The 121,896-nt window shown below is 40.8% G+C and overlaps 3 protein-coding genes across 9 annotated transcripts; 1 reads left to right on the forward strand and 2 right to left on the reverse strand.

The window, feature by feature from the left end:
* Positions 1-33,724: 33,724 nt before the first annotated feature.
* On the reverse strand, positions 33,725-36,592 carry CGA (glycoprotein hormones, alpha polypeptide). The gene is made up of 3 exons (XM_075148043.1): positions 36,493-36,592; positions 35,365-35,549; positions 33,725-33,860 (listed from the first exon to the last, which is right to left on the reverse strand). The coding sequence occupies exons 1-3, from the start codon at positions 36,590-36,592 to the stop codon at positions 33,783-33,785; spliced, it is 363 nt and encodes a 120-aa protein (XP_075004144.1). The 3' UTR covers positions 33,725-33,782.
* Positions 36,593-59,463: 22,871 nt separating this feature from the next.
* On the forward strand, positions 59,464-115,403 carry ZNF292 (zinc finger protein 292). Of its 6 annotated transcripts, XM_075145434.1 has the most exons (10): positions 59,536-59,830; positions 90,255-90,409; positions 90,947-91,025; positions 92,402-92,537; positions 96,137-96,190; positions 100,306-100,508; positions 103,294-103,430; positions 104,689-104,830; positions 106,545-108,387; positions 108,475-115,403. In XM_075145434.1, the coding sequence occupies exons 1-10, from the start codon at positions 59,669-59,671 to the stop codon at positions 113,730-113,732; spliced, it is 8,169 nt and encodes a 2,722-aa protein (XP_075001535.1). In that variant the 5' UTR covers positions 59,536-59,668; the 3' UTR covers positions 113,733-115,403. The 6 variants fall into 6 exon arrangements, with proteins under 6 accessions (XP_075001538.1, XP_075001534.1, XP_075001535.1 ...); XM_075145431.1 differs by having other exon boundaries at positions 106,545-115,403; XM_075145433.1 differs by lacking the exon at positions 96,137-96,190 and having other exon boundaries at positions 59,477-59,830; positions 106,545-115,403.
* On the reverse strand, positions 114,079-121,216 carry GJB7 (gap junction protein beta 7). 2 transcript variants are annotated; one of them, XM_075145439.1, is made up of 2 exons: positions 120,523-121,216; positions 114,079-114,976 (listed from the first exon to the last, which is right to left on the reverse strand). In XM_075145439.1, exons 1-2 carry the CDS (start codon positions 121,214-121,216, stop codon positions 114,840-114,842), a joined length of 831 nt encoding a protein of 276 aa, XP_075001540.1. In that variant the 3' UTR covers positions 114,079-114,839. The 2 variants fall into 2 exon arrangements, with proteins under 2 accessions (XP_075001540.1, XP_075001539.1); XM_075145438.1 differs by lacking the exon at positions 114,079-114,976 and having other exon boundaries at positions 119,906-121,216.
* Between the last annotated feature and the right edge of the window lie 680 nt (positions 121,217-121,896).

Genomic DNA, 121,896 nt, shown 5'->3' on the forward strand with positions numbered 1-121,896 from the left:
ACGTTCTGCAATGCTCTTAATGATGCATCCAAGACCTTTGGCCTACATCCATCGTCCTTAGCCTCTCTAAAACATCTTTCCTTCTCAAAGTCTTAATTTCCCTAATGCTCCCCTTGCATAGTTGTCTTCCTACCTTTCCTCCTATGTTTCTCTAAAGGTTTTTCCTCCCCTCTCCTCCCCTCTCTACAGCAGGGTTCATACAGACCTGCCTATTCAGGCGCTCTCGTCACTTCTACGTATTTTCTCTGAGTGCTGTTTCCTCTTATCTTTACACCCCTAACTCACCATCCTGCCTTTGGGTTTCTGACTCTCTCTAATCCCTATAATTTATCGTGGTCCTACTGGAGCGAGCCCCCCCTCCCTCACCCCATCTCAGCGCTCATATCAGGATTCCCATGACTGTGGCTGTTCAAGTCTGTCAGGTTTTACTCTCTCTTACATGTGTCCAGGCCATATCCAGAAGTTTTTCGCTCCGTGTAAGCAGCCAGTGCTTTGGAGTGAGTCCGTGCCTCCCTAGCCCTGAAGACTGCACCCATCAACCAGTTGGCCTGCCCGAAAGCCATACTCTTCAAATGCTATTTTACCTGCTATTTTTGCCTTGTCACCCTCCTTCTGTACCCTATCTTTGTTGTTCCCTTTCTACCACATTAAAATTTACCCTCATATTATCATTTTAGGGACCTGTATCTTCACTTTTAGGGACCTATACCTGCACAGGTAACTCAGGTTGCACTCAGCTTCTGCTCTTCTGCTTGTGCCAACCTCAGCTCTCTTCTCGCAAGCTTTGTCTTCACCACCTCCATAGAGTGCAACCTCTCTCCTGTTCCTTGCAGCTGATGTTTTTTTCCTTCTCAAACCCACTTCTGACATGACTCCTGGAAGGAAAACAGTCAACATGGGCAGTGGAAGAATTATTTTGTCTGTATCATTTGTACTTTTTCTCCACTTTCCCACATAGAGCACATCATCTCCCGAGGTGAGCTATCTCTCCCTAGTGCATAGCACATCCTAGACACCGCAAAAACACATTAAGAGCTATGTGTGTCCTGAGACACTTAGATCTGGCTCATCCACATCCCTTTAAAGCTTGGGGGTTCCCCACCACAATGATGTACCGAGCTGTTCACCGCACGTGAGATTAATTTTGTTGATCTTCCTGAATGGAGATAGATGATGAGACTGAACTTTCCAGATGGGAAAGTTTCACCCTGTTTCACCAAGTTTACATAAAAGGCTGCCACTATTCAGACTTCACTGCCATGTACCTGAGCTGTCCAGTTTTCCGTAGTTGCCACTTCTTATTTTTCTATACTGCCAGTAGACTCTGTCCTTTGCATGCAGGAGGGAATGAAAAAAAAATGTGGCTTTACTTGGGACAAGATGTTAAAAGAATAAGGGGATCTTTTCTAAAGCCTGTACTTCCACTCCTCTCTTTTCAACCCCAGTTATCAAAAAGTAAACAGCATTGCAGTGTTGAGGGGAAATACACTTCCAGCACAAGTGCAGAGATTGTCCTTGTGCCTGCGTGTTGTTTAACCATTGCAAATATCAATAACAGACAGGCTGGTTTACGTTCATCTTTTACACACCCAAATGATTTGTATGAAGGATTATCTTAAATTGCTTTGTTGTTTAAGTGGAGACAGCAAATATTGTGATATCTTTTATTGGTCTAGCCAATATACTACAAGTTGTATTTCACAAGAGCCCCATACAACACATACTCCCTTTGTAATTGCTATCTGTTTTACTCTTAAGGACAAAAAGAATAAAATTTTTAAAAATTATCTGAGTTTGGATAAATGCCAGGTTCATCAGCTGTAAAATTATTCTTTAACATTCTCTATTTTATGCTATATACATAATATTGCCAATATTGCTCCCTTCCCCCTCCATCACCACTGCCAGGGGATTTTTACTTTTTCATGAATCCCATGTAGGTGATCACATGTAAATGGTATTATATGATGAAACTACTCCTTCCCACTCAGTCTAAACTAACCATTTGCTACATTCAAATTAATGTAAACTGGAAATTATATCCTGCCATGTCTATCAGCCCTGGAGAACAACTTATACAATTTCTCATGGTTTAATGTGTCCCCATCCCAGTATGCAATAACTCCACTGCGGATCACTGCTCGGTAAGTATGACTGGGAAGAATTCTGCTAACTTCTATAAGCACTGAATCAGCCCTTAAAGGTAAACTTTTAGTGTTGCTACTGTAAGTAGAAGATGTAACCATGAGCAAGCTGTGGGAAAAAACATATACTGGCAAATGATATAAGCCTCTGCTCAAAGACCTAAGGAAGAATGTTTTGTTTCAACTTTTTCCTTCTTAATCACTTTTCTTTCCTCCTCATTTCACTATTTCCTGGTCTGTGGCTCCTGTTCATTAATTTTTCCCTCTGTTTCTTATCTCTCTCTCCTTCCTTTCCTTTGCAGCCTTCCTCAGCACCACGGTGGCATCTAGTAACCTGTAGCAAGAAGCAAGGCTACTTTGTGCTGTGTTGATACACACCACCTAAGCATCACTCTGCTCTTGATTTTAGGAAATCAGGTTGCAGGCTCTGTTCCATGGCGCTGCTCGCACAGCCTCTGCTACTGTTTCACTGCAGTTTTACTAGACATCAGATTTCTTAGTGTGTCAAGATTCTTCCAACTGAAAGATGCTGCATTGTAATACACCACGATATCTTCCCATGTGTCATGATTTTTTAAGATCTGTTTTCAATAATTCTCTCTTTTCTCCTCTCCCATGGGGCTTTTATCAGTAAAAACTAAAGCCACAGCTAATATAGTACCCAGATGCAATAATGCCCCCATGTACCCCTCCACTACTTCCCTGGCCCCCATATTTCACCCTCTTCCAGTTGCTTGCACTGCATTCTTAAAATACATTAGCATATAGATCAGCTCTCTGAAGTTTTCGTGGATTAATTTCCTGCCAGACAAATTCTCACCCTCATTTCTATCTGGTGCAAGATCCCATGTCACTGGGGAACTCAAATCTTCTAAAGCACTGTGTCTCCCATACACATTTCATACGCCACATGACTGCAAATGGACACATTTCTTTGAGGTGAAGCATAACGCACTGTCTCCTTGCAATTACGCTTTATAAAAGACGCACATTTTGTCAATTAAGAAACAAAACATAACTTCTAGGAAGAGGGAGGACAGAATTCCTATTCCTTTGTAAACTGTTGTTTTGCACGTAATTTGAAATGAGTCAGCTTCTGGCTATTATTTTTAAAGGAGCGCTAAGAAGCAAAACACGAACTCACACGTGCATGCCTGAACTACCTGCGACAAGCAGAGTGACCTTCCAGTGGATTTTACAATAAAAAACTGTTTCTCTCCAAAGCTTTCTACAACGACCTTTTCAGAGGAATAGAAAGTTCCACACAAATGACTTCCACTTCTGTGATGCCACTAGAAATAATATCTCAGTCCTTTATAGGAGGAACAGCCTGCCAAGCTGCTAGAGTGCTGGGATAAGCCTCAACAAGCTTATTTCTCCAATAAATAAAAAATCAGGCTAACACCTCCAGCTTGAGAGTTTTTAAATTGGAGAATTTGACCACTAAAATCAAGTCTATCAGCTAGAGTTTTACTTTTATTCATACATATTTCAGTGCAATTCCTCATTCTTTTATTGCCAAGTTTGCGTATGAGAAATAAAAAGAATCACTTTTTAAATTTAGAGTAACAAGAAAATACTCTATCTCTTATTTTTGCAATTTCAGGAAAACATTCTTGTATTATGATTGGACGGTCTGAAGCAGGCAGAAAGAAAAAATTAATCCAATTAGGTCACAGAAGTTAATAGCATGGTTGTCTTGGTCCAATGCTTGCATATACACACAAGTCACAGATCATAATCCTTTAATTTTTCACTACAGCAGTTTCGCTCTTTGCTAAAGAGCAGGTTATCTGTGGTTTTAATTAAGATCCATAGGAGGCTGTACCCTTTCCTACCATGCATGCAGAGCCCATGGGCAGGAAGGGGATTGAGTCCCGGGGCTTCGTGGCTGGCAGAGGCTGCGCCTTGTCTTCCCCTGCGCGCTGGGCACACGGTGTCACCGCTATCGCCTGCCTTCCTCGGAGCCCGGTCTGCCACCAGCCAAACTGCTGCTTCCACCTTCGCGCAGGGGACTCAGGGCAGCTCTGACCAAATAAAAAGTGGGGGGTGTGAAGGACAGGACTGCTGTCTCCCCTGGGCAGTGCACTAAGCAAGTGGCCGGAGTTGCGTCCCCGACCCCGTTGCACCAGCAGGTGGGTGACAGAGCAGGACAGGCGTCCGGACAGGCGACAAACTGCGAACAAGCCGCCTGCATCAGCATCGTGCCCCAGGCACATCCCCAAGTGGCAGCTCCCAAGGCAGCCACTGTCCCTTTCCCTGCAGCGTGGCCCAGCACACCAAACCTGCTCCCTCCAGACCAGTGGCTTCACTCAGACCTGCAGCAGAAACCCCCAGGAAAGCAGACCTGCTTGGACTGAGCACGTGCTACTATATCCCTGCTACCTCAATCCAGCCTGTATGGCAACTTACAGCAAGGCAGACAACAGCAAGGGCTAAGCTTTGTCCCTCACGGGGCTGTACTCAGGTGTCAGCCCATGCAAAAGCTCGGGCCACAGCATCTTGACTAGGTGTACCCCATTTAATGTAGAAAGGACACATTAGCTCGTGTCACAGGGATGCTTTTGCTTTGCTCAGTTGACCTGCTTTTTTTGCCACCAAACTCTTCTTCATACTGCAGGGAGGCGCATACCTTGTGGGCAGTAACAGACCAACTCAGGTGTAAAACAGCCACACTGGGGACAGTTTCTAAACCTCCCCATTCCCTAAAGCAGACTAACAAGTCCTGATTTTCCACAGAGCAAAACACTACCAGGCAGGAGATTCAAACCCACAGTAAAAGAGAACATTGCCATTCTCCTCCTCCACCGGTCCTGGCTGGAAATAGTCTTTTCATTTCCCTAGTACAGACACTGCAGCAACTGTTCAGGCTAACAAACAGAGGTACCGACAGCACATACACGTTACTGCGACCAAACCTAGCCCACACACAGAAAGCCAAGGCACACAATGGCCGTGCCAGCCAGTACTCATCACCAAGACATTTAAAAGGTTGTGCTGACAAAACCGAAGGAGGGGCTGATAACACCCACCATGCAGTGACACCGCAGCTGGGCTTCCCAACACCTCGCACAATGGCCACCAATGTTCACAAAAGCAACCATTGCCAAGGCCTTACCAGTCTTTAAAGGGCTGTTGTGGTCTCAGCAACTTCTCAGCTCAGCGCCCAGCTTGAACAGCTGAGGAAATGCAATGAAGAGACCAAATGTCCTTTATCCCCCCTGGCTGGGGAACCGCAAGCTGGTGCCACTGCAGCCCCGAAGCAGCCACAGACCTGTGGCCTTGCTGCTCTCCACCCTCCGGGAGGGCACAAGTATGGAATAAGGGAGTTTTGGTTACAGCTGATTGATAGCTTAGCTCACCCTTAAATGTGCCATGTGGCAACCACCAAGAGCAGCCGTGGCACTCAGTAGCAGTCAGGCATGTAAAAGCACATGAAATAGCTCATGGGGCACAGAGAGCACTGAGCAGCTCCTGCTGGCTCTCCTGGCTAATTGACATTGTCTCGCCTCTTTCCACATCCCTGTTTGCTCCTTTTCCTCTCCCTCTTTGGAAAAGCAATCATTATTGATGGATCCTGATGGAGCCAGCACAGTTGCCGCAAGTCAATGGTGATGACTAACAGCGCACAAAGGCTGGAGGTCCCCTGGGCCAACTGCACTCCCTTTGGAGATTACAGTTATTTCTATATTGAAGAAACAGCCTGTAGGGTATCTTCTAAAGGAGAATTGCTTTTAGAGAACAAAGTTTTGAGAAGTTCTGGAGCATGGTGATCTGCTCGTCAGGTTAATTTTTTGTATATTGTACAGCCATAAAATTTTGGGAACTAGATCCAAATTCACACAAGTCAGTGGTAGACCTGGTACTGTCTTCAACTACCTTTGAATCAGCCTCCTGATGCACAAAATTTGGAGCTACTTTTGAAGGTTGCTTGAAAACTTATAATCTGCCTTTTGGAGTTACGATAACCAACAATGTCTGAATGCTGATTATTTTAGATGAGAGATCTTGTCTTGATTCCATCTCTCCATTTCCTCCCTCTTACACACATTCCCCCCTTATCCTGTTGGACTAATATTTTACTGTGAACCATTACCTTAGATCCAGTGGGTCAGTTTGACTCCAGCAGCAGCCCATAGGCTAGCACGTGCATTCCCCAACCAGTTAACCAAGAGCCACAGCAAACATGAGCAGCAGGACCTGGAACACCAGCAGCAGTAGAACGTACCCAGGATGAGGGTTGATTTGCTCCCTACATGTCCTCCCTGTATTTCTCAGCAATTCTGTATCTCTGCAAGAGCACTCTGCACTTTGTGGTACTCTGAGATCAACACTTCTGTCATTGGAGTGACAGGGAAAAAGCTAGGCAAGCTGAAGAAGTGACAGGTGAAATGTATTATGCTTTTACATATATATGTGCACCATTAGGGACAGAACTACCATCAGCAGCATGAAAACCCTGGGCTGCTGTCATCTGAGCTAAGAGGCATACTTTTCTAATAAGAAGTCTTGCCTCCTTGGCAGGCCAGCAGCTGGAGGCAGACGTAACTTCACGCCCCCACACAGACCCCTAGCACAGGAGGCAGGGGAGGGCTGCCCGGCCCCGGCCCCGGCCCCAGCCCCAGCCCCAATATTGGGCTGTCACAGAGCAGACACGCGCTGCACTGCCACCCCCACGGCACTTGGCAAGGACGCTCCGCTCACCTTGAACACCGACACAGCTCACGTCTGGTTTTAATTCACAGTTGTCAAGTATTGTCTTCCTCTGCATAGGATTGTGATTGCGGAGCGGAGATGATACGTTGCGGGGGAAAGAGAGGTATGGAAGTGAACCTCCTGCCAAAGCCTGTTCCTCATTCATCCAGCTGCATGGACTTTGCCACGGGGCTGGGGACGCCAAGGAAGCTGGATGCAGGGCTATGCATCCTGCTCTCTCGTGTGCTATAAGCTAGAGAAACAGCACTTTTACCTATACCAACTTTGACTTTGCTTTCCCCTTGCGACTGACATCACGTATTTTTTATAACGTCGCTGAAGAGTTTGATTTGAAGAGGCAGCCAGTGACCGACCCCACCAGGCACACCCCGCTGGGTTCAAAATAACAGCCGCCAGCCCCAGGAGCACGTCGGTGTCGTGGATGTCGCGGCCCTGCACCAGCGCAGGCAGCAGGAAGGCAGCGGGAAGGCAGCGGGAAGGCAGCGGCTGCTCGCCCAGCACCTGCAGCTGAAAACTTCCATTTCTCAGGATGGCCATGAAACAGTCACCTTGGGAAACACTCCTAAACACCCGGCTTGCTTTGTAGTGCGAACGACTGCCTGGGTCAGAGCTACAGTACCCTGAGGGGAGTTTGGATTGAAAAAGGAAAGCTACCGTTTATTAAGTTAACTATTAAGTTCTGTTTATTAGGAGGGTTTATTTCACAAACAGGCTTCGAACATCACTTGTTAGACATATAATCTGCCAAAACATAATCAAAAATTAAGCCTAAAAATCAAGCCTAAAAATCAAGCAAATCCTATTTAAAATATTCAAATGTTTAAAATGTTGAAAGCAGCAGAAAACCAACATTTTTTAAGGGCGTTTTGAGCTAAGGGCATTTAGAAGGAAACAGCTGGCTGTGCTGTGGAGATGAATCTGTTCCTGTAAGCCTTCACTTATGTTCATGAACTGCCTCCATGCCCTAACCTTCCCAGTTACTTTACACTGAATATTTTCCAATGGTAGTTTTCTAGCTTTTTACCAACTTAGTACACATGTTGTTTTCACTGCTTATCAGGTGTGTTAGGCACAGTCTTTTAATTTCTCCTGGTAACCCACAATTTCATGATCTTTTTAACTTATCATCCACAATTTTATGTAAGATAACTGACAAGTGAGCATCTTGAGAAGCTACATTAATGCAAGAGCAAAAATCAAAAGCTTTCAAAGCTACAAGATTTCTCATTGGCTCTAAAGCAGCTTTGCCACTTATTTTTGTAATAATTTCTGGCAATGTAATTGCTACATTATGCCTTACATGAAGCTCATTCTCTTGCTAGGACAGGAAATGTAGTAGTTGGCTTTGTGGAGTATAGAAATTTCAATGATCCAAAGCTTTTTGTTGCCCAATTCATGAACACTTTGTTTTATAAAAACAAAAATGAAAGTTCTGATTATTTCATGTAATCCTCTGCTTAAAAAGGAGAGAGTGTAGAGCTCTGCTGCTCTTTGCCAGCAGCTGCAAAACAAATTGAAATCCCAAGTGGTCAAGGCTGCATCATATCCCCAGCATAATGAAGCTAAGTTTGGGAACAGAAAAGGGATATCAAGATGTGTCTGGAATGGAGACAGATAGGACAGGATCTGGCTGCAGATGAAGATACCAAAACTTAGATGTATACTGAGAAGTTCCTACATGCGTGTGCTGGATCTGTCTGCTCCCATTACAGCCAAGAGAGATCTGTCCAGTGCAGCCTTTGGAGTCAGGGGTTGTGATTCATTTCATCCTGGAAGAGACACCTGCACCCAGGCATGACACAGGCCTCACAGATTTGTACCTTTGCAAAGCAACAGCAGGACATTGTAGGGCACCTCAGGTATCACTAGGTGCCTACCTGTGGGCAACTGAATTAAGCCCTAGATTCTCACTGGCTCCAATGGGAGCTTGGACTCCTGCCTTGTCTGTAGGCAACTGCACGTACACACTTGAACACTGGAGCACGGTCATCCAAGAATGACTTTTCTAGTTTGACCTTTTTAAAATAAAGTCTTTAAGAAACATGCTCTGTGTGAACAGCCCGTCTTCTAGGGAGAAATAGTTTTCCTCTTTTTCCCACTAAGCACTTGCTTTGGTCTTTCTTTGAATCACATGAAAGTATTTTCTACTTCACTTCTTCAAAATAGTCATGTATAGATCGACAGGGTGCTGGAAACAGCAAGGCTAGGCAAGGAAATAAAGGTGAGAATATATGAAGGAAATAGCCACCTTTCTGCAATGAATACAGGAGCATGCAGGGGAAAAGGGGCGCAAACAAAGCCAAGTCTTGTAGGTCACCTAATTCCAAGAAAAAGACACGAAAACTTGGAGATAAGAATAAGTTTCTGCACAAAAAAAAAAAGGCTCCATTGTTGCAGGCAGGGCAGTATAGCTTCTCTGCTCACAAGCTTGTGTGCTACATGTGTTAACACAATTTTCCTTGAGGGTATTTTTTTAACTGATGGTGTAGCTGTGTTGTTGAAATATTTGCTAATGTACTGTGTAAAAACATCCTTGGCCTATAGGCGGAGAAAGGAAATGAAACATGGTGGAAACTCCTTGCCTTGGCAATAGCCATGAATCCATGTGTGACCTGCACCCTCATGCAGCTGCTCTCCAGGACAGCCTGGTCTGCACAGCTATGCAAGAGAGAGGCACAAGAGCTTTGAGGAGCACCCTGATCAGTCTCCAGGACAATGGCTTCACTGCTCTGTCAGGTTGTCATGACCACATCGACACCACTGGTCAGTCACAGCAGCTACCCCACAGGCATTTTTAACACTCCAGCTAGGTTCCCAACCTCAGCTTCATTCCAGTTGGAGGCTCCAGCCCATGCACAGGCTCCTGACCTTGCTGTGTCAGCCGGTCCCCTACCTGCTCAAGAAGGGAAAGAAAAGCAGCAGGAGATTCCTGCACACTCCAGGCATATGGGGCCGTGCCTCAATGCTCTCTGTCATCTCTACTGCAGATATCCCAGGGGTATCTTCGAAGCTGGAGCCCCAGCACTGACACCAGCAACAGCCAGTTTTTCACACACCAAAAGCATGGGCCATGACCAGGAGCTATTGCCATGAGCTGTAGACTCACTATGTCTCGACCATTATGGATGAGTCACAAGCACCCTGTTGGGACTACCCTATACTCCTGATTTGGGAGGGCGCTAGGCCGCTAATTTGAGGATGTGGATCTTCATGGTCCTGGGCCCAGAGCAGTCATCAGCTTTGTAGTGGCAGCTCACCAATGTCCAGCCCTCAATCCCTGTACAGGTATGGGTAATTGCGCTCTTCTGAAAGCTGATCACATCAGTTTCTTATCCTCCTTGCCCCAGATTAGGAGCTCACTATCAGCAAGTTCATTGTGGCCATCCCTATGGAAGCCTAGAAGCCATACTGTCATCTGCTGCCTTTCCAGCTCGTTACCCCCTGTCCCAGCCCAGGCTTCGCCACCCTCTCCTATGCGAGCAGTATGCCTGACTATTTTGGAGCCGTTGACTGGACACCCATATCCCACGCAGTATCCCTCAAGGCGAAGTAGTGGCTATTGCAATCACGGGAGGAGCAATTTCTTCGTACCACTGAGCCCCACCAGTCACTGCCACAATTCACACGCATCAACATCATTTGCAAATACGATGCTGACATACTCTGGAGCCCTGGTTTTTCTCTAAGACATGTACCTATACTGACACCTAGGGTGTAATGATGATGGCACTTGCCAATTTTACCACCATTTCTACCACCATTCTGCTGTCCCAGCAATCACGGTGGTCACTGGGATACTGACCATGTTGTCATTTCCCACCTGATGCTGTCAAGCACAGATTTTGGTGGCCAAAGGCCAGCTGGTACTAGCTACAAAACCATCCAGAGCCGAAGTATGACCAAACCGTGCATTTCACACACCGCGGGAAGCAGATCCTGAGTGGGTAAAAGCAGACTGGACACTGTGAAGGGTCCTGGCTCAGCCAGCTGACCACCTTGGACGCAGCTTTGGTCCACATGGCTGCTGGAAGGGACAGATACCATGTCACCCGAAGCTCTGTTCAAAAGCCCAGTGAGAGAGGGAAAGCCAGGGAGCACAGGGAGGAGGTGGGGAAGGGGCTCCGTGCACGGGGCCGTGTCAGGAAGTTGCTGTAATTCACACAGGTCTGTCTAACACCACTTAGGTCTTACCTCAATCAAGAATAACTCACACTTCAAAACCAAAATAAAACAAAAAACCCACCATAGTTCTTTAGAAAGTGCAGTGCTGTATAACCCAATTTGCAATGTTAGAAGCAGCAAGTGTTACACTCAGACCTTTTAAAATAGGCTTCCTAAACAGATTTCCCAATCCCTCACTTCATTTTAGGAAATTAACTCCAATTAAAAAATGAAGCATTAAACTCGCAGCTGTTAGGCTTATTGTGTGTGCTTGCAGGGATCTAACAGTCTGACAAACACATTGTTGTGGTGTTGATGTCAACAGACTTGTCCATAGATAATCCATCTCAGACAGCCAGCAGATCATAAGGCTGGAAGGGCCTCATCCATTCCCCAGCCTCAAGGCAGGGTCACCTACAGCCATGTCACTTCTGACAAATGTTGGTTCAATCTGTTCTTAAAGTCCTCCAGTGATGGAGATGCCTCATATTCCTCAGACAGCCTATTTCCCTGCTTCATTTCCTTCAGCAACAGAAAGCTTTATTCACTATCTAACTTGAATCTCCCTTGCTGCAACTGAAGCATGTTGCTTTTCATCCCATCTACAACAGACAAAGAGAAAAAAAAATGCACTATTCTTTGCAGCAGCCTCTGAACACTTATCACCTGACAAATCTTCCTTCCTATTCTCCTTACGTCTTGCCCATGAACAGATTGCAGCTATTTGGACATTATGGTCGGAAAAGTTTCCCTCAAAATGTCATGATTTTTAATGCTTCCGATACGAAGACTGCTGCTTTGCCGCAATTGCTCACAGACCCCCTTATACCTCTTCTGCTCAGTTCAGTCGTGGAAGAAGGCACTAATACTTACACTCCAGCTTCTGCTGATGATGTTTGCTGATAGCAAATTTCAAATTTGCTTAATATTAATATTTGCTGAGTAAACTTTGGCTGCACAAAAATATATGGGAAGCAAGCCAAAAAGTTTGGTTAAAAACAGACATTCGGTGTTCAGTGCAAGAAACCACACAATGCAAAAGAAGGTATTTAACACCAGTTTCCACCATCATCTCCTACCTGCACCCTCGCCGAGGGTCTGCCTCCTGGGCTCTCCAGTGCTCTGTTTCTCCTAACCCATCAGCCTGCTCCTTGAGGCACCACCACCCACCTCTTCTTCCTCATTGTCCTCCTCTCTGCCTCAGGCCCCAGCAGTTGCACTGCAGAGCCCAAACAGCTCAACAGGGTGGATGCTGCTCTACCATCATGATGTATAATGGTGGCAGCACTCTGAGGTTCATCTCACCAGTTAGCTAGTGGTGCTGTAGGAAACACTCAGGTGGGATTCTTCTCACCTACTTTTGGCCACTCAAAAATGAGACACCTGAGCTACTCATGTAGTCGTCTTCATTACACAACAAGGACCCCTGTACAGGGACGTGTCTCTCTCCACTAGTTATAGAGGTAGCCCTAGCACCTAGGCGATTTAACAAATTCCACTCCTAGTGAAAAGAAGTAGTTTCCATCATCAATGCCAAAGCCATTGGATTTCACATGGTTTCCAACAAAACTCGAACAAGGAGCAGATACTGAACAAAATATGACTATCTCACACCTAATAATGAAGAAGCCAAGGTCAGTATCAAAGCCTCATTGCACAATTACCCTTCCTTAAGATGCTTCTTTTTCTTCAGATCTCAGTGCACAAGGAGCTTGAGACCCGAGTTGTAAGTGAAAAAGATGACCAACTTCCCCTCAAGTCAACAGGAGTAGAAGACAAGAAACCAGCCTATATTCAATAAGCGGTTCAAAATGACACACTTTCTTTTTATTCCTCTGTAGCTAAGTGCCTATTACAAGAAGTACTTACAAGTATGAAATGCCCCATACAGCGTACATTTAACTGTCAGAATACTTTCAACAACTCTTAACTCAGGCGAGAAGTATTCCAGGAAGCACACCACTTAAACAAGCATGTGTTTACCAGAAGAAGAAACGACCTTTAGCAGCAATAGAAATCTCTTATGCATATCTCTGAGCTCCAGGCTTAACAGCCAATCACTTTTCATACGCCTCACATATATGCATGAGAAAGTTGCTTTTCAATGAAGTACATAAGCCCTGTATATAAAATAACCATTTGTCCTCAGGTGGCATTCTCAAATATCCCTGGCGGACACTGACTAAGGAAGGAGAGCACAAGTGATTCCCTGCTCAGCTAGCAGATGGGATGGCAATCCAGGCATCTAGAAGGTCTAGGACCAACTTGTACAATTGTGCCAGCCCTTCTCACTTGAGTCTCTCTCCCTCCTCGATCCACATACACTGGGTAGCAGACCCAGTCTGAGGTAAGAGAGAGAATATCCACAACCTAGGACTGGATGGGATGTCCATGCCTCTTCCTTGATGTTGTCCCCCAAATGCTGTGTCATACCATCTCTTTTACAAACAGACCACGTGCCACCTTAGACTAGTTTCCCTATTTCTTTGCCCACCGCAGAACAGGAGTTTCTTCCAAAATCTCACTGATTTGACAGTGTGAGCTGGTGGGAGCTTGAAGCCCAGTGCTCCTCAAACCCTGGGGCCCCTCCTCAGCAGCCATCTGGTGGCATTATGGATCTGGACTTACCTCTACATTATGAATTTCTGATCTATCAAAATGTTGCTGAATGGATAAATAAGACAGCTTGCTATTCATTTTTTTGTTCTTCCGGGGGCTCCGAGTACAGCAGTCCTTGCTTAAACACAGCCTGGGCTATCACAGCTGCAGAGGGCATATATCTACATAGCGCTGCAGGAAAGCTGGGGGACTGAGCTCTCTGTGACACATCCTTCTTCTTTAAAGAAATTTAGGACTGTTGCCCCAAATCAACTCCCAGAAGTTGGTAGCCAGACATGTGAAGACACCCATTCTTCAAAGCGTCTGAGACTTACCGCCATACTGGGCAGCAACTTCTTCCTTCCAGCCCAGGTACAAACCAAGGCAACTCCAAGGACCGCTGCATGATGCCAGCACACCGTGATTTCCATTGCATTGTGTTGACACACCCCAGGGATATCTCTCCCACCTCTGTCCCAAGGGATGGTGAGATTCTGTCATGTATATACTTGACAATGGAAAAGACCTGGGTTTGCCTCTCCCCATCCCTGGACCACAGAACTGACACAGGGAGAAAACTCAGATCCATTTACTAGCAATCCAGAGGAAAGTTCCAGTTTGGTCACTTTTCTGAGCTTTTCTGCAAAGGTATAAATGAAATCACAGCACACAAGGCAGCAAAGAGTCACAACCTTCAGGTTCCCTCTCTTTGCAGAAAAGCAAGAATTTATCCCCTCACATGCCTGACATAAGGTTTACCTTGCAGTGATCAACACTTAAATTAGCACAGGCTTCAAAATACTCTGAGTCTACCCTGACTGACTATGATTTCTGTGTAAATAGTAATGTCCCACTTCTCCTTGCTTCTGCACCCACCTCACCTCCCGCTTCAGAGACCAGCAGTAAATCCACTCTCAATCCCCAGTGAGCTTTCTGAACATAGACATGGACCACGTTCAGCACCTCAGACCGTTCCGAAGAAGTAATTCTTTTTTTCTTTTGGCTATGAATCACACAAAGAGAAAAGCTCTGGTTTCCTTTCCAGATCGTGGGGCAGGAAATGCCTTTTATTGTTCTTCAATACAGCACCCATCACATTTGGTTATTGCTGGTAACAGATTAGACCGTAATAGCTAGCAATGGCACAGAATTAGTAAGGCATGCCAAGATTTCACGAGTCGTCCTAAACATGCTGTTCAATGAAAACATCTTGTGCATATCTCAGTGTGTATTTTAGCTGAACTCTATAACTCTATAACTACAGTATTTCAGTTGAAATACATAAATATGGGCATGACATATTTATGGCACTTGAACTTACAATTTGGACATAGAATTTGAACTTCTCTCTACTTTTTAAATCTGTCATAAGATACCAGTGTGATAATCAGAATCTCAGCCTGGAGAAACGAGCCCCCGTCATCTTCTAAACCTCTTACCAGAGTTCACTGACTGATTTTGGGTGGCGAGTTCAGCTGGCACAGCTATAGCTCCTACATGTGTTCCCCACCTCTCTTCCCCAGGTTACCATTTCTGATGCAGGGATGGCTTAAGAGGACAAATATCTCCTCTTGAGCAGTTACCAGTTCAGTGATTTAATAATGCATTTAACATAGCATTAATGCAACTATATACATTCTCCTCTTCCTCCTACCTGGCAGCACAGCTGCAGTGGCAGCTGCAACCAGTGGGAATTTAAAAGGATATCAGACGGAGCGACCATGTTCCTTAAAGTCCATTTTAAAATATTTAATTCCACCCTTGGAGGAAAATTAGACAAAGGAATCTATTTCAGGAGATTTTCAATACAAACCAGCAGTATGGCCATCAGCCACTCATGCTTTGGGCATCTTGAAACAGCAGTCTTCCCAATTAACCTCAGTGTTAAATCACTAATGTTTATTTGTCAGATCTTAATAATTCCTTGAAAAGAGTTTCCTGAAACAAATGGTAGAAACATTGTGAAAATGTGTTTTCAAAGCTGGCAGTGCCCCCAGAAAATCAAAGTCCAGGCTTCATTTGCGGCTGGAGAAGCAACAGGAAAGCAAATGACTTCATGAAGTGTCACCTAAAGTTTCCATTTGTTTGCATTGCAGTAGAGCATTGACAGGCAGCATTTGTTGGAGAAGCTCTGCAGATGATTTCTAGAAAAGAGTATTGATGCACCTTCCAGTAAGGCAGCAGGAAAAGTTTCCTAGTTAAAAATTTCACAGGCAGCAAAAAAACAGTAACTTCTCATGCAATTTCTCCCATCTATCCTTGATGGACTGAACTCTGCCAAACTCACCTTCTACAGGGAAGATGTTTCAGCCCTGACAAAGAAACTAAGTGAAAAATGGTGTGGTCATCTTCTACAAGGGGAAAGACCCTTCCAGAGTACAATCTGATTTGGCTTATAGTCCTGTGGGATTGTTTAAGTTCAGATCGCCCCGGTCCTTGGGGTCTCCGATGCTGACTCTCTTTAGCCTACTGACATTTAAAGCTCCGTTTCCCAAGAGTATTCCCAAACCACCAGGGTAGAGCCTCAGCTCTGCACTGACTGGAGTCAGACTTCTCTCTCCTGCTGGATTGGGATTACTTTGTAGTCCCATTTTTTTATCCGCTATCCATCCACCCCAGCCATGTACTCAGATAACTCAGCGCAACAAGTCTTCAGGAGAACAGCTCTCTTCAGGAGAGTTGCATTGCCATAATGATGGAAAAGGTCAGTCCGCAGGAGAGGAACAAAACCTCTTCAGCTGACTTCAGGTTGGGCAGGTTGGGTTCACGTGAATGGGACATAGATAAAACTCAAGTGCCACTGAAGTAAACTCAATGAATTCAGTAATCGCTTCTGGGAACACAGGTGGGATGGGGCTGTGCAGCTCCCAGGTGAGAAAGGATCTCCTCTACCCCACACAGCTGCTGCCCCAAGCACCCCTTGGCCGCTGGCAGGGGGACGCTCGGTCTCTTCCCCTCAGTGACGACCGAAGCAGTCTGCTCCAGCTGCCTTTGTACCCGCAAAGTTTTCTCCCCGATTTTTTTAACTAAATCTTCCTGGTTGTACGTTAAGCTGATTTTTTTTTTTCATGTCCCATCCCACCACCCTTTCTACTGATGTCTATATAAGAATTTTCTGTCTGCTAAGAGACTATGCTAAGAGACTCCTTCCAGTCCTCTCTTTTCTTGGCTAAACAAGCCCACATCCTCCAGCTTTCCTTCACAGCTCATGTGTCCTGCACCCCTCATGAGACACGGTCTGCCCAAAAACACCTTCTCCCCCAGAGCTGAACAGAGCCAAGTAAATATCTCTCTCTCTTACAGACTCCTGTCCAGCTAATTCAGTACAAGGTGTCATTTGCCCTTTTTTTTTTTTTGAGTTAGCAATGCCAGTTTTACTCCATGCGGCTTGTGACAAGAGGCTTCTATTCTGTTGCTGCAATTATCTTTTATATAGATAATTATTTTTAAATATGTGCTTTGCATTAGACTTCCTATGTGTTGCATTTTCACTTGCCTTTGTTTTTATTTCATTTCCTTGATTACGGAACATCTGCCCAATTTATCAAAATCAGTGCGAATTCTTCTCCTCCAAGGTACAAAAAAACACTGACCACTTAATGACATCCACAAAATTTGCGAGTATCCCATCTAGTTTATCATCTAAGATAAACGATTAGAGCTGCCCTCAGGTCTTGTCCCACAGGACTGCATTTGCAAAGTCTCCCTTCTTTGACAGTGAATCCTTGAAAATTATTTATGAGCACAGTTTTTCTGCTAGCTGTGCACTCATCTAGGAATGAAAATTTTCTCTAGACCTAGACATGGTTTGAAAATAATATATCCAATAGCTGTACCAGAAGTTTTACTTAAATGCAAGGTAAATTACATTTCTCACTTCCCCTCACAGAGTAGGCCATTATCCTGTCAAAGAATGAAAATAGTTTTCTTTGACACAGTTTATTTTCAACAAATCTATGCTGACTATTTCTTTTTACTTGAGGAGGTGTACACAGATTGATTGCTTAAAAGTGTGTTCTACCTCTTCTCAGGTGTCAGAGTTAGTCTGGCTGGGCCTGTAGATTCTTTTTTAGGAATCATATTATTCAAGCCCCATTTGCACTTTTCTAAATGCAGGCACATTAAGCCTCCGCACACTCCTTTAATTCCCTGTGATAGTTGTTAATTAGACAGAGGTGGCTTTGACTAGTTCTTTCCACACTTGTTTAATCAATCAGATGCGGTCAGCCTGAAGACATCAAACTTACATGTTCTTTAACCTGTTCTTTGAATTAGTTTTAGTCTATTCTTTAATCACTCCTTCCCCTTTCTGGCCTTGTTGTGGATTGCAGAGGAGAAAGCGGAAAAGAAGCGGGGCTCGTGAACCTGTAGCTTCTCGTGTTTGATTAGTTTCGATGGCATCTGCTGGCAGACATGGGATATGCCACTGCAAGGTAGAGAGGAGCCAGCGGACAGACACGGACTGTCAACAGGAATATGTGCACGCCCAGTGACAGAAAACAAAGTGAGAAAGAACTGTAAGGATAGGTCCTGGTGAAAATGGGGATGTTTTGTGAGGAAATTATCTCTACCCAGCGTGCAAGGTTGTTCCTGTGCTGCTGGAAACGGGAGTTTAACTACACTATGTGCAAATAGAGAAGAACACATCAAACAGCGCAACACCACCCAGACTCACAAATACTAGGAGATGATCCAGGCAGAAGCTCTGCCGCAAGGCAGAAGACACGCTTGTGTGGCACTAGGATGGCATGGGTCTCGACGTGGCTGCTCAATGTACCCATCAGCTTCTCCAGACATGAGAGCCACGGCCTCTGGTTGTGCAGGACTGACAGAAAGGCCAGTGTACCTACATGAACTGGGGCCGGCTTTGCCCGGACAGGAGATCTGTGCTGCCTGCTGGTATCGCCGCCGTCCCGAGCACCAGCAGGGGACATGGCAATGACTGCAGGGTACCGTGCAGGCAGGCACAAATACGCACGCAAGCAGTACCTGTGCCCCTCTGCTGTCAGGATTAACTCAGTGTAGAAGTCCCATTCCCTCTCTGCTTCCTGAATCAGCTTCCTCTATCCCTCTACCAGGAATTAGTGGCTAACCCCAAAAACGAAGGGAGACGCTGAACCCCCTGGGCAGCCTGAAAAGGACAGTCAGTGCTGGGGAGCAGAGGCAGACACGGGAAGGACCAGGCACCCTGGACCGCAGGCAGCCCTGCCTGCCTCTGCCTGTCTCTCTCTGCTTGGGTGCATTCCTCCAGGATGTGGGGGTACAAGGAAGGCAGGGAAGCTTGAAAAGATGGTACCACTAAAGGCTGTAAAGCTAGCCTTTATAAATAAAAGCAAATAAACTTACAATCTATTGCTGCTAATAATTTCATTACTTTTATGCTATGCTCTTAATTTTTGAGGTTTGATCTGTGCTTACTTTTCAGCATTTGGAGAACTGCTACGAATGGTTTCCAAGAGCACTTTGTTCCTTGAGAGATGCAGCAGATAAAAGAGAAATGTGATTTGCTTCATCAAGAGAGGTGTGTGCAGCATCTTCATGAAAAAGGCATTGGGAATATGCCTGTCAAAGCAAAGGGTAAAGAAAAGTAACATCAACAGAACTGAGTGATACCTCTTCCCTGGGATTAGTGTTCAGAGACAGGCAGACTTGGAGTGCTTATCCCAAAATGTATGCCACTGTTGTTGCAATAGCTTCCCTGAAAATTATACCTGGGGAGGTCAGTGGCACTGCTGATCCCAGAGTCCCCATCCCATAGCAGTCCTCCCAAACATGCAAATTGTTTAAACACTCAGGATGAAATGAAAACAGGAGTAGTTACCATTTTGTGCCTCACCACAACAGCCAAGGACTGAGTAGCCACTAATGCCAATGCCAAACATAACCATAAACACTGTCTGGGATTCAGGATTTATTTAAGTGAGTACTATATTCTGCCCAGGACTTGTACACAAAAGGTAGACACTCATCTAACAGTACAAGTCCTTGCTCCCCGCTCCTGAGGCCAGCTGGCGTGGTCTGTTCCTTCTCCAAACTTGTCCTCCAAAACTGGGGCCATACTGGAATAATCTCCGGTGCTCACTCTTGAACCAGGTCTGGGATTTGTGCTAGATGGCGTAAACCAACACAGTGTCATGGAGCGTGCTATCAGGTCACCAGCATGAATGACCAGGTCTGACAGTAGCCAGGGAGAGGGGAACCATTAAGTGGAGACAGCATGAATATCCATTCATCTCTGCGCTCCAAATCCTTGCAAAGCAAATGGTGAGGAAGGGTCCAAGTAGGAGCCTGAGGCTTCAGGACAAGGGCTGACCCTCGTTGTCAAATTGGTGGTCTAGCACTGGGCAGGTGGTCCCAGCTCAGGGTGCAAGTGGGGAATCTTGCTGGAGGGCAAGAAATCATAGTTTGACATGCATCTCACTGAAAAGCAGAGGTTACCGGGCAGAAAATATTTTAAATAGGAAAAATTGGCCCAAATGACATGAGTTTTGAAAGACTGAAAATCAAAGTTTTGCAGAGATACATAAAAAGAAGATACTCTTCTTTGTAGGAAGAAATAATAAAATAAGAAAATGTTCTTTTTTTTTTTTTTTAAATTGTTTCTTTCTGTTTTCTGGCCATTTACCTCTGCTCATTCTATATTGCAATTATTAAGTGGCAAGAAGGGGGAAAAGTAGAAACTGGATGAGGAGATAAAACAGTGAAAACCTGACTTTTTAAATTGTGGTTTAAGAACTAGGCAATGATAACTCTTTGAAGACCTGTGGTTATTCTGTACATTTGTTGTTTGGGGTTTTTTAATCAAAACCAAACTTTTCAAAAAATAGTATGTATTTTTAACTTCCAAACAAACTTGCTGTTTATTGGACAGGCTGAACTGATAGAGTTTGTTGTTACCTGCGGTCTGTGTTTTTGTAATTGCATAGAATCAAATCCTTAAATCCTTACGGAATCCACACCATAGGAAAGTCATAAAATACTTAAGCAACAATGTACTCTCAACAAGGCATATTTTGCAATCTCTGCGTGTCAATTTTCTGAAATACCCAGTTATTCCAAAGCCTTGCATGGAAATGGTTAACAAATCAGTCTCCCCCCACGTAAGCTCACATCTAGCTCTCCTGATCTAGCAAATCCCAAGAGAAAATTCTGCCTAAAAAAATCGTGAAGATGAAAAAGTCAGCTCTTGCAGTTGTCTAAAGCTGAAAGTTGTTTAAGGCTTGAGCTTTAAAGCTAGACAAATTCAAATTATAAATAGGATATATCTCTATCTCACATTTTAAAGAACTGTGAAACACCAGATGGCTTTTCTGTTGCTGTGCCCTGCCATATAAAATATATTTTTATGATCTCTGATTTCACTACAAATAGGGCACAAGAATGATATGCTGTTAATGTAAAAATAATTTTACATGTGAACTTGCCGTGGCTGGAGGCAGTTTATCAGCAGGCTGGGAGATGCCCTGCCTTTCCACCACTGGATGGCATTCAAGGGCCGTAAATTCTCACATGGGGAACTGCAGCAAAAGAAAATGCCTCTTAGAAAATTAAAACACAAAGCATCCAAAGCCTTTGGATTCTCGGTAATGCTTCTGTAACATATTCATGTTTTCAAGGCTCCAAGGAAATGAATCCGGAAAAATTAAACACAATTTCTGAGGAGAAAGGAGCTTTCCTCTGAGATGCAGCTGAATATGCATGTAGGACACGGGACAGGAGATCCAAAAGCAGTATTTCAGTCAGGAGAATTCAACAGTCATCTCAGTCTACGTCAGCATTAATACAGGTTGGCAGGGGACAGTTGGATGGGACTTTTGTTTTTCCTTCCAGATATGGACCCAACAGGGAGAGAAAAGATGAGATGTATTAACTTGACCTTGGGTCCACACAGACATGACACCCTGGTTGTGCGACACCTGCACACACAAAAAGCTCTTTAAAGCAGTTCTGCCTTTGTCTTCCTCCTTTAAAGCTCAGACCCGTCCTACTGCCGGGCAGCATCATTAAAAGCCACCTGATCTCACAGCTGAGCCTGCTGTGAGCAGGAGGTCGGGCTGGAGACCTCCTGGGGTCCCTTCCCACCTGCACTGCCCTGCGCTTCCACAGCCTCATTAAGAATAAAGACAGATTGACTTTTTTTTATAGATAAGAAGAGCACCCCGCAGCGGTAACAGTATTTGTGGGGGTGTAGCCGTAAGGGTCTGGGAGTGCGAGTAGGGTCAGGTTTGCAGAGAGGCAACTGCTTTTACACACCAGCTGATATACCTGGGAAAGAGGGGTGAGCTCTGGAACAGATGAGCATCTCCTCAGGTCTGAAAGAGCACAGCAAGCTTCAGGCTAGCTGCAGGCTGGCAATATTTGCTGAGTTTTGCCAATTAAAGGACTTTAAAGAAAAGGATAGTTTGCACCTCTGTGGTACAAAGAAAGGTTCGGAAGAGGAGAGGTGACAGAGCCACAGCCTCTGCGTGTAAAGATGGGGTAGAAGCAGCGAAAGATCCACCAGGAAAAGCTGCAGTACTCTAGGAAACCAGTGTCCTGCCAGGTCTGTAATTTTTGCTATGAAGCTTAGCTATGAATTTTAGTTTCCCCTTTAATTTTTGTAAGTCTGCCTTGGGAAACCACTGTTCCCGCCACTTGCTGAGAGTGTGACTGGTGGGGCGGTGGTCTGGTCTCACTCGCACAAAGGTGTTTTTGGTGAGCTGCGTTTCTCAGGCTGTACTGCCTGGGGTACTGTCACAGTGTTTCTAGCGATGGGCTCAGGACTCAGTTTAGTTCTATTTGGAGTACGATGGCTACAGGACATGTTTACTTCTGGAGAGGATTTTGCAATGGCTCAGGGGATAGATGCCTGAGGGTAAAAGGTGGGATCTGAGAACACCTAAGTTATAATGTGATCTTCTCCGGTTACTATGTAGGGCACTTTGCAACAAAGAGAAGTGCACAGTTGGTGGGGCTTCATCTTCCTATTGTAGTAAATGTGTATGTGGCGTTCAGGTAGTTCATTATACATATATACTCATGTCCCTGGAGATGTGTCCTTTGTTCAAAGAAGATCCCCCACAGCGCGGGGTGCTCTCCACACAACAGGCTGGTGGAATCTTAAAATCCAGCTGCACACAGCTTTTAGGGGTGTTTCGCTGCTGATTTTCTGGAGAGGATCATGTTGGTGTGACGGATGCACTCGACTACTTAACCAGACCGGCGGTGGTTTGGTGCAGGCTTTGGAAGAGGCAAACGCCTGAGCCATAGCTGGGCCATGAACTCCTCTAGTTTCAATCCGTTCTCTGAGAACCCACAGAGGACCCAAGTGGCACGGTGAGCATCGATGCATATGAGCTTGGAACACCGATCATGCGATCGACACATGAATAGCAGGTGGCTTTTCCAAGACTCATTTATCAAGGAACAAAGAAAGTTGTGGGTACAAGGAGTGTCATGCATACCTTTCCCATCGCATGTAATTTGACTACGAGCCAACCACTTTATTCCATAAATATGACAGCCTAGGTGAGCCTTCTTTGAGCTCTCCCCGCTAGGCAGCATGGCTGCATGGCGGTGATCTCTCCTTGAGCTGGGAAACCTCTCAAGGTTGCTTCTCGAGGCAGAGAGACCTTTTGCCAATGGCAGATCTTTGGTAAGCGACTGATACCGCACATAACCTGTAGTATGGCAACTTTGATTTTGTCTTGGTCACTTCGACTGCATACTGAATTGACATTAATGAAACATTACATAAATTTTGCATATATAAGCCCTTAGACATAAGCCATTGACCAAGTCTGAGACTAGGTTTGGACCTAGCCGCACCTAGACTCCATTAGGAGTTTAGAAAGCAAGGGTGTCCACTCTGAACCTCGTGACTCAATGGGAGAGTCCTCCTTATAATTTTGCATCCCCGGTCTCTCTGTGAATCATTCCAACTTGAGCGTAACTCAATTTGCCTTTGTATATTTCTTCTATGCAGTAATTAATAGAGTGAACCTTGCCATCAAACTTTTTTAAGTCACACTTTTATAACATCATATTAAAACAACTTTTGCTAATACCTTTGACGGTGATTCTTTAAGTGATCTAAATCACTCACCTGCGACAGTTAGTCTCTGGGTCTTTGATATATGATAAATTGTAATTATCTCTCTGGTATAGATTACGAGAAAGAAGATGATGGAGTTAAAACAGTCCTGCACGTACCACCTTGTTCTCCCAGCCTGTGCACTATTCACATCAGGGCTTCAGGGCAGGGAGAGGCTCTCAGGGAGCAATCTTCTGGTCTTCTTTTACACCATCTGCTCAGAGGACTTCTTATCAGATACAGACCTTGTCCAAACCCTCTTCCCTGTAAGGCCCGTTTTATGTTACCTGAAGAAGTGGAAGTCGGTGCTGTGGTTTCCAGTCTTAAACTACTTTCTATCTACCATGCACAAGATTTTCTGCCCAGCCCATTGAAACAAGGTTTTAAAATAACAAAAGCAGAAAAACACTTTTTTTCCTAGAAGAAAACAGTAACAATTTTACTTGACACTTTATACTACAGTGTAATATAAAACAGAAGAAATAGGAAACGTCAAGGGCAGAGTTTTAACTATAAGTATCAAAACAGTGACTGCAAATTGGGTTTTAGAAACTACAAAGCACAGTGCAAATATATGATCATTTCTCAACAGAGATTATGTATACAGCAAAGGCATTATGTTTTAACACACTCCTCATTTAAGATTCCCAGCGTTATCTTCACTCTTTAGCCACTCTCTAATCAAACGCTCAAAAGGAAAAAAACCTTTGTCATTACCTGCACTACGTGCATGGCCACATGGACACCCAGAATCCCATCATGTAATAAGAAATGTTGTTCCACAGTCATCAGCTTCTGCCTGTAGAGCCCTAGCATCCAGTTCAACAGTCGGGAACTACAACTCCTTCCTGAGCTGACCCACAATGCAACCACCCGACTGATCCAGAGCATAACCACTGGACTGATCCGTAACATCACCACCCTTTCTCTTCTCAAGCACTTCACTGAAATCTATTGCATCCATGGCACCAACAAAAAGCCAACGGGCTGATGCTGCCCAAGGATGGGGAAACTGCAGAGTACAGAAACGCTAGTTTCTGTAAATAGCTTTACACTGTCTCCATGGGCTGCTTTGTCATTGCGAGCACTCTGCTCACTGCCTGACAACACATCCAGAGCAAGATCATATTTTCTCTTCTGCTTGGGACAGAAAATATTCAGTAATACTAAGAAACTAGAAAGGATCCTTTTTAGGAACCTTGTCTCACTAGGAACCCCTATATCATTGCCCCCAGCAAGGGTTAATGCCTCACGCCCAAGGACAGGTAAAAAAAATAAAAATATAGAAAACCTGTCACAAACAAGTATTTGATCTGACCAAAACACAGTGAAGAAAAACATTGTTCCTAATGCCTACAGGGCCAATTTACTTCTTGAAGCACTGGATTTGTTTATGCTTGCCATTATCTTTGCATTCATAGCTGCAAACATTACTAATGGCCATGCAATTATGCATCTCTTTTAAACGTTAAATTAGAGCTGCTTCAGACTCTTACCTCCAGCCCTGCGCTTAGTCGCCCCATCAGCTGGAGCTCCTTCCCCCGGGCTCCCGGGCAACTGCGCGTCCCTTATGTCTTTTCAAGAATACACAGTCCAACATTTTGCGCTTTAATTTATTTGGTGACTTTTCATAATTGCTTTGTTGTTGTATCCTCCTCTGGGAGTATATTTGCATGAAAGGAACATTATGAACCTCTTAGTATAAAGACGTAAAACAAGTGAAATGACAAACACATGTAAAAACATAGCTACTCCAAATCAAGCTAACTCAAAAACTTGCAGGGGAAAAAATAATTCTCCCTTCATGCCCTCATTTGGCCTTACCTTACGTGGCAAACTAATGGGTATACCCTCATGTTAAGGAGAGAGAACAAGGAAGAACATCCTCTATCCCTGTCTACTGAGGATGAGAGCTGATGGGCCTCTGCACTCACTCGAGTATCACTATGGAGAAGACAGGCAAAGAAGGATGAAGGGGAAGAAAATGGAAAGAAAAAGAAAAAGAGAGAAAAAGAGCATATTAGCTCTTTCTCTTTAAACACTGGTTAGCTTAGCTGTGACAGTGAGGTGAAAGTTACTATGTTGATATAGGCTAGCAGTAGCTTACTGTAATCATTTCTGGAAGGAGGAGAAACAGGGATAGGAGCTGTGGTCAGAGTGGTGGTTTTATTTCTGGACCGATTCTTCTCCGGGCTCTCTCTATGCGGAGGTGTAGGAAGTGGCGATGCAGCCAGGAAACTCAAGCCTTGCTTTCTCTGAGCCTAACTATAGCTAGGCTTGCTCCAAAAGAAAAAATCCTTACGAAATTTTCAAGAAAGGAAAACTGATTCAGCTGTGAGGAGACCTGACTCCAAACGCAGCGGCAGGGTAAAGGCAGTCTTAGCAGCCACCGGGCGGTGGTTCATTCTCTATCAAGCAGCAGCTTGAGACAGCTTGAGCTGGATACTAAGATTTGGGGTGTTTTACAAGTATAACACTGCAGAAAACGGAGACATGCCAAAATAATGCTGAAAGAATGTTGTTAAAGAAACTTAAGTGGCCATAGGGTTGGAGGAAAGATTCCTTTTATGAAGTAAAAGCTGGCTAAAGGATAGGAAACAAAGGGTAAGGCTTAATGGGGCTTTTTACTTTCAAGGAAAAATGTTGGAACCAGTTTTATTCAACATATTCATCAGAGATCTAGTGAAGGAAATCCACAGTGAATTTTCCAAATTCACAGGTTGTACTAAACTCTTTCAGATGGCCAAATCTTATGCTGATGATGAAGGACCCCAGAAAGACCACACAAAATTAAACAGGCAAACAGGTGTCAGATAAGCTTCAGAGTAGATAAATGTAAGTTAATGCATCTAGGGAAAAATAAGCCAAACCACACCTACATGATGCTGAATACAGAACTGACAGTGGCATGTCAGAAAAAAAGATCTTAAGAGTCACCATTGACAATTCTCTGGTCACCAATAAAAGCCAAAACAGTATCATGAAAAAGGGTACAGAGAACAAGGCAGATGGCATCATTTTGCTGCTACATATAACTCTGGTGTAACCACACTTGAGTACAGTTCGTGGTCTGCTCTCTGCATCTCAGGAAGCATGCGGTAGAGTTAAAGCCGGTATGGAGAAAAGCAACCAATATGATCAAGCAGGTGCTGCCTAACAAGGGAGAACCTAAAAATGCTGGGCTCTTTGTGATGGAGAGGAAAACGCTAAGAGGAACAGTTGAGTATTACAAAATAATGAAGGCAACATCTAGGAGATTAGTTTAAAACAGATTAAAGTAAATATTTTTTATACTTCTCTAACTTACTGTGACAGGAGCTTATGGAAGCAGGTAATATCAGCAGGTTCAAATCAGACTGGACAAATTCATAGAAAAGAAGTGCATGGGTTGATATACAAAAAGGACAAGGCAGAGAAGCACCCTCTAATACCCCCCAATAAACAAATGTGGATACTGGGGCGGTACAAAGGGAACTGACTGCAAGAAGTGGCCAGACTCACGTGCTCCCCTAAACAGCATCTGATATTGCCAGAGTCAGAAACAGAGTACTTGGGCTAGAAAGATGACCAGAAGGCATTTCTTATGCTTTTAAAACAACCAAATCATGGAGAGATATTTTTAAAAACAAATGATCAAATAAATAAAAAACAAATTCCCAAGAAATTACGCTGAGCTGAAAACCTCTCCCAAAGCAAATTTGCTGGCTTTTTTGTTTCCCTCAACCAAAAGAATACTGGTTTATCTCATACCTCAACACCCAGAATGGTTTGGCAGGACAGTAACTGTTAGATTTACTGCTTACACATGTGCATATAATGAGATGGCATCTTATTGCAACCTGACCGCAGGCCAAGTGTTTGGGTTAACATATGCCAGAGACATGGGAAACTGCAGAGCAACAGGGAAACCCCTTAAATGGGGAAATCCTCCAGACACTAATGAAGTGATTAACTGTTACTTTTATTCCATCACCAAATGTGTTTACGTGTTTCCTGATGTCATCTTCAAACCTCTCTTTTTTCATGGCAATCCTCTTTGACACAGCCAAACAGCCTTCCCTCCGCTGCAAGAGGCTCCTGCTATATATGAATACTTAGGTGACTTCCAAGCTAGTAAGGAGCTTTCACCCAGCTGTAAAGGGGAGACATATAGCCTGCACTTAACCAGCACAAGTCCTGGGCTAACCTTCTCTTTCCCCCTCACCACTATTTAAAATCATTGTTTAGGCAGGGTGACAGGGAGAGAAAAGGAAGGCTACTGCTCACTTGAAGCGTCTCAGGCTTGCTAAGAGTAAGAAGTCTGGTCTCAAATTTCAGTTCATCAAAATCCCTACAGCTCAAAAGCTTTATCTTTCTGCCAAGAAGACACCCGTCCTGCACTCACCAGCTGTGGACTGGAAATCGCAATACCTCTGAATCATCGGAAGGATTTTCAGCCTGGCATCTTGCAGCAGTGAGGTACTCGCGCTGTCTGTTTGTCCACACAGCTGTCTGACAGCCGCGCCTCAGCAACTGTTTAACCCTTTGGTTGGTTTTGAGCATTTTCAGGTGATGGGTAATGACCTTAGACCTTGAAGGTCTTGCCAGTTTGGGGAAAATCAACACCTGCTAATTGTAAAATATAAGAATTGGGGTCTGATTGAAGAGAAGTCAGTAGCAGCCTATTCCCAGCTCTAAGAAAACACGCCGGATGGACAAACAGTGGCACGGCTCTGGCGCTGCCTGACAGCTCTGCACCAGCTCGGGAGGGCACCCGACGGGGCTGCCCCGGGAGGCAGGAGAGGGGTTTGCTGAGGACAAGGTAAAACGGGGCTTTGGTGAGGCAGGGCACAGATCGTCGGGAAATCAAGCTTCATTAGTCCCTCTGCTCACAGACTGAATTTGTTATTAGGACTATGGTGATGTAGGTTTATATAGGTCACTGTGACAGTAAAAACGTATCATTTTTATCTTCAGCTTGCTTGATCTTCAGCATTTTTAATCCGCAGTATCAGCCTGACTGATTTATTACTACTTATAAACCACACTGACAAGGACTTCATTTTATCTCCATGCACAAATACCCTGTTCCTAAAATATAGAAGATGCATGTTGGCTATCACTATAAACAAGAGATTAGTCTCTCTTCTGATTTTGTGACATTGTCTCTCCGTGCCCTTTCAAATATATACTACTGATCTAGCCTCTGTCTCAGCCATTTTCTAATGCAAGGAAACTATATTGTACTTTTTTTTCTGTTTTCCATTCCTACTGGAAATCTGGTATTTAATTCCTAGAGATACAAATCTAGATTGTCTTTCAGCATATATTCCCATTCATATCCCATTTATTCTCTATTATGGTCAGCTGTATTAGCTTCCTAACAACATGTAGCATTGTTTTTCTTAGCCCTGACTGCGTATGGGCTCACTGACCTACCACCACCACTCTTCTGACTACCGCCTTGGTTTTTACACTCACCTTCAAACATAAACAATTAAATTCTGACCTGTTTCTAACAGCTACAATATCAAAAAATGTATTTGGATAATATATGTTAAGGATGTAAAGATTGGCTGCTGAATCCCATAGACTCCAGGACCCAGGGATCCCTCCTTGCTGACTGCTGCAGCCCAGCCAGGGGCATGCAGGGACTCAGGGGGTCTCTCCACCCCAGTCTGATGGACATGGCTCCTGTCCCTGTGTGCAGGTTTGGCCAGCAGCGAAGCTGAGCATCTGTCCCAGACCGGCACACACACACACGTACACGCAGAGGGCACCACGGCAGCCGGACACACAGACTACCTGACAGACCGCTGCCTTTAGCCGCACTCACATAAAAATCAACAACCCTCACTTAAACGTAAGTAAGCCCAGTCCTGTCCCTCCTCTCTGACTGATCAGGATTGAAGCCCTCTATGAAAACATACGTGCCCTCACTTTCTAGATTCACAAGCACACTCACATTCACAGATCCTTGAACATCAGCCCAGCCTGTAAAGCCCTCTAATACCCATGCCCAGGCTCCCTTACCCAGTAAGCAGGTCTCCTTCTACTTGCCAGCCAGTCCAGCTTGAAGTTTGCTAGTAAGCAGAGGCATGCACTACACACTCGTCTCACAAGCACCCCCACAATCACAGATCACTTGAATATTAACACAGCTTCTCAGTCCACCCGTGCTTAGACCCTGCTCCCCTTACCCAGCACAGGCTCTGACCTCGAGTCCTTCCAGATGCAGGCTTCCTCCTGCTCACCAACTAGTCCAGCTTGAAGTTTGCTAGCAAATTACAGATATACGTGCACACAGGATTAAATTCACTGGGGGAAACATAAACACACTTTGGTATTAGGGCCACAAAAATGATCAGGGCGATGGAACATCTCTCCTATGAGGAAAGGCTGAGAGAGCTAGGGTTATTCAGCCTGGAGAAGGCCAGGCTCCGGGGAGACCTTATTGCAGCCTTTCAGTACTTAAAGGAGGTGTATAAGAAAGATGGGGACAAACTTTTTAGCAGGGCTTGTTGTGACAGGACAAGGGATAATGATTTTAAACTAAAAGAGGGTAGATTTAGACTAGATATAAGGAAGACATTTTTTACAGTGAGGGTGGTGAAACACTGGAACAGGTTGCCCAGAGAGGTGGTAGATGCCCCATCCCTGGAAACATTCAAGGTCAGTTTGGACGGGGCTCTGAGCAACCTGATCTAGTTGAAGATGTCCCTGCCCATGGCAAGGGGTTGGACTAGATGACCTTTAAAGGTCCCTTCCAACCCAAACTATGATTCTATGATTTACAGGTGCTGCTATTTAGACCTCTCCCACATAAACATACACCCTGGTCCCTCCAGCTGCTGACACCTAGACCTACAAGCCTTATGGTCCACGGCCCCTCTAGTTGCTACCACTCACTCCTCTCTTGCATATTGGTCTCTCTAGTTGCTGGCACCAAGACCTATGGGTCCCTTCTCCAGTTGTTAGCACTTAGACCTTGCAGCACTCACACATAGGGTAGAAAGTGAGATTACATAGAAAAAAAAAAAGTTAAGGATTTAATAAGAAGATAGGACAGACTGCAGTGATCAAGCAGAGGGCTCAGTCAGACAAGTGTATCGACTGGCAGCTTGCACACACGACTGGCCCCTTTCATACCCCGCTCCTCTGTTTTCCCACGCTTGCTCCTCCCCAATCCACCCTGATCCCCACCACCTCCTTTCTCCACCTTCGGCCCTTTCCCTACACATCCCATAACGAGATTCGCATGGTCCCACCGTGCGAAATCCTGATATCCCAGAACGAGTTTCGCACAGCCCCCCGTGCCTCCGCCAACGCCCCACGGCAGGGAGGGCAGCCTTGCTCCCCGCCCCGGCGCTTAGAGAGTTCGGGCTGCCCCGCTCGCCGCCGTGCCCGAGGGCCATCGCTAATGGCCCATCCATCAGTGGCTGAAGAGGTCTGGTCTTTCTTACTGTCTCCCCTATGGCCTGCTGTTAGGTTTGTGTATCCGCGTGTTTATTTTATCACTTTCCTTGTTATGTGTTATTTCTTCTGAACTGAAGGGTTTGAGGCAGATAACGTAATGAGGCGGATGCTCCCGCATTCCACATACCCTCACAATACACACTTTGCAAGCTCTTCATGCCTGAGGTCGCCTTAGGGGGGAGAGGGATCCATGAGTTGAGAAGTTCATGACTAAATGGCTTTGTACAAGCACGAGGGATAATCCGCTGAGAACGAAAAAGAGGCCAGGCATCCCTAGAATGATACAGGGCTACAGCATCCCATGTCTTCTTTAAAGCACGGGGTTCACTCTAATCGGTTACTGGTTTTCAGTATTTCTATGGTTTTACAATGCAAAATATGGAAGTTGATTCAAAAGATGCAAACAGAAGTTTATCATATCACCAACCTGCTATTGTGGGCAGCACAGGCATAGATAGACAAGCAAGTACTTGATACTGCCAGAGGAGCTCACTTGAGTAAGAGGTCATCCAAGAAGTTTGGCAAGATGAAAAGGCACATCTCCCCTGCAAGTGAACTTCAGAGAATGTGTTTCCCTGCTCTCCCTTTCAGTCCTGTCAAAGTTATGGGAAAATGCAACACCATTCCCAAAGGTAATCATCTTGCAGCTTCAGATCACTCCTCTCTTGCTGCTCAGAAATCCCAGGCAGGACCTGGCCCTCCTGCAAAAGCACCCGCATCAATCACATTTAACAAAATTGTACAACAGCTTGGAATTGTGAGTCAGCTATAGTGGCTGCTTGACATGTATTCCCGTAATGTCTTGAGTGATGATCCAGAATGAGAAATTAGACTTCTCATTGTGAAAACCTGTGCTGCTGATGTTATTAAACTCATCCTAAAGACCACTCTACTGGACTACTTCCCCTTTGACCAAAAGTAATGTCGAAGCAAATGAGACATAGATAAAACATTAGGGAAAAACTTTCCGGAAGACTGAAATTTTCCAGCAAGTAAGAATAGCAAAGCAACAAGATCAGTCTCCTTGGAAGATTCTGGAATAACCACTGGAGGTTTTTTTCAAGAGCAAGTCAGGCAAAACATCTCCCAGGAATGGCATGGTGCAGCTGATTCTGACTAGGATATGGGACTGGACGAGACCAGTGGTTCCCAGGGGGGAGAGACTGAATCAGGGGGTTAAGGCATGGAGATCAGGCTAATAAGGTTTACTGGACATATGCTGAATAATGCTTCTCTAAGAATCTCATCTCCCCTATCAATGAGAAGTCTTTTCTTCTCCACAAAGCCCCATGATTGTATTCTTAGAAAATAGCACTGAATTTGCACTCAAATAGACAGAAGGGTGGATGAATAGTGGGTTTAAACCCATGCCGGTCTTGGGCTGCTGAAGTGCCCCATCACAGCTCAGCCCTGGAGGCCTGTCTAAACTACTTGAGTCATTTGGCACTGGTGCAGACATCAGCCATGGCCATGCCCCAGGACAGACCAGCCACCCTCACAGCCTGACCCCAGGCAACCTTCCCTATCCCCATCAGAAGCTCTTACTGCTACCTTCACAGCATCTGCTGCAGGGAAATCCCCCACAAATATATCTAAGGCTTTTTGAGACAGCATATTTAAACCCTTGCAGCCAGCGGCCATAGCAAGGCTGATGTTCTCACTCCAGATATTAGGGTGAAGAGCAGGGGAATTCCTTCACTTCAGTTCCCATGAGGGGGCTCCAGACCTGCAAGCAATTCCTCCAGAGACCCCGATCCAACCCACTAGAACGGAACAAGTGCTATCTTTAAAAGCCCAGTTTATGATATTAAGGTCATGTGTTCTGAATACATACTCTGTGGTACACTTCTCACCTAACATATTCCCTACCTTTTCCATTTGTATATCTGGGTCCAGCACATTGCATTTGGGAATTACTAAAGCCCTACACCATGCTGCTCAGGCATACCTTAAACAGCTAATACTGTTGTAGCACTCCTCTGTTCTACCATTGCTACACCAAACTGTACAATTCTTTATAACGTCCGATTCTGCATCCATTTATCTATCTGTATGACAGGAGATTAAGTTCAAAGAAAAATAAAAGATGGCACAGAAGGACAGAGCACTGCGCATAGATAATACACTGTTAAACTCTCTGCCCACAAGGTAAAGAAAAAGAGAAACAGGAGAAACAAAACATTGAGTCTTCAAAAAAATCTAATCACTAAATGAATAAGGGGAAATTATTGCTTCTTTTTCTGTCCACTTCCCATCCCTCCCTTCCTCCTTCCCTCCCTCTCCCACAAAAAAAAGAAATCTAGAAATTAACTGCAGCGGAATCTTGTTTTGTTTTAAGCTATTAAATCATCATTTTTCCTCAAGAAACATTGATGATTTAACTGACAGTTTATTTTAAAAATAGATCAAGCCTTCGGTTGTCATGCAAGTGCTGTATTTTATCCCTAATGGAAATAATTAAACTTACTTAAATGCATGAAGAAGCAAAGAGGAAATAAAACAGCCATCCATCTTATTCAAAGGTCTACCCAGTGTCTTGGCCAGAAAACATAAGATTTTACACAGCGGTGCTATAAAAGCTGAAAAACAAATATTCCATTCACCGTTGTCCTTCATCATTAACAAAGGGACAGGCTTCAGGATTTATGATAGTAGCAGGTACTGCAGTGACAATCTGTATGGTTCTCTATCTTCACATTGTCCTTAAGGGTAATCTTAAAAAAAGAAAACACATGCACATAACAAATAATTAGGATTAGCTAGACAGTAAAAACAGCATTCTCAAGTAAAAGATGTCTGAAGCCTTTTTCTTAACCGCAAGGTACACAGGCTTTTTGGGGTACACGTACTAGAACAGCCTCTGAACGCCAACCTGTGAAGTGGCATCATCAGTGGCTTTCAGAACCATAAAGAGAAAGTTTTAAACAGTGACATAGTTTGATGTCCTTAATGTGCCACTTCTTAAAGTGTCTAATTTTCAAAAAGTGTCAAGTAACCAATCTATGAAAAATCAGGAAGTGTCCTTAAAATTTTTCACACAGGGATTGTAAAAACAGAGACCACAAACACGATGAGTCATTTTTATTTTTCATCTCAACCAAATTCTAGTTGCTGCCTCAGGGCAAGCATAATGTCAGTGGTCTAGAAAAAGATCTATGCTCTACTCAGATGAAGAGCCAGGATTCAGCCAGGTTCAGCTGTAGGTGTCTATAGGTAAGTCAGGTATCTGGGCTCCCATCACAGCCAGTGGAGACCCAGCGCTCTGTTCAGCTGCGCACCCAGAGCCATCAACTGCTATTTGATGTCAGAGGGAATCCCACCAAGCCTCCAGCTGCCACTGCAGAAGGTCTTTTATGGGTCCTGCGACTGCCAGCCATAGACAGGTGTCTTGGGTACCCCAGGGTATTTCAAATGGCACCAAATCTGTGAGTCGGTAACTGAACTGAGCCTCTAGTCAACACGCTTAATGAGCCTGATTCAGATCACCACAGGATAGACACCTTAGCTTGTTTCAACTAGCTCACCGTTTATTCAATAAAATTTAAGGTTTCTTCACCTGGAGCTGAATCATTCCCAAAATAATCAGCTTTAGCAGAATCTCTCTTTAAGAGAACCTTTCAGATGACAGTGTTAAATGCTCAAAGTAGTTGCACATGTTTACAGTTCCCTCTTGGAAAGTAGTTGCAGTTCCCTCTTGGTTATACTATTAAAAGTAAACACAACCTCAATTAATCTAACAAGCACAGATGGTTTTGGTCCCTCATTCCCATATACGTAACTGATAGTATTGACCAGCCACCTTCCCAGAGAACTCCTGCCTATGCAGGAAAGACGCAAGGAAAATGAGTAATTAAAATCAAATACACACTGCATAGCATTTAAGGGGAGGGTGCACATCCAGGAGAGTTAAAAACAAGGGGACAGTAAGTCCACCACCAGAACTTCAGGTGTCATGAGTCAAAGTAGTTTCACTGAAGTCGGTGACACTGCATCAATTTCCACATCCCAACTGAGTATCAGACTCGGTACTGGTTGACATTTTAATTTCCTCTTTAGAAAAAAGAAAGAACCCAAGAGCAAAGGATATAAATGCCAAGGATGTTTCTCTCAAGTAGTTCTCCAATGTCCTCCAGCAAAAACATATTCTTTTCTATTCACTGGTTCAGCTAAACATTGCATCCTATAACAAGCTTAAACAGGACTCATTCACAGCCTCACCTTTGTAAAAGCCTTTGCTACGCAGCATGTTGCTTCTGATGTAATGTTCTTTGGAACGAGCATGGTCTTCTTGGACCTCATCGGAGTGGGATAGGCCCGGGAGAAACAGCACCCAGTGCACTGGTAAATGGGTGCTCCTGGCTTGGAAAAGAATCTGTTCTCCCCTAGCTTGCACTCTGGACAACCTGCCATAAAAATATAAGGAAGAGACTTTTACTTGGTCTCCAGTTGTTTCATTTTCATAAAGAAAGGGAAAGTGCGGGCGGTAAGAGAAAGCACCGGCTGCATTTTGCTGCTTGACATATGCAGAACAGCAAAGCTTTCCTCTTTAGGGTCCTTCAACTCTGCAACACGCGCCGTCTGTAAAACTAGAGTGTGGCTTTCTAGGTAAGGCACAAGCATCATCATATCTTTTCCGGTTTTCTAACTTAATTTTGTTGACAGTTGTGGAGGGTTTTTTTGTATGTCTACTACACTAGTTGTCCCTAGGAAACTTCCTACTAGCTACAGATAGTTAAATAGCACCAGCAGGATTTGTAGTGCTGCTTAAACATTGCCTGTTTTCAGGCAAGACTCTGTTATCAAGAGTTTTAAAAATGCCCAGTGATCCTGAGATCTCTGTAGCTCGCATTTTTCTATATTCAGTTCGAGGCTGAATTAAAAAAACTCACAACTTCCAAAACCCCTAAAATCTTCCTAGTATGCCTCTTTCGTAGAATGCTACCGACCAACATCCCATATTCTGGAATCTACAGAGGAAAAATATTCTGCATATTACAAGGAGAAGCTATGGTTCTGCTGTTCCTGATGTTACGTTGCCATTTAGATCTCAGGAGTACAAGAAACCAAAACGTTTCTATTTGATAATGTTTCAAGGATTAAAATCACCCCCGTCAACATGAGGACACGGTCATCTGGGAGACTCTTGACCTGGAGAAATCAAGCTTAGAGAAGAAATAGCAAGTATACTCATAGCAAAATTATCTTGATTTATTATACCTTCATATCTCAGTGTCAATAAATGCAACTAAATTATAGGATTTATGACCACATTTATAAAACATGTGAAAGTTTAATTAATACTCTTTATGAACAATTGCCTTATTTCTAATACTGAAAGCAGCTTACCCTGCATGAGAAACTCTCCGTCTGGGAAAGCATGAAGAAGATGCAGAAATACAGACAAAATGGTCAAAGTGACAGCTGCATACTTCCCGTAGCAATCCATGATCTTTCTGAAAATATAAATAAACACATTCTTAAGGGACTGTTTCGCATTGGGTACAGTACCAGCATCTAGGCTACACACTGATACAGCATTCAGTGCAAGTAACAGAGACAATTTAGAACCAGGATTGGAAACTGAAAATGCAGTGTACTCGTGCATTTTATAGACTTCATCACCATAACAAAATTGTGCCTTTCTTTCTGGCCGTAACAGTTTTTTCTGAATATTAACATAAACCACAGCACATAAACTTCAAAAGTCATAACTGCCTAATATTTATGGTAGACTGGATAAAGCCAGCAAATGCTTATGGAGAGGATGAAAGAATCTGCAGAATCTGGGCCATGAAAAGACTAATTTCAGGGGAAATAATTTCACATCAGAACATAATTTCCTGAACCAAGAGTCAGATTATTTGTCCACACACTGACCTCTGTAGTGCCAAAGACCCCATAAACAGATTTTCACAGTCCTGTCCCTTGATGGGAGAAAGCTCCTCCGACCATTGTAATTAGAGAGGCACTATATGCTGTGCTCCAGAGCGCCCGAGGGGAGAGAGAGAGCTCAGGAGGGCTTGAAACAGCCCCGGAGCCACCTGCATCGCACCGAGGCCTTATCAGGGCAGCTCAGGGCCAGGGTGGTCCCAGGGAGTTCAGCATCGCTGCAAACTTCTGGAGCGAGATTTCTTTGAGGCTTCATTTTACTGACACAGCAAATTGACTTTTGAGTTCTGGTATAAACACACCGGCCCCAGTTGTTCCTGACTGGCTTCAGACAAGCACCCCAGGCAGCGTCCCAAGCCCGCAGCTCCTAATCACCAAACCCTTTACCTGCCTTCTCAGAAATGTTATCTGATCATGCAGATCTCTCCACTTCTGCAGTCCCCCCCCAGGCCGTGGCTGGAGCTAACCGAGAGCTTGGGCTGTGTCTGAACAGCAGCGCTGACAGCATCTCCAGACTCTTGCAACTGCATCTTCTGAACAATTTCTTCTATGCCTGCATAGACCACCTGATCCCTTGACTTTAAAAGACTGAAACTGTCACACAAGAGCATGATGTGCTAATGACCGATGTGCGGGATAAGGCCCCAAGCTGACAACACTGATATATACATTTTAGATTCTGAAAGCTACTGTGTTTAGCAAGCAAAAAAAAAAAAAAAAAAAAAAAAAAAAAGCATTCAATCCTTAACTATTTAAGAGCTTCTCTTCTTCCAAATACACCAGTCAATGCTGCTACTCCATGATGAATACTCTCCAGAGACAGATCAAATTGTGGCACCAAATGCTTCTAAAAATGAGGTAGCCATGAGAAGGACAATAATGCCAGCAACAAAGAAATTGATCTTGAGATTCGGTGTAGAGGTTATTTAAGCGTACTATACTGATCAGAGAAGGCACTGACAACCCTAACCAGGAAAGATGGTAGCAAATCGAGAGGGGAAGTATAATTAAACAAAGATAGCGTCCGCATAATGGAAACATATTTCTTTTCAGATTTTGCACCTACCCAGCAGAATCCCTGCAATGACTGCCACAATGATGCAGATGTTCAAATAATGCCTGCTCACATCTGCAGGGACAGGCAAACTTGAGGTGGTCCAAGGAGTGAAGGTACTTTCCTGGTATGATTATCTGAGAGTCAACCTGGAGCAATGAATGAATGTGTGCGAAGAGAGTATTGATTAGCAGAGGGACACTCCATCACTGCACAAATTCCCAGAGATATATGGGGACATGAGGCTGCTACGCACAGGTCAGCAGGTCTTGGTTCATTGATCAAACAGACATACAACGCAGTCATCAAAGGTAGCAGTTCAGATTGCAGCAGAGCACAGGTCCTACAAGGTCGTTTTGAAACGAGGACAATGATGGAAACAAAATCAAAGAGAGCTCCATCCTTGTAGCAATCAGAAAAAGATCACGCCCAGGCAGATGAGGCGAGACCAAAGGCAGGATGATGAGAATACGGCCCTTGCCTGACTGGGGTTAGCAAAGTGGAAAGAAACAAAGTTTATAAGCAAGACCAATGCACGATGCTCTCCAGTGCAATCCATGAAGGCACAGAAGTGGAAACAAGCCTCTTTCTAATTAAGACAGCAAAAACTAGAGGTAAGAGACTGATCTGAAGCCCAGCTAAACCGAATGGCCAAGAGGCCAAGGAAGTTGCAGTTAACGGGTGGCAAGAGGTGGGTGCTGAGTTCAAGTAACTTCACCTCCTCCCTCCCACCTGCCCAGCGAGTCAGTCCATGCTGGCAGAAAACAGAAGATAGTGGAGTTAAAAGCAGCCAATAATGAACAGGAAGAAAAACCATTGGCAGCAATTCTGGAAGCACTGGAAAGAAGCATTTGGAAGAGGTATCAAAAAGCCAGTTCAATGTATGTATGTATCTATGCATGCAGGCTGAATGCAACCTGTAGTTACTCATCTCTGCTTGGACTTTTACCAAAAACCCATCCGACTACAAGAAGTAGTATTCTGATGTTAGTCAACAGGTGGCAGAGGAAACGGGGGATGCTGGTAACATGGTAGTCCCACGGAAGCATTGAACATGGCTCTCAGGTTTCTGAGAAGCAGCTGCCAGCTCTCTGCGCCCTGTTCCCTCGACAAGAATAACCTGTGTCCACAGAAGAAAGGTGGTCCTTCACACCGTTTAGATCCACAGCCTCCTATGGTTCTGCCAAACGTTTTGGGAACTGAGCTCAGACACATTTATGGAGTTGCACCAAATAAATTGGCTGGATCCCTCCCTCCAGCAAATAGGGCTTTTTTTAAGGTTATTTACTGTATATGCTTTTTCCAGCCCCATAGAGCGGGTGTGACTGCTGGCAGACTTGCCTGCACAATCCCACATTTTAACGTCAAGCCCTGCTCCATCCAAGGGGACATTCCCCAGAGCGCGAGGAGCTGGCTGGAGGGGCTCATGCACCAGCAGAAGACGACAGACAGCCTTTTCCAAACAACCTGCTTCCATATCATCCTGAGCCTTCTGATAGCCTGGATGCTCCAATGGCTCCAATAAGATGCCAGCCACAGGAATAACACCACAACCCTTGACTGATTATTCTGTGATTTCATGCTCTTTGCTGAAGGCACAGCGGCATTCTCCATCCTCATTTTTCTAAGAACACATAATGCTATGATTTGGTACATTATAAGGGTTTGAGGCAATCCCAGAGGGAAGTTGTTTAAATTACATTAACCAAAAGGGGAATTGAAATTGCAGTTTTGTACTTCCTCTATTGAGTCAGACTGTCAGGCTGATACCAAAACCACCAAAGATACCTGTCAATAGAACCCAGATGTGATCCAATGTGACAGACATTTTCCTGATGGTCTTATTTGTTCTTCTGACTGTGCCTACACTGCGAACCCAGTTAGTGTCTACATGACTCATTTCATCTCACCATCAAATCAAAGGGAGCTTTTACTTTGCTCTATTAAATATTGTCTTTCTTAAGCTATTGGAACATTATATAATGCGTAAATTTCAGCAACTCTTTGGAAAGATGGTAATTTTAAGTCTTCCCCAGCAGTTAAAGTCTCATCTCATTATTTACAATATCTTGTCTTTTTCTGTAAATAAGTTATCATATTATCAGTTACCATCATAAAGACAGGCGATCACCTGCCTTTGCAAACAGGTCTTCTGTTCAGGTACGAGTGGGACTCTGTGGATGCCTTTACACTCATGTCAAGCTCCACTGGATCAGAATCCCTCGTCTAACTCTGTGGTCCATGTCCTGACACAGACATGCCAGCAAGCTCTGTTCGACAAGCATCCTTTGTACTGGTTGTACGAAATAACCTAATGTTTTCAGCATAAATTTGGGGCGTCCCTCTATACTTTTCCATAAGGTGACGGTGGTGCTGTCATACCCAACAGCAGTTAAACACTTTGCACACTGTGTTCATTTCTTTCTGGGATGCTTGGCCATGAGGAACGGCTGTGTCACAGCAGCGATGAACTACAAGTGCCAGCGCTTCACGTGCAGCCCAGTGTCAGGTACACAAGCAACCTGTTAGCAAATCGCTGAAGACTGAGAAATCTTCACTAACATATTTTTTTTCCCTTCCCTTAACATATTTAATCATGACTGGCAATTTAAAGACTCTAAAAGATGTGTTAGTACCACAGGTTGTGTCACATTTGACATTTGACAGCAACACTGTTGACCAGGACAAAACCACAAAGTTACTGATGAAGAATTACCAGACCCAATCAGAAATCACAAAATACCAACATTTAGCTGCAATACAATTCTAGAACCTCCTTTTCTCTTACTTACAAAACTAGTTTAACCCCAAGCACTGATGTTTTAGTCCCAAAGCAACCTTTAAGTTAATTTTCAAAGTAAAAACTTTGACAGAATGGAAGGAGAAGAAAACTTTTGGAGAGAAGGGAAAGAGAATGTCAAAAAAAAATGTAATTGTTCCTCTTTCACAGTAACAAAAATTTAAAAATATATTACCTCACTTGTTCAACAAGAATAAATCGGACAGCTGAGAAACTGCAGGATGATGTTCGAAGGTGAGCTGTCCTTGACGCTTGGATGTACGTTCCCAAAACTGATGTATGAAAAAGCTGCATCTTTCTTTTATACCAGTAAAGCTAGATCATATTCCTCGCCCACATCTAAGCCATAGGATCAACTGTACATTTTATCTAATGACTGAACATTACTTTATGTAATTACCAGCCCACCATGCTGATCTTATCTTCAACTTGACTTCCATAAAGATTATTTTTTTTCTTATATAATGAAAGAAAGGTCAGCTTGAGAGCACAAACTCAGTGCTGTGTAAGTTTCCTGGGGAACTCAGATATCAAGCATCCAGTCATTTGCTGCAGTTTTCAGTGAACAGAATCCCATTTTAAAAATGGAAGAGTTCCTAAGGTTTCCTAATGCTTCTTACTACTGGAGAATAATTTTTTTTTTAAAAAAAACATAAAACACTTCTATAGCAATGGCGTTGTTTTAGCAAAGAATAACAAAATAAAGAGCAGCAGACATCTATACATTTAAAAGAATAATCTCCATTTGAATTTAATGCCCAGAGAATGAATGCATGGATAAATATAGAAGGATTACCTTTATAAAGATAAGATTTCTGGCAAGATCTCATCTTGGTTTTAGATTAAAGCTAATGCAATGGAGGCACTTCTGGAAACTGCACCAGGGTGCAGATTTTTAAGGCTTAGGGACTTGTAAGTCCTCAATTTCAAATGACAGACTCTCTGCTGATGCTGGCTAAATAAGACAGGTCCCACTCTGCCTTCTGGCACCGAGGCAAAGCGGCACAGCGGGGCTTGCATCCACTCAACCCTTCCCTTCCCCTTCCTAAAGGGGAGGGGCACACATCCAAACACCTACTGGGAACAGCCCCTGGCAATGCAGGCAGTCCTGGGTCGGTGCTCAAGGCCATTCCTGCAACCCTGTTGTGTTTTCAGGTCCTGGGGACTTGAGGCAGATTCACTTCACATGTCAGAAGTTAACTGACTAAACCGGAGTTTCTCGCTCTAGACTGCCTTTATACTCAATGCAGAGAAATAGCCCTAAACATCTAATTCGATACAAGATTAAGTCACTTCTCCAGTGCGCCTATTTTTTACCACTGAGAGCCCAGGGTAGCTAGCTTGGACTGCTCACTGTCCTACCCTTAGAGCTTTACAAATATTTTATAGCTTTAAGAAACTCCTAAACATCCAAAGGCTTAAAATTACTTTTTACGCACCTGCTTTTTGTCACTCACTGCTGGAGGCACGATATTGAAAGAGACCCCTATAGCTTCCTGTGTTCCTATGAAAATGAGACTTCAATTCGCGATTCAGTTGTTCTCTTCCACAATGTTTATCGTCTAGTTGCATTTGGTGAATCGCACCTGTCCAGATTTCTGCCGTTCAGTTTTCTTGTCCCTTGCCTCGGCTCTCTTTCTAATAACAGCAGCACCCCCGGACTCTGTTAGCTATTTCAGACACATTTATCGCAACCTTATCACCTCAGCCTTCACTAACATCCTCATCTGCTTCAAGGTGTCGGACACCTTTTTCTCTTCTATTTGTTCAACTGATCACTATAACAAAGTTAAACTCAAAACAATTGTCCCCAGCCTACACTTGGCTTGAAATTGGCTTCTCTTTCAAAACTGAAGATGGATTTCTGCACCTGGAAGCTTGTCTGGTTTTTATCCAACAATATGATCTGGTCTAATAAAAGATAAATAAAAAAAAAATCTCTCTCCTTAGGATCTCGCTTCATTTAATAACAAATGCATAAGGCTGAAATTTGAAAGCTATTGGTAAACATAGTTTACTGAGAAATATTCCCCTAGAAGACAGAAGCTTAATATTTCTTGTCATTCAAAGCAAAATTGATGAAAATTGCTGAAGTTTATAGAGTGCCTCTGACTTGGCTCTGTCGTGCCCATTTCATACTCACCCCAGCTTGCAGTCCTATGGGAAACCCAGGATGACTTGTGATGCTTCACAAAAACCAGAAAACTATCATCTTCACCATCAGAGAAACAAGTAATGATTGTAGTGTATATTCATATGTGGTACTTATTTACCTATGTAGCATGTCATCAACTAGTAAAACGCAAATGCTATACAAATTAGTTCTTTCATTAGAAGGACTCAAGCACAGTGACAATGTTACCCCCACAGCATAGAAGAAAAATGAAAGTGTCCACAACCTGCTACTCTTTTCCTATCACGATGTATTAGGAATAAATCTTCCGAAGTCAATGGAATTACACTGGTATAAAAGATAGTTTAAAAAAAGCTCCTATTTTTATTAAGAGGATTTCTTACTTTAGCTGCTCCAAATCTCCAACTAAAAATACTTGGTCAAATCTGTCTTAATGTGTGACTGAATGAGAAATGAGAGAATGTGGCTCACTGTTTTAGAGGGGGGAAAAAACCCTCTAGTTTATTAAACAGGGTATTCTTAAATCACTTAGCAATACTCTCACATTTTTTTGCTACACCGTGATATTATGATTTTATGGTCTATATAAGTATATGGATGAAAAGATAGGTAAATATATATGCCAAACTGGACCACTGAATACGCTTTGCCAAGATCAGTATTTTATCTTCTATTTGTAGGAGCAGAAAAAGTCATTCTGAGGTGGAAAAAGGCAACAAACCGCTAAAATTTTCAAATTTCCTTGAGGCCACTCTGTTCCTAAATTGGACTGGGGCTCTGTTAAGGAGCGTAAGTTAAACTAAATATAGCATTTGTTAAGACTGAAACCAGTGTGAGCTGAGCACCTAAGTATTAGGGAGTTTCAGAACTTTTGGCTCTTTTCTAGGAGCCGGGTCCCTACAGCTCCTTCTTTGGCTTTCTCTGGAAAGGAGGGTTCATGTCTCTTCCCTTGCTCTGCCAGATGCTGTCTCAGGGTATCTGTCCTACTTCCCTACTTAGCGATATCTGCTTATCTACAGGCTGCTTCCTGATGCTGCCTCTTCCTCGCTAGAGGAAAGCTTTTCTACTTCGCCACTCAGCGGAGTTGCAGGGCATCCCCCAGCACTGCCAGTAGAAGAATGAGAAAGGGCTCCCTTGCTTCAGAAAATAAACCCTTTTATTCAAAAATAACAGCTCCACTTTATCAATAAACAGGCACTCGCCCCTCCCCCCCAAGCGTGGTCACAGATTAGCACTGTTAAATAGAACGACGCAGGCAAATTATCAGAGTTGCTGAAGAGAGATAACAATGAAAGGTCCCACCAGAATGACTGAGAGCAAGACTTGCTGGGGATTCAAGGAAAAAAGAAGCAACTTGAGTGTTAAAACTTGAGTGTTTAACTTGAGTGTTTAAAAGATGTGTAGATGAGGCCCTTAGGGACATGGTGTAGTGGGCATGGTGGTGTTGGGTTGACGGTTGGACACGATGATCTTAGAGGTCTTTTCCAACCTGTATGATTCTATGATTCTATGATTCTAAACAAAAAGAGACACAGGTATTTCAATATTTTACGGAGTCTCCCAACTTTTTTCCAGTTTGCTCATAACTTTTCCAGTTGCCAGCTGTCTATTCTGAGACAGTAACGCCAGCTCAGTAGATATACACTTAAACAAGGCTCCCCAAGACAATGGAAAATACAGATATACACCATTCTGAAATAAAGAGCTCCTGTCTGCCAAAATACTTCATACTGTATTATGCGGAGAGTGAAAGTCAAGTTTTCTGTTCTTTTACAGATGTTTTCAACTGATTATCTAAAATTCTCTCTCAAAGCAATACTTTTTGGCCTCATCCTCCTTCGCTTAAAATCAATAGGAGTTCTGCCATTATTTCAAGTGACACTGGATCAGGACGTTTAAGATTAGCTACCAGTGTTCTCGAGCTTCAGCCAAACATTGATTATTCTGAGATAATAAGGCTTTCAGTACTCATTGCACATAAATAATTGACTGCAAAGCCTCTCCTATTCTAAAACCATAGTGTAAAGAGGGTTCACTAATACATATTTTTTCTTTGGTTTTTAGAGGAATTAAAATTACAGACGATGGCAGTTCAGAAATATGTGCAATATTTATTATTTCACCAAAGCTAAGTAAAAATTGTGCCTCTGAAGAAAAATAGTAAGATTATAAGGAATACATATACTTTTTTCCCCTTTTTTACTGTAACTTGTCAAGGTCAAAATGTTTAATCATGGCATGTTATTAGGCAACTTATGGTACTAACAGGATGATGGCTTCTGTTTAGCTCTGTTTTCATGCTTCTTTTTGGAATAGGTTTATTTGAAGAAGTCCAATTCCTTTGAGCAAAATTAGAATAGATAATATTACAACTGTCACAGCATTGTGGAACAGCAAACAAAATGTCATTAACGTGTAGGTTTGACCTCAAGGGCTTTAGAGATTGTATTTCAATATTCTTTTTCTCTACTTTTAATTAATAAAAGTAACTACACCTCATATAATGACTAAACCAGCTCACAAGGTCAGGAAGGACTATTCCTGTTACGTATAAGGTTGAAGTAACCAGGTTTGTCAGACTCCTGAAACATTAAGTGCGTATTATCAGACAGAGGTAAAACATTAGACTAGATAGTCTACTGATCAAACTGATTATGTCAGTGAATATGTTCCTGCACCATAAGGGTAGACCATGAGAGATAGATGATGCAGCCTTACTTTAAACATATTTCAGCATTTAGCTTTTTTCATGAAAAAAAATTACCATATGAATGGATCATTGCATGTCAGGTTTAGAACTGATGTTTACTGCCATGTAAAGGTGAAATGTATACTTTGAGTGCAGCTAAAACAAAGAAGCCTGATCAATAATGCAGGATGTCTCATTTATACAACTAGCAATTTCAGCAACTCTCATTTTCTAATACAGAAATAATTGTTCAGACGATTAGCTATTATCTTTCTCTAGCCCCAAATATGAACACTTTCATATGCTTGCTGTATCACCTCCTCTATTAGTAGAGATTTCTATTATGAATTGCTTTCACATTTCATAGAACTTTATTGCATGCTTTTTACAAGTGAAAGCAGAAAAAACGCTTAAGTTCATCAAATTCCGGTCAAATTGCGGCAAGCAAGAAGTAGCCTACAGTGCTGATAATAAAAAAATGCACTGACAGAGAAACGTAGCCGGAAAAGGGATTCTGAAGAAAACAGCTTCTTTCTATCACATTACCAAGAGGCTGGTTACCAGGTTGCTGCTACCCTCTCTACTGTCCCTGCACAGAGAAACCTGGCTGCCCAGTCATTCAGCTGAACAAAAAATTCACCGTACTTATGACCCGTATTGCAGCAGCACCTAAGAAACCCACACCGAGACCACACAGAGATGGTCCCCTGCCCCAGAGAACTCACCATCTCCTACCAGGTTTGGAGGAGTAAAGTCATTCCCCATGTTCCACCCACCTGGGCATTTTTCTGAAGACATCAGGTCTCAAATTGATGTTCTGGGCTTCACCAAAATTTCCAGATGAGGTTCTAGGTCTACATAGTGCAGCAGGTCAGTTCCCACACTCACAGCGGTCTCTCCTGATCACACATCTAAGCAATCTCTTAGCCACGCAGCCACCTGCCCCTCTGAAGGAACTGTGCCTAGCATACGTTTCATATTTGTGAGAGACTTTCAGAGCAACGAATGAAGGGAATTACACGTGGTATTTGGTTATCAGTGTGACTCAGCGCATGGAAAATGGGCTAGTGCGGTATAATTAATGCCATATTGGAAAGTAAAGCAGGCCAATATTGCCCACCTCCATACAGTTACCTTTCAGAAATAAAAAGGGCTTACATTTACATAATAACACTTCAACACAGATCTTATGGTACTTTGAAGGCTGGATATTGAGAGTTAATTTCCCACGTCATTCAAACGTAGCCACTCTCAAGAGGCAGAACCGTAGCCACTTGCTGCCAGCAACATTACACGGCTGTCCTCAGAGGGCCAGCAATGAATCATAGTAATGTCTCAAATTTAAGCTAAATGTCTATCTAAGTAGACTGTAAAGGTCTAAGCTGTAAATTTGGAGGGAGGGAGAGGGCAGGGAAGGAGGTCCAAAAACCAGTAAAAATTTAAAAGATGCTATTTTATATAATTTTGTGGTCTGGGCCATTTCTTAATCTAAGCTTAGATTATAAAAGGAAAGAGCTGAGAAAGGACTAAATAAAATCTCCTAGTTCAAATGGTCTACATGGTGCATGTGTCCTCCTTCCAGATACGAGAAACATTGTGGGAAATGCTTCAGGGGATCACTCCCTGCTTCAGCACTCAAGAATTATTTTGTTCATGCAAACTTCTGTGTGCACTTCAATAATAAGCTGTCAGGAAGTATAGGTTATTGATATTTTACCCTTGCACAAGTGCACAGAAGAAAAAAAGATACCACAGTGGGATTCAATTCCCCTGAGCTTTAGACATCTGCAGTTCAGGTGGCCAACGCCCAAGCTGGTTGCTCTGGCTACCTCTACAGTCAATGGGAAGATGCAGGCATTTTAAGGGTGCAGTTCATCTAATCTATCTTAGCACTCTCCTTAGAATGAAATGGGTGATGCCCTACAATTGCTTGTTTCTCTCCACTGGTTATAGACGGGTCAAGAAAACTGGCCTAAACAGTCTTATCTATTTTTTAAGATATTCGCACTTGACCAGATGAATCCAGCCCAAAGCATCTTTCATGTTATCCCTAATACGCCAGGAATAGATACAATCATGCTTTTTTTTTTACACTTAGACAATCTGAGGTCCATGCGTTTCCCAAGTTCTCTGTAACTTCCTACAGCCCATCCAGGAGGTTAGGAAGGGGAAGAAGGTGAGAACTGATCTTATCTGTTAATTAATTGCCTCCTAGATTCTTTCCCTTTGTCTGTGCTCATTTGTCATCTCTTGTCTTACTTGGTATTTAGCTTGAAAACTCTCTGAAGCAAAATCTATCCTTTTATTCAAACTATTTTTATCCATGACAAGGGCTCCTAGACGGTATAACTATTACAGACCAACACTCTGCTTGCTTGATACTAAGAAGGGAATGCACCGCATCCTTTTAAAGGACGGTGCTGCAAGTGCGGCTGCTGTGATGACAGTAAGCAGACTTTCAGAAACCTAATCACCTTTCCAGAGCTCTTCCCAGGTAGGGATAATTCACACAGACCTAGAGACTGATAGGCATAGAGAAGCCCACAGACTAACACAAAATGCATTTAACAGTACTTGTCTTGATTTCACAGAAATACATATTAAGTTCCTTCAGCTTTTAGAGTCTTTGGTACAGGCAGATACTCACAGACTGGTGAAAAACTATGCTGGTAAGTGCCACACAAGATCCTGCAAGCAAACCCTCAGCTCCAAATTCAGGATCTTGATGTCTTCTTCAGGAGTGCACTACACACTAAGAAGGCAGCCAGAGCTTTTGGCTAGCAAGCTAATAAAAACATTTCAGTGCCACCATTCATTAACTGTATTTTTTCCTGGGAATATCCTTTAGAGTTGTTTTGGTATTTTTTTAAAACATTTAAAATGCCATATCTAAATGTTAGATGGGAAATTCAGAGATAGAACAACTTTGCTGCTTCTATTGGGTAGTACCAAATACTACCAAGTGAAGTATGACTAGGTAACAAATGTTAATATTTGATAGGCCTTATCAAGCTGAAACATGCATTTTTTATTTTAAACAGAGCTTCACTGCAGCACTGAAGCAGGCAGAGTGCACTGGCCAGTGAAACCAGATTTGCTGCTGTTTGATATGCTGCAGAACATGGCAATACAACTGATTCATTACAGCAAATAAGGTCACGAGTTTGCCATTGATTTATTGGTTTAAAGGGTTGCGTGTGTGAAATCAGCTCACTCTGACAGGGAAAAGTAAAGCTCAGTGCCAATGTCTTTAACAGTTTCCTGGCTTCTGCTTTAGCTCTTCCACCAATTTGCTTTAATGTGCAGCGAAACAGAGGAAGCAATGTCCTTGGGAACTTTTTCAGCCCTGATACCCATAGTGGTGTACTTTAAAAAGCCATATTAAGCAAATAATGAATTAGGACTCATAGACATATGATCAGTAGTCCTCAGAGCACAGCTTTGCTCTGTGCAAATGGGCAGGACAGGGAATGTAGTGAGTGATGGCTTCAGTTCCCTGGGGTGTACAAGAGAGTCTTCTGTGCCTACCTTCAATTTATCATCCTGCTGTCTGTGAACCACTGCTGGGTCACAAGATACCTGGGTGGTGGTCTAGCAAATGTTTGCAAGAAGTTGTTTAAATCCCACGTACATGCTTCCCCTCCCACTCAACCAAATCCTACATACAAAGTTGCAATCAGTACCATCTACAAATGACGAATGAGCAAGCACTAACCACGGAGTGATTCATCAGTCTAGCAAATTAAAGTCTAACAAAATAAAATTGAATGCAGATGAAAGAGTGGGGAGGAGAAATGAGAAAAAAAGCAAGTGTGGATGTGAACTGATATTTGCATTATTTACCAGATTTGGTATGTATGTTTGAGGGTATGGCTACACATATTCTGCAAAATTTACTTGAATAAGCCTGAGATTTTTCTGATTGAATGCAGGCTACTGCAATGCCATATAGACACCTGAGCTGACTGTCTAGATTCCCTCACAATCAAAAGAGAAAAAAAAGAATTTTTAGACCTATTTTTGACAACTGTCTCAGGACAAGATAAACTGACCACTCTCCTTGGTTATAAGGGGAACCTAGACAACTAGCTCACCTACAGCTGCACTTCAGATTCCTACAATTGGCCAGATAAAGCTCACAGCAAGCCCCAAAAGACCAAATACTCACTTTTTAGCAGCCTGCCTAAATTTACTCTGTCTATTCCCTATTTCAACCATTACAGCTTTTCTCAGAGCATCACTACAGATACTGAGGTTCTAAAAGCAGGTTGAAAAAGGCCAAGGAGGGTATCAACGCAGGATCTAGAGGCATTCCGCAGGCACCGAGAGTGTCAATGCAGGATCTAGAGGCATCATCCAAATGGTGCCAGGATATCCACCGGCATGGTATGGCCCCATACGAACACATCAGCTCAGTCCCAAAAGAAGTAGAGATGCAGCAGTGTGCTGCCACATCTGAATTACTAAGTTCAGCTGAGAAGCAAGGCTTGTCACCAGAGTCACAGAGATATCCTGGTGCAACTGTATTGCTCCTGTACCTGGGACCAGCACATCTTAGGCTCCTCTGCACATGCTTTCCTGCTCAGTGTGGAGCTCACCCGATCAATCTGCCCGAGGCCAAAGACAAGACACGGTGCTTAGAATCATAGAATCATTTAGGTTGGAAAAGACCTTTAAGATCATCAAGTCCAACCGTTAACCCAGCACTGCCAAGTCCACCGCTAAACCATGTCCCTAAGCACCTCAGCTACACATCTTTTAAATACCTCCAGGGATGGTGACTCCACCACTTCCCTGGGCGGCTCGGCTGCCACACACCCTAGTTTAACACCTCGGCACGCCACCCGCTCACGCCCAGCGGTGACTACGCTCACCTCTGCTCTCCTTCCCCACCAACACGCTCTCTCCTTCTATCCCAGTATGCAGAGAGAGAGGTAATTTTCAACAGCAAGTAGACATTCAAATACAATCTAGGGCAGGGGATCCCACCAGGTCCCCGATTGAGCAGTCTGCGGTGGTTTGCAGAGCAGCCACTGGTGTGAAGTCTCATTAACTTAGGTAATGTAGCAAGTACCAGGGATTTCAGAAGCATTTAATCATGTACTTACACGTCGGCTGAGCAGGGGTGTACATAAGCACACATGTTTTGCTGATGACAACAATTTTTTTGACACTAAGCACACACACTGCAGAATGGTGTCGGGATTGTCAAGTACAAGCTTAAGAGAGCCCAGCCCTTGATCCCACGATACTTACCAAAAAAAAGTTAGAGGTGTTTAAGTTAGTGGGCTGTGACAAAATTTACCATGAATGTTCAGAGAACTAGCTGAAGTAATGTTTGAATTATTGATGATCATTTTCAAGAAATAACAGCAAGCAAGGAAGGTTCAAACCCTAGAAAAGTACAAATGCAACACTTATTTTTAAAAGAGAGGATAGAGGACTTAGAGCATTTTATACCTGTCAACCTAACTTTTATCCCTTGAAATGGAACAAATTATTAAATAAAGAATTTGTAAATACCTGGAAGATGATGATAATTATTAAAAAACAGTCGAAATGGGTTTGTCATGAAAAGAATCGTATCAATTGATGCTAATCTCCTTCTCTGACAGGATAATTGCTCTAGCAAATAAGTGCAAATAGCATATATGATGCATCTTGACAACGACGAGCTTTTGACACTGTCCCACACAGCATTTTCCTAAGTAAGCCACGACAGTGCATTCCAGAGGTAATTAGCAACACAGTAGGTGCACAACATTTGAAAAATTGTTCTCAAAGTGCAGTAATTCATGGTTTGCTGTCAATCTGGGAAGATTTCCCCAGAGAAGAGCCATAGGACTTTGTCCTGGGGGCAGTTTTATTCCCCACATCCATTAACAGCCTGGGCGATGGCACATGGGTGGGCTGCCACAGTTGGGCTGTCACAGCGGTGACATCAGGTTGGGGAAAGTGGCAAAGTGCTCTGAAGGATGGAAATAGCACTAAAAATGGGCCTCAAAAATTGAAGAAGCAGCCTAAAATCAACCAGACAAAATACAAACCAGACAACGCTTTAGAAAGAGAAATCTAATGAGGGCAGAAAATTAAATATAGACTAGGAAATGACTGTGTAGGCAGAAAACAATGTGGGACATCACAAACTAAAGAGTCAACAATGTAACAGATGACACAAAGAGTAATTATTCCACCTAACTCAGCTCTGGCAAAGTCCCAGCAAGCGTAGTACTGGGTTCGGCATTGGTCACTGTACTCCAAGAAAGATAACAGCAATCCACCAGGGGGGACGTACGACAGCAAGGAGAGTTTAGGAAATACCAACTGTGAGGAAAGCTGAAGAAACGGGGTTTACATGGCTTAGAAATAGAGCAGTAAATTGAGAAATGAAGAGATCAAGGTAGAACATTAGAGCAGCACTCCAAAATGTAGGAAGCTGCCATAAAAGATTTGGTGGCCATTGTTCCACCGTGACAACTAGAGGACGGACAAAGATAAGATGAATTTGCAGCAGAGATTTAAGTCGGGTGTTATGAATCCATTCAAACAGTTAGGATTGCAAAGCATTGAAACAGGCTGTTTCAGAGGCTGTGAAATCTTCCCTCCAGAAGCCCTGATCCTTTTGAAATAGCACATAGCAGCTTTGTTTGTATGATTAATAAAAATACTAAAGGTATACGTGTTCATCAGTGAGTTTGAAAGGTCTGTTTTGTCTCTGTAAGCCAAAAGTTACTCAACTCCTAATAACTGCATCAGTGCAACTCCACATCACAATGATTCAATGTTTCTGTAAGCACGGGATTGAACAGCAACAGGATCAGACCTACATTTTTCCTTACACAATGTGCCTAAGTAATGGAATGCGCGTCTCAGATCTTTTAATGTAGCATAATTTAATGCAGGTTTTGTATTTGAATAGTATGCATAAATCACTGCAAAAGAACTGCTATCTCACTGTAAGAAGAGAGCTACTAAACTGTGTGTCCTAGACAAAGGAAATATTTTTCAAGTGGTTTGCCCGAGGGGGGATTTAACAGAGGAAGTTAATGCATTCCAGCAAGAATCTCCATCACTATAATACCAGTGGATTAATTGTAAGTAAATCTAAAGCTGTGAGTGAGGAAAATTTGCAGCATAAGGAATGTTGATGAAAAGTGTGGGATGGCTGCTGAAGATAAATACATAATTTGAAATGAATTTTATTTAAAAATGGTTATATTTTTTCAGCATTTTGTTATTCCCATGACTAACTCTCAGCTATAAGAATGAGTTTTTCATTTTATTCCAAGAAATCATTTTTTAATCAAGAATTCATTACATTTCCATCTTTTCATTTTCACTGCAGTGGTTTCTTTCTCTGTGCAATGATTTTATCATCTGATTGCAATCAATATTGCTGTAACAGGCAGTATATGTAGTTCATCATCAGTCAAAGAACGGTAAGAGATTACAGAGCATTTATACTACCCATGCTTAAAATCCATCCCTCTATCTCCTCCTCCTGCCCTTTGCAGGCTGTACCTTTTTCTCCTTCTATTGACACTGGGATTTGTATTACACCAAAGGTTTTCAAAATGAATTTGCTGAAAAACTCAATGAAATATTCTTTTTAAAAATAAATACGTTGCTGTAAAACACACTCTCGAGAAGCATTTTTATGCTTTATCATAGTGAAGAGCTGTGTGCCACTACTAAGTTATAAACTGATTACAAAATAGCTAAATCACAAAGACTCAGGAATGCAGAATGCAGATCAACACGACAAACAAAATCTTCTTTTAATTGACCTCACACCTACCAGTAAATTCTTTCTTTACCTCTTAGCAGGATATTCAGAGTTGTTATTTTAAATAAACTTTCTCCCCATCCTCCCCGAGTTGTTCACAAGAACTACCCTATCCTGATGCCCAATCAGGATAATTATCAATTATCAATTAAAAACAAAAAAAGTGTTTCTGTGGAATCCTCCTAATTTAAATGCCTATCTTGTCAAATGGGGAAGGGAATGAATACAAGAGTGCAATGATGGGAAAACATATCCATCTCCAGGACACCTTTTCTTTCTTCTAATAACTTTTTAAAGTACAGCTAGAACTCTGTTAAATTCTCTCAGTGAGAATAAAACTATTGAGGATTCAGGCAGTGTGCACTGGGAAGTGAACAAAGGAAAATGATAAACAGAAAAGACAATTGGAAAGGCAGAAAGGCACCATTAATTACAGGTAGTAGTATTGTGGTTTGTATTAAATTATGTAAAATGAGAACATAACCACTCCCTTGCTTTTAAGATAGCTCTGAAACTATTTTGTCAGATTCCCTTTTGAACGGGAATGGCTCAAGCCATGACACAGGCTGTATTTTCAAATGTGCTGTCCTCCCTCATCATTAATTTGCTCCCTCTGGAATAGAAAGATTCTCTACGCAATCTGAAAATGGATGTTGCAAAAACTTTCTCCTTTCCTCCTCCCAGCTCATGCAGAAGACAACCTACAGATCACAGTCTGCACGGTAGTTGTTTTTTCTGGCTGACAGACATTTACACCACTTTGATTACTGAGTAATATATAGACCTGCATCAGTGATTTTGAATACGGGTGAAGATGGCCCCAGCCTTGATAGAAGCCAGCAGTACCATTAAGAAAGATGTGACTACATGAGATTAATTTTCTTCCCCCTTTTGGAGTTCATGTTTCGTCTGCAATCAATTTTCATGATCAGATTCCCTTGCACAAATCTACCATTTACTGTTTTCATGAAGTTTCTTTTGTAATGCTGTGGAGGAACATATAAGTGCCTTAGAAATAGCACTATTTATTGTCTAACATGATAGCGATGTCTGTTTCGACATATTCAGCAAACAGTTAACACCAGTTTTTCTTCACACAGTACCATCCTTTAGCTTGAAAAGCTTTTGTCCTAACTGATGCTTACTTTTACTGTTTCTAGACTGAAATTATACTTCTTTTCACCTTTTGTTTCACTAAGCTAAATGAACCATTTTTATTCTCCTCTAATGAAACAGATTCTCCATTTTACTGATGATCCTTTCAGTCCTTCTCTGTACCTCCTGCAGTGCGATCTCATCTTTTCTGAATAATAGTGACCAGAATCGCACAAATTGTTTCAGATGAGATGAGACCAATGTTTTTATCTGCAGTATCTAATGGAAATAGCTGACCTCATATGTTGTGTGATTTTAGTAACTTTTTTTGCAGCTGGATCATATCTATGACTTGGTCATCGTCAACTAATATTATGAGTACTTTGTACCCACTGTCACTTCCAACTAATGAGGTTCCTCCCCTAGCAGAAAGTACTGCTATCGGTCTCCTTGCATGTTGTGTTATTCAAATTAATCCATTCTATTATTTAGGTTCTCAAGGTCATCTAGTCTTGATCCTTCTCATATTGAAAGCTCTCACTATTTTGTGTCATCAGCACATTTCATTATTACAGCTCATATTTTTGTACCTACATCATTAATGCAAATTTCTGGTTGAATAAAGATCTTCTGATGTTTCAGATGGGTATGTGATAGGTTTTTTGCTTTCATCTCAAATGTGGAAACATTCATTTTAATATCTTCTTTCTCATTAGCCCCTGCTTTAATTTCCTTTGTAAGGAAACTCAGCTGGGCTTCTGACAATTCTCACTTTATTCTTACCCTTCTTAATATTTTTCAAGCAATCATTTTGTTCCATTCCTTTCAAGCTTTTGATTGTTCCCAATAATCCTTTTGAAGTGGCTATTTATCCGGCTGGGACTGACTGTCCCTCTTGTTTGAGATATGAATTCCAGATACTTTTTTGCAGAGAGACTTGACAGATGCCAAGCCTTCTCCACATGCAAGTCCTCGGCCACCTAGACGCAGTTGTCATCACCAACTCATTCCCTTAATTTCTCAAAGTTTGACCTTTGAAATTAAAAACCTTAGTTATCAACCTACTTTTGCTCCAAGTAGTATTTTTCCTAATAATCTTACAAAAACTATTTCTCTCTAGACTTGAACCCAAACATCTCTAGTACGTCTTCATGCTCCTAACAGAAGCTCTTTGCCGCATTTCCCCAATACCGACTCAAACAAGTTCTACTTTATCTTTCCTGTCGCTGTTTGTTTCTTTAGTATCTATCACACTGCAAATTCTAATCCTCCATCAATATCCTTTGTCTCCCAAACTCCATGAGTGTTTTAATATTTGCGTGTTCCTGTCCTAATTTCTGCTCTGTCATACCTTCTGTTATCCCTAAAAGATTTAGTTTTGTTGCCAGGGCTCCAACGATACACAAACATCACAGTTGTTTCTTCCTAATATGAGATTCTCCCTGGAAGAGTTAATAGTCCTCCTCCCAACTATCAGCTACATACAGTCTAAGCAACACTCTCATCACTATTCCAACCCTTTCTCCTTGCTATCCGTCATCCTAACCTCTGCTACTCCTCTTGCTATTTGCTTGATTTTCCTCTTCCAGAATCTTAAAACCAGTAGTCGGACATCACATAAATTGTTTCTTTTTTTAAAGCTATTTCAAATTGATAGGTAAATAACCCACATACGGGGAGCTTAGATCATGAAGACCTCTTTTTCTCTTATGCATTTCTAGCCAGACCCAGCATCCCAAAACATACAACCAGGGTATCTGAAGAGCCATAGCATATGCCTCCTCTTAATGACAGGTATATTTGAGACATGAGAATCTAAGTATGGAGCTAGGAAAACACCATACTGTGGAAATACTGAGTCAGTCAAAGTGGCAAGAGTAAGAGAGCGGGGAAGAGTGTATCTGAATCCCAAAGGAGTTTTTGATGATGAGGAATCTTTACTACCACAAGCCCTTATCTTAAATCTTTATTTCTAGCACACCCTAGTAATAAGCCTGTCAATTCCTCTTAACAAGAAATTCCATCTTTGTACTGGTGTAAAACTCAGGTCCTTCCCCTTCCAGTCTTCCATCCTTTTTCTGTTCTTTCTCACAATCTCCACCCTCTTTTTATTCCTTGGACTTGGCATGGTTGTTTTGATTGTTTGTTCCCCACCCCCCAACATGGGATTCATTGTCCTCCTCCATACACACATCTTCCTCATTCGCCTCTTTCTTTTCTGTATTTTCCAGTACAGCAAATGCCTTCCTTGACTATATTTCCCCTCTAGTAAGCCTCCTCTCTCTTACATTCACATTCTTTCACTGTCGCATAGTCTGCCCCATGAGTTCATGGAAAAAATAGGTATCTGAAAAGACTGAAAAGTCTTCTCATGCAATCTCTTTCTCTCCCGTCACTGTCAGGCACCAGCTCTTCTCTTCCATATGTACCTCTATGTACCACAGTGTAGTTTCTGTCAGGATTCAAAGACAGGACGAATACCACAGCTTTGTATCTGGTTGTGCCCAGCATTTTTTTTCCTCTTCCTCAGGCCACTGGCACGCTTCCCTCAGTAGCTGTCATCATATTCTCACTGTTGTCAAACAAGAAAAAAAGAACTCCTCCCTTATTCACCGCTGTTTGTGGTCATTCCTTCTACTTACTAATTCCTTCGTTGGTCTCTTAGGCATAAGCTTAGCAATTAACTGCCTGTGAACCATGATTAAATAACAGGAATCCTCCCTTGCACAAGGCCCCTGGAGGCCTAAGTGCAAGTCCTCTTCAGGGTAGGACAACTGAAGGACAGGCTCCTTTCCGCTTGATCCTGATGAGAACAAAACAACCAACCCTTACTCTACCATCTCCGAGTGCTAACCTTTTGCATGAGCAAGAAACTCATGCTCCACGTTTCTCCTTCCTTCCTGGCCTGGGCTCAATTCAGAAAACCCTCCGGGCAAGGAGGAAACAAGACAGCAAGCTAAAACAAGGACGGACTATGAATATGAATTTGGCTATTGTGGTTTACCCTTAAGTGAAAATAATTACAAATAGCGCAATATAGGACTGAAAGAGTTATCCAGAGGAGAAGTTATTTTAGCTCCTGCAGATAAATTAAGTGATTGAGAAAGAATAAACAGGTCTTTGTGCAGTTGTTTCTAGTATTTGCATCACTCATTAGTACTGGTGTTATAGGCAGTTTGGTGGTGAGGAATACATGCAAGCCAGTCAGATTTTTCTGGTACTACATTGTCTTAAATGGGAAAGCTGAAAGTTTTCTCTTCTTCTGCTTGGAACAGAATGGGTTTTATGTACAGTAAAAATCAGAAACTTAAAAGGTTTCAGGCTTACAATGGCAAATAAGGTATTTACTTGGTTACTTGTATGGGAAACTAGAAACATACCACTTTGGGTTTACTGCTATGACCCAAAATATGGTCATTTTTGGACCAGATCCCCAGATCTGTCTCCAAAATGTTGTATATTCAATACTATCATTGTGCATGTCTACACTTGCAGACTAACGTTTCTCCAATCTTGGAGGAACTTTTCTCTCCAGCTCCGATTTAGTGTTCATTCCATCATACATCTCAGCTTTCAACTGTATGCAAGAAGTAGGGAGCGCCACTTTTCCTTCATGACAAAAAAAAAAGAGAACGTAATCATCAAATCAGTTCAATGGTCATACAAGATAAGTTAGCAGCTGTAGGATATTGTATTAAACCTGGGTCCGAGCAAGACTGACTGACATACTGAGGAGTCTGCAGTTACAATCTCTTCCAGCCAAAAAAGTGTTACACCCAATTTAAGTTAGTGCAAAATAGCAGAGCGTTCCTCATTTTCGAGATGATGTGAAATGCCCAGCTTAACACAGTGCGCCTTCTCTCACTGCTGGCTAAGAGAAATGATCCAGTCCCAACAGACAGTGCTCTCACTGCACTAACACATTTCCTCCTCACTTCCTTGATGAACATTGGCAACGCGAAGAGTGTGAAGCTGTCAACCTGTGTCAACCTATACAGCCTAGAAAACTGCAAAACATGCATCCATGCCAATTCAGTGCCCATCAGGTCCATGTTTTCCTCTTCATCAGATTCAATGCCTCAGGCCAATCTCCAGTATTTCCAATACTTGTGACAGGTGAAAGAGTCTCCTCAGCTTCTTGGGCAGATGCAGGGGAGGTCAACACCCACCGTTGGAGCTTTCCACTGTTCTGAGGACATCACCAGCGTGTAAAAGGGAGCTCGGCCCCGCATCAGGACCATGTGAGCAACAAAGCCCTCCAGAACCTCCAGATCTCAACTGCTTCATTTGAAGCGCATAGCCATACTTCTCACTTCCAATTGTAAAAAAAGCAGGATGATCCAAGTATGAAGAAGACAACTCAGGGGCATCCTTGAGGCTAACACACCCCATTACCTCCTGCAGAGGAAGGAAGAAGAGGGAACAACATGCAACAAAACTCCAGCGGTGTTGACCATGGCTGACCCAGCAGCAGTTGGTGCCACGCAGCACCCTCCGGCAGGAGCGGGGAAGAAATACCCCATCCAGGCCCCTGGGGAGAGCGGCAGCCTCGCTCCATGCAACGACAGCCGGCGAGGGGGATGCAGCTCTGGTACAACCGGGCCACACGTAAACTGACGCCACCTTCAGAGCTCGAGGGACAGCGGCGAGGGCTGCCCCAGCGAGGCCCTTCCGCGGCAGCCCCGGGAGGCAGGGCCGCCCCCGCGAGCCCGCGCCACCGCCATTTGCTGCCATTTGCCGCCAAAACCCGTCGGCGGGAGGGCGGGGAGGGCCGTCACGTGGCCGCGCGGCCGGCAGGCGCGTGGCGTCGCGTCACGTGACCCGCGGAGGCACGCCCCCTTCCCGCTCTCGCCCCTCCCCGGCCCAGTCCTGCGCCGCGGGGGACGGAGAGCGCGCGCGCGCGCGCGCGCTCCCCCCTCCCCCCCACCCCCCCCCCCCCGTCTTCTCCGGCACGTGACCCCTCCCCGGAACGTGGCATTGTGTAATCACGTGACCTGGAAACGGAGCGGGGGGGGGGCCGGGAGGCCGAGGCAGGGAAGGGGGGGGCTGCGTACGCGACGGAGCGGGGTGCGAAGATGGCGGACGAGGAGGCCGAGCAGGAGAGCGGTAGCCTAGGTGGCGACCTCCTGGAGCTGCGGCGCCTGCGGGAGCGGCTGGTGGAGCTAGAGACGGGGCTGCGGGAGAGCCCCGAGCCGGCGGTGCAAGCGGCTACCGAGTACTGCAAGCAGCTCTGCCAGGTCAGGCCGCCTCTTCCCTTCCCTTCCTTCCCTTCCCTGCCCCCGCCCGCGCTCTCCCCTCCCCCGCGGGGTGTGTGTGTGCGTGTGCCCGGCTGAGAGGGAGCGCGGGGGGCGGGCGGGAGCAGCGCCGCCCCCGCCGGGACGCCAGCGGGGGAGCCGCAGCCAACGGCCCGGTGCGGCGGTTGGCCCGGGCGGGGGGAGGGGGCGCTGGGAGTTAGTGCTGCGGGCCCGGCCGGGCCGGGCCGGGCGCCGCGGGGCGGTTGACGCCGCCGCTCATTGTGGGCTGAGATGAGGCGGCCCGCCCCCCTGCGCCGGGAGCCGCTCCGGCCGGGCCTGTAATCCCCTTCCCCCGCCTCTCCTCCCCCCCTCCCCGGCGGCCGCCCCGGTTCTCGCGGTCTCTAGGCCCCTTTGTTGTGCTCTGCGGCTCGGCTTATCGAAGGGCTCTTTGTTCCCGGCGGTGGCGGACCGAGACCCCCCCCTCCCCGTCCCCTTCCCGCCGGCACCCCTCCTCCCCTGGAGGTGAAGGGAGGGAGGCGGCAGCCCGGGAGATGGGGGCTCCGCTTCTCCGCCGAGGGGCCGGGGAGGAGCTGAAAGTCCGTCCCGGGTCCCCTCTGCACGGAGCGCCTGCTCTATGCTCGAGTGCCCCCCTCCTCCTCCCGCCCCTTCCCCTCTCCCTTCCCTATCTCGTACCCTCGAGGGGTAGCAGAGTTTTTGCCATCCTGGGAAAGAGAAGGCGGTGAAGCGGCGGTGGGCTAAACTAAGTGATGGTGGCAGGTCTGCGATGCTGCTCGCCGTTTTCTCGCCCTGTCAGGGGAGCGCAGTCCCACCTCCGGAGAGGGCTCCTGAACTGGCACGGTTTGAAGCACCATTGTGTGTAATTATTCCGGCTATGACTGCCGTCGGGAAAAGGCCTGCTTCCCGAGGGCTTGGGTTGGTCCTGAAGCGGGGATGTTTGCAGGTGTTTCTTCTGAACTGGTGACCCTGCTGAGTATCCCTTTCTAAACAAACTTTGTGGTACTAGCTCTACAGTTAAAACAGACTGTTCCATTTTAGTCATGTATGTGTCTATACATTGCCCTGATTTCTCTCAGATGTCCTTTCTCAGCTAGCATTAGATATGACACAATGTATAAAACAAGCTCTTAAATATTGTAGGCCACAGAAATTCACAGAAACAGCTACTTCTGTAGCTTTACTATAGGTTTAATAGTCTATCTGATAAAAGTGATAATGTTTGTTTACACGTTACTGTCACCCATTCATGGAACGCAGGCAAATTGTTAAAAGGATAAGAGTGAATTCACACGGTTGGTTTGAATTCTGTTTTATTTGTGATTTTGTATCTCTTTTCTTGAAGAGTTGATTCTTGGTGGTAGCCATTGTAGCATGCTAATTTACATGTCTGTCACTTCTGGATTAAACTGGGCTCTACTTTTTACTAACCAGGGAGATTCGCTAGTAAATATTTTAAGCATATTCGTATTCCTTTCTCATATTTTATTTCATATATACAGGAGTCGTATTTCAGGTTCTTTTTCTCCAGTCAAAATTTATCATATGGTATTTGGGTAGAATGTCCATGTAGATGCACACAAACAAGATTGGTTTATGTTGGTTCAGATCACTGTGTTCTCAGTCTATTTGATCTGTGCCTGCTTTCTTAAATTCATACACTGGGAGGTGGAAATCTGGCTTTCCTGGCTCCGGCTCGACTTCTAACTTGTGAATGAGCTGTTCGTTGAACTGAAGTGGTTGGGTAGGTGGGAATGAAGACACCATCCTTGCCATGTACAGAGTAGATTACTGGTGTCTAAAGCAGATTTATTGCTGAAATTATGGTTGTGTGTGCTTAGTGAGTGGCTTCCGTAGTTGATTGATTGATTTAAAGTTTAGCAAAAATTCATACTGTTCTTACTATTTTAATGGCTGTTGCAAAAGTCCATTGTAAGGCCCAAGTTTACTAATTTTCTTAAATGTACACTTTTTAAAAACAAGTCTCACTGAACAAAGCAGTTGCGTAGAAACTGAGTCAGATAAAAATCCATGCTGTTTTGAAATGAGTTACTGTCCCTTCTGTACCAAGATTTATAGAAGACTGTATCTGTTTTTGCAGGCTGAAGACTGATGCGTAACACTGAGAGTTGAGACATGCAATTCAATATTGCTTTTCAAATTTTAAACCGACGTCTAAATAGATGCTTAATGTATTAAATAATGGTGGTGTTGAGTGGATTTTTTTTATACTGGTTCAACAGAGATTTTTTAAAATCTGTTCACCTGTGCTGGTGGTGCCAAAATACTTATACAGCCTCTTCTACAATTTTAATCCTTTATTGGGGCTAACACAAAATAGTTTTCATGATTCGAATAGGCTTAGCTACTTAGCTTGCACTGCATGACAGAGGTTATAGAAAATTCGTGTAGTAGTAAAAGCCATCTTAGGAGTCTCTTTTAAATAACAGTTTAAAGGCATCTGCCATGATTTCTAGAACAAAGTCTTTGAATATATGTGCATGAAAGAATAATTGGACTGGTCATATATACAAAATTTAGTCTTATTTATATCTTAAGTCTGGAAGTGCAGTGCTGAAGAAATATTTTAGCGTTTATCTCAGTATGATTTCACCTGCTCTATTTTTTTCATGCTTAGTTTTTAGGCATGAAATAACTACACAGAACTTGGAAAGTCTTGTGTCCTTATTTTATTTTGCCAGGTAGTGACTCTGGAGCCCAGCAACCACATAGCTTGTGGCCATAAATCAACTTTTTAATTTTTTTTTTTTTTTAAATGGAGTGGGTAGTATAATGTTTGAGAAATAAGCATGTTTTCATACTGAAGGAAGCTAAAGAATGTGCAGTAGAGCATTGAAAGATTCTTGGGTTCAAAGGCAAGTAAGAGATTTAAGTATTCTACTCTCATTAAATGAAGTGGGAGTTGTATGGCCAAATCCCTTATCTGGTTTTGAGAAATCTCTGAACTATTTCAGTGTTTATAACCCAACAATGTAGTACGGCTGTTACAAGCACAAAAATGCAAGACCCCTTGTACCTTGACAGAAAATAATATTATAGAACTGTTTTCTCCTCTTGTAAGAATAAAGTTTACTTTGATGTATTTTACATGCAGCATTTCATTAGCTATAAATATTTTTGTGTTTTGCTGCTGATTGCACTGTGAAATGATGCGATTATTCTTAAATTTTAAGGGGATTATAGACTGGACCTTAATCCTGTACCATATCTGTGTGGGTGTGGTTGCGTTCACCATTGTCAGCATGCAATAGAGAAAATTATTTTTAATTGTTATCAAGTGAAATTCACATCCGTACGGATATATGTAAAATGACTTTTTAATTGTGATTCATGCTCTTCTGTTGCAATTTGGTAATTAGCAAATCCGTGACAAACAGTTATGTTGTCACAAACAATATGTGTGCAGACTGGGGCAGACAAAACAAGTATCTTCAGCTGTAGTGACTAAAAATTGAAAGTGTGAATTTGCAAGAATTCAGAATGGTCCAAAGAAAGATTGCTGTTCTTGTCACCATGTGGTGGCTGATTAGACTCTTTTCAAACTCCGCTCTTAAAGGGGATCTGTTGATTGTATTCAGTTAGAGAAGACCTAAATGGTTTTTTCCCTGAGAGCTAGGTGAACGTGAAGCTGATGGGTATATTGGAGCTCTTCACTATGGGCTGTGTTCCCTTCCAGTTGGTCATCACCCAATGTAACCTTTATTTTCTTAAATACCAACTTGCAGGCTGGTAACAAATTTTCTTTTGTAGCTAGTTAGTTGTGAAATTTTTGTGGTACCTCTATCCTGACTGTTTTTCTGTAGTTGATATGTTTCATCTTTGAGCTTATTAGTCTTCCCGCCATTGTTATTTTTGACTTTTTATCTCTTTTCTGAATCTGCTTCTGAGGTTTTTTCCTTTTTTTTTTTTTTCTCTTGCTGTACTTTGTGGTACAAATTCTCCAAAACTGTAGGTGGTCAGGTTTGTTGTACTAATGTACAAGTTGTCAACATATAGTGAGCTCCAAACAAGTTGTCAACATACAGTTGAGTCCAAAATATTTGGACTGTTGTGCAGTCCTTCCTTAAGAACTTTGCCGGTACTTTTTGTCTCATCTGTTGGTTATCTTGTCATGTCTGCCTGTTATGAGAAAATCCTGTGTTAAAATAGGTTAACAAATGTGCTTAGCCATCAGTAGACACATTAATATCCTTCTAGTGTAGACAGTTTACTCAATATTAACCTATGATCTTCTTAACACTAGCAGCAAAAGTGTAATGCTGATGGAAAAATGGGGGGGTGGTGAAGGTTTTTAGCTACCTAAAAAAACCAACCAAAACTTCTTGTAGAAAAAGCTTGTTTTTAACTGATGTGACTGCATAGAGTTTGTTCCTACTGTTTTAAACTGTTTTTTATTGTGTGTTGAGGTACTAGTGAAGTGTTAATTGAGGAACACGTGCATATTGGTCCTACCTTAAGGTCGTACCCTTTTTTTTTTTTTTCCTCCTGTGTGCTGACATGCTAAGAGCAGATCTTGGTAATTTTGGGGAATACATACTGTACTAATCCAAATATAAGATGTCCCTCCTAAAAGCAAGCAAACGTAGCTCTACATAAAAAGCTTTTTTTATTACATACCTGTAATCAATATACAATAAAGTTATAAAATTTTCATTAATGATTTGTTTCTATTGGAGGTTGGTCTTATTTTCTTCTCTTATACCTTACTACATTTGACTTTCGGTTTTTACACCTCGCAGACTTCACATCTTTCTGGTGCTGTCACCCTCTTCGCTGTTGTCTTCCTCCCTTTTAGCCTCTCTATTCTCAGCTTCCTCTTCAGACTCAAGATGACAGAAATAATCTTCAGTTCTGTTCATAGAATTTGAAATAAAGCCTTTCTTAAACCTTTTAACTACAACTTCTGTATTTATCCAAACCCAGTCTGTCTTAATCCAATGACAAAGAAGTGTTTTGGTAGGTTTCTTCATTTTTTCCTGGAGAAGTTAGAGTATGATCCCTTGCCAAGAGTCTTTCTGTATATAAAGACCTCAAGAGTCTTTGAAGGGCTTATTTGCTATTTCATCAAGCACCTGCAGTTGTGATGTCCTTCCTCCTGAAGTGACTGTAAGATTGGTATTCATTGACAGTGAAAAATACCATCAGTAAAATGTCAGATGCCCTTTTAATACAAGCAGAAGACATTTCCTCTTTTTCTTAATATCACACCTGGTCTCTTACTCCAGACAACATTCATTGAACTCTTCATTAAGTGTGTAAGTAGACATCCACCCTTGATTTTGTTTGGCTCAACAGCTAATAGTGATCTTTACGTAATACAGTCACAAACTGCTGGAATGTGAGTGTTGGTAAGGTTGCTATTTTTTGAGCTTTCAGTTTAATGATTTCCTGTATAACCAGGTCTCTGTCTCTTCTTTTGACTACACACAAATTCTACAACTTCTACTTCTTTAAGTAAAAAGTGTACTCTTTTGAGTCCAGTGAGTGATTTCTACACTGAGCTAAAAGCTTCTGTTTTGATGTTTCCGTCTTTGCAAATTTGCCTCTACCACACTGTGTTTCTTCCTGGTCTCACAGTTGCTAGTTTCTTCTGTATACATTACCATGAGTGTAAGATTTCCATCATATCTTCTAATACTTTTCCATTTTGCTTTTGTGCTTGTGACGTCCAGATGATCTGCTATTCAGGGAAAGATGTACGGCTGCCAAAAATCACAAGGAATCGGCTAAACTGTAGTACACCACACAGATTTCCAAGTGCATGAAGAAAAACAACTGTCATCACTGTGTCATCTCATGCAAACTTTGAGCGGCCTCAGGCATTTTTGTGCTCCTTCATTACTATAAGACCTGCCATGTCAAACAGTCATATTATCTTATTGACCGGAGCGGGGGCACACGGAAACGACACCCCCTGATTTCTTAAGTTAAACTACAGGGAGTCAGGGAAATTTTCTTGCTTTCTAATAAATATGGTATGTGTGCATATCTGGATATAATGTGTTCAGAAAAAAACACCCTCACTGTTTAGGGTAAGTCTAACGAATGATCATAATTGTTCTAGTCCTTGTCCTCAGTAATGGCATCAAGCCTCAGCATCGTGCCAGATTGGAGCTGGTCTTCATTAGAACTTCTGAGCTCTGTATTACAAGTTTTTATTAATACAAATTTTCCTGTATCAAAGTAAGTGGATGTGACTGAAATAGTTAATTTTTTTTATACTTGCGTATCTCTCTGAAAGTCAGAAATTCATTGATTTGCTTTTCTAATCATGCTAATGTATAAGCTTTCTGCCATGCTGTCAGTCCTTTTTTTTTTTTGGTCGTGATAATTTTAGTCAAATATGTTTGAGCATGAAAAGTACCAAGATGTGATACACATGGATTTTTTTTTTTTTTTTTGAGAGAGAGATAACTGACGTGTTCAGGCAGCAAGTTTAGTCAGTGTGTGTTTAGCTCATGTCTTACCAAGTGTAATGATCTTATAAAATGTAGCTTTCTGTAGTTTATTTGAATTGTTTCCCAGTTACATATTAGGTTACTTGGACAACCAGAACTGGTGCAGTTAGTTTTAGATGTGTGTTTCCTTTATAATCTGCTTATGAAAAAAGCCAAGTCCTTAATAACAGCCTTTTAATATTATTGTTGGGCAGATAAGGGGAGTCTTAAACTCATTTTGGTGACAGTTTTGAGTTAGAGATCTGCTGTAATACAAATCAAGTCTTTTCATTTTTGTAAATTGCCGTCAATGTAAAAGGAATCATTTGTATTCTTGATTTTTTTAATAAATTGTTTGTTCTGTACTAAAAACTCCTTAAATATAGGTAGGTGATTAGGAAAGAACAGTCATTACACCATTGTGTTTTAGTTCTGAAAACTTCTCTTTTGAGCTAGCTGGGTTTGGCAGTGTTTTCCCCATATGGAACATGTACCTGGAAGAGATCTCTGTCAGCTAGACCATGATTCCAAAGCAGGATTAATTATTTGTAAGCCATAGCTACAAATGCTTGTTTAACCTGTTCTCAAAAAGTTCCAGTAAGAAACATTCCAAGAAAACTCCCTGGATGGTACATTTTAGTTCAGTTATCTTTGCCTTCAAACTTTTTTTTTTTTTGGTTGTTCCCCCCCTTACAGTCTAACTTGATCTCTAATCTCTTGTTGCAATTTAAGAATACTGTGATTTATCCTATCCCATGTAGACATGGAAAGTAGCATTTTCCTTTTCTGTTGGAAGCACCTTTTAGATTTTCAAGGCTATTTTCAGTCTTTCTCCAGTTTTCACTTTTGTGGACAGAGTTGCAGTCCTTGATTTTAAATTTTTCCTTTTTTTCCCTTTCCTTTTTGCTTTGTTACTATATCCTTGGAATCTATGTGGTTTTGAAGTACTTACCTGCAGGGAAGTTAACAATCTAGTAAGAATTTGGTAAGAAGGTGACAACCCATGTAAGACTTAGGATTTAAGTACTTTTCCTATAAAACATACTGCTTATCCTTCCAAGTACAAATAGTACTGGAGAAGAGCAATAGTTCTCAAAAGCGTAACAAATTAAGGTGGTTAAGAAGATGACAAAATGTAGATGGGGGGATTAAAATTAATAAAACTTCAGAATCTTTACAAAAGCTCACCTTTATATGTAAGGTGCTGCATATGATACTAAATCATAGAATCATAGAATCATACAGGTTGGAAAAGACCTCTAAGATCATCGTGTCCAACCGTCAACCCAACATCACCATGCCCACTAAACCATGTCCCTAAGGGCCTCATCTACACGTCTTTTAAATACCTCCAGGGATGGTGACTCCACCACTTCCCTGGGCAGCCTGTTCCAAGGCCTGACCACTCTTTCAGTAAAGAAATTTTTCCTAATGTTCAGTCTAAACCTCCCTTGGTGCAACTTGAGGCCATTTCCTCAAGTCAAGCATTCCACTTAGTTACTGTAGGAAAGAAAAAAAGCTTTCAATTCGGCAAATAAATACTTAGTTTCATAGTTACCCTGATGCACAATTTTTGCTGAGTTAAAGTTACTTGATGCTTTTACTAAAGTTATTAAGAAAACCCCTCCTATCAGCAAACTACCGTTTCTCTAAGAAATACTTTTAACCAAAAGTTAATACTTACAGGGTATGAAGTGTGGTTACAGTTAGTTTTCCTCCATAATATCCTTGATTCTTGTTGCCCATTCAAAGACTCTGAGGCATTCCGTTTTACATAGTCCTTCAGCCATTTAAAAAAAAAAATCTGAAGACTTTACTGTAGACTTCAATTTACCCATAGTAGTTGGCTGTAAAAAATAGCTGCACATCTATGCTAGCATAACTAAACAAAATGTATGTACTGGCACATACATTCCTGCCTTTACCTTTTCCCACAAATCTAGACTTTTTTCCCCACTTTTGAATAATGTATATCAATAATGTCTAGATTGCTTTCTAAAACTATGATTAATGAAGATTCACTGTTTAAAAAACATGAAATATTGACTATGGAAAACATCTTCCTTATTGTGCAGGACTGTACAAGGAATATATGTATTTGTTAATATTAATGTTCAGTAAGGCATCTCATTTTATCAAAATATCCGCATTATGTCTCTCATTTTCTTGATAAGGAAGTTATATATCTATTTGAATGCTCAGTCCGTTTTCTTTCTCTCTCTTTTTTTTTTTATTATTTTGTTAGAGAATGAATACCTCATAAACCATAGATCTTGAGGGAAGGCAGAAAAAGAAGAGTGCTCTTCTAGGGAATCTTTGCTTCCATTGTGACTAAGAATCAGGGAATTTCATCTGGCCTTTCCCATTTACTCTGCCATTTAAATGTCGTAATATTTTTTTACTCAAGGCTTTATGCAGACATACTATATATTGTAGGTGGTTTCTACAGAAGACTTCCCTAAATTAGGGATCAAACTGGAACCATTAGGAGACATCAACATATTGCTTCTTCAGTATGATGTATTACCTAAACTGACACACAAGCCAAAGAAACTATTTCAGTTCCATGTATGTATGGAGCATATCTTCAAGAAATAGTGCTCCAGGCATTGATTTATATCTATCAAAAATTTTTTGTTAGTGTTGTTTTTGAAGGCCTCCATATAAATCCTTGAGCAGTTACAGTACAGTGTGTATAATACTTTAGTTTTCATGAGGGAAATTAGCATGACATTCGTATGCCATCAGCTTCTCTAAAATGATGATGTACAAATTTAAGTTTAAATAACAGGTAAACAATATGTCTTGAAACTATCTTTTGCAATAGTATTCCCCATTTTATTAGGTCTATTTTGCACATGTCAAGAACTTAATGTATCGCATTTTAAGAAGTGTGCAGGTTGTTTTTTTGAGGTGTGGAATTTTTTTTTTCCAATTTGTCTTTCGAAATATGCATTAAAGAGAACTCCGTGGTATTATTTCTGGGATCTTTCATCTCTAAGGATGAACTGCACTGCTTTCATTTGGGAAGAGTTAATCTAATAACACCTAGTACTTGGCAGAACAAAGACATTCAGAAAGAAGGTATATGTAACATCAAAAAGGCAGTGGAGCTTTATTAAATTATTCTCTGAAAATAGGCCTGATCCAATAGGAAATTGGACTCAACTTGCAAAAACACGTGCCTGTAGTTTTTGGTAAGAATAGTTTGATCAAATTTCTTCTCTATCTTCTCTTCTGTAACTGTTGTACAGTCTTCTGGTTTGTAATATTTCTGGCTGCATGATTCCCTGTATGAAGCCAAAGTAAATTAATCTTTCATCAGAGAAGCAGGAAAATCCTGTGCTAAATAATGTAGTTCTCACTTGATTATTTTGTTAATTATTCTGAGCTAGTCACACAATTCTTTGTCCTTATAGGGACTCAGGTAACATGGACAATTTCCGCCACAGCTCCATCCGGCTTCAGATACTGACTCCTAGTGTTCGTTCCCTCCTAATTGCTGGACGGATGCATTTGTTGCTTTGAGAAACTTAACTCCCTGGAGTTAAATTCTTTAGCCTGGAGTAAAATACTTTAGGATTTATTTAGGGTAAAGACCAGTCTTTATTTTGTAACTCTCTGTTGTCTTTTGGGTTGAATATAGCAGTTATCTTAAGAGTTTTCATTTGAGCTGATAGCAAATATGGTGTTGCTTTCTCAGTCTCCTGTATATCATAAAGAACAGAATTTAGTAGGACTCCTTTTGTCTTCTGTTATTCAAAATGATGGAAAGAATTGATTCTGGTGAGTAGATAAATCCTGTTTGATATTTATGTATCTAATACACTGAATACTGTTTTGATGAATTCAGTGATCAGGCATTAAATCAAATTACGAGTAAGGAGTTCCTCAGTCTTGTGATTCCTACTTGTCTCAGAAGCTTGTGGTAATACACAGTTTTATAACAAAATGAAGACAAGGATGAGGACAAGAAGAGATTAAATGTTCAGAATCACAGTAGACATAATCTGAACTTCATTTTTACTTTAATCATTGGAGGGTAGCTCTTGTGAAGAGAATAGCTGGGTTAAAAAGTAACTTCTGATTACAGATCCATAATAGTGAAGATGGTAAAACTTAAAATGTCTCAATTCTAGAGACCTGGAACTTGCATAATTTTCTCGTTGAAACTGGCATGGCAATTGAACCCTGCTTTTGGATACCCAGCCAGACTTCGTGAACCACATCAGTGTGATGGCAGGAGCTCTGAGTTCTGCTCAGGGTTGCTAACGTATTTAGGAGAAAGTATAATCTTGGCTCCTCCCCTTCCTCACACATGGACACAGTGGCAGTACCTTGGCACTGGTATAAGGACACAGTTGGTTATTAGGTTCTGTGTGAATCAGGTAGATGTTGCCATGTTCTTTCACAGGAAATGTAGATCAGATGGAAGCATCCTTTGGGATGCCAATTTGACTGTGCTGAATAGACAAGCTTAAAATGGCAATTAAGTAACTTTTCTACTGAGGAAGAAGATTATCAATTAAGTTCTCATCAGAATTAAAAAGGTTTGAAGTAGCAGTGGGAGAAGTTGCATTCAACTGATAAAGACAGCTAATACAAAAATGTAACGCAGATGAAGTACAGAAATATTTGTAATGTCTCATTTCACTTGACTGAGAGAGCAGGTTTAAGTCACCTATATTGCAGGAAATGCACATATTTTCAGATTAGACACAGTTATTTCTGGCTATCTTCCTATTTTTAATCTGCCCATATGCCGGTCTGATAATTAAAAAAATAGGTAATTTAGATTTCCTGGCAGTGGATGAAAGTTTACTGTAATGAACATCCCACCACATTCCTGAAATGCCTGTTTAATAGCCAACTGCTGAATATTGTTTTTAACTAAACAGACTAAAATATGAAGGCTGGGATGACAAGTTCACTTCTTATGTAAGGATGCAAGAGAGAAATCAGATACTACTGACAAGATCAGAAAGAGCATATTGAATGCAAAATGTTGAAAGATTAAAGGCAAGCCTAAAGAAGGATAATTTCTACTATTGTATATGACAAAACACGAGGCTTAATGAAGTTATTTCCTGGTATTTTAAATAATTTACTTGCTCTAAAACAGTTTATGTATGTAAGCAGAGACTGTCCATCCATTTTCTAGGTTTTTCTAGTTCTTTGTCTAAAACTACCTGGGTTTTGAATCTTAAGCAAAATAGTGACTAAAGAATAATGGGAGGAGTAGCACCAAGGTAATTTCTCTTTTGTTTTGCCTCTTTCAATTTAATAATTAGCAATCTGAGCTCATGCATTATGTTCAGTATGCCCAGGTGAAAAACATACAGATTGCTTGCACCTTTTGACTTACATTTGGGGGGAGAAACATCTCTCTATCAGTTAACAGAAGGTTCTATGTTTGGTAATAAACTTTCCAGAGTCAATCGTCTCTCTTCATTGCTGTGTTTTTTGTGGTATTTTCTTGGTGATGGTAGATGACACAATTACTACTCTGAGAGTTGTAGCAGAGCCCCACAAGTTTTTCTTCTGCTTCCGTATCTGCTGAGCTGCTTTTTTTCAAACCTTTCTCCAATGTAGACTCTGCCTTAGAAATGTATTTTTTGACAGCATACTTACAACTGTCTTGGTTTTGTACCTGTAAATTGGAGGCAGTGGTACTTTCCTGCTCTTCAAAGTTACATGCATTAGAAGACAAACCTAGATTTTTTTGTTTGTTTTTACTTTATCTGCCTAGTGAAGTAGAAATAGTTGGATAAGAGGCATGGTTAACTTTTTATGGTTGTGTGCTGAAGACTCAGGGTGCTAATGTCCTTACAAATTGAATTGTAATAATAGTTTAAAAAATCTTCAAAAAGTTAATCTCAAGGGTGGGTTTCTTTATGTTGTTGATCATCATTACATGTATTCTTCCTGCAATTAGTCTTAACTCTCTTTACCAGAGATGTGCAACCATGAGAGTGTGAGTTACAGTCAGGTAGCTGTAAAGAACCATCAAGGTCATTAACACCTTAGGTGCTGTAAATAAATGTAGGGAAAGGAGGGGGGAGTTCAAATAATCAATGCATTCTTGCATTTTCAGAAGTGCTGAAATCTGTTTAGTTACTACATATTCATGGTAACTGGAGCTGTGGTGAGATTTATTTTAAAAAAAAAAAAAATTCCATGAAGGAGATCTAAGTAGATGTGATTATTTGGGGAGAATCTTTTTAGGCAGGAGTCAAAAAATAGCTAATGATAATTCTTATTAACTTTCTATCTTTTCTCAAGTTTCGTGTTTTGTAATTTTTGTTGAATGATATTCAAGAAACTTATTTTGCATAATAAACTACTGTATATAGTATATATACACACTATATAAACTACTAGATAGATGTATGAATGTGTAGGGGTTGAACAAACTGAGAAAATGAATAATTCATTGCCAGGTAGTTGATCCCCTTTACTGGATTTCAAATGTATTCTAATTCTTTTTATGAAATCAAAATTAATTAGAAGTTAATATCAGTTCTTTTCTGTGTGTGTGTATTTTTCTGAACTTATTTACTGTTGTCTCTGAAAATCTTCAGGAGGATAGCTTTCCTTCAGTATGAATATACGCATGAGTTACTGAAAGATAAATATATAAGACTTGCTTTCTTGCTGTTTCTGTGCATATCCTCTTGCCTTTCTGGTGAGGCTTTAGCATAAAACTTAGATCTGTATCTTTATATTTTTGCAGTTTTGCCGTAGGAAAATTGTGCAGTTATAATTCAGCTTATTCTTTGTGTTCTGGTTTGATAGACAACATTTCAGATTTACATGATTGTTCTGAAAACTCAGACTGAATAAAAAAATGAAGAGGATGGTGAGAGGAGAATGTTTATTTAAAAAAAAGAGAGGCTTGTAGATGGATAGAATTTTGCAACAGCATTTTGCAGATTACCTTTAGAACTGTTCAGGAAACTAGTACTTGAAAGTATTTGAACTAGCTTTTTTTTTGTTTAGATAACATCTAAACACATTAGTTCTGAATGAGCAGTGGTTACCTATACTAGAGGGTGCATACCTATGCATCTGGATACTGAAGATACCAATAATAAAAATCAGTGCCATCCTGTAGGTGGTACTTCATTCTGAGTACAAAACAGAGCATGGGGTTATTTTTTCCCCCATGGAAGGAGAAATGCTGTAATAGAGACGAGTATAAAAACATATATGCTCATACGCTATAACAAAACTACTTTTATTGTTCTGAATCTCTCTCTTCAGTAGATGAACAAGGAAGTAAGTAGTTGAAAGAACAGTTTTCAGATAATGTAACATATCCATAGAAGATATATGTGAACCAAAATAGTGGGTGCCTGTATATTAACACTCTGGGTCAGACAAGAAGTTCACTTTGAAAGTGATCTGATCATCCCTGCTTACCATGCTTTGTTTTACATTGTGGAGTGGCCTTTGCAGTGTGGAAATTTAATGTATTTGGGGTGAAACTAAACCGCAAGCTGTGCTTTAGATGTGATTGCAGGCAGTCTACTTCAGCCACTAAGAGGTATCCAGTTAATGGAACCAGCTGAAAGCTAGTCCGAAATAAGATCTCCTGTAGTGGATACACTGGGAACTTGGGTTCTCAGCACCAGCTTTTCTGCTGTATGCATCCGCTCCTTATTGCAGTATATTGCACTGAAGTGCTATAGTCATTGTGAGCTTTTTGTGGACCAACACTTAATTGCAAACTCAAATTTTGGTTTTGAACTTCATCTCTGAATAAGTCTGTCTTGACTTTGTGAGTATTTCTTGGACTCGCTAATTCAGTACTCACTAATCTTGACTTTCCTTTGCTTTCAACTGCAGGATAGAGAAGCCGATGGTGTTAGGATGGGGGTGTAAAGTGTAAAAGCAGCTGGAGTTTTCTGTTTGAAGGAAAAGGAAAAAAACAGTGAAGAAGATTGGAACTGCAGCCTATCAATGGAGAAGAGGAGTAGTAATGGGGAAAAAAAAAATGGATAGCTCTGCACCATGCCTGCAGAAATTGAAAATGAAAACAATTGCTTAAATACAATCTTGTAGGAAGTGATGGAATTAAGAGTCTGGCTTCAGTCCTCTCTTCTGGGCACAAATCAGTATCTCCATTAGTATTAAAGCAACATCAGCTGACTCTTCAGCCAAAGGCATCTTGGCTTTCTAGAGCTACACTTTGTTTAACAACTTTATTGTGAAACAATTCAGAAGGCACATTCAAAGTAAAAATAGCACATCAACAACTTAAAATCCTGAAAGGTTTTAAAAACTAAAATTGACTAAAAATTGGGATTGATGTTCTTTGATCATAACCATAATTTAAATAGTACTTGTACACTAGAAAAGATAATCATATTTGATTATGTCATGCTTAGTTTTGTAAATGCAATCTCATGTTCTGTACCTGTTGAAGTTTTGCTGTTCGATTCTGGATTGTGTTGTATGATAATAACAAACATGTAAGAGCTAATACTCTAGCAGCACTTGTCTGCACAAAATCAAGGTAACAGTGCTAAGCCTTGGTAAACAAATACTGAATCAGTTAACTAGTACCAGTTCTAATTTGCCTAATTAAACTGCTTTGGAAATGAATTAGAAGTACAATGCTGTGTTAACTTCTAGTAAAATGACCTCTCTGTGCACAGATCTAAATAAATAGAAACTGATTTTGTTGACTTATATTGATATGACCTGGCCCTTTATTTTGGGTGTATCTGTGAGGGCAGTGGTATTTCAGATGGTGCTGTTCTGTCTGATGCTTGTAGTGGACAGATTTGAAATATCCATGCTTTTCTATGTTAGTTTTGTTCTAGGCTGAAAATCAGTTTGCATCCCAACTGAAAAAACAAAATGGAAACAGGTAATTTATGTTTGAGGTTCTTTGTTGGAGGCAAAGGTGAAAGGGAAATAAAGGTGGTTTATGATTATGGTGATAGGGAGAAATGCCTTGATCAGAGGGTTGTCGTATCTCAGAGAGAGGAATAGATACTCATCTTTTTTTTTTTTTTCCGCCCCCCCTGTGCTTTTTAAAAAGGACAGGAGGTATGATGGGGTTCATACTGTATGTAAACATTTAGCTTACTCTTTTAAATGCTTTAAAAATCATCTGTCAAGTTTTTACTTGAATATTCTATTCGATTGACATCTTAGTTGGGTAGTCTGTCCTCATACAATGTGGACATAAATGCTGGTTGCATCCCAGCTACTCCTTAGCTGCCTCGAGCCTCCTCCAATTAAAATGCCTTTCATCAGAACCTTAACCTAACAACTTTTTTAAAAAAAATTTGCAGCAGTTATCAAAAGACTCCTGCTTTTTATGTGATGAAAGGCTTGTTCTCCATCTTCTGGTAAAATGCTGAACAACAAGGAGGAGAGAAAGCAGATCACAAAAGAAAAGATGGTCTTCAGCTCTAGGAGCTGTAGATCATCAAGGCTGAGAATAAGGGTATTTCAACACCTGTAAAGATTGTTTTGGTGTGCCTTTAGGATGTAACTTTGCTGTGGGACTTCACAAAGAGATCATCTGGTACTGATGCATTGGTACCAAAGCCTCTTGACTCCAGAGGTGTCTAAACTGGGATATCTAATATATTTTTAGTATCCGGACTACTTCATTAAAAAGAAAACATGTTATAAGGCTATTCTCAACCAGTCAGTCCATTTTCCTCATGGTACAGAAGAGACGTATCACAGGCTGCATTCATTTAATCAAGTTTTGATGGTCTTGAAATGCTTCTTGAACCAACTCGTTTTTAGATGCTGTGGGGCTTTGAGGACATGACTGCCCAGTGCATCTTCTTTTGCTCATCAGTCGTGCCTACTATCATCCTAGTCATCTTCTAATTTACAGTGGGTTCTTGGGGCAGGGTGATTTCAGCATTGCAAACCAGGACTGATGCTCCACTTTGAAAGGAGAGATCTGTTCACTTACTTAGAGGTTTGTTTTTATTTTACCAGTTCAGTTCCGTGACTGACTTTTCCTTTGATTCTGTAATGATACTGGCACAGGGCTGGAGTTGCACAGAAGAGTCGAGGCCAGAAGTCCGGTTTAGTTTGTAAACTATCATAAATTGCACCTTAAAAGTAGAGTGTTATTTCCAGGAATTTGAACAATGCTATTTTCGTCACATGCTCAGTTCTTTAATGGTTGTAGCAGTCAGTGAGATTGTGCTTCAAGTTTACTCTGAAAAACACAGCCCTCAAAAATGAACTTCATTTGAATGAGATGAATGTCTAGCTCCAGCCCAAGAATCACATATTAGCTGTGTTTCCCAGAAAAAAACCCTTTTTATTCCCCTATTGTTAAGTCAGAAGACATCATCAGCATCACAACTGTATACCTAGCTACTTGATCAAGAATACAGATGAAGTCATCATGTTCCTCGTGTTTCATCTCTTAGGATTCAGGGGCTTTGCCATGAACTAAGCTGTCTTGCAATTTGTAGCACTTGATTACTCTTCAGTACCCATGCTCTGTTGCTGTTTAGGGGCTTGTCACCTCTGCATGCAAGTTGAGAAATTCCTTCTTGCCTATCCTAAAAAGAATAGAGAACATTTCATCCTGTTATCTTTATTCCTGGAAAGTAGTGTCTTATACAGTGGACATTCAACACTTTTTTGACTCCTTTGATGAAGGCATTTTATTTCTCACCATATTGTTCTGTCCCTAATCTGAGGAAGTGGTTTATGTATAATAGCTTTATTTTCATATCACAGTTTGAAATAGTCTAACCCACTGATCTGTGAAATACTTTTTGTTTATATGTAGCTCCTGTAGATATTTCACTAGTCAATCTATCAGTATTAAAAAGCACCAATGTATTCAATTTTTAAAGAAATGTGTTCATCTCAGATATCTCAAAGCAACCGTATAAACCTGTATATTAATGAAATGTTTTTTGAAGCTTCTATATCTGATGGCCTAGCTGCCAAAATTATACTGAGATCTCAAAATACTTTGGTGTCCCTAGTATCGGGATGTGTGCACACCCTTAATGTGAATGTGTCTAGAAGAACTGTGCTTGTGCACAGTTGCCTTGCATGCTTCTGTCTTGGAATGCTGCACATCTGAGATGCCTCAATATTTCTCCTTTAAGATGCTGCTCCCAAATACAAGAGCTTTCAATGAGCGTGTTTATTGTGTAGATGTAATTGGTGAAAACTTTTCAAGTTTGAGCATAGAGTTGTGTCTGTGTGTGTGCTCCAGTACTGATGAACAATACCTCTTGCAGAACCATGGATACTGTAGGAACTTCACTGGTTTAACAAATATTTCATGGTGCTCTTAACTCCCCTGGGAAAGGAAAGTTAACAGCAATTTCAAATGTTGTCTTTTGAGTAATAGTTAAACATAAGCAATTAGTTGCAACTCATGACTACCTTACCTAAAAGGTCAACAATGTGAAGCATATGCATGGAAAATACCGTTTCAGGGAGAAGTAAATAGGTTTTAGTTCCGGAAGTCAAAACTGACTTAAGATTACAGACTCTTGGAGTTAGTATTGGGGGGGGGTCTTTAATCTTACTAATTGGGCTATTTTTGTAACTGAATAGTAGATGGCTCCTTTGTTGGGCAAGGAGTACAGCAGAGCCTACTAGTCAGACTTTTAAATCCTTATGTTCAGTTAGTGATTATCTATAAGGTGTGGAGATAAACGAAGAAGGGAACAAAATTAAATACAGATTCATGAAGGGGAAAAAGTATTTTTTACAAGAGGAATAGTAAATCTCATGTGTCTGAGCTTCAGGAAGATTACTTTTGAAGTGTCAAAAGCAGAAAGATGGCAGTTCAGGAATGAGGAAATGTGTAGGGTACTGGATGGTGGGATACAGTGGCTGACATTTCCATTTTAATTTCAGTTGAAGTTTTGGTAAGAGTCTTAGCTTACTTTCAGGACTACATTTCAATTTTTTAATAAAAAACAGAGGATTGTGCTGGTAATACAAAGTTGGGAGGCATCATCTGTTCTTTTCTGTTTTCTTCACAGGTCAGCATAGCTGCATTGTCAGTGTTCTTTCACATTCAGCAGCAACCAGTTAGGATAGGAAGACTCTCTCAATAGGCTTGATAAGCATTTTCATATCCTTACAGCTGCTGTGTCTGGCTTTGCCAGGTTCACTTGGCTCATCATTGCATGCGTTAGTAACTTGGACATTGACAAGCAGGAGGTATCTTAGCTTATTATTGTGCATTACATTCTTAAAATATATATATATATTTGAAAGGTAGTTCTTGCTCATCTGGAGTAGTACACAAGAAATTTGAGGACGTGAGAGCTGAAATAATTGCAAGCAGATAGTAACATAGAGCTTTTAAAGGTCAGAGCATTAAAGTTACCACTCTCTTTTTGTGCCATTCATTAGCTGACCACAGGCAATATATTTCATGACCTGAAGGAAATAAATATATATGGCCTTGTGTTTCCCCAGTTTGCATGGAAAAAGAAAACTACACAGATGATGAGTAGCGCTTGAGCAGTACTTACGTGGAGCAAACAGTTCACGGTACTACAAGTTCTACTCCCTTTCACTTCTGTTGTATGTTTTTAAAAGGCAATGTCTGGCAATGGATCCGAGTTTATAACAAAATAATAATGGAAGACAGCTGTTTCCAATATGATATGATTTAAATCATATCAATTTGTATATCTCACTCTCCTTTTCTTATCATCAGATAATAGTATCGCCACAGTAAGGTGATGTATTCCTTCAAATAAAAAAACCCACCCTGTCTTTCAGGATAGTGACTGACCTTTTACTTATTTCTGAGATGTGTGTGTATCTCTGGCATTCCAGGCTAAATAAAAGAATTGTCTGCTTTTCCCAGTGTCTGAAAAGTTACACAGGATTTTGACAAGAAACATCTTTTCATGTACTTTTTAGAAAAGGAAAAATAAAGATTTTGGCACTTAATGTTTTTTGAACTAACTCTTTGGCAAGTATAATTATTTGAGATTTTTCCCATAGCAGTGTAATAAACTCAAAGTCTTAAACAGACAAACTTTAGACATTCAAATACAGAAAGAAATCATGGATATATCTCTTCCCGTGCGTTTTACTTTCTCTTCCCTAGGTTATAATCTTCTAGGGAGGAAAAAAATACCACAGATAATTTTATGTATTGTCTCACTAAATCGAAAATAACGAAAATTTATCAGAACTGCTTGAATGTAAGAGTATTTTTACAAGATTGATTTGAAAATTGAGAAATAAAGCAGGTACAGACTGTATAAAACAAGAGAAGAGGCCTGTCTAGTACAAGGAGAGTGATTCTTTGGGACTTGTATCTAGTCTTGTTGCTTTGCAAATGATGCCGGAGTGAGTTGCTCTGGATAGGGTGCAGTTTATGCAAGAGAACAAGCAACTGTTAGCTGAGCAGGTTAGTAACATACTGAGGTTGCAGAAGAATACTGAAATGAATTAGAAAATTAACTCAGAAGACTCTTAAGAAAGCAAAGGAAGGAATTTTAGCTTTATGACAGGTGAAATTTGCAGTCATATTCAGTTCATAAATTATGAATTGAATGTATATGAAATATCTGTGGCCAGTTCTTAGTTTCCATATTGCTTTAAGAGGAAATTCCGGTTGCTCATTTCAAAAAGTGCATTAAACAAAGTGGATCTGAGTTGCATGTTTTACAATTATTATCATATAGAAGATAAAGAGTCTTAAGAAAACATTTTCCTGAAAGTTAATAATTCTGCTTTCTTTGCTTTGTGCTGGCACAAGTACTTAAGTCTACACACTGAACATGTTTGGGGAGCTGACAGGAATTAAAACTTGTTTCTTGCTGATTAGGATTAGCTCTGGTCCTGGATTTTCTCAAGGTCCTAGTAGCCCTTACTCCATAAATGTTAGTTAAAGGTGATAAAGAACAAACATTAGGAAAATGGCTGTGCAGAGTACAAGTGAAGCTACTAGTAAGCACAGAATCACAGCTTCTTTAAACTCAGTCGTGTCAGTAATGCTGAAAAAAGAAAAGAAAATACTACTGTCTTTATGGGAGTTTGATTTAGACTTTTTTATCGATGAAGGTGTAATTCAGTATTTTGGATTACTGCAACCCATAGGAGTGGTATAAGCCATTTTCCATACTGGAAGCACTGGATAAAATCCTTTTCACTGTATTTTCAGTCCTTGTTCTTTAAAGCACATTAAAACTTGCACTGCAGAGGGAAATTGAAAAAGCTGTTCCTTCTCGGTTTGTGTAAGTCTGTGCAAAGCTGTTCTTTCCACCATGGAGTTGCATGTGGAACAATGAATGAAGATGTTGCTAACCCGTAAATTGGAGGAGATGGAAAGACAGGGCAGTGAGTTGGGGTCATCTCTGCCCTGTGTATCTTGGTCTGTTGTAGGAGCTGGCAATGGTCTTGTTTTTGTTGGGTTCCCCCCCCCCCCCCCGAGTGATGGAAACTGTAAACAATAAAGACTGTGATGTTTGCCTGTGCAAGAAACTAGAATTACTAATTGAAATGATCTGTATACTGCGCTGCTTCTTCCAGCTACTTCTCAGGTTTTCTGTTTTGAAATTGTGATGATACCTCATAACAAGAGAGGGGCAATGAAGTCATTGAATTCATAGTACTGCCTCAAGGATCTTGATCAGAACTGGTGTTTTGTGGGGAAGGGCAGGTTGTATGCCATTTGAAGAGTTGAATATCTATAATTATATCAGCTAACATCAGAAAAAAAAAAAGTCCAAGAGCTAGAAGTGGTTTTCTTTTAAATAAAAGCCAAGACTTCTGTGGGCTGTAGGCTCATGGGTCAGGCTCCAGGGTCAATTTTCTGGCCTGAATCAGTGTATTGGGACATGGTTTTGCATATATTTTTGTTCACATGCATGTACAGGAGGATGTTGATGTCATCTTTGGCACAAAATTAGCTCTGTTCTACTAACTGATACCACTGTCTTGATGAATACCTCTTTCTGAGGTATTCTGTGTTTTAGGTAATCATAAGTCTCTATTTCAAGTCTAGATCTTCAACAAAATACAAGCAGTGACAAAATAAATATTTTCACAAGCTGCTAATTCTTAAATCAAAGCATGTTTTACAGTAAAGTATAAGTGCTGTGATAATAGATTTTACATGAAGTTGGAAATTTATCAGGATACCAAAAGTCCGGGTGGCTTTTGATTTAGACAATCAACCAAAATTTTTTGTTCAAGTGTAAAGTGTTACAACATCACAAATTAAATACTGAGCAGTCACATTTTAGACTAACGTCTACCTTATGTTCTTGCAGTTGGCAGCGGTGTGATGTAAATAACCAAAACTCCTTTAACTTTTGTGATGCTAGTACTTATTAAACCTGGAAGGGCTATTCCTGTACTGAACTACTTGCTGGTCACATTGACAGGTGAAAAAATGTCAGGGTTCTTTTACTTAAAAATTACAAATGAGTTTTGATTCCAGGCCGTTTGAAGTGAAAGATTGAGAGCTTGGCTTAGGTGCTTCAATGATACACTCAGTATTTAACTGTGTTTGGATGGGAATAAAGACAATGTCAAAACTTAAAAAATCCATGTCACTGAACACCCTAGGGTGTCACACCCTCCTGGATAACTATTTTTATAATTATGTAACATTATTTAGCTTAACTATTTAGATAATATGTGGATTTGATGGGTTTGTGTTGTTTAAGAGTATAGGTGTTAACCATCGTATTCTGTGGTTGGTGTCTATGGGTTTACAAACATAATAAATGTGAAGTCTTGCCTCTTTTTTTTGTTGGGATTTAAATTGCCTTACTTTCTGCTGCACTGAAGGGAAACACAACAGTCCTATCTGAGAAAGGAGGGGCATTGGTGTAGCTACTCTAATATGAAGCATGATGTTTTGTTTGCATTCATGTAACAGTTTGGCAATAATTCCCATGCATACAAAGTAGCACGACTCCAGAACATACCAAATTTGATAGGAGTCCATGAGAGAGGTTATAACTTGTAAGTTCTCTCATATTATTGTAAATTCTTATTATCCCCACCATCAATAAATATCTGAAATCATCTCCTCCATCCACCAAAAAAGTATACACTTTTTCAAATTGTATAAATTATTCCCTGTTTGGTTTGGCTTATTCCAGTACTGTTGAATTTAAGCTTCTTGTACACCACAGAGTACACATTTTGCTATGTAAAATTTTCAGATGCCATGAAGCTGAGTTTTGAACTTTACTCACATGGTATGCTAGCTAAAAATGTTCACCATGTATGTTAGCCAATGTGGTTGTCTTTGGTTTTTCAGAGTAATTGATAATGTGGAATTTAGAAAAGGAGTAGTTTTCTTCCAGAGGAACCATAAGACTCACGTAAGTCTTTTTGAGTTGTTACAGAAATACTTTACAGATAACACATCTTAAGGTTGCCATCTCTGAAACTATGTTAATTTCTTAAATTTACTTATACTCCCTTTGGTTATGTAGCTTATTTGTCCAATTTGTTTTTTTCAGGTAACAAAATCGTTTGGTTTGAGAACAAAAAAATTATCATAGTCCCAAAGCAAGAAAAATGTAACTGAAAGATTTGTCTTAATACGATAACTTGTGTATGTATTTGCACGTATGTGAATTACCTATATATTTATTTAAAACAGAAAAACTTCTTTATCCTTGAAGTGTTGCTAGAGGTTATGCCCCTGCCCCATCCAGTTCAGTAGTTGGGTATGTGAAGGAGACTTCACTTAGTCTTTTTTTTTTCTAGGAGATTTGTCAAGACAAAGTGTTCCAGAGTCACTGCTGCAATACCTTAGTTCCTTTGCTCAGACTGCTGCATCTTCCATCATCACTACTGGCAATCTTTGTTGACATTCAGTTCTTGGTATTTTCCGCTAACAATCCTCATGTAGATGGGCTTTCTACCCAGCGGTTGAATCTAACGAACCTTGACCGCACAGTCGTGGTTGCAGCATTGCTGCCTGGTGACATTGTGCATAAGCTGCTCTTGAATACCTGGTTTGATGTAGGTGCTCTTTGTATATGAGTCTTGTGGCTGACTGCCTTCAGTTTGCAGGTAGTCTCCCATTCAAAATGTTTCTTACTCTGAATGATCCCTCATGGTCTCCATGCAGACCCATTATAGCTACACATTACTCCTGACATAGCATATTAAACCACATTACCGTAATACACCTAATCTGCCATGCTGCAGTCCATACTTAGGGGTTGTTGACATTCCAAGGCATTTAGCAGAGTTTAGTAAGTAATGTCAGCTGCTTTTCTCCTGAGCCTGTCTTTAGGATGTCTTTGTTCTGGATCAAGTTATGGTATATGTCTTCTTCCCTTCAGTGCCTTTAATCCTAAGCATCCAACTCTAAACCAGTCCAGAGTAGTCAGTGGAACCTGATTTGACTGAAATCACAGTGTCAGGCTTATTAAAGGCATACAGCATCTCTTTGCGTCTTCCTTTATATGATGATACCAAACTTGGGATCCCCAGCTCATTTTCATTTGTTCATAATCCATCTAATGATACAAGCTATGAATGGCTCTGGTCATTAGAGCATGCCTGCCTTCTTCACAGGGCAGAATCTTAAGTCAATAAAAAGGTTCTTAAATCATGTGCATGATTGATATGGGAGACCTGCTTCACTGATTTTCTTATGTTATCCTCTTTATTGACTGTAGCCTTCACTTTCTTTTGAAATTTCTGTTGGTGCTAACAGAATTGTAGCCATCCTTCACCACCTTTGAATAAAGCCTGCCCTGTTTTCTTGAATCAGACCCTTTGATGGTTCCTGTGAAAACAGCTGCCCTTCTGGATCAATCAGTTACTGACAGGTCCTGGAAGAGTGGGTAGTGGGGTTGTGCAACCGAAGGGGAGCCCTGCCTTTGTGGAAATGTGCTCCATGTGAACATGAAGTGGCAGAGTGATCTCACTGAGAAGTGCTGTCACTCCTGAACCTGGCTATTCGCATGGAGCTCAGTCATCACTTAGCTACCTCTGCTGCTGTGGAAGTTGACTTCATGAAGGGCATTCTTGCAGCTACTGTTGGCGTGCTGCTCCTAAAGACTCATCTCCAGATAACTTGATTGTATCATGCTTGTTGCTTGGACTCTTCTCCTCTGTGGATGTGCTTGAGGAAAGTCACTGAAATAGAGGTTTTGCTAGTAACTGGAGTGGTTTGAGAGGTGCAGCTTACCTGTGTGACCACTGTCTGTCACTTTCCCTGCCTCTTAGTCCCTTGGGCTTAGCAGGGAATGGAAGTGGTGGTCCCGGGCACATTCTGATGTATTCAAGTAAGCTTGCCCTTATCCTGATACCTACAGGGGTAAGAATCTGATCTTAACAGCTGAAGAAACATGTAGGTGTGGACTGTACATGTGAAACTCTGGTTAATAGTACATAATTCCTTCTTCTAGTATGAAACATATTTTTAACACAGCTTTGGTATTGCAGGGCTAGTTTTAGCAAAGAAGGTTGCTTGGTATAATTTTTGAAAGTAGGAAAGCATCCTCTGGTGTGTGCATTGCTACCACAATGTTTATGTAAGCATTCTGATAAAGACTGAAAAAAATAAAATGTATTGTTTAATATGGCTAAATATTTTCCACAGTTTAAATCACAGATATAATACTTACTGATTTTTATTGTACAAATTGAAATTATTCCCTTTTTTTGAGCATTCTTGACCGTGTAAGCTGCTGCTGAAATAAAATGCCCATTTCAGTCTCACAGAAGAACAAAACTTTGCCGCTGTGCTCTGAATACAGTACTTGGCTTGATTAACAAGCATGTCCTGACTAGGGAGATAAATAACTTAATGAGGCCCAGGGCTGGGGGTAAAATTCTTTCTTTTTATGGTTGTAAGCAGAGCACAACAATGATTCATTAAGCAAAGCAGAATGAATTTAATTTTCTTTGTACAGTGGCAGTGCTGTATAGTCTGGGGACATCCAGACAAGGAAATCTGTCATACTGATGAATACTTCTGAAGGGTGTGGTAGGCGTAAGTACTTAATATAGTTCATGTAAAGGCTTGGAAGTGGCTGGTCTATATATACAAGATAAAAATAGCACTATTTAATGCTGAAATTAGTGCCACTACATTATAGTGCAAACTTCTCTGCTTGCTTTATACAATGTGTTTGCATCTGTACACGCCGCTTTTAAAGGACAGTATTGGTAGTAACAGTTCACCAAGGTACCAAATGTTTTTTGTTAGGTGGTGGATTCTGAGAATTTGCCAATGTGTTGATTATATCTACTTTTATTTTGGTTTTGGTTAACTACTGCTAAACCTCATATTTTCAACATTAAATTTGATTTGCTTCAATTTATCCTTATTAATCTGGACGTGGATGGAGTACTGTTGGTTGGGCTTTCATGAGTTCTACAAGTGCTTTTGTAGTTCTTCCCCAATCCAATTTTCCGGTATTAATGACTACATGATATTTCTGTAAAGTTCCTAATTATTCGGGAGATTTCCAGCTGGGTTCTGTCCTAATGGGCCTGCGATCTTCAGTATCCTCCCTTGTGCAGATCAGGTGGTGATACTGCCTATCAGATGGTGATACAGCCTCCTAGCCTGGAGGCTTTTTAGCATGCTGACTACCTATGAGGTCTCTCTTTCCTGCCTCGTGAAACTTGAGATCTTCTGATCTGGTTGTTACAGGTGTCCATGGTCACTTGTCATGGCTTGCTTCATGAATTGGTCTCTCTTTATGGGGGCAGTTGATTTCTTCTTTAGATTCTGGTGTTGCTGTCTGTCTTTGCAATGTCCGATTAGTATCCTTTTGATAATTTTTCAGTCACGCTTCTCAGATGACCAGTTGCTTAGTTACATCTCCCCGCTTCCTTCTCCTTCCTCACCCCCTTTCTTCTTCCTTCTCCTGCTCAACTCAACACTTTGAGACTTTCAGGATATGTTGTCCTGGCTTGGTAGCCAACTTTGAAATGCCCTTCACTTGTCAAAGCTTGCATTAATCTGGTTGCAGACTTCTGAACAGGACACTAGTAAAGGTAGATGGGCCACACATTCAAAATGGGATTTACATAGTAAACCTAGTGTTTCTGGTATTAAACAAGATTCATGACTTCATATATCAACTTCCTAAATATAAACTTATCTTACTGGCTGAAGCCATTTGGCAGATTTATGATGGCCAGGCCAGCTCTAGCAAGTTTGGACAATCAGCTGGATAAAACTGAATGGCAGTTTATGCAGCCTTGGTCTGATATGTTAGCTACCACTTGTTTGTTTGTGGGGTGTTTTTTTTAAATATTTAATCTAAAAGGAGAAATATGTTGTTTCAAATTAGTCAGGAAAGGGAAGTAATTCATGATGACAAGATTAGCTTTAACTGCAGTTACAAAGCTGACTCCCTGTTTGAGCTAGGTAGCATTCCAAGCTCACACAAAGAATTTTCCCAGCATATTTAAGAATCCATATGAACAGTAAGCTATGCTGAATGTTTTATTACCATGCTTGTCCCTCTTTTATTCATAATGTCACCAACAACTTGTTTTCACATTTCCCCTTTGCAGGGAGAATTGTTTCTTTTTAAGCAAGTGTAAAATTGGTTATGCTGTAATATTTCTTTAACAAAAACCATTTGTGTGTTGTTTTCTCTTGTGCAAAAATAAAAGTCATACCCAAGCACTTAAAAGAAGGAAAAGTTTATTCCTTAAGGAAGAAGTATTACACAAGTATGCTTTTTATTTTAAATTTTCTATAGTACTGTACTGTGCAAGGTGCTGCATTGATCGTTCTGCTGTATTCTTAACAAGAAACAACATCAAGTTAAGTAGAAAGGGGTTTCTTCTGCAAGTCTATGCCATTCATGTAAACCTGAAGCTTGTCCTGTTTGTTCTTTTAATGTGAATACTTCTATCAGCTGGACGAGGGGAAGAAATCACTGCCTGTTCCACCCAAAATACTGCTTCACACACTCCAAAGAGTGAAGGATGTAAAGTATACTTTCACAGGCTGTTTTTTCTTCAGCTTTGCCGTTTTACCACTGGCATCCTTAAACATATCATCTATGACAAATCAATAACTGAAATCATAGTATATCTCGTTATGCGAGTATTTGGGCAGAGGGAGACTTTTTACTGGAGTTTCTTTCAAGATTCTTTGAAGCCGACTCCTTTGTTCTGATCTGATTATTCTAATGCATTGATCAAAATTGCCAAATGGTACCGAAATGGATGTTTGCTAACATTGTTAGCTTGTTTATCCTCCTTTGTGGCTTCTTTAATGCTTCTGCTATATTTTACTCTTCCTTGATTTCTCTGCCATGATCTGTGGTGCTTTTTTGCTGCCGTTAGGAGAGCATCATATTGGGTGTTACAGTAAAACAGACTCTTTCAGTTGGGTTCAAGGTGCCAGTAGGGAGCACTAGATGCTGCAGAAGCATCTTCTGCTGCAGCGGAAAGGTAGAGTATTTAACTTCTTTTAAGGTGACTGTGTATTAAGACCTCCTTTAAAACCAAAATAGGTTTTAATGCAACAGTTTGCCAAAAATGGTATATTTCTTACCTGTTATGTCCTTGATTGCGATACCTTTGGTCTGTGTTTTGTTTGTGCTATAACCTGGCGGCAGTATTGTGACTGCAAATAACCAGTTTTCTGATTCAGTTTAATATTGTTGACATTTTTTATTGAGAGGGTTTATTTTGGACACTGCCAAATATGAGAATTTTAAGTATGTTCTTAATGGTACTAGCTAACTCCGTACAGATATCTAACATAGACAGGGCAATGCTGAATTTAACTTATGCTAAACTTAGTAGAGTTGAAGACGGGAATAAACCTAGTTTTGTTTTGTCTTATCTTTTAATGTGACTGACTTGCCTTTCCTGAAGAATTAATGTTTGGTTTTCTTACTTTCTAATACATAAAGCCAGAGACAACTTGCTCAAAGTCCAATTTTATCATTTGAGCTGCATTATATCCCAGACATAGCAAGTTCATTAAGATTTTTACATTTGCATGTTAAAAATTAAACAAGATTTTAGTATTTGCATGTTAAAATGAGTTGAGAACCACTTTGTTCTGTGTTTTGTTCAGGTATGTGGGGGATTCTGTAGCAGAAGAGCTTTATTGTCCAGAGGGCTCTGAACCAATACTGTCAAAATTGTTTTAATTACAGCTGATGTTAATAAAAAGGGGAATTGTGACTTTTGCTAAATGGCCTTGACGGTATGAGCTATGTAAAATGCTTTCACACTGACAAACCTGATTTCCGTCTGTGATGAAATAGCTGGTTCTGCAGATGAGGGGATAGCAGCAGATGTTTTTCTGCCTGACATCAGCGAGGCCTTGTACTTCGTCTTCCATAGTATCCTTATAAACAAAAACATGAAATAGTCCACTTATCCAAGCAATATAATAAGGTGGCTGAATTGTGCGTCTCAAAGACTTGTGCTTGGTAGTATGAAGTGCAGATAGGAGCTGGCTACTTGTGGCATCCTATCACTGGAGCATATACTCTCTAACTTCTTTATTAGTGAACTGGATGAGGGGACAGAGTGCATCCTCAGCACGTTTGCAGATGATACCGAATTGATGGTAGCAGTCGATACACGGGAGGTCAGGGAGACTATTGAGGGGGACCTCAACAGCCTAGGGAAATGGGCTGACATGTAGTTCAGCTAAGGCAAGCACAAAGCCCTGCGTGTGGGAGGGAGTAGCCCCATGCACCGGTAGCGGCTGGAGGCCGGTGGCTGGGGAGCGGCTCTGCGGACACCAACCCAGCTGTCCTGAACAGGCACCAGTGTGCCCTTGCGGCAGAGCGCCAGCCACATCCTCAGCTGTGCTAGCAAGAGTGTGGCCAGCAGGTCGAGGGAGATTAATCTCTTTATTCAGTAGCTGTGGGACTGCGTCTAGGTACTGGGAGGGGGTGGGGGGGATCACAATAAATGGTAGTCAAACACAGAAACAGGTTGCCCACAGAGGCTGTGGAGTCTCTGTCCTTCAGGTTACTCACAGCTTCATTGGATGTTGCTCCAAACAACTTACTCTAATGGCCCTGCTTCGAGCAGGGTGTCAGACAACCTAAATTGCTGTTACTCTGAGCTTTCTGCCTCTTATAACCCCAAGAACCAAACAGCAAAATTTATCATCTTAATATGACAGGCTGAAACCTGCAGCAGTTTGGTTTGCAATCCATTAAGCTGCCTCAGGCTTGAGAGCAGAGATCCAAGAGGACATGGTTTGGATGCTGGTAGGAGAACCTTACTAGCTACTCCACCTTAACGTTTGTCTGAGTCCCCTGGCCCTAACTGAAATGAATGGAAGCCTTTTGTACTTTGCGTGGTGGTGGTGATTCCATCATGCTCATGAGGTTTTTTTCCGAAATCACTGTTTGTAGGTATTCATGTGGCAAGTAGGAAAACAACTTTTTGACTAATGAGTTTTTTGGTGTATAAATGGTGTCTTTAAAATGCGTAGTTCATATTCCTTTCAGGACCATGTAAAAAGCGATGTCCTGAAGATATCTGTATTGGCAAGGTGGCAAGAGAGAAGAAAGGTAAAACTGTTCCTGAAAGTAGAGAAGTTAAAATAAAGGCTAATACTTTCAGATTTACTTGCTTTAGAAGCTGAACTGTAGAGGTGAATGTCTAAAAAAAGAGTTTTCAGTCCCTTAATTACGAATTTCTACAAAAAATGTTTAGTATGTATGTTCCCAGATATGTTCTTCAGGCTTCTGTATTCGGAAAATATGAATGTAAAATGAATTGTATGGTGATGCCATAGGGGGGAAGGGTCACTCATAGCATTTTTATATGATCAGAGAATGATTGTGTGTGGAGTTTAAGTTCCAGTTGTTAATGAAACAATAAATTTTAAGGGAAAAAAGCATGCTTTGAGAACATGTAATTCCTATTAAGGAGATAGATGTAATCATTAAGAAGGATAATCTACTAGTGAGGAGTATAAAACTAAAAACTTACATTTGTTCCTGAATTTTGGGGTTATTTTTCCTTTTCCTAAACAGACTTTGCTGGAATATGCAGAAAAGTGGAAAACATCGGAAGACCCTCTGCCCCTGTTAGAGGTGTATACAGTGGCTATCCGAAGTTATGTTAAAGCACGACCTTATCTTACCTCTGAGTGTGAAAATGTAGCCTTTGTGCTTGAACGTTTAGCACTGTGAGTATGTTTTTCAGTTACTAAAACCAACCTATATGGTATTAACTTTTCACTGCCTAAATGCTTTCCCAATCCAGTTCACAAGCTATAGAAATTCTAAATAGAATTCTTACATACAGCATTCTTCCTCATGGTGAATGCTGTATGTGAGGGAGAGTATCTTTGGTTGTGGAAATGGGGCAGTCTTGAGAAGGACTCCTGATCTAGGACAAGCCAACATCCCTGGCTTGAAACACTTTGCTACTATTGATCTGCATGCAATCTGAAAGTGCATCAATTTACACAGGCTGTTACAGGGTTGGACTTCAAAGAGAAATCCATTTTTTTTTTAAATCGGTGTCTTTTAAAGAATTTGCTTTTACAGTTTCTGCAAAGTGACCATGACCTTCTTTTCTTTATATGTTCAAAGAAAGCATACTGTCTTGTGACTTTGGCATTTCAAACAAATAACTATTTGGATACTAGAATAAAGAATTGTTGATTATACATTTTAAAAGCCAAAAATTGCCTCAAATAATATTCCCATTTGACTTCCAGAAGCTGTATTGAACTTCTACTGTGTCTGCCTCTTGATTTACCTGAAAATAAATGGGAAGAATTTCAGACTTTTGTACAGGTGAGTTTGATTCATGAAATGAAGACTTAATAGCTTTTAAGAATGGTTTGGAAACCTAGGGATATTAAGTATGTAGCATGTCTGAAGGCTTGTTTCCTGGTGGCTGATAAAGATCGAGGCCTTCAGCTGGAAATCCTAGGTACTGTGCAGTAATTGCTGTCAGTCATATCATTTGTCTGTCATAGTTTATGTAGCAGCTGAGGAGAAAAAAATATTTCAGATACTTGAAAGAAATCTCATGTTTTAAAAGATATTTGTCTATTAACACCGTTAGAAATGAAATAATACCATATAAGTCATTCTTTACTATTTATTGTTGTACATTTGAGACTTATGAATGAAAGATCTGTCGATACTGCAGGATCGTTAGATGTCCTACAGGGCACTAGCTGGTTAAGGATTAGAGCTCTGCTTTAAAGGAGGGTGTTGAAACCAGTTCAGCTCCTCAGTATTTATCAGAAATATGTAGTGGGAGGTCCTGCCTACAGTTAAAAAAAAAAAAAAGTGGGACTTAGGGAGAAGTAAGGAATAATAGATACAGTTACCTCAGGATTCTCAGCCTAAATAACGTAGGAAGATGCAAGGCTGCTTTTTAGAGAGAATTTTGTCTAGCAACTGCCTGATGTAAATCAGTTCTGAAGAAGTGTGTGTCATGCCGGGAGGTTCCACAGCCTTCCACAGCAGGTGGAAAAGTAAAAGAAAAGTGAAGAGAGAGAGATGAGCCCTTTCTTTTTTTTTTTTTTAAGGAACAGTGTTAGTTGTGTAAGTAGTTGCTACTTAAGCCACAGATTTTTGCAGGTATTTAGTTTGCTCCCAAGCATACATCTACTTCCAGAATTTATCCTAGTATCTAAATCCCGTAGAAACTATTTTAATTGATTTTAAGACTCCAGCCTGCCTTCATCATATTTGCATAGAACCATGCAGTGAGGTCTTACAGCTTAAATCTTTGACCTTTACAAAAATATTTTCTTCAGTGTCTCCAGTGCATAAAAATTGAGCTGCTGAAGTCTGAAAAGAGCAAGAGTTTAGGCAGCTGGTGCCAGACCAATATGTGGACCAGAGAATTTGCTCATTCATTTTTAAAAGGGAGGCCTATTTCAAAACTTAGTTTCAGAAATTTAAGAAGTAACCATGTTAATAAATCTCAAGGCGAGTTTGGGGCACTCAATTGTTTTGGTTTCTCAGCCTAAATCTTAGGTGACAGAGGCAGAAGTAAAACCTATATAGGCTGAATATTAAGATTGTTTTGTTACACATTTAACTCTTTTTCTGGTAAGGGTTTTTTTTTACATTAGGTATAAAGGAGTATAAAAGACACATATTCTTAATATCTTTTTTTAACAATACTTTGTTTTGTAAAATATATTCTTCAGGTGGCTCATAAAAACTTGATGGAAAATGGCAGCCGGGAACTGCACATTTTAACTACACTTACACAAGAGAAGGGAGTGTGGAAGAACCCAGTGTTGTGTGGTATTCTTTCCCAGGAACAGTTGGATCCAGATAAAGGTAAAATTTAAAACAATGATTGGGATAAAATATGCCTCACTTTTATAATACATTGAAATATTATTATGATATATGGAAGTCTTTTATTGAATATATAGTTTATGTGATAATTTATAAGCTATATAAATAAATACACTTGTAGCATTGTCTGAATTATTAAGACAGTATGTTCCTAGGAATATACAAAGAATTTAATGTTGGTATTTTGCATAAAACGTAATCATATCTGCAGATCTCTTGCCATTTTCTTTATAAACCATGTGAAGGGAGATTTTACGATGGGGTAAGTTGAGTACTGGTATAGAAAAATTATTTGACATAAAACAAAAAATACATATTTTTTTTTAATGAGAATGGCATTTACTCAGTTATGAAATGCAAAGAGGGCCATTACCGAAGATGCATTTAGACCGGAGTCTGAGAATGGCTAACAGCAGTTGCATAGTGATCAGCAGAGGCTTACAGTGATACTTTCCTGATGTATTATTTCCATTGTTAATGATTTGCAATACAGAAGTGGTATCCTTGTGTTAATAAGTCTTAGCTATTTTTTTGATTCTTTGCCTAACTGGTTTTAGAATCTGTATGAACTGTCACACGTAAGCATCTGTGGCAGAGTTATGCAGTTCTCATGTCAAGTAAAGTAGTTCCTCTTACTGTCTGCCTCCTTTTAGCCTGATGCCTGCTTATTTTGTGTGATATTCTCTATTTATTAAAAAGTAAACTATTCTCATGTCTTTTAATGAATGCATCATAAAACATGATTTGTCAGACTGCTGTCATATCCCATGTTCTTTCTTCTGTAGTGTCTATTCCATACCATCTTCTAGCTTTACTGTCCCATTCCTCCCATGTCCATATCGGGGACCAAAGGTTTATTCAGCAGTCAACATGTAGATGTACTGATTTTCTGCTTCATTCTGCATTCCTTTCGTAGTATTTCCTAACATTAGACTTGCCTCTTGACTGAGCATTGAACTGATTTATTCTTAAAACTGTCTGGTTTAGTCCCAATTTCTTTCTTAAGGAGTAGTACCTATTTCAGTGTTAGGATTTTCCCCTAATAGCCTATTTTTCTGTATGTACAGTTAGGATTGTGTTTTTTCCCAATGAAAATCACTTTGGGGTTTTTATCAACGTTTTAATTTTGTCTGTTATCCCATATCATGGGGTGCAATCCTCTTCAGTCTTTTATTGTTGGCATGTTTTTACTACCCTGCTTTTATCAGCATGTTTTGTCACCTTGTTCTCTACCCGCCTTTTCCAAACATTTATAAAAATACTGGACAGCAGAGGTCCTGGTACAGATCCTCAGGGAACCCACTGAGAGTTTGTTTTCTTTTTTCCTTTTTTCTTTGACTGATAGTTTATCCGTATAAGAATCTTCCTTTTACTACCAAGATAGGTTAGTATCTTTAGGGGCTTGAAGGACTTCCTTTAATGCCTTTAGAAAATTAATTGGATCTCCTTTATTCATATTATCACAACACCCTCAGAGAAGTCCAGTAAATGTATAATGTGATTATTTTTTTTTTTTTTTACAAAAGTTGTGCTTACTCTTCCATAACATTTGCATTTTGCTGCTTCTTTTAATAATTCATTATGCTTCTAATACAGATTTTGGGTTGATACGCAGTTCTCTGAGTCCCCCAGAGTACTTTTTTACTAGCTTCATACGAACTACCTTCTAGTCCTCTTGACAGTAAGGTACTTCTAAGAGAGAGGTTTAATTAATATTTTACTTGCCTTATATTTGAGGTTTTTTAAGAACTCCCTCATGAATCTGGTTTTGATGATTATTTAGTTTTATCAGTGTTTTCCTGGAAGTGTTTTATGGACATTTCAGGATTCCTTTTACTCCTGAATGTTGTTTACTCAGGATGCTTCTGCCTTGGACTTGACTGACTCCTGTTACAGTTATTACTTGTGTCAGTGGCAAGATTGTCATACTACATATCCATATTTTTGTTACTTAGTTGGCAAGCTGTTCTCTAGCTATTGTCATCCTCTGTAATACTGCATTTTTTGTGTCATCTTCTTGCTAAGTTGAAGGATATTTTAATAATTTGAAGGATATTTCAGTAATACCAAAACTCCATTGCCCAGAGAGCTGGCTTTCTTGTCTCTAATCCAGCACTCCCACTGGCTGCCACTTACCCTCTTTCAGTGGACAACTCTCTCAGCAGTCTTCAACCTTAATTCCAGTATAACAGTCTTTGGAATATTTATAAACTGAATTGTCAGCAGGGTCTTTGGATGTCATTTGTGGGCCCCCTAAGTGGACATCTGGAGTTGATAGCTCTACTCATGGCTGCCATCTGAGAGATTTCCTGAGAGAAACTCCTTTTGAGTTTCCTGAATCTGTTTGGTATTGTGTCATGAATGCCCAAGCAATATTCCACTCCCTCAGAGCAGTTCAGTGCCAAAAAGAGAGATCCTTTCCCCAGTTCCGCATATCTTATTGTTTCTTGCTTCTGTCCCTTGCTTATGTCTTTACCCAACAGGACCCACAACAATTATGTGACTAGGCCTGCAACTTCTTGATTCAAATTCTGGTTCCTCAATAGTATTACCTCTTAAAATTGTGCACAGGAGCTGTAAAATACTTGCTTGTTCATGTGAATTTTCTTCTTTTTCCACCTAAACCTGTCTCTTGTGTCTTTAAAGAATGTCTATCAAATTTTGAGTTTTGTCTATGTAGTATCATGGACATTTTAGACTTAAGAGATCACCCAAAGTTACATGATCCCATTGGGTCATGAGGATAGCAAAGTACCAATCTTCTCAAACAATATTTCAGAGATCCTTTATGAGCACGTTGGTAACATTCTTTGCTGTGGAGCACCGCTTAACCAGTTTCCATTGACCTCAAATGGTGGGAACAACTAGTTTCAGTACCAAAGCAGAAAGAAATTTGGAAAGATATCCTAGATGTCAAAATAAAATATCTTATCCTCATCATTAAATTTAAGATGGCAGTATTAATTGTGATTACTGCCTAGTCTGAAACTAAATGGTTCACCTGCTTTAGCATTCAGCAACTGTTTTCATATTGCTATCAGACATTGCATTGCATTTGCATGTTGACTGGACCTGCTACTACTTCAGGTTTCAGCTGTACGGCTACTTTTTTCTTGAGATTGCACATGAGAAAGATTGCATTCCTCTTGATGGAGGAATTTTCCACGTTTCTCTGCTTCATTGATTAGTTAGGGAAGGAAACCTTGGTAAGACAATCTTAATTCTTCACATGATAGTGGGTCTTCTGTCTTATTGGCCGCCTCCTCCTGAACTACCAGATAGCTTAATTTGAGATCAGAACTGATTTAGTCTTGAATTGAAGCTGATCTGAATTCATGACAACCAGAATTTATGTTTCTTGAAGTGGTGTGGCTAATCTGGTTGGCCTTATTGCTTAGTGTACCAAAGACTGAAAGTTGAAGTATGCCTAAGTGGTTTGGGTTATGTGATAGCCTATGCAATGGTACAATGGTAAAACACTCCACTACTGCACTTCCACCTTCAGTTTCTGTGAGTGTGGCTTGTGCTTTTCAGCATGAACCTGTTTTTCCATCCTCAAAGTTGTCATTTTCTTGTAGTGATGGTGAAATCCTTCAAAGCTGTCATTCGTATCTTCTCAGCTGGCACTGAGGGTGAGTGGAAGAACTGTCTAGAGGAAAAGGATCTGAGATAACCCTACAAAAAGCCAGGCTGCTGCTGCTTTTTTTATCTGATTCTGATTATCCTTAGAGATTTAAACCTGGATGTCAGGAATTAAGTTCTTGAATTTTTCATAAGTTTAAATGTAGTAGGCAGACTTCTGAAGTATGTCCCACTGAGAAGAGGTTCAAGGACACAAACATCACTATTCAGACATTATCAAGGTGGATAACAGGCAGGTTAGAATTTAAACATCCAGCATGGAACTATTTTCAGTAATCAGAGCATCCGCCGCCAGAAGTCGAATGATACCAGCAGCCTCACTTTTTTTGAAAAAAAAAACCAAAACCAAAAACAAACAAAAAGTGTTTGCATCCTGGGTATATTCAAAGCAGCCACCTGGAACTTCTTTTACCCTTTCACCAGACAGTATGCCATCGTAGAAGCATCCAGGATTGGTGCTGCATTCAGCAGAATTGTGCTGAGATGTTGTTTGCATGAAGGATTCTGAGACCCAGCTCCAGGTAAATATGAAAGTATCGAGTACAGTTCAGAGTCACCCACAGTGTGAACGCACATGTGGACTAACACTTGAAGATGACTAAAGAGGTTACTGACTAGTAACTGAAGTTCTTTGAGATGGATAGTCCACATGTACATTCACCTCCTGCCTTCATCCTCCTTGGCCAGAGTGAGGTTGAGAAGAAAAAAAGGTCTGTAGTAGATTAATCGTACCTACCCAAGAATTGGCGAAGGGTAGAGTGAGTAGGATTGAGTGCTTTCAGTAAGGCAAAAATTCTTTGCTTTGTGCTCTACAAGTCTTCCAGTCAGCCAAAACATGACATACATGTGGACTGTCCACCATAGAGAACTTACTACTACAGAACTGTGCTCGCGGCTTATTCATGCTCTTGTGTGCTACTAATCTATGGATTTTCTTTTCTCTTTTTTAATTCATGTATGGTATGAGCATTACCTATAATAAAAGTCATAGTAGTTCTTGCGGACTTGACATGGAATCACTTGGTAGTATGACCTGAGACTGCAGCTATGGGATTCAAGGGAATAACAGGGAAACTGTGTCTAAAAGGTTAGATTCCAGTTTATTTGCCAGGGTTAGTAGATCATAGTACCATCTGTCAGATGTCATCTGCTTGTCTTTTTTTTCTCTCATGTTAGTTCTGTAATTTTATATGAAATCTGCACATGCCTTGCACAAAAATAAGTTTCTGAATTTTAATGAATGGTGGAGTGTTGCACAAAAACAACATTTGATAATTCTTCCAAGAGTCATGCTATTGATAAAATATATCATTCTCAACAAGTACTGCAGGTTTTATGCTCATAGAGGTTAACTAACTTGTGCTGAAAAAGCACTTGTGCCTCAAAGCATTTTTATGAAGTTATATTTGTTATGGTAAACTAACAATTTGTCTGCAATAACTTTTGAAATAGACATCACACTATAAAATATGTTTTTAAAATGTTTAAAAAAAAACCCCAAATCTTAGCCTTAAGACTCTTCGCCACCATAGACTTGCTCCTGCAACCTCAGCACTGGCTTTTTGTCTCAAAATGTTGTACATAGTTCAGTTACGAAATAAATATAATTAAAACTTGTGTTTTGAATGAGCTTTCAAATGTTAACAGTAATGATTATAATCATTTGGATTAGAATAAAGGCTTAAGAGCTAATATGTAGCTTTAACCCCAAGGTCTTCCTATATCTTGTTGAGAAGATAACAGAAAATGTTCTGATGCTTATGCAAGGTAGCCTGGCTGAAGCAGTAAACACTAAAGGAAGGGGATTACTGAGGACGAGCAGATAGAACACAGTCTCTAAAATATTAAATGCAGTAATTGTAATAATAAATCACAGTGAAATGTCTTGGGTTACCAATATAGCTTAAAGTCTAAGGTCTTCCTGTATCTTGTTACAGAAATAAGGTAAAATGTTCCAATGTTATTCCAGGCAGACTAGCTGGAAGTAAGCACTGTGGGTGAAAGGATTACTGGTACCTGGTAGGAGGAAGAGCAAGGCTAAAACTATTGAATGTAATTAATCAGTGGGTCATTTGTGGGTTGACAAGAGTATGAATGTTTTTTTATAAGGCATTGGTAATGACATTAAAGGAACATTGATTCTGCTGCTTAAAAGGCAAATGGCCTCTAATAAACACAAAAATGGTTACCATCTGCCAGTTGTCTGTTAGTGCACTCTAGTTTTCCTTTGTTCCTACATGAGTAAAAATCTGGTCATATCTTCATCGAGATGGAGAAAGGAAGAACTCGTATTTGACTGAATAATCTTACACATCAGTGAGCCATCGCTGATCATTTGTAATAGTGCACAAGGATTCTGAACAAATAACTAACAAATTGGTTGAAATGATAATTCAACCATAAATCTGAAAATGCATGAAAGATAATGATGGGGTCTAACAGGCCTGATTTCTGCAAAAGGCAGTATTTTCTGCCCTAAAATTCTGTGCACTAAAATGATAAAAAAGAAAACGGTTGACCTAATTTCGATTGCAAGATGGGCATTTAGTAATATCCTGTATAAGTAGCTGGAAGAAGGAGAAACCATGAGATAAAATGAAAGGTGGTCATGAATCAAAAACTAACTAGGATGGGAGGAAGCAAAGAATAAAATGAGGTGGTATTTTTTCTTTCAGTAAACCTCATGTTTGGTATACTAACACTCCACATACTAGAGAGGTAGTTAATTTTGCAGATGCTTGAAATTAATTTTTTCATCAAGACCGAACAGGAAAGTCAAGAAAATATAAATTAGTTGAATGGGAAACAGGATTCAAGTGAAATTCAAGGCGAGTAAATTAAGAGGAATATAATGAATGTTTCTACCAAGATGTGTCAGAAAGTGAGCGCTGCAAATGCCCAGAAGGTTTCAGGAAGGCATGATGAAAATACTCAATGGCTGGAAAAAAATCTCATTTAGAAAAGATCAATATTTTACCCTAACATTGAAAGAATATCATGAACCTGCTGTTTTTCAGGAAAGAATGGAAACAAAAAACAGTAGAAAATTCTGTTGTTTTTAAAAGATGAGGGAACGTGTCATGAAATTAAGATGTGGGTAATTGAAAACCAAAAAGATTTTTCATGCAGTATGTAGCTAGCTTGTAGAAATAGTTGTCTCGGGGAGGGATTGATGTCAAAAGAATTAAACAAAATCGATTGTCCCTGTGTCTATCTAGTTTTAATAACTTTAAATACTTTGGAGGTATACTAAACCTCATGCTTCAAAGCTGAAGTAATTTTGATCCTGAAGATCTGGATGAGACCTGAGGTGTAGGTGTAAGAGTAGGAACATTACCCTGTGCTCCCCTTTTTTGTAGGATTCTTGCGCCTTCCACTGAAGCACCTAGAGTTGGGTTGTTAGCGTAGACAGTAGAGTTTTAACTCTGGTGGCAGCATATCTACAGAATATAGTTGAATAAAATACAGCCATTCCTGTGTCTTTGAGTTTTAAACTATACACAGTCAAGTGCATATAAAACAAGCCTCTTTTTTGTAGGAAACTTATTTGGCTGAAAAGCTTTTAAAGGAGTTTGACTGCAAAACTTTTAAAGCAGTTTGACTGCATTGTATGGGTGTGTAATACAAAATATTCAACACCAACGCAAAGAACTTCAGATGCTTCTACGCTTGTCACATTCATCCTTCCATAGTAAGGTCTTTAATAGGCAGCTATTAGCAAAGGCATAGCACAAACACATACAGAAGGATGTGAGAGAAGTGGTTTTGTGTTATTTGTCTTACTGTAGAACTATAATTAAATGGTATCTAAATATTTTAATATTTATATGCTTTCTAAATCTGTTTTGTGTGCAGCTATTTTGCCAAGAAATTAGAATGAATTAAAACCTGCAGGTAGATAAAAGGTCTCCTGTAGCAGGGAATCCTTAAAATAAACAAGTACAGTTCTCAAAGATGCTTTTTCTTGTCTACACTTCGTACCTTTTGTACCTTTTTTGATTTGTATAAATTTTAGGGGTAACCTTGAATGAGTAAATGCCATGTGTTAACTCTGTAACCTGCTGTGAAACGTGTGTGTAATATTTTGGCTTGTTTTTCTTTGAAGTGAATGAATTTTTAGTGTTTGAAGGCCCCGTCCTGCTGGATATGCGTATTAAGCACCTAATGAAAACAAAGCAGTTAACGCAAGCGACTGCCCTGGCAAAACTGTGCTCTGACCATCCAGAAATCAGTGCAAAAGGCAATTTCAAGCAAACCTACCTGGTCTGTCTTTGTTCAGGATCACCAAATGAAAAGCTAATGGAAGAAGTAAGTAAAAATTTAAGAACTTTTTTTAGGCTTATTTCTTTAATGATAATCAAGTCACTAATTGGTATTTTGTTTTTTCCTTTCATTTAAGTCACTGTTAAACTGACTAGTAATAACTTGATTAAAACACTTGTGGAAGTGTAATATTAGGTCTCTAGTAAGCATTTTCTGGCTCTGCCGCAACTATATGTTTGATTTTGCTTAAAGTATTTTAAAACTCTGCCTCAGATCTTGTTAGTAAGGTGAAGGTAATGGTTTTCCCACTCTTACTATTTTAACTATAGCTTTTTGTGTAGTACCTAGTACATAGAATGGGGCCCTTTATGTGCCACTTTTAGTTCAGAGAATAAATGTAACCTTTTTTGACCCAAATGCCCGGGTGAAATTGAAGGTGAAATCAGATATTTGATCTGGTTTGAAATAGAAAATCCTTCTTATTTAAATGCAAAAGGCAAAAAAGAGATGACAGCTTTGCTCTTCTGCATTCTTCCAGGTGACATCTTAATTTCTCACCCCAGCCCAAAGTTTTATCTGAGCTTTTTTCCTTCTTAAAGGAAAACTAACTGCAACTGTCAGTTTTCTTGACTGTCTGCATCTCTCTGCTGTCTTTTTGTCTCTGTCACCTTTTTATGTTAATAATAAGTATTGAGCATATTGAATTTCATCTTAAAGGGATGAAAACTATGCAGTGAGTAGAGTTGGAAAAGTTTTCTACCCTAGATGTAGGCTAAATTCTAAGATGACAGCTTTTCACTGGGCATGTCCTTCCGATGCTCAGTAGGATCAGATCAGTCTTACCCTCCTAGCTGGCTGCTGTAGGCCCTGCCAGAACGGGCTCATGAGGAGCTGTGACAGGGCTGTGCTCGTTTTTCTTTGCTGAAGACTCTCAAGGGAACTTGGAATTTGTGACCCTGCAAACATGCTTCCTTCATACTCAGCCCCACCGTGCTCCCAAAGCAGAATGGGCTCAATCAGTAAATGAACCGTGAATCCCGTGGACAAAAGGAATGGGGTAGCCTTGTTTCTTAGGATGCCATAACATACAGATAAGTTCAGAGTGGGTTATCACAGAGAACCTAATTCAGATATTTCCAAACCTTGGATTGCTTGCGTTGCTTAGCTTTGCAGCTTCAGCTGCAGTATGATTTGCAGGATTACTAACCATTCTGGAAAGTTCATATATTACCAAGAGAAGGCAGATACGCTGTTAACATGTCAAGGTGGACGTCTGAACTGAAAAGGATAGTCGTTTCGTAGTGCAAGAACAGTAAAAAAATGGAAAAAAAAAAAAAGGTAAACTGAAAAGAAGTCCAGCTCACTCTTCAGTGGTATGGAAATTTTGATATCCGTTCAGAATAGGCAGAAAAGCAGCATTTTAGCTCATTTGCAGCTTGGATTAGTCTAATAGTTTGCTTCCATAACGTGAAGAATTCAAATCTGCAGTATGTGAAAATGCTACACTGACAGACTTGATGGCTGGACCTGTACAGACCTTTGCTGGAAGCTGGGTCCCTTAGGAACTCCGAGAGGCTGCAAAAACATTTCAGAAAAAAATCCCCTTTATTGTAAGTTCAGTTTCCCGTATTCTTCCCTAAGTTTTTAACTGATGGTCCCTCTCTGAGATGGGGCACTGAGCAAAGCAGACCTTCAGTCTAAATTGGTATTACAGTTATGTTAATCCATCCTCTTGGAGGTCTTGAGAAATGCAGTTTTCTTTAGAAGATGACTTTGAGGTTATTAAACCTCAAATGATGTTCAATGAAAGGTTATTAGTGTATTTTTTGAAGTCTCAATTTAGAGGAAGAAATGAGTTGCTGTACTCTTCAAAATTGTAGCTTGATTGCTGGACCAATAGCTGGGTATCACGGTGCCCAGCCAAGCTGTGCTGCCACCTTATCCAAAGTACCAAACTAGCTGGGTGTTTGGGTGGGCGCTACTGCTTCTTGCTTTGGGTGGTCTTGTGATTTCTCAAGAGAGACTTCCAACAGTACTGTTGCAATGATCAAGTTATTCTTCAACTGCCAGTGTCAAAGAGTATATACCAGCATGTCCTGCCAGGTGCACTAATTGATGTAATCAAACCAGTCTGCTGAGAATCAAATTAGTCAGTGGTGGTTATAATAAATGTGCTGATTCAGTACTGATACCATTGTCTAGTACTACCGGGTGACTGTGGTTTTTCCTTTGGTTTGCTACAAAACTAAGTGCTTCCATTGTTGCTTGAAGAAATAAGTTACGTTGCAGAGACTGTAATGTTCTTCTAGAAAAGCATTCAATTGACCTGATTCTTACTGTACAGCTTCACTTTTCTGTTTATCTTTGATTTTTTAAAAATACTGGAACATTCATGTTAAACTTCGGATTCATTAATCACCCAGCTGTTGTATTAAAGCAGTAGTAACATCAGTTACTAGTAAACTGGTTTGTATTGGGCTGCAATTTAAAGTTATAAATCTGCTTATTACAATTATCATATGTATGTAATATATATGAATAATTAATGTTGTAAGTTAAAATTTTTAGGTGACTGGAACAGTAAATAGGTAAGTTATGTCTGAGAAACAAGTTTATATTCACTTTAATAAAACCGTTTTTCTGCTGGCATGATCAGTTTTAACACTATTTAGAAACACACTGATTTGCTTTCAAGCTTATCTCTATCTGATAGAGTTAAATATTCACTACGTTCTAAATTACTGTCTTTTTGCAAAGGATCAGATGACTGTATGTCTGAAAATGAAACCACTTTCTTAGTCTTGGTGTTGTTTTCTTTCTTCCCTTCTAGATTGCAGAAGTAGATTGCAAAGATGCTCTAGAAATGATCTGTAACCTAGAATCTGATGGAGATGAAAAAAGTGCTCTAATTTTATGTGCAGCATTTTTATCTCGCCAGCTGCAGCAAGGAGAGATGTACTGTGCCTGGTGAGTTTGAATATTGTTTTCCATCTAGTGGGACAAAAATTAGTTTTGGGAAGATAGAGCTGATACATAAGCCATAAGTTAACTTTATTTAGCTGATGAAATCTATGAGCTAAACAGGAAGGAGGTAAGGCTCTTGGAAAGCTAAAAAAGAAAAAGAAAAAAAAAGTATTTGACAAGATTAGCTTCCATTATGGGAATTTGAAGGCTGCATGTATGATGAGGCATTTACAAATACCAATAGCTGGTTATTAATTTTTCTTGTCAATAATCTTACGTTGTAGAAATAAGGAATTTAATATCTGCAGGCAGCTAGTCAGCATTATGTCAACATTTAATGCATAAGTACTGCTCTCATCTGTCCTTGTTTCATAACACAGTATTTCTTTCTCTAACGAACTTCTAGAAAAGAAGGAGCTCTTTACTAGTATAACCAAAATAATAAGCTAAGTGAAGATACTTATTGTTTAGGGCTTCCTTTCATTAATGTGGGAACAAGTAACTGGTCTTTGTTGGCAGATATTTGAGCTGTTAGGGTCTGAATTTCCAACGACTAGCAGTTTGGTTGTACTTCCAAACCTGTACAATTCCTGAAGAATTTGCTTTGTTTGTGCACCTCCTTTTTATGTGCAGCAGCAGGAGAACATCTGCTAATGCAGGATTTTGCTTCAACAGATTCTGCTAAAGTTTTGGGGGTTACACCATTCCACAAGGTACTAAATACTCTCGGCTATTTGCACCTAAGGAGGAATGAACTAGTGAGATAATGTAGATACAGTAATACTGTTTGGCTTTGGGGGCTAATTTCTCACTAAATCACAATTAGATTCAGCTCTTAAAGCAGAGCAGCTCAAGAAAAATGTGTCAACCAGAGAGAAAAGCCGTCCTCCTATAGCTGTTAGTAATTACTAAGAATTCAGAAGTGTAAAATTCCAGTCTGTGGAGTGAAGAGTAAACTACTTTGCAAGACTTTTTTCAAGGGCACATCATGAGTCTGTAAATTATGTAGCATAAATTGTGGTAATACTGGTTTTATTCTGATCTGTCCTTCTGGAATTGAGTCATTGTAATAATTTAGAAAATTAGATACTAATAGTGTCGGTATATTAATAAAAGCTTTTCTCTGTAAGATAAGGTGTGAATAAATTCAGATTTTTTTCCTTTCCCAAAGACAAAATAGAAACTGTTCTCAACCTTGCATTTCTTGTGATCAGATTAGCGGTTGCGTTGCTGGCCCTGAAATATTGTTCTCTTGTTCTAGGGAACTGACTCTTTTCTGGAGTAAACTGCAGCAAAGGGTAGAGCCTTCTATTCAAGTGTATCTAGAGAGATGTCGTCAACTTTCAGTGTTAACTAAGACTGTTTATCACATTTTCTTCCTGATTAAAGTAATTAATTCAGAGGTAAGGATACTCCTGAAAGAATATTTTTGGCACTTTTAATGGAACTGTAATCAGGAAAATTTATGAAAGCTGCTTAGACATCCTGTGTCTTTGTGTAGTGTCAGCTTTGGGGCAATCCTAATTGGTTTTAGGAAAGGCCATAGCAACTTTCTTCGGCAGGTAAACTATAAGTTCATTCATTTTGAATCATTAAAACTTCTTTGTTCCTTTGAAAAAAAAAATTGGGTGTTAAACAGAAGAGCTGGATACCACAACTGAGATGAAGGAAAAAGTAAAGGTGAGGTTATAGCCTCTACTGTTGTCTGTGTCCTCTAAATGAGGTATTTTCTCTTAGCAGGTCCTAACATTCCTCTTCATTATTTTCCGTATCTCGAATATTACAGAAAATGGAGAGGAAAAGCTTATAAGGAGAGGAAATAAAGGCTGTATATCAATATATAAGAAAACTACAGAAAGTTTAAAAAAAAAATTTTAAAAACACCAAAAAAAACCTTTTGAATTGCCACTTAAAAATGCAGTTTGTTTTGATAAATTAAATACTTGCCTTAGATCCAATGTTGTATTAAAAACTCTGTTCATTTATCTCAGCTAACCTTGTCATCTAATTTCCCTAGTTTCCTCTCATTAGTAGTTGCACTATTTAATTTTTATAGCTAAATTGAGCTTTTCCAAAAGCTTTTAGTTGGGAGATTTCTGTAGTTCAGTATATTAATTCTAAGAATAAAAATTCCTTTTTTTCCTTTTGCAGTGTTCTGGTATGGCTAATCATGGGCTTCTAATCCTAAAGATTACTTTTTCTACAGATCTGAACTAAATTGGAGTTGGGGGGGGGGGTAGGGGGGGAATAACTTTCACAAGGGCTTGTGATATTAAGAGCTCTGCCTGCTCCATGCCATACTGATTTTTCTCCAGTGAGCTGTGGATCATTTCATTGACAGCAGCAATTGGAGACCATGTGGGTAGTAGACTTGTGCATTCATAAATTCACTGGACTTTATTCTCATGTATACCACAGCCTCTCTGTGCATCCTTGGCAGCATAAAGGGACTGTAAAGTGGACATAAATGTAACTTATGTTGCCTGAGGGTATAAATGAGAAAAGACCACATGATCTTTGGAACACTTAAATGATGGAACGTTTAACTATACTTACTACTTTCAGTTGGAATGAAGCCATGTGTTCAGTTGAGGTCGGTTGACTTTGTAGTGGCATAATCTTTTAAAAATAGAAATAAACCTTTATACTTTAAGTGATTTGCAAATTACAGATCTTTTTGAAGATTGCATGCTTCTCTTACTGTAGCAGTTTTTACAATTTCAATTCTACCCAGTGTTAACTTAATGCTCCATAGAAGTTCATCTCAACTGTGACGCAACCGGGAGGCTTTATTTCATGGAAAAGGCTCAATATTGCTCTAATACAAACTGAACACCTCTGACATACAGTCCTGAAGTCCTCAAACTAAACAGAACATACAGTTAATTTGTGTTTTAGTTGTATGTAAACATTGTTTTTAGTAGCGTGAAGGCAAATCGTGCAACTTAAGGAATAGCATCTAAAGACAAACCACTATGTTTCTTAAAGTAAAAAGTATTATTACAAACTCCAGGTGCATTTTTTCTGATGCTTAGGGTTGAATAATAATATCTTTTATTTACAAATACAGAAAGGGTTGTGATAAGCTGACTTACTAAAATTATTCTTGCTTTACAGATCGATGGTGCTGGACTTGCAACTTGCATTGAACTGTGTGTGAAAGCGTTGCGCTTGGAATCCAGTGAAAATACAGACGTCAAGATATCTATTTGCAAGACTATCTCCTGCTTGCTTCCAGATGATTTGGAGGTTAAACGTGCTTGTCAGCTGAGTGAATTTCTTCTTGAACCTACTGTGGATGCATATTATGCTGTTGAAATGCTATACAATCAGCCTGACCAGAAGTATGACGAAGAGAATCTTCCAATACCAAATTCTTTGCGCTGTGAGCTCTTACTTGTACTGAAAACTCAGTGGCCTTTTGATCCAGAATTCTGGGACTGGAAAACTCTCAAGCGTCAGTGTCTGGCACTGATGGGAGAGGAGGCATCCATTGTGTCATCAATAGACGAACTAAACGATAGTGAAGTTTATGAGAAGGTTGAGGATTGCCAAGAAGAGACTAAAGAAACTTCTGTGAATGGGCTTGCTGGCACGTTTGATGAAGCTACAAGCCTTCTTAAGGGTATCAGAGATGAAAAGCAGAAAAAGAGAGAAATTAAAAAACTCAGAGAGAGGGGGTTCATATCAGCTAGATTTAGGAACTGGCAAGCTTATATGCAGTATTGTGTTTTATGCGACAAAGAATTCCTAGGTCATAGAATAGTTAGGCATGCACAAAAACATTATAAAGATGGAATTTACAGTTGCCCTATTTGTGCCCAAAATTTTAATTCTAAAGAAAACTTTGTTCCCCATGTAACTTTGCATGTTAAAAAATCCAGCAAAGAGAGATTGGCTGCTATGAAACCACTGAGAAGACTGGGAAGACCTCCTAAAATAGCAACTGCCAACGAGAATCAGAAAGCTGATTCTGTATCCAAACAGGAGCAGCGACCCATTAAGAAGAACAGTCTCTATTCAACAGACTTCATTGTGTTTAATGATAACGATGGCTCAGATGATGAAAACGATGACAAAGATAAACCTTACATACCAGAGATAGTGCCAGTTCAAAAGCCACTACCTGTTAATGAATTCACCTGCCCTGTAACATTTTGTAAAAAAGGCTTTAAATATTTTAAAAATCTAATAGCACATGCAAAGGGGCATAAAGATAATGAAGAAGCTAAACGTTTTCTTGAAATGCAAAGCAAAAAAGTGATTTGCCAGTACTGTAGACGACATTTCGTAAGTGTTACTCACCTGAATGATCACTTACAAATGCACTGTGGCAGCAAGCCTTATATCTGCATACAGATGAAATGTAAGGCTGGTTTTAACAGTTACGCTGAGCTGCTGACGCATAGGAAAGAGCATCAAGTCTTCAGAGCAAAGTGTATGTTTCCTAAATGTGGCAGAGTGTTTTCCGAAGCCTATTTACTCTATGATCACGAAGCACAACACTATAATACCTATACCTGCAAAGTCACAGGCTGCGGAAAGGTATACCGTTCTCAGAACGAACTGGAAAAGCACGTTGAGGATCACAACAAGCAGCCTGAAAAAGTGCAACAGCCTGAAAGCCAGACTAATCAGCCTGATCTTAGTCAACCTTCTAAAGCTAATGAAAATACCGATGGAGTTGCTGTTAAAGAGGAATTGACATCTCCTCCAGCTGACAACCGAAATAGTTTTACTGAAGGAGAAAACGTCACCTGGAATCAAATCAAAGCAGAACCAGTAGGGAATGAAAGTGTAAACGCATCAGCAAGTATACTGCGGCAAAGTGATTCCTTGCCTAATGCTGGTTCGGAGCAGTGTCCTGCGGGTTCAGTGAAGACAGAAGTGGCAATTCCAGCAAGCAGTGTTAAGGTCCCTGCTGTTAACCAGAAGATCCGAGATAACTTTGTAAAAAGAGGTAAATTGGCTGCTACTGCCAGTAAAGTAGATACCACTAAACCCGGAGCCCAGCAGTTGTGCTCATCAGTTGACTCTTGTCTTCCAGTTTTCCAAGAGAGAAAGGAAGAAGACTGTCTCAGTCAGACTCAGAATATTCAAAATATTTCCGTGACCTCAGACACACTAAAACCAGAAGCCCTTGAATCAAAAAGCCTAGAAAGACAAATGAGCATTGTAAATCCATTCAGTGTGCAGAATCAGGCAGGATATCGAAACAGTGTGCCCATTTCCAAACTTGAAATTGAAGACAGTATTAAGGCTGCAGCTAATCTATATAACCTGCCTTTAAAAACTTTAGAAAGTATTACGTTTATTCCTTCGCAGCCTAATATAAATAGCTCTTTAGTTCCAGCTGTGTCACCAGCAGCCCCAATTCAGAAATTTAATTGTCAGGTTGAGGGGTGTACTCGAACGTACAACTCATCACAGAGCATTGGCAAACATATGAAGGCAGCACACCCTGACCAATATGCTGCTTTTAAAATGCAGCGTAAAAATAAGAAACCACGAAGATCCAGCAATCTGCAAAATGTGACGAACGATGGGAAGATTGTGTATCTTATGCCGTCACAAGTGGGCAATGCCAGTGGTGCTGCTTTTACTGCACAGAACAAACCTAATTTGAATCCCACCTGTTCCAGTCAAGTGCAACATGTCTCAAGTACACTTTTCCCAACCCACCTAGAAAATTTGGTCAATCCTATGTTGCCTATAGTGGAAAGTGTCATAAATCCAAGTTTGTCTACTCGTATTAAAAGTGAGCCTGAGAGTGTTCTATGTTCACATATGGAAAATCTGTCTGGTGCCACCTTACCTTCCCAGTTGGACGATCTGGCAAAAACAGTTATGCCTCTGAATATTGACGGCGGTTCAGATCCTTTTCTTCCTTTGCCTGCAGAAAACGGTCCAATGTCTCTCTTCCCTTCCTCAGCAGAGAATCCCCCAAATTCAGTCTTTTCACAACTGGAAAATAACACGAATAACTTTTCATCGCAACTAGAAGGAAACACTAGTTCTGCTTTCCCAAAAGAGGAAACTGTTGATCAAATATTTCCCTCACGATTGAGTAACGAAAATAACTTTAATGAAACTAGTTCTCAACATCCAGCTTCAGAAAAGGTGAAAAAAGATCGTGGCCGGGGCCCAAATGGGAAAGAAAGGAAACCAAAACATAACAAGCGGGCAAAATGGCCAGCCATAATTAGAGATGGCAAATTTATCTGTAGCAGGTGTTTCAGAGTTTTCACTAATCCTAGATCACTTGGTGGTCACTTATCTAAGAGGTCTTACTGTAAGCCTCTTGAAGGATCAGAAGTTTCTCCAGAAGCTTTGCAGGCTAATGGACAGTCTTTGCTTGCCAGTATGATTCTTTCCTCAAATTCATTAAACTTGCAGCAACCCCAGGAGTCTGCCTTCAATCCAGAGACGTGTTTTAAAGATCCATCATTCCTCCAGTTACTTGCAGCTGAAAATCGTTCCACAGCCTTACTGCAGACTATGTTTCCACGGGCCAATGTGACTAACTTTAATAGCGGTGGGAATGAGGAAGGAAATCAAATTATAAAACAAGCCTTGGAAACTGCAGGCATCCCAAGTACCTTTGATAATACAGAAGTGCTTCCACACGTAGTTACAACAAGTTGCGTCACTGCTACAACTCAGATCAATGCAGCTGTTCTCCCCAACTCAACCGCATCCCCTCTGCTGCAGACAGTCTGTAACCCCAGTACCCTGCTAACAGACCAAAACAGGACCCTCAATGCCAAAATTCCTCCAATAAACGAATGCAAGAGTTTGCCTGTTTTTGCAACAGAGGACTTAATGCTAAAGACTATTGAAAATGGCTTATGTCCTAGCTCATTTTCTAATACTGTTGCAGCAGCGCAAAACTTTGCAGGGAACAGTTCACGAGTTTCAGTTATAAGTAGTCCCAAGAATTCAGGATCAAGCAACTTGAATAAGAAGGGAACCAGTGCTTCAAAGAGGAAGAGAAAAGCAACTACGCCCTTGCTTGCGCCCAATACATCACAGAAAGTAGCAGTAAATAATACAGCAACGATGGGACTTCTAACCAAAAGTACTGAAGGAAACGTGCAAACACAGGGAGAAAGTTTTCAGTCCAACTTGCTGGCAAATCGTGGCTCTCAAGCGGTGGTGGAAAATCTCACGCAGAAACTCAATAATGTTGACAATCAGTTATTCATGGCCACTATCAAAGAGAACTTCAAAACAAATCTCGAGGCTCATACAACGTTACCCCCTTTAACAGTAAAAACTGAAAATGGGGATTCCCAAATGATGGCTGTAAATTCTTGTGTGCAAGCAAATTCGGAGGAACAGATTTCAGAAGACAATGTTATGCAGAACTTTGAAAAAACCCTGGAAATAATTAAAACTGCTATGAATTCACAGATACTTGAGGTGAAAACTGAAATTCAGGATACCGCCACTGCTTCAGGACAGAACTCGCAAGTAAATAATGCACAGGCTTCTTCGGGAAATTCTGCACATAGTGTAAAACTACCCACTCCCGCACAGTTTGCCATGCACGCAGGGAATGTCACTGCTGCAAAGAGTAGTTCTGCTCAGTCTGAGACATCTCAAAAGGATGATACTCAAATATTGGAAATTTTGGAGGGCTTGCAAAAACTGAAACTGGAAGATGATTCACCCATTCAGGTCTCTGAGGCTGTTTCCCAGGGTCCTCCAGCAGATACGCTAGCACCAGCAGTTCCTGTTGTATCAACTGAAAGTAAACCCCTCGTCCAGATATCTTCAGAGGCAAGTAACATTCAGTTTAGTGATAAAGTTAATAAGCCTTTTGTATGTCAGGATCCAGGCTGCAATTATAGCGCTATGACAAAAGATGCATTATTTAAACACTATGGCAAGGTTCATCAGTACTCTGCAGAAATGATACTAGAAATTAAGAAACATCAACTGAAGTATGCCCCGTTCAAATGCGTTGTAGCTACCTGTCCAAAAACATTCACAAGAAACTCTAATCTCCGAGCACACTGTCAGCTTGTACATCATTTTACGACAGAGGAAATGGTAAAATTAAAAATTAAAAGGCCCTATGGCAGAAGATCTCAAAATGAAACTGTAAACACAGCCCCGCGACCTGTTGAAGTAAAAACTTTGCAGACACTAATAATAGAAAACAAAACTGCAGCTCCATTGGTCAAAGAAGCTCAGATAAAGGAAGTTGTAGAGCCTGTAAAAGTCTTGGAAAAACTTCTACCAGAAAATAATATTCCTGAAAAGCTGGAAAAACCTCCCCAAGTGGTTTCTGTTCCACCGGAGCAGCATAATGCAGCCTCTTTTGGTGGTACACAGGCGCAACCCAAAGTACGCAAGGTTAGGAGGTACAGGAAGGAAAAAGAGGAGAGAAAACGTAGGAAGCCCGTAACAAAATCTCTGGAGTTTCCCACTAGATACAGCCCTTATAGACCGTACCGATGCGTCCATCAGGGCTGCTTCGCGGCTTTTACGATACAACAAAACCTAATCCTTCATTACCAAGCTGTGCACAAATCTGACCTCCCTGCCTTCTCTGCCGAAGTGGAGGAGGAGAATGAGCCAGGCAAAGAGGAACGTGATGAGGTGGAAACCAAACCCGCTGTCAGGGAGTTCAGGTGTGAGGTGAGTGACTGCTCTCGCATCTTCCAGGAAGTTACTAGCTTGATACAACATTATATGAAGCTTCATGACATGACCCCAGAGCAGATTGGAAACATGAAATCGGCTCCAGAGGTGGGAAGGTTTTCTTGTGATCAGTCTCAGTGTAAGTCTTCGTTTACAGCGTATCTTAACTACATTGTACATCTTGAGGCAGATCACGGTATTAAGATAAGGCCAAACAAAGTAGAAGATGACGGCGTATTCAAGTGTGACTGTGAAGGCTGTGACCGTATTTATGCTACTAGGTCTAACCTCTTGAGGCATATTTTTAACAAACATAATGACAAGCATAAAGATCATCTAATAAGACCCAGGAGACTGACGCCAGGTCAGGAAAACATTTCAAGCAAAGCAAATCAGGAGAAACCATTGAAGTCCAAACAGAGAGGACTAAAAAACAGATCAGGAAAAGAAGGTAACAGGCTGCCAGTGAAAACAAAACGAAAGAAAAATGTGAACTTGGAAAACAAAAACTCAAAAGGAATGCAAGTTCAAGAAAATAAGGCTTATTCACTGAAACGCGGGAAGCACGTGTATTCAATAAAGGCTAGAAACGATGCCTTATCAGAATGTACGAGCAGGTTCATAACTCAATATCCATGTATGATAAAGGGATGTTCGTCTGTAGTTACAAGCGAAAGTAATATAATAAGGCATTATAAATGTCACAAGCTGTCCAAAGCATTTACTTCCCAACACCGGAATCTTCTTATTGTATCTAAAAAGCACTCTGTCTCAGAAGTAAAGGAAGCCTCTCCTGAGCAAGAGGAGACTGATAAAAAAAGTGATGTGAAAGAGCCTGAACCGAGTTTGATAGCGAGCAATAATGATTCAAGCACATCTACGTTACCGCAAAAGGAAACTGAAAAAGGTGAGAAGGATGAAGTGGACGAACTGACAGAACTATTCATTACTAAACTGATTAACGAGGATTGTTCAAGTGCTGAAAATCAAGCAAAAATCTCTTCCAGTGTAAATAGCGACTTGCAGGAGACCAGCTCCTGCCCCTCAGAAAAGCAAAAATCAAACAACTTAAAAAGAGCAAGCAAAGAAAAAAACGTAACTCAGAATAAGAGGAAGAGAGCCGAAAAAACAGAGGAAGTACTGCCTGTTGAAGTGAGTAGCATGCAGAGGGAGGAAGAGACTGCTGTCGCCATTCAAACGGCCGAAGAGCAACCTGCAGCTTTCGACTGGAGCTCGTTTAAGCCGATGGGTTTTGAAGTGTCATTCCTCAAGTTCCTTGAAGAGTCTGCTGTGAAGCAAAAGAAAAACACAGAAAGAGACTACCATAGCAGCGGAACCAAAAAGGGATCCCATTCGAACTCACGAAAATCCAACGAGAAGACCTCCGTAGCAAGTAATAATGTCACTTGGTCATGTTCTGAAACTGAAACCCTTGTACCGTTTGCCAACCCATCACTGCTTCCGTGTGGTGATAATGTAAAGATAGTTTTAGACAAGACTCTTAAAGACTGCACTGAGCGTGTGTTGAAGCAACTTCAGGAAATGAAACCTATTGTCAGTTTGAGAAAGCTTGAAGGACGTTGGGAGGATAATCCAGAGGTTACAGCTGCAAAAATAATTGTTATGGGTACCGAGGAAGGGGAGTCAAAATACTGAAAACCTAATGTGTTTAACCATGACCTGTAAGAAAATGTATTTTGAATAGGAAGCCATCAAGCATGCTAGTAACTGTGGAGCTCTTTTATTTTGAAGTGGTTTAATCTAGCAAAAAACATGACATGAGTCATGTAAATTTCTTATTTGTTTTTATCCCTATGGGACTTGAAGAACAGAGTAATTGCTTCAGTTTTGTAAATACTTGATCAAAACCTCAACTTTCTATCAGATTGTCCTTTCCATGAACTAAATCTTTGTGAGTTGTCTGTGATTGGTATCTTTCACCAGGTCACTGCTCATGTATAACAGTACTCTTTATTTGTAGATACATTTTTTTTTGTATATATTTATTATTGTAAATCATTTGCTGCCACCAGCAGTCTGTAAGTCTAAACTATTAAATGACACATTTATATTCGGAATTTTAATTTGTAACTAAGTGAGCAAGTTTTTAAAACTGTCCTTTAATCATTTTAAATTAAGAACTTTTGAACTAAAACTAGGTAAGTCTGCCATATCCAGTTTATTTTGCATAAAGCATTTATTTACAGGAGAGGAGCTGGATAAGATCACATTTCATAGGTTAAGCGTACTGACACACTCTCATTTTTGTAAATTTTAACATCCAGTATCTATGGATGATATTCATATGTAGTTAACTCATAAATATAATAGTTTTCTTATAGCTACATTTTTCATTGCTTTTAATTGGATACAAAGCATTTATGATTCCATAATAAAAATGGAAATGTGAATAAAAATAGTTTGCTACGTTGGAGATTTAAAAAAATATTTGGTATTAAAGAATCTGTTGTGAATGTGATAGAAAATTAGTAGTGTGGAGCAGTGTATATATTTGAGGTGGTGATTTGTGAAGTAGCCCAGTATTGCCTTAAATAAAATCACATTTCATTTCTTGTTTTATACATGTGATCTTATAAAGGTTATTTTTGTTTCTGTAACTTAGATTGGTGTATAGTTTAATTTTTGTTAAAAAAACAAAACAAAAAAACTTCAGAAACCGTTTTTGTAAATAGTGGGTTTATAAAACAGATGGTTTATTTTGATAATACCAATTTGGTATCTATCTATAAAATACGTGAGTCCTTATGCCATACCGTTAAAAACTGAATAAACAAGGCACTTTCTGAAAGGGAAGTGAGATTGTGATCTTACAGATAAACTCGGTGGTTGTGCTCTATTGATGGCATAGGCTCCCTCCGCGCTCTTCTGCCTCTTGCTGACTGTACCTGGCAGCGCTCTCGCCACTCTCTCTTTTCCACACTGGAACGAACCTCAGAAGCGGTGCCGCTGGTAGTGCCCGGGGTTGGAGCGATTTCTCTGTATGCTGCTAACCGAAACGACAGGTATCCAGTTTGTTGAGTAACCAAAAGCGTGAATGCGTTGGTGGAAGCTGTCAGTACCCAGGAATCTACGGTGTTGGTTTTCATGCGTGATTATGCTTAAGTCGGATGGGACAAGCCAGCTGGATTGTATGGTACCAAAAATTTTTCTTGGATTATTCTCATTACTGGATGTGACCTACCTTCAGTAATATAAAATAGTCTTTATCTTGGGAGAGATTGGCTTGATTTTTTTTTTTCTATAAACTTGTCTTGCCATGTAAAGCTTTGCATTAAATGCTACACTTGATTGCTCTTGAGCTATTCACCTGGAATCTTTGACAGTTTATTTGAATATCAATACAGAGGGCACATTCCTACAACCAAATGAAGTGACTTGTGAGAGTGAGGATTATGTATGAAAAAGTGGAAAGGGAACTGTATTTCAGCTTGGGCATAGCCCTTGGTTTGCTGTCTGGTGCTAAATTGCATACCTTCTCAGAAAGCCCGTGCTTCCATTTGAACGGAGCCCATTTGCTCCTCTCGCTTTTGATCGCTTCTGAGTGACTAAACTGATAATTCTGCCAAGTTAGTAAATCAAAGGTGCGGTCTGAGAGTGATAGAACCAAAAAAAATCCTTGCATTTTAACTCTGGGAGAGATCATAATCGCTACAAGCACATGATGCCACGTTCTACCTACCAGAGGCCACGCGGTCTCCCTGCATGGCGTAGCTGTTGGATGCGAGCCATGGTGATTGCGGAGGGGATCTTCTGCAGGGGAGAAGAGGGCAGAGAACCTTCTCTGGAGAGGATCCAAAGCTCCTCTGAAATTTCTTGTTTTCAGATTGTACCTAGCCACTGCAGTCGCTGTCAACAGACCTCACAACTGTTAATTTTTAGAAGATACCTTTTTGTGTTGTGTAAGTTAAATAGTTTCAGCATTGACATTCCTAATGATAGATGCCGTATCATTTGCGGTTTTTAGACTGAGATTAGCATACAACTATTTAGCTGTATTAGAATGCTATTTTTTAAAAAAAAAAAAAAAAAAAAAAAGGAAAAATAATTCCAATGTCATAATATCCAGGAAATCATTTCTGGTTTGGGTCTGAATGTAGGGTCTGATTTCTGAGAATGAGATTTTTAATATTGTCTCATTCTTATCCCAGTTAATCCAATTAAAGTGGGTGCTGTACCAATATAGTCAGTGCCCTCCATGGCACACTCCCTTTTAGGTGAGTACTGACAGCCTGTCCAACAGGTAAGCTAGTATGGTATTTTTTTTCCTTTTTTAAAAAAAAAGTATTTTAAACTTAAAGTGGGGGACCGAAGGCAGGGTCTGATTTAAGATGTCATGGACTGCAGAGGCCACTGTGGTTTGGTAACACCACCTACAAAAGTTCCTGAGGAAATAAATTCGGTATTTGCATTTAGATATTTTACCTTGAGTGACGTACAATACCTCCTGCTATCGCTGTGGCAGCATGCCCGAACCGACAGCTCCCCCGGAGCCTGGAGCTGTACCCCTGCCCTTGGGGCTGCCAGGCAGGATGGGGCTCCAGCGCGGCCGAGCCCAGCGCTACCAGCACCACCTCAGCCTGCGGGGTGCCCCGACACCCGTGGGTGCTGCCGGCCCCTGCTGCCCGGTCCCTCTCGGTCTTCTCCCCTCTCTCCTTCCTTCTCTGTGTCTCTGTCTTCCAGACACGTTGCCTGTGAACTGCGGTGCATGTGAGCAAAGACGCTTTCTTTTAAACCCCTTCTCACCATCAGGAATGCGCTGGCTAAAGCAGCAGTAGTTGCTGATAGGGAAGCAACCAAATCGAGGAGCCTGGGTGCAGAGCGCAGACTGTTCGGTGACTGAAAGACACCTTTAAACAAGCAGTCAGCCTCTCTCGTGGTTAGCTATATTTATAAAGAAACCTTATATTGTCTGAGCCCTAATTCAGTGTAAATAAGAGCAGTGGGTTTGTCCTCACGTGTTTTGAGGTGGTCGTTCTCAGCAGGATGGAAGGAGTGTTGGTCCTAGAGCATTCTGCTGGGGTGTTCTGTCTAGGGAGGGAGCGGTGCTTGTAACACTGGATACAGTCATTGGCTCAGGTGAGGAGAAGCAGTTGGCTGTATTCTTGCGGTTGGTTTCTGTGCCGAAGAATTGGTATGGTTGGGGCTCCCACCCACGTGGGCCTGCTGCCCTGAGGTTTAGGCCCCCAGGGCTAGAGGAGCTCACTGAAGCGGGAGTTGGGGCAGCAGCTCCTGCTCATGCCCTGCTTTTTTCTGTGACTTTTTTTTCAAACCTCATCTGTCACAAGGCAAGGAGATTACTTGAGTTTTAAAGAAAACGAGGATCTGTGTAAGACTTGGATCTTTTAATGTTTGCAAATATTTTTGTATGAATGTGCATGGAGTGATTATGTTATTTCTCCATTCTGGTATGGGCTCAGATCAGCTTCCTACCAGTTGCCATGTGCTTGAGGAGACTGTACTTCTACGCTTTAAAAAGAAAAAAAAAAAATCACTTCAATTTTTTAAAATTTTGTCTGTTTGAGTGACTTGGAAGTTGAATACATAAAAAAGCCCTTAAACCTTTAGTTTAGGGACCGAGTCTACAAACTCATTTGAACCAAAAATGTAAGAGCAAACGACTTCAGGGATGGATGGATGAGTGAAACTTAAACCGGAGCACAAAGGAGTATAAAGGTGGGGAAAGGGCTGTGGAAAGAAAAGAGCCAGTGAAAGACCAAATGCTGGCCAAGAGCAAGGGTTCAGAAAGTAGATGAGTTAGTTCCTGTTGTCTCAGGTTAAATAAAATCTGACAGAGCTGCCTTGTGTGATGCTCGTTTCCTTTTCATTAGTGGCTCTGTCACACACTCCTCTAATTTTGCAGCACATGGTGTAAAAGCCACCTGGCTCTTTGCTACGAGTGAGTCGGGGGTTACACAGAGTTGGTCCATAATAATTTTTCAGAATATTTCTCATGTAAGGTACTGGCTTAGTCAAAACTGAAGTATCCTCCGAGACTTGAAACCTGTCGCTTTTGGAATTTATTTATCATTTCATGACTGTTGAAGACAGGAATTAGAAATAAAACCTTGAGTATACATTCCAAAGAATTAAAGTTCTTGTTTCACAGGAAAATTGTTGGTCTAAGCGGGAAGCTGTGACCAGCCGCAGAGCTTTAGGGGATGCTCTAAAACCCTTCAAGCCCTGACTTAATATACTTTTTTATTAGAGAGCAGCTAATGCACAAATTTAATCAGAAACCTGTGTTGGCTAAACTGTGTCTGCTTCTTTTCGCTTTCTCTCAAATAAACTTTGCTTTTAAAAAAAAGAATACTTTTTCATGAATGTGCTGTCTTAAAATCTGTCCTCAATAATTAAAGAACAGTCATTTTGGAAGCATTTTTTATTTTGATAGTGTTGCCATTGTCTTAAAAAATGATGCATTAGGGTACAAAAGGGCCAAGACAATTTTGGGTTTTGTTCTCAGTTACTCAGGCTACGGCAGTCACAGTTACACAGAGCTGATGGGCGATGGTTTTGCTTCATGCGCTGCTCGGTGGGTTTAGTCCAGTAGCTCCAAGAGCTTCTAACTGCATGTCTGCCATGAGCCGCGTTCTGTGTATGCAGAGATCTTACAGAAAATGTTCCAAATTGTGTAAAGTGCATTGTCTTGATACACACACTGATTCAGCGTCACTCGAGATGTAAAACTTTAACTGGCCACAAGCTGGCAAGCTAGGATCTGAGAGACTGCTGTCACTGTTAAGTTCAACAGCAGCAAATGTATTTTCACCTTTTATGAAAGCAGGTTTATTTTAGCAAAAAAGATTGAAAATCACAGTCAAAAGCATGTAGTTTATTCATTAGTTCTTAAAGTTAATGCTGTAACTGCTACCCCAGTACTCATAGAAGTAATACTTTGTAACCAAAGCTGGTTTTTTTTGAGTGAAATGTAGTTAACGTGCCTTTGCTACTGTTTCCTCCTCTTTATCCTGGCATGAACAATAAAATCAGTTCAACATTCAGGCAGCTCCGCTTATTGCAGGCAGTGTTTTTCTCTAAAGGGTGTGTTTTGATCAGGCTCAGTACTGATGTATGTCCAAAGGTCTTTCATCCTAGCGATGGAAAGAGAACACTACCCTGAAACAAGTCTTTTTAGGTACTTAATTTCTATTGTCTCAGAAGTCTCTGTTCAACAGAAGACACATCTTGGGTAATTTCTGTCCCTTTCCTGTTAGCCCAAATGACGCATATAACAAAGAGCAGAGATGCGTGGTGTTTAAGAGATACTCTGAAATTTGTGGGGAGGCAATAGGTGATTCTTATTTACTTCGTTTCTACTGGAGGCTTTTTGTATTTTTAGATTTCACATGTTCTTCTGTGGCAGGGAAATCTACTGAAGGAGTAGCAGTATCTTCAGCCTTACTAAAGGGATCAGATTCCAGGCTACTGAATACTAGGACCGCTGGCTACTGTTTTGCCGTATTGCGCGGTCTACATTTCTCTACTCAGACCCTAGGGAATTGGGAATGATCTTTTCCCTTAAATGCCACAGCCACAGAGCAGAAGAAAAGTCTAATGACTCGGGAGCTGCTCAGTGCAGGTGACCAGGAGTTAACTCTGTACTCTGCTATACGTTGCCTGCACAAGTTTGAGTAAGTACCTTTTCTTACAGAATGCGTTCTGATGATAAAAACCCTAAAAACTGTAAAAGGCTGAAATACCTCCAGAAGGAGCTGCTCCACAAATAGCTAAATAACTAGGTCTGTCTTTATTACCGTGGGCTAAACTAGGTCTGTCTACCTCTTATTAATTTTTCTTTTTTTGAGATGTTTTACAGTAGCCCAGTGGAATAGGCTTGTGACCATCCAGCTCACTTCCAGACGCCAGCAGCCGCTGTATGCCAGCGCTTTCCGATCGCTGTTTCAACAGCTATCGGACCCACCCGCTTGACAAATGCTGTACATCCCCTTCCTGTTCAGCATCTTAATCCCAGGCTTTCCCAACTCCGCGTATAAAAAGCCTCTTTTTGCTGGTACCAAAGCAATTCTGTGTAATACTCAAAACACAACTATTTGAGCAAGTGTTTCAGCATGATTTATCATAAGGATCTGTGTTTATATCAAAACTTCATGGGATTCTCGGACTTTTACACCTCTTTTTTCCACATGAATAGACCTAGATGATTCTATGTATAACTTACATAATGCGACTGAATTTATCCACTCAAGTAAGGAGGAGTGACTAGAGAAAAAAATATTTCCTACTTAACTACTCTTTCAGTTTTGAAAAGCAATTTGTGAAATACAGCTCGTCTAACAGGAAGGTGGTCTCTGACCTTCTTCTTCCAAGTCAACGGGGAGCTTTTTTCCACATTTGTCTTGTATATTCAGAGGCAAGGACGGGGAGCTGTTGTGCAACCGTCCTGCAGCTGCTGGTCTGTTGCGACTGATGATTTCTGATTTGTGGCAATCACTTTTTGAGCCTTGACGTTTCTTGATGTACCTCTTCAGATAACATTTTATGGAGTATTTGAAAATGAGATAACTCAATTCGCTTAGATTTAATACAATGCACAGGCATGAAGTTGCCACCAGAAAATAGAGGAAAATCATCTTCTCTGTGGGTTTGGAAATATAGCAGTCTACGGTATTGGGACATGGACTTATGTCACATTTCACAAGACGTGGTACTTTGAATCCATTGTACAATTTATAAAAGAGAACAAGAAAAACTATTTCAAATCCTGTTTTTAAAATAAGGCTGATAAGGTAAGTGCACAGCAATCCACCATCTAGCTCTCCTGGTCTTTTATAAAGTTTCCGGTTGTGGTGTGTCCCTCTGTTCTCTCGGTAAGCAACATGAAAAACAACCAAGAGTGAAGGGGCGGAGACCATGATTAATTGCAAAGCCCAAAGTCTGATGTGGGAGATAGGGAAAAAATGGTCAAAGCAGACATTTTCACAACCAGGCTGTTTGATATTGCATTCAAATTCATCATGTTCATATTTCCAGATGTTTTCTGCGGCCGCAATGTAAACCAGTAAGCGGAATATGAACACAACTGCTACCCAAATTCTTCCGATTCCTGTTGAATATTTATTCGCTCCACTCAGCAGATCACGTAGGAATCTCCAGCTCATTTTTCTCCTCAAGGAAAGAAGGAAATGCTGTATCAAAGAAACACAACATCAGAGAGATGCTTCCTCTTGGATGAAGAAAAATGAGACATTCAATTCAAGGTGAAATATAACCAGAAGCTGAAGCAATTTAAAATTATTAAGCATTTAAAAAGGAAAACAACAACAAACTGCTCTTAGTTCTGATAATTTGTACCTTCTGAGGCTATTACACAAAATCTATTTGCTGTTAAAATAGATTTTGTCAATTAGGCTGAAGCCTAATCGTTCTGTTAAGCTGTCCTCTGCAAGTAAATGTGCCTGTTCTTCCCGAGGGTCTCCTGAGCGTCAGGCAGAGCTTTCTCTGGCAAGTTCAGGCTAGCACTCTACCACTGAGGTACACTCAACTTAGCCCTGTCAGTTACGTAAATACTAAGCACAGTCAAATCAGATTTCATTTTCAATTTTATGTATAGGAGCCATGTGTCCCATAATAAGTTGACTACCAAAATGCAAATTGTTTTCTTTTTGTCTTGTTCTAACTTCTTAGTAAACTTGTGCAATATTTTAAATCCTGTCCTGCTTCATTGGATTTTCTTTGTTGTATTTCTTATCATTTAAGAAAAGCACTAGGCTTTACTCCAAAAATGTTTTTATTTTATAGTTTCTTTTCCGCACAATTCTTCTTCACAAAACTTCCTAAC

The sequence above is a fragment of the Calonectris borealis genome, chromosome 3 (genome assembly GCF_964195595.1).
Source record: "Calonectris borealis chromosome 3, bCalBor7.hap1.2, whole genome shotgun sequence".
Taxonomy (NCBI): domain Eukaryota; kingdom Metazoa; phylum Chordata; class Aves; order Procellariiformes; family Procellariidae; genus Calonectris; species Calonectris borealis.

What these genes read in the sequence shown, in the direction of transcription:
- CGA (XM_075148043.1), bottom strand. Translation starts at nt 36,592, where the DNA reads ATGGATTGCTACGGGAAGTATGCAGCTGTCACTTTGACCATTTTGTCT. An exon ending in CGGAGAGTTTCTCATGCAGG is followed by an intron (nt 35,550 to 36,492) that starts GTAAGCTGCTTT and finishes TTTTTATGGCAG; the next exon opens with GTTGTCCAGAGTGCAAGCTA. An exon ending in TAGCAAAGGCTTTTACAAAG is followed by an intron (nt 33,861 to 35,364) that starts GTGAGGCTGTGA and finishes TCTTTTTTTAAG; the next exon opens with ATTACCCTTAAGGACAATGT.
- ZNF292 (XM_075145431.1), top strand. Translation starts at nt 59,669, where the DNA reads ATGGCGGACGAGGAGGCCGAGCAGGAGAGCGGTAGCCTAGGTGGCGAC. An exon ending in ATGAAAAGCTAATGGAAGAA is followed by an intron (nt 100,509 to 103,293) that starts GTAAGTAAAAAT and finishes CTTCCCTTCTAG; the next exon opens with ATTGCAGAAGTAGATTGCAA. An exon ending in GGAGAGATGTACTGTGCCTG is followed by an intron (nt 103,431 to 104,688) that starts GTGAGTTTGAAT and finishes CTCTTGTTCTAG; the next exon opens with GGAACTGACTCTTTTCTGGA.
- GJB7 (XM_075145439.1), bottom strand. Translation starts at nt 121,216, where the DNA reads ATGAGCTGGAGATTCCTACGTGATCTGCTGAGTGGAGCGAATAAATAT. An exon ending in CCACAAATCAGAAATCATCA is followed by an intron (nt 114,977 to 120,522) that starts GTCGCAACAGAC and finishes TGCCAGGTACAG; the next exon opens with TCAGCAAGAGGCAGAAGAGC.